Consider the following 142,734-nt stretch of genomic DNA (forward strand, 5'->3'; position numbering starts at 1 on the left):
AGTGAAAAAAACACAAGGAAATATAGCTAGCTTTCTCTCTCTCTTGCTTTGCCATAATATTTGAAGAAATGAATGTGTTCAAAACTGTTCAACTATTGTCTTTCTCTCTCTTTGAGTCAACTACTCACCACATTTTATGCACTGCAGAGTTAGCTAGCTGTAGTTAATGCTTTCTGTACAATAATAATTCTCTGATCCTTTGATTGAGTGGACAACATGTCAGTTCATGCTGCAAGAGTTCTGATAGGTTGGAGGACGTCCTCTGGGAAGTTGCCATAATTACCGTGTACATCTATGGAAGGGGGTGAGAACCATGAGCCTCCTAGATTTTGGATTTAAGTCAATGTACCCAGAGTGCTGTTGAGGCTACTGTAGACCTACATTGCAAAACGTACAGTTTTAATCAGTTATTTGGTGACATTCATATATTTAGTATAGTTTCATCTAAAAAGTATAACTTTTTCAATATTTTACCATTTTTATTTCATTTCTCCTCTGAGGAGCCTCCATTACCATTGGAAATTGTATTTCAGGGCCGGCCGTCAGTTAAAGTGCAGTACCGAAGCAAAACTGTAGGAGTATTCGAAACCGTGCATCAAGACCGGAACCCTGTCCCTTTCCAGTTCTACATTTTTTGTTGTTGTTGTTGTTGGGGACCAAATAAAAATATTTTATAATCTTATTGATATGGACCCCAATATGACAGCACTACTGAGGAAATTTTAAAAAAGACTGGTTTTGTGTATGTGATTTGTCTAAAACGAATATATTGTAAATATTACGTCATGCAAACAAGGCCTATACTGTACATTATTTTGGTAACCCATAATGCAGTTTCTCATCGATGCACCAATGGGAGGAGAAGAGTGCTCGACCCGGCTGGTCTGCGCCAATGGCTGAGTCCTTCAAAAGGAAGTAGCTACGATCCAATCCGGCCAATTGTCTCGCCCTGATCCGAGAGCGAGATTCATTTATTTATTTGTTCGTAAACAAATCTGTATTTCTTGCAAAAAAAAACATTGGCAGTTAGCCTATAACTATTTTGCAAATATACGGTTAGCTAGATTTTAAAGAGACATCTTGCCATCTCTGTATACTGGTTTACAAAGTGGCTAGGTTCTGAAATGTAATGCTAAACTGTCTTCCCATCAAGAGCCGCTTTCCACCGGAAGCGCAGTTGAGATAGAAATCATGAGTACGGGACGTCTAGATGGAACAGCAAATTGGAATTTTATCTAGGAGTTTGTAGGGCACGTCTTGGGGCAAGTTTGGTAAAGCCACATATCCACAGTGGGCGCAGTGCTCTGGTCGAGGTATGTTATCACAATTGTCTAAACCTACCGTCTAAAATGCTTCAACAAAGCGCGACTCTTGTAACACGGGCCCTTCGACGTTTTGATCGCAGTGGCTAGCTACATTATGCTATAGTATAAAAGATGTAGACAGTCGTGTTATTGTAGAGAGTATTGGGAATCCAGGCAGGCAGGTAGTGAGTGAGTGATTGATTTACGTTTGATCAGTGTTTTTTCTTCAATAGACTCGCTATTCTGTTTGGTGTCTGTTTTGGTCATGCTAGTAGTCGATTCGATCTGTCAAACCACAAAGCTAGCTTGTGCGTGTAGCGAGACAGTTTACTTGTTGTAGCAGTCTGGGATTATGCGTGGGGTTAGGTAAAGATGGCTAGATTAACTAAATGTATCACACTGCTGGGTAATAATCGAGAAATGATTTGGTATTCGCCTCAAGGTTGCATGCAATAATTAGATTGAAATATGTTTTATTTTAGACATTTTAAAATGTATATTTGTTTATTAAATGTAGTTGATTATCCAGCTATCATAAGGTGTTATATTCAATCACTGGTCATCTCTTGGTTAATCAACCATGTTGTATTGGCAATACAATTATCTGAACCGGAATCTGACCCAGGAACCCCTCTTGTCCCCTCTCTGCTCCGCAGGCCCTTCAGCCCATGTGTGATGATGTTGTCATCTGTTTCGGCTGATCCAAGAGGTGGTCAGCAGCTCCCCGGCTCCACGTCGGTGGGTCCATGCCCTTCTCTCTCCCAGCTGTACCATGAACAACTGGCCACAGGGTGCAGAGAGACTAGCAAGGACCAGAGGAATGCTGCGGAGGATGGAGGACCTCTGGTGACTGTGACTATGTCTCACAGACCAGCAGAGAGCAGAGCTAGAGATGGTAGTCTTGGGATGGACTCTGGTGTGAGAGAGAGACAGACTCCGGCAGGGCACAGGCAGAGGGCTTTGGGTTCAGTCTCCAGTTTGAGAGGTCCTGTCTATGGGACTGCAGGATCTTCCGATTTCAGAAGAACAGAGACACAAGTGTCAGACCAGGTGGGGAATGTGTGTGGTGTTCTTAGTGCAGCGATCATCAATTAGATTCAGCCGTAGGACTATTTTTTTTTTTTGTGATTGGCGGTGGCCGTAAAATAATTACAAATCATTTTTAGACTGCAAATTAACCGCAATCTGTTGGACCTAACATATATGTTTGACTAAAACATAATCATTTCAAACCTGGTTTACGTTTGTGTATGATCAAGTGTGTCTGTATTATGCGTGGGAATACTTGGCAACATATTTATTAAATTGAAGCCACTTGGAGCTGATTTCCTGGTGTTTTTACAGTCTTATGTCCAACAATAAAAATCCCCCCCAAAAAAAAAAAAAACATGAAGGGCCAAATAAAACTTGGGCCGCCGGTTGGGGAACCCTGTCTTAGAATATGCTTATGTTTCTGCATGTGTATCCAATGTCTGTGTATTGGATCGTGTGTAAATTTGTGCGTGGTCATTTTCAGGTCCAAGGCACCCAAAGACCCGGCAACAAAGGCAATGTCTGGGTTCATCCAAAACAACTAGGTAATGTACAATTGTTGTTATCAGTTTGTTGTGCATAGAAACTAAGGGGGTGCCAACCTGGCCATACTCGTGATCGTATCTGTAAATTGACAGTTGATAGCCGAATTGGATCGGAAGATACTCATGCTCAGAAAACACGGAAGTGTTGTAATATGCCTAGTTATTTTGTCAACATGTACTTATCAGTCTACAAGTTTATAGACCAAAAAAGCTTCATATTAGGCGTAGCGCTCGAAGGTGTGTGTCTGTCTGTCCTTAACTTGCAGCGGGCAGACAAATTTGCAGTCACTCAGTAAGAATGCGCCTCTGGGCCTCCCGAGTGGTGCAGTGGTCTGAGGCCCAGCATCGCAGTTCTAGCTTTGCCAGTCGAGATTCTTTGTTCGAGTCCAGGCTCTGTTGCAGCCGGCCGTGACCGGGAGATCCATGAGGCGGCGCACAATTGGCACAGCGTCGTCCGGGTTAGAGGAAGGTTTGTCCGGCAGGGATGTCCTTGTCCCATGGCTAACTAGCGGCGACTCCTATGGCGGGCCCGGGCGCAGTGCATGCTGTTTCCTCCAACACGTTGGTGCGGCTGGCTTCCGGGTTAAATGGGCATTGTGTCAGTAAGCAGTGCGGCTTGGTTGGGTTGTGTTTCGGAGGACGCAGGCTCTCGACCTTCGCCTCTCCCGAGTCCATACGGGAGTTGCAGCGATGAGACAAGACTGTAACTACCAATTGACTACTGCAAAATCTGGGAGAAAAATGGGTAAAAAATATATAAAGATAATACGCTTTGGCATTTTATATTTACCTACCCATTCACCGCTTGTTAGATAGGCTATATTTTTTATATATTTTTATTTCACCTTTATTTAACCAGGTAGGCAAGTTGAGAACAAGTTCTCATTTACAATTGCGACCTGGCCAAGATAAAGCAAAGCAGTTCGACACATGCAATGATGGAGTAAAACAAACATATAGTCAATAATACAGTAGAAACAAGTCTATATACGATGTGAGCAAATGAGGTGAAATCAGGGAGGTAAAGGCAAAAAAAGGCCATGGTGGCAAAGTAAATGCAATATAGCAAGTAAAACACTGGAATGGTAGATTTGCAGTGGAAGAATGTGCTAGGTAGAAATAAAATAATGGGGTGCAAAGGAGCTAAATAAATAAATAAATATAAATACAGTAGGGAAAGAGGTAGTTGTTTGGGCTAAATTATAGGTGGGCTATGTACAGGTGCAGTAATCTGTGAGCTGCTCTGACAGCTGGTGCTTAAAGCTAGTGAGGGAGATAAGTGTTTCCAGTTTCAGAGATTTTTGTAGTTCGTTCCAGTCATTGGCAGCAGAGAATTGGAAGGAGAGGCGGCCAAAGAAATAATTGGTTTTGGGGGTGACCAGAGAGATATACCTGCTGGAGCGCGTGCTACAGGTGGGTGATGCTATGGTGACCAGCGAGCTGAGATAAGGGGGGACTTTACCTAGCAGGGTCTTGTAGATGACATGGAGCCAGTGGGTTTGGCGACGAGTATGAAGCGAGGGCCAGCCAACGAGAGCGTACAGGTCACAATGCTGGGTAGTATATGGGGCTTTGGTGACAAAACGGATGGCACTGTGATAGACTGCATCCAATTTGTTGAGTAGGGTATTGGAGGCTATTTTGTAAATGACATCGCCGAAGTCGAGGATTGGTAGGATGGTCAGTTTTACAAGGGTATGTTTGGCAGCATGAGTGAAGGATGCTTTGTTGTGAAATAGGAAGCCAATTCTAGATTTAACTTTGGATTGGAGATGTTTGATGTGGGTCTGGAAGGAGAGTTTACAGTCTAACCAGACACCTAGGTATTTGTAGTTGTCCACGTATTCTAAGTCAGAGCCGTCCAGAGTAGTGATGTTGGACAGGCGGGCAGGTGCAGGCAGCGATCGGTTGAAGAGCATGCATTTAGTTTTACTTGTATTTAAGAGCAATTGGAGGCCACGGAAGGATTGTTGTATGGCATTGAAGCTTGTCTGGAGGGTTGTTAACACAGAGTACAAAGAAGGGCCAGAAGTATACAGAATGGTGTCGTCTGCGTAGAGGTGGATCAGAGACTCACCAGCAGCAAGAGCGACATCATTGATGTATACAGAGAAGAGAGTCGGTCCAAGAATTGAACCCTGTGGCACCCCCATAGGGACTGCCAGAGGTCTGGACAGCAGACCCTCCGATTTGACACACTGAACTCTATCAGAGAAGTAGTTGGTGAACCAGGCGAGGCAATCATTTGAGAAACCAAGGCTGTCGAGTCTGCCGATGTGGTGATTGACAAAGTCGAAAGCCTTGGCCAGATCAATGAATACGGCTGCACAGTAATGTTTCTTATCGATGGCGGTTAAGATATCGTTTAGAACCTTGAGCGTGGCTGAGGTGCACCCATGACCAGCTCTGAAACCAGATTGCATAGCAGAGAGGGTATGGTGAGATTCGAAATGGTCGGTAATCTGTTTGTTGACTTGGCTTTCGAAGACCTTAGAAAGGCAGGGTAGGATAGATATAGGTCTGTAGCAGTTTGGGTCAAGTGTCCCCCCCCCCTTTGAAGAGGGGGATGACTGTAGCTGCTTTCCAATCTTTGGGAATCTCAGATGACACGAAAGAGAGGTTGAACAGGCTAGTAATAGGGGTGGCAACAATTGTGGCAGATAATTTTAGAAAGAAAGGGTCCAGATTGTCTAGCCCGGCTGATTTGTAGGGGTCCAGATTTTGCAGCCCTTTCAGAACATCAGCTGACTGGATTTGGGAGAAGGAGAAATGGGGGAGGCTTGGGCGAGTTGCTGTAGCCAGCCGTAGAAAAATACTTATTGAAATTCTCAATATAGTGGATTTATCAGTAAGGAAACACTGTCACATCTTCAGTGCAGTGGGCAGCAGTGTCCCAGAACTTTTTTGAGTTAGTGTTGCAGGAAGAAAATTTCTGCTTGAAAAAGCTTGCCTTGGCTTTTCTATCTGCCTGTGTATAATGGTTTCTAGCTTCCCTGAAAAGCTGCATATCACGGGGGCTGTTCGATGCTAATGCAGACCGCCATAGGATGTTTTTGTGTTGGCAGTCAGGTCTGGGGAGAACCAAGGCCTATATCTGTTCCTCACCATTTGATGTATCATAGTAGTAGGCTAACAGGAGGCAGCAGCAATCTAAATGATCAGACTGAAACGCGAGGAGAAGTGATCGGGTGAAATTATGAAAAGGTTTAGCTGCCCAAACCTGACAATCAACCTCCCCAGTTCCAACTCACCCTCTCTGTGACTGTGTTCTGTGCACAGAGCCTACCTCCCCTCCTCCGCCTCAGGTGTGCCCCTCTGATCCTACTCCCCCGGCTGGCCCTACGGGAGAGCAGCTGGGGACCCTGAAGAGCTGCCTGGAAGCCCACCAGGCAGAGATGAAGCGGCTGCTGACGGGCTCCCTCGGCTCCCTGTGCCAGCGTCTGGAGGTGGTGGAGAGGAGGATGGAGCAGCTCTGTGAGCAGGGCACCACACATGGCAACAGCCTGGCTCTGCTCAGGATCCAGGTGGGCCAGCTGGCAAGAGGGATGACTGCTGCTGTCGCCAAACAGGACCTGTCACCTCTCCATGGTCTGGGTGAGTTGAAGTTGATGCACTAAAGATTAGAAGGCACCACGCTGAAATGTGTGTGCATGCCTCCCTGCTACATTTTATTAAGTCATTTAAAAAAGGAGAAAAGTTTAATGTTTTTAAGACGGAGTGTGGATTATATACAGTTGAAGTCAGAAGTTTACATACACTTAGGTTGGAGTCCTTGAAACTTGTTTTTCAACCACTCCACAAATTTCTTGTTAACAAACTATAGTTTTGGCAAGTCGGTTAAGACATCTACTTTGTCCATGACACAAGTAATTTTTCCAACAGACAGAATAATTCACTGTATCACAACTCCATTGGGTCAGAAGTTTAGATACACTACGTTGACTGTGCCTTTAAACAGCTTGGAAAATTCCATAAAATGATGTCATGGCTTTAGAAGCTTCTGATAGGCTAATTGACATAATTTGAGTCAATTGGAGGTGTACCTGTGGATGTATTTCAAGGCCAACCTTCAAACTCAGTGCCTCTTTGCTTGACATCATGGGAAAATCAACAGAAATCAGCCAGGACCTCAGAAAAAAATTATAGACCCCCACAAGTCTGGTTTATCCTTGGGAGCAATTTCCAAACGCCTGAAGGTACCACGTTCATCTGTACAAGCAATAGCATGCAAGTATAAACACCATTGGACCACGCAGCCTTCATACCGCTCAGGAAAGAGATGTGTTCTGTCTCCTAGAGATGAAGGTACTTTGGTGCGAAAAGTGCAAATCAATCCCAGAACAACAGCAAGGGACCTTGTGAAGATGCTGGGTACAAAAGTATCTATATCCACAGTAAAACGAGTCCTATATCGACATGACCTGAAAGGCCGCTCAGCAAGGAAGAAGCCACTGCTCCAAAACTGCCATAAAAAAGCCAGACTACAGTTTGCATGTCCTCTGGTCTGATGAAACAAAATTATAACTTGTTGGCCATAATGACCATTTATGTTTGGAGGAAAAAGGGGGAAGCTTGCAAGCCGAAGAACATCATCCCAACCATGAAGCACGGGGGTGGCAGAATCATGTTGTGGGGGTGCTTTGCTGCAGGAGGGACTGGTGCGCTTCACAAAATAGATGGCATAATGAGGTAGGAAAATTATGTGGTTATATTGAAGCAACATCTCCAGATATCAGTCAGGAAGTTAAGGTTTGGTTGCAAATTGGTCTTCTAAATGGACAATGACCCCAAGCATACTTCCAAAGTTGTGGCAAAATGGCTTAAGGACAACAAAGTCACGGTATTGGAGTGGCCATCACAAAGCCCTGACCTCAATCATATAGAAAATGTGTGGGCAGAATTGAAAAAGCATGTGCGAGCAAGGAGGCCTACAAACCTGACTCAGTTACACCATCTCTGTCAGAAGGAATGGGCCAAAATTCAAAAATTCACCCAACTTATTGTGGGAAGCTTGTGGAAGGCTACCCAAAACGTTTGACCCAAGTTAAACAATTTAAAGGCAATGCTACCAAATACTAATTGATTGTATGTAAACTTCTGACCCACTGGGAATGTGATGGAAAAAAATAAAAGCTGAAATAAATAATTCTCTCTACTATTATTCTGACATTTCACATTCTTATAATAAAGTGGTGATCCTAACTGACCTAAGACAGGGAATTTTTACTAGGATTAAATGTCAGGAATTGTGAAACTGAGTTTAAATATATTTGGCTAAGGTGTATGTAAACTTCCGACTTCAACTGTATACACACATACATGTATGTGTGTATGTATATATATATATATTTATATATATATATATTTTATATATATTTATATATTTATATATTTATATTTATATATTTATATATATTTATATATTTATATTTATATATATATATTTATATTTTATATATTTATATTTTATATATTATATATGTGTATATATGTGTGTGTGTGTGTGTGTGTGTGTGTACAGTTGAAGTCGGAGGTTTACATACACCTTAGCCAAATATATTTTGTATGTGTGTACACATACACTTAATGTCCAACATTTTGAGGTCACTTAAATGTCCTTGTTTTGGAAAGAAAAGCACTTTTTTTTTTGTCCATTTTAAAATAACAGCATATTGATCAGAAATGCAGTGTAGACTTTGTTGATGACTATTGTATCTGGAAATGGCTGATTTTTTTTATGGAATATCTACATAGGCTTACAGAGGCCCGTTATCAGCCACCGTCACTCCTGTGTTCCAATGGCACGTTGTGTTAGGTAATCCAAGTTCATAATTTTAAAAGGCTAATTGATCATCAGAAAACCCCTTTGAGATTGTTAGCACAGCTTAAAACTGTTGTGCAGATTTTTAAAAAGTACTAAAACTGGCCTCCTTTAGACTAGTTGAGTATCTGGAGCATCAGCATTTGTGGGTTCGATTACAGGCTCGAAATGTCCAGAAAAAAGAACTTTCTTCTGAAACTCGTCAGTCTGTTCTTGTTCTGAGAAATGAAGGCTATTCCATGCAAGAAATTGCCAGGAAACTGAAGATCTCGTACAACGCTGTGTACTACTCCCTTCACAGAACAGCGCTAACCAGAATAGAAAGATTAATGGGAGGTCCTGGTGCACAACTGAGCAAGATGACCAGTACATTAGGTGTCTAGTTTGAGAAACAGACACCTCACAAGTCCTCAACTGGAACCTTCATTAAATAGTACCCGCAAAACACCCGTCTCCATGTCAACAGTGAAGAGGCGACTCCAGGATGCTGGCCTTCTAGGCAGAGTTCCTCTGTCCAGTGTCTGTGTTATTTTGCCCGTCTTAATCTTTTCTTTTTATTGGCCAGTCTGAGATATGGCTTTTTCTTTGCAACTCTGCCTAGAAAGGCCAGCATCCCGGAGTCGCCTCTTCACTGTTGATGTTGAGATGTGTGTTTTGCGGGTACTATTTAATGAAGCTGTCAATTTCAGAAGAAAGGTCTTTTGTTTCTGGCCATTTTGAGCCTGTAGTCAGACCCACAAATGCTGATGCTCTAGACACTCAACTAGTCTAAAGAAGGACAGTTTTATTGCTTCTTTAATCAGTTTTCAGCTGTACTAACATAATTGCAAATGTGGTTTCTAATGATCAATTGGCCTTTTTAAAATGATAAACTTGGATCAGCTAACACAACATGCCATTGAAAAACAGGAGTGATGGTTGCTGATAATGGGCCTCTGTAGGTATTCCATAAAAATCACTGTTTCCAGCTACAATTGTTTGTTGTAAATGACTGTCTTTTAATGGACAATACATGTGCTTTTCTTTTAAAAACAAGGACATTTCTGAGTGACGCCAAACATGGGGACCACGTGCTGCCAGTGTTTAACTACTTGATTGAAGATTATTTTGTTGGTAAGTAATGTTTCTTGTGTTGTACAGGAAAGGAACCAAGAGTGCTGAAAGAAGAGGACTTCACCAAGTTGTTACCACACAGTCCTAACCCTTTGTGCAATATGGGCTCCTCAGGAGCAGACTTAGACAAGGGGAGTGTCACTGGATGTCAATGGATGATGACAACATTTTCACCCACCCACAGTCCGGCCCCGAGCAGTGACCACAAAGAGGGGTTAGGTGGGAAAATGAAAAGAACAGAGTCAGGCCGGTCTGTATCCTCCATGGGAAAAGCTCCCTCTAAGTCGGTCACTGAGGGGTGCAAACAAGGGAACTACTCCCCTGTGTCGGACTTTGAAGATCTGGACATGGAGCTGGCGGCCGAGAAGGGGCGGGACGCTCTTAACTGGTTGGTCAATTCTGCCCTGGCCGACACAGAGTCTAGTGACAGCCAGGAAGTGCCCCTTCCATCCCCTTCTCAGAAGGCACAATCTGGGAACAGGAGAGAGCGTATAGAGACCCATCCACACTCTCCTCATGTACACTTCCCCACTGAATCCCAAGGCCTGTCCAAAAGCACTGAGGTCCATAAGTGTCCACTTACGGGTAAGGGTAGGACTATGGCTGCATTTCCTGAGGGGGTACAGTTGAGCCCTATAGGAGCTTTCTCTCTGTCGCCACATTCCGTTGAAGTTGTAAGGTCATCTAGGCCTGAGCACACAGGAAGAATAGCTCCTGCTTCAACTAATATCCAACTTAGGATCACCAGCCCACCTCGCACTGACCACACAGTCTACACTCAGTCCTCCAAAGAGGCAGAGAAAGACCAGAAGCCTGAGAGGAAGAGGCGGAACAAGAGGGAAGCGAAGGCACACTCGGTCGATGAGTTTAACTCTACCGCCACTAAGTCCGTCAAGAGTAGCTTCTCCGCTCAGATACAGGACCAACCACAGGTTGGTGTGAGCAGGGGGGCAGCCGAGGAGAGGCAGCAGAGTCAACAACACAAGCAGACTCTAAACTTTACAATACCTCATCAGCAACACAATCCATTGTCCCACGCCCAGCTGAAGTCTCCAGATGGAGCATCATCACTATCAGGTTCAGTCTTTGCACCCTCTTCCTGGTCCCCTCTGTCCTCCCCACCCATGTCTGGCTACGTGGACCCTCAGAAGGGCAAACAAGCCACGGATCGATCCTTCCTGCACTTCCACTCTTCCAGCCCCTCTCTAGACTCCTCCGTAGCCTCCAAGCTCTCCTCTCCCCGAAATGGCTCTTCTAAATCTCTCATGGTTGGTGTTAGATCCATCCACCCCCAAGGCCAGGCCCTTCTACTCCAGCTGTCGGACACAGCCAGCCAGCTTGTACCTTCCAGCCCATCCCCGGAGCTCCCCTCACCCCCGGATGGTGGTCAAAGTAGATGGGGGAACATCCCGTGCGTCTTCAACTCCAAGCTCAAGAACCACTGGAATAAGGACTGGTCCTCCTGTAAGAAGCGGCCCCTGAAAGGCGTTCGCAGCACTAGTGGTGCTCTAGCCATGTCTCTCCCGGAGCTGGAGGAGGAGACGTCGCAGCACCACTGGCAGCCACTGGTGATTCTGGGCAGCCCAGTCTTGCCTCTGTCCCCCCTGCAGCTAGGGCCCCTAGCCCAGACCTTCTCCTCCTTATGCTGTAGCAGCAAGGCCCTGGACAGAGACTCTTCTACCCTGCAGCACGGCCTCTTCCATGCCACAGGCCAGTTCCCCATGTCCCTCTTCAGCCAGATGGGCTTCTCCAAGTTCTCCAAGGCGGGTCTGAGCACCGTGCTGGCTGCATCCTCCCCCGCCTCCTTCCGCCACTGGTTCAGACACAAGTGCCCCATGCCCCTCATGAGGTTGTCGGCCACAGCAGTGGAGACGGTGATGTGTCAGATTATAGAGTCACAGAAGAAGTACATGTATCCTCCCCTCAAGGACTACACAGGCCCTCCTGGCCTGGACAATGACCACAGGTCAGTATTGATAGGCATTTTCATGTGCTAAGAGCTGTTTTCATAAGCAATATGTTAATGGATAGAATAAATATTTACTTATTATAGTAAACATTTGAAGATATTCTGCTGATTTCTTGTTTGCTTGCTTGTTGGTTTGTAATTGCAGTTATGCTCAATCGTGCAGTCAAGAAGCTACCTCTGTCAGAATGTCTAGCACAGCAAGGTGAGCAGACGTCTAGACATGGCACTATTGAATGTCCATGAAATGCAATGTAATAATTGATTGGCAAACGAATATGGGCTGGCTACATTACATCTGTTACTGCTGTTGTCAGTGGCATCTCAAAGGATAAACAGCATGTATAAGTGATGCACAACCTATGCCTATTATTGAATATCATCACAAACTATGTCTCCATTCTGTTTTCCGCCCAGCAGTACGTCTCTCACCTTCTCACCGACAAGGCGACGTTGGGTCAGACTCCCCCCAGAGCGGGCCCTTTCCAGCCCCAAGACCAGTCATAGCCACAGCCCCAAGACCATGCGTCTGGATAACCAGCCCGAGCCTGTGCCCAGCTTTGCCATTGCCAGTGCCAACGTCAAATACCCTGGTCTGCATGGCCGCAGCCCAACCAGAGAGGTGAGCCTGGCATGTATAGTAACTTTGTCTTAGAATGGACTTTGATTGACTAGACAGGGATGGGAAACTTTGATGGGTGTGGGGGCCACACACACGAGGGGCCGCATTTGCTCGCGGGTATCTCTCACACTCTGCATGACATGCACATGCTGGCCAATCACAAGCATCCCTGGTTAGAGCGCACATTTAGATGCTGGTGAGGAGAGAAAGGGCTTCACCAAAGACAGTACAGTATGAGGTTTAGCAACTGTGGCTTTACCTCCGTGTGTCCGGTGCTGCTAGTGCTAACAAGAATGTCAATTTGGTGCCAAGAAGGGTGCATCTTCAGTGCTATGGCAGTATTTCGGTACAGGCAAACCTCAAAAACTGTCTGAGTTGTCTCGACAATTGATTTAATAATTTGAAGAATAACCATCCACTACTTTTATGATGATTGAATAGTAAAAAAAAAGCACCCGACAGCAGCAAAGCCCCTCAGCCACAACCAGCCGCCTACGTGAAACACGCATTGGCTGATGATGCGTTTTCAAGTGTAACATCCTACAAAAAAACATCCCGCATAGAAGTCCGAGGCTATCAGAGAGCCAAAGACATGGTTCTTATTTACACAGTCAGCAAAGATGGCTTCAAGAAGATGATAAACAAGCTGGATAAGAAGTATACATATTTCTCCCAAATCACCATCCCAACACTGTATAACAAAATTAAGGGAGGAGTTGAAACATGTCACATTGAATGACTGGACCAGACGCCAATGTTTTGGACACAGACTGCACCTTGCAATCAGTAGGCTACGTGTTACAATTTTTTAAAGGCACTTTGACTTATAATAATGTTTCAGCCTATTTATACATAATTACACAATCATAAGCTTCATATTCCATCTGCAGCCCATGGCTGCTTGAATAAATAATTAACTTCATTAAGAACTCGTATTGGGAAATGGGAACTCATAATGTTATTCATGAATTAATCAATAATATATTTTGGCTTGTTAATATGTAGGCATTATAATCTCATCTTTTATCATATGTAGCCTATAACAATGTTGGGAAAGATGAGTTTAATTTGGTTTTGTGTTCAGTTAGCACAGTGTGTTAATCCACATCTCATGTTAGAAGTGATGTTCTCTACCCAGACAGTTGTTTTAACCATGTCTGATGGAATTACCAAGTTTTCACCCACGTGTTGCAATTCATAATAGAAATTGCAATGTCTGGCCCAAAAATCGCAATTATATATTTTGTCCAAATCGTGCAGCCCTAGAAAAAAACATTTACGTTTTAAGTTTTAAAGCAAGTTTGCTGCAATTCTACTCATTTTGCCATGGGGCGGATAGGAAAATTAGCTGTTTTGCAGCCAATTTCCTGCAGTTCTACACATTTTGTCATAAGGTGGGGAGAAATGTTTGCAGTTTTTAATGACATCTGTAGCGGTATAAGGCACTGCGTCTCAGTGCTAGAGGCGTCACTACAGATACCCTGGTTCAAATCCAGGCTGTATCACAACTGACTGTGATTGGGAGCCCTATAGGGCGGCGCACAATTGGCCCAGCGTCATTCAGGTTTGGCCGGTGTAGGCCATCATTGTAAATAAGAATTTGTTCTTAACTGACTTGCCTAGTTACAGTGGGGCAAAAAAGTATTTAGTCAGCCACCAATTGTGCAAGTTCTCCCACTTAAAAAAGATGAGAGGCCTGTATATTTTCATCATAGGTACACTTCATCTATGACAGACAAAATGAAAAAAAAAAATCCAGAAAATCACATTGTAGGATTTTTAATGAATTTATTTGCAAATTATGGTGGAAAATAAGTATTTGGTCAATAACAAAAGTTTATCTCAATACTTTGTTATATACCCTTTGTTGGCAATGACAGAGGTCAAACGTTTTCTGTAAGTCTTCACAAGGTTTTCACACACTGTTGCTGGTATTTTGGCCCATTCCTCCGTGCAGATCTCCTCTAGAGCAGTGATGTTTTGGGGCTGTTGCTGGACAACACGGACTTTCAACTTCCTCAAGACTTTCTATGGGGTTGAGATCTGGAGACTGGCTAGGACACTCCAGGACCTTGAAATGCTTCTTACAAAGCCACTCCTTCGTTGCCCGGGCGGTGTGTTTGGGATCATTGTCATGCTGAAAGACCCAGCCACGTTTCATCTTCAATGGCCTTGCTGATAGAAGGAGGTGTTCACTCAAAATCTCACGATACATGGCCCCATTCATTCTTTCCTTTACACGGATCAGTTGTTCTGGTCCCTTTGCAGAAAAACAGCCCAAAAACATGATGTTTCCACCCCCATGCTTCACAGTAGGTATGGTGTTCTTTGGATGCAACTCAGCATTCTTTGTCCTCCAAAAACGACGAGTTGAGTTTTTACCAAAAAGTTCTATTTTGGTTTCATCTGACCATATGACATTCTCCCAATCTTCTTCTGGATCATCCAAATGCTCTCTAGCAAACTTCAGACGGGCCTGGACATGTACTGGCTTAAGCAGGGGGACACGTCTGGCACTGCAGGATTTGAGTCCCTGGCGGCTTCGTGTGTTACTGATGGTAGGCTTTGTTACTTTGGTCCCAGCTCTCTGCAGGTCATTCACTAGTTCCCCCCGTGTGGTTCTGGGATTTTTGCTCACCGTTCTTGTGATCATTTTGACCCCACTGGGTGAGATCTTGCGTGGAGCCTGCGATCGAGGGAGATTATCAGTGGTCTTGTATGTCTTCCATTTCCTAATAATTGCTCCCACAGTTGATTTCTTCAAACCAAGCTGCTTACCTATTGCAGATTCAGTCTTTCCAGCCTGGTGCAGGTCTACAATTTTGTTTCTGGTGTCCTTTGACAGCTCTTTGGTCTGGGCCATAGTGGAGTTTGGAGTGTGACTGTTTGAGGTTGTGGACAGGTCTTTTATACTGATAACAAGTTCAAACCGGTGCCATTAATACAGGTAACGAGTGGAGGACAGAGGAGCCTCTTAAAGAAGTTACAGGTCTGTGAGAGCCAAAAATCTTGCTTGTTTGTAGGTGACAAAATACTTATTTTCCACCATAATTTGCAAATAAATTCATTAAAAATCCTACAATGTGATTTTCTGGATTTTTTTTTTCTAATTTTGGCTGTCATAGTTGAAGTGTACCTATGATGAAAATTACAGGCCTCTCTCATCTTTTTAAGTGGGAGAACTTGCACAATTGGTGGCTGACTAAATACTTTTTTGCCCCACTGTATATTGAACAATTAATGTAATTGTCTCAACTATTTGTAACTCAACTAAATGTTACCAATTGTGTTTTACCGGAGTTGTGTAGCCTACCGGAGTGGATGCAACTCCCATCCAACAGCTGATTGGGGTTTTCAATCATTCAGATTTTATTTAGTTGTTTAGGTGCACTATAAGAAATCGTTTTGGTAGTTTTTGCTTTAAACGGTCAGTGTATTTGGTCATTGTTACATGAACAGGGTAATTTCATAAATGACAGCAATACTTTTTTGGAGCTGTGCATGGTCACATTAATTGGTTGGAGTGAAAGAAACTCTCCTTAAAATTCCAATCGGTCTAAACCATTTGCTATTGAGACTGGTTAAAATCCAAAGCTGCAGTATACTAATTGGCTAAATGCCATTCTGATTTCTAAAGATTAGTATTGTCATTGTGTCAACTCAACATTTTATCTGCAAAAATGACAAATTGGTGGTTTTCAGATTTTAAAAAAGTAGGGGGACAAAAAGCATAGGTACCTGAGCTGCCCTATGGTTCAGCTCAGGTACCTACACACACACACACCATTGACATTGAGGAACACACACACTGAGGGCCACTCAGCTTAGAGAAGAAATCCAAAGCTCAGACAGATCCAGCTCAGAGGCCCAGCTCCTGAGCTCCCATCAGCAGCAGATATAAAATGGAAAATGAATGTGTTTATGCAAAAAAATGCATGTAATTGTATCGAATTGATCCAAATCACATATTCATTCCCCTAATCAAACCAAATCACACCAAATTGTTCCAAATGAAAATGTTTGCTATTGGAGCCCATGTATCTAGATGCATATGAAAGAAGAGATGCACATCCCTAGACACCATTCTTCCACAAGAATTTCCAGAATTTGGTGTTTTGTTGATGGTGGTGTAAAACACTGTCTCAGGCGCCACTCCAGAATCTCCCTTAAGTGTTAATTTGGGTTGAAATCTGCTGACTGAGACAGCCATGGCATATGGTTATCATCGTTTTCATTCTCATCAAACCATTCAATGACCACTCGTGCCCTGTGCATGGGGGCATTGTCAACCTATGGGGGCCAAAATAATGGTCCGCACAGAATTTGTTGTTGATTACTTAACTCAGGAACCACACTTGTGTGGAAGCACCTGCTTTCAATATACTTTGTATCCATTTACTCAATTGTTTCCTTTATTTTGGCAGTTACCAAAACTGTGGCTCTGATTCTGTACAATCCTTACAATTTATAGGGATCATGCACAACAAATGTTCCACACAGATTTGAGCAATTTAGCTAATTCTTAGTTGCAGTCTCTGCAGTCTAGTCCTGGATCTAAGGGGGCTGATGAATGTTGTGTGACAGTGGGAACACCATTTTGGTGTTGACTGAGGTTGCTCATTTGATCCACGGAGTGACTTTTGTATTTTATTCCCTGTGAGCATCATTGATTTTTCAAGGAAGCACCTCTTCCATTGTCTGAACACAAACTCTTGCAATCCAGCTAGTTGTACCTCTCCCTTGTGACTTCTTTGCTATATTATTAAAATACAATTATTTTCTCTCTCTTCTCTCACTTTTTCTTTATTTTGTTCTGTAGGGTGGTCTGTATGATGCGAGTGTGGGAACCCAGCCATGCCAGCGCTCCAAGAGGGTATCCCAGATCCGCATTCGGAAGACTGTTCCCAAACCAGACAACAACCTCACTCCCATGGGCCTGCCCAAACCAAAGAGGTAAGTTTAAAAACTCAGTAACGAACAAAACAATGGGATTATTGAAATACCACGGCTCATGTGATCACACAGAGTGCCAACTGTGTTTTACATGTTTTTTTGCGTACATCCCATCAGACTGAAGAAGAAGGAGTTCAGCTTGGAGGAGATTTACACCAACAAGAATTACAAATCACCCACTCCCAACAGGTCAGCCATCATCATTTTTATTATTCAAACTGTACCTCAAGTTGGAGAACATGACAATTTACAGTATATTGAAACCACTTTTTGTTAGTCAATAGGCTATTAAAATAGGCATAGGCAATTCCAAATTAACAGAATTACGCTGAGACTCAGATTCTTCACTTTAAAATGTATGCCAAACAAAAACCATTGATTTCAAAGTTTAACAAACCATACACCTCTATGCACAATGACTACTTTGAAAAATGTATACAGTAAATAAAAAAACATTAACTGTAAAAACTGTGCAGATACAAAGTTTGATAACAGTTACTGTAAAATTTCCCTGAGTTTTATTCTGTTAACAAACTTTGTATCTGCACAGTTCTTCCTGTACATGTGTTTTCGTAACATTTTCTGGGGAAATTGTTAAAAGTAGTCCTTGTACATAGTTGTATGGTTTATTAAACTTTGATTTCAATGGTTTTTGTTTGGTATACATTTTAATGTGAAAATCTTAATCTCAGTGTAATTTCCACTTTAATATTGTTCATCATATGGTTTATCATTTTGTTTAGTGTATGATATTGCTCAGCAGTTAACTGACATTTCTGTTATTGACATTTTTTAAACAACTTATTGACTAATGTTGGTTGTTATTTGAATTCCATTTCTGTCTTTTTTTTTTTTGTGAGCTTGTAGTTTAGCGCAGAAAACATGGTAATTAACTACAATGACCATAATCCATTATGCGCCTACTTGTTCGGTCTGTGTAGCTTTTACGCATGTTATGTAAAAGAGACAGAAAAATGTGTCATCATGAGGGGAGGAGTTGCGAGGTATCTCTACCTGAAAATACATTATCTTAGTGATTGATAGTTGGTATTCAGCAGTCATACCAGAATGCCTTATTTACTTTGAAGAACTTCTAAAATAGTGATTTTGTCAGACAGCATAGACAGCAGCTCTATAGAGATGACTTATAATGAAATAATACCTAAAACAAATGTAATACACAACTGAAATATTTTTTTAAAGTAATGTCAATATATTCTGATTTAAGTGATGAGCAGTAATGGGCAGTCACTACCATCATGGGACATTTATTAATTGTTTTATTCTGTGTTAAAGCATTCGACACACATAATGCATAGTGCATTTAATGTTTTTATTTTAAATAACAGGAATCGAAAACAGTAATTTATTTTTTAATAATCGAAACTGAACCGACCTCAAAAAAGCACTTCACTCAGCACTAGTATATGGTTGATCATATTGTTTAGTATATGGTTGATCATATTGTTTAGTATATGGTTAATATGATAAACAATATGATAAACCATATGATAAACCATATACTAAACAATATGATCGTTTATCATATGGTTGATCATATGGTTTAGTATATGGTTGATCATATGGTTTAGTATATGGTTTAGTATATGGTTGATCATATGGTTTAGTATATGGTTGATCATATGGTTTATCATACTGTTTTCCCATACCAGGAGCCTGGAGACCATCTTCGAGGAGCCCAAGGAGAAGAACGGATCTCTGGTCTGCATTGGCCACCAGAAGAGGAAGCGTGTACTGGACTTCCCTGACTTCACATTGCCTCGCAAACGCAAAGTCCGGGCCAACATGGCTCCCCTGCGCGTAAAGGGCCCCAGGGGGCGTGGTCGGCGGGGGAGGCCTGACGATGCCGACCTGGATGTCATGCTCATCGAGAGGCTGAGCGAGCTGGAAGACTTCTTCACCCGCCAAGGCCTGGAGGACTGAGCAGTCCCACAATACCCCCTATTTCACATCCAAATACAAACTCTCACAAATGGTACCCTATTCATCATAGTGCTCTACTTTTGACCCAAGCCCATCGGGTCAAAGTAGCATATTATAGAGTGAACAAGTTATCATTTGTGACATGCTACACACATGCATTGCATATGGTTCATCATTCTCAGTTTTTGGACAGCTTGTTTTGTAAATTGATTGGGCTTATGAAACTGGATTTGAATAATTAGATCATGTTAAGAGATTTCTATGATCGTGTTCGGTTTTTCTACTTCGGGGCCCCTGAAATGCCCATTCAGATGATTTGTTTCAGAACTGGCAGACTTTGAAGTGCTAGAAAAAATTGACTTAAATTGTGCCTTTTATGGAAATTTAAACTCAATCCAGCAAAGAGAGGATTTTTATGATATATAATGAATAGTGGTTGAACAGTTACTACTTTGTTCTTAGGAACTGTAATTGAACCTGTGATAACAGAATTGTGGGTGCTCATACTTGGATGTGTGCGTTCGTACACACACATGGAACTTTCGCATGTGAACACATGGAAGACGAGTTTGACAACCCATACCTGAGAACTTTCCCTCTTACCTCATTCAGATTTCTCATCAACTCATTCATTAAATTGTTGTTTTGAACGGGACCTTGTGAGGACACAACCGTTTCTGACAGAGTCAACGGTATATGTGCAGCTTTACTCCCCTGATGACAGCCTCACTGCTAGCCTGGCCTTAGGAATGGAGGTAACTGACCAACTGGATTGGTGCCCCATGTCTCTCTACCTCCTCATGCATTGTTGGGAAAGATGCTACATGTGAGGGCATCAGTTCAGTACATCTCCCTGATAACCCGACTGGGATCTAGATGATGAGGAGTTCCCATCCTGAATCATAGTGAAACAATACATATATTTTGCAGTATTTGTAAAGAAAAGGAAAAGTCCATGATTAACAGTCTTTTTCACCTGATGTGCATTATCCGGTCCATCTGATGTGCGAATACAATCTGATACATATGTGAAAATGTTATTTTCCTATAGATGGTATATTATCTATACTTCAGTGTTGAGGACCTAGATCAGGACTGGACAAACTATGAGCCCATACAATCTGGCCCACGGGATGTTTGAGTAATACAAGTTTAAAGTAAAAATGATTATTTTGGGTTAGATAAAATACTCAAGGCCACTCTTGGTCATTTAAATTTAGATGGTATGTAGAAATTATAATGGGCCTATATATTTCCAAATAACTTAAGTTTTTCTGGGCCGCAAATTTATTTTAACAAACCCGTCCGTCCCCAAAAAATCTGTGCGGCCCTCCATTGAATTGCGAAATCCTGATGTGGCCCTGAAGCCAAAAAGTTTGCCTTTCCCTGAACTAGCTACACAGTCGTACTATGAGGCCATTTTGGGTTGAAAGGCCTCAAGATTTAAGTCCCTTGGCTCACTGTAAAGGACTCAGTACCTATGGAAATGGTCATTTGGTAGACAAGGACCTAATCTTTGATCACAAACTGGATTTTTTTTTTTTTTGCGGTTTCTTTCTGTGGATTGATTTTCCTTTTTGGTGCATCATTTTTCTTTGGACATATGAAATATGCAACATCTTTGTTTAGATTTTTTTTGTAGGCAGCCCCATTTTTTGTTTAAACTGTCAGACTTCAAACTCTTCTGCATAGGGACTCTTGACACCATTGACCATGTCTGTCTCCCAGTATCCTAATGCTGGATGGTCACAGGTTAGGGTTATTCAATTGTCTGGCTGTGATATGGCCTCATCTTCTAATAGCTGCTGAACGTTTCTAGGGACAGGATTTTTCCTGAACATGTGTCCTGGAAAAACTCTGGGCCCTAGTTATCTCAATTGCATACTCCTTGTGTCCTCTCTCCTTTTCAAAACCCATTGGATGAGAGAGCCAGAGGTCCCTTTCCTCTGACCTCCAATAGATTTTAGGAAGTAGACAATGAGGCGTTTTCAATTGAGATCTTCCCACAGAATCTTTCAGGTGGTCACATGGTCAGGAAAAACTCCTGGCTCTAACCATTTTCCAATGGATAAGAATGTGTTTGAGGATTACAAGTAATGTGCACTGAGTGGTCCTGTGCTTGGATAAGTGAGTGTGGGCTGCGTGCCTGTAGATATTGTCCTAATTCCTATTGCTGCTAAACCGCCTACCTAGTATATTATATTGCAAAATGTATATTATAGATGTTAAAGTTCAGAATGGATTTTTTTGTTTTGTTATTTAAAAACTTTTTATTTTTATTTTTTTACATGTGATCCATAAAATCCACATCAGTCCATGCCACATGATGTGGAGCAAAATATGGATCCACTAACTGGTCTGTCTTACAACAGCATTTACCTATCTTCTCTTTGTGAGTGTGCAGCAATCTTTCATGCAAAAGTTAAATCAGGCCTGTAAATAGGTCCATTAAGAACTCTGATGCCTTAGATTGGAAGACCTAGCTTGGTTGCCTGATCTGTTTCTACACTTCTAGCATTGTCATACCAAACAGACTGTCCTTATTGCAATCTCATTTTTACATTGAATAATGACTGGAGATAAGGATTTTGTTAAAGCAGAAACTTATCTAGGAACCAGCAATGAAATAGTTGTAGTGTTCAACACATTACCATAATTCTCATTATGCATTATTTTTAAATCATGACCATTTATTGTGGAACACTCATTTGAAGTGAATACTTTGTCTATCTGGGGTCAATCATCATTACATATCAGGTCTTTGTTCGGAATCAAGTGGAAACATTCAGCTCAGCATCAGCACACATTGACACAATCCTTTCATGAATTGTTCAGAACAATTTTTCAAGTGTCATTAATGGGGTTTGCATTTAACACCCAAGTATTCTACTGTTCAAACTTCTCCACAACTTATACAGTGTTCTGCCATTATGAAAACAATTCTGGAGGTAGCTTTTTTTTAATCATTAATTTTTTCTTGTATTTTTTTTGTAAGTGTATAGTTACTTTCTTAGAGCCTTCATGCGGATTGCAATCTTTGTTTATATACTCCTCCACTGCCCTGGACCTATTTGCCAGTAGATTTGCTATTGTGGCAAAAGTCTGCACATATTTACTCCCAAAGAGCCAGACCCTGTGAAGTGTTCTAGTGCCCCTTCTCTTCCTCACTCTGACTTCTGCTCTTGAGGCCAGAGAGGGAATGGTAGAAAAATGTGACAAAGTTATTGGTGAGTGATGTGAAATCTTTTTTCTTTTAATTTGACAATAACAGGATTCTTTAGTTTACACTGGTGTGTAGTGGAAAACGTGACACATTTTGGGAACCCCCATGTCTGAAAATAAAACTTTATATTGATTTTTATTTTATTTTTAAATTCCTTATTTCATCCTATGTTAAGTGATGGGCACTTACCGTAGACATGCATCTCACAGACCAACACTAAAGATTAGTATTGTCAATCATTTTAATTGTAATATATTTTACGAATAAAATAGTGTATTTGTGTAATTTATTAATTAGTTGGATATGCAAACTGATCTATTTGTTTGGCTGAAATAACCATCATTCCTTTTGAGAAATCTGGAAGTGAAACAGACCATGTAGGTGTCCCTCTCCTCTCCCCTACCAGGGCTCGAACCAGGGACCCTCTGTACACATCGACAACAGCCACGCTCGAAGCATTGTTACCTATCGCTCCACAAAAGCTGCGCACCCCGCTAACTAGCCATTTCACACCGGTTACATATGGTAAACAGTCTATGGACAAGGTATGACAACAATCCATGCTTTGGTTTTGTTTACCTGGCCTCTGTTACAACTTCAAATTATAACTTTTTAGCATTTGTGGCACAAATCCAAAGTAAATCAATGCTACCTTTACTGAACAAAAATATAAACGCAACAATTTTACTCTGTTATAGTTCCTATAAGGCCCTAATATATGGATTTCACATGAATAGGCAAGGGTGTAGCCATGGATGAGCCTGGGAGGGCATAGGCCCATCCACTAGGGAGCCAGGCCCAGCCAGTCAGAATGAGTTTTCCCCCACAGAAGGTGTTATTACAGACAGAAATACTCCTCAGTTTCATCAGCTGTCTGTCTGGGTGACTGGTCTCAGACGATCCCGCAAGGGGAAGAAGCCGGATATGGAGGTCCTGGGCTGGCGTGGTTCATGTGGTCTGTGATTGTGAGGCCGGTTGGACGTACTGCCGAATTATGGTAGAGAAATTAACATTAAATTATCAGGCAACAGCTCTGGTGGACATTCCATCAGTCAGCATGTCAATTGCGCCCTCCCTCAACTTGAGACATCTGTGACAAAATGGCATATTTTAGAGTGGCCTTTTATTGTCCCCAGCATAAGGTGCTCCTGTGTAATGATCATGCTGTTTAATCAGTTTCTTGATATGCCTCACCTGTCAGATGGATGGATTATTTTGGCAAAGGAGAACTGCTCACTAACAGGGATGTAAACAAATTTGTGCACAACATTTGAGAAGTTTTTTGTGCATATAGCAAATGTTGATCTTTTATTTCAGCTCATGAAACATGGGACCAACACTTTACGTTTCTATTTATGTTCAGTATATATTTGCGTGTTCGCGCTTCTTTACCAAATCGGGATATTCACCAATGCTGGAAGTGGGGCCGAGAATAAAGGTTTGGGAATCACAGATCTAAATAACTTATTGTTTCTATACTACGTGAAATAAAATCATGTCAGAGAAAACATTGGCCAAACTGTGAATACATCTGCCATGTTGACGCACTTAGAGTTGGTAAGCACCTCCGTACAAGTACAACACCAACGCTATGGTGCACCTTCTTGTCGTGCTTCCCGAGGACAGTGATGTTAGCTAATTGGCATTCCACGGTGACATCCTTTTATTTATTTTTATTTAACTAGGCAAGTCCATTAACAACTAATTCTTATTAACAATGACGGCCTATCAGAAGGCAAAATGCCTCCTACGGAGGCTGGGATTAAAAATAAAATATAGGGCAAAACACACATCACGACAAGAGAGACACCACAACACTACATGAAGAGACACCTAAGAACATAGCATGGCAGCAACACATGAAAACACAACATAGTACAAACATGATTGGGCACAAACAGCTCAAAGGTGCAAGAAGGAAGAGATACCAGTACATCACGCGAAGCAGCCACAACTGTCAGTAAGAGTGTCCATGATTGAGTCTTTGAATGACGAGATGGAGACAACAGTTTGAGTGTTGGTTTTTTGACCGGATGTTAATCGGATGTGAAGTGAGATAGAGCAAGATGGATTTTGCCCCTCATTCTGCAAATTTTCCCCATCGATTAAACATTTGATCTAAATACAGTTTTCTGTTTCGAAAACTAAAATACGTTATGAGTAGAGTGGACTAAGTTTAGTAGACTTTACCCTTTGTCAAAGTTTGAAAAAATGTCGTTGTTCAGAAGGAATGCAAGGGCGAATTAAGAAATGGCACACGCGCACCTCACAGAGTATGCGTTCCCTAACGGAAATATGCAAATACATGCTAGAACGCCCCAATAGGCTCTCACTAGCTCGTGCTTGACTCTGCCCACCTTCTTGCTCGTTCTGCCCGCTATGATTAATTAGTTCCCATAGGAAACAACAGTCTGTGGTCTATCTTGGGTTAGTTATACAAATCTTTGCCATACTCTTTGGCACAATCAGACACAGTGTTATAGTATCACAATCCTTTAGGTGGCGACAAAGACCTCCAGCTAGGATTAATATTCGTCTTGCGAAGACGAAGAAGCTTTCCTCAATACCGAGTTCTGATTGGTTGTTTAAACGATCGTTCTACACACTCACAAGATGGCAGCGTCCTTCGGAAAGTTGTGCTGTAATCAGCTGCCACTGACAGCGAGGAAAATTAGCAGGTAATGTTGTAATTTGCTTGTGAACGTTTATTTCTCAGAATTATGTTTCTATTCCAATGCATGGTGGCTACACACCATTGGAAGAGTAATAATATCATTGTGTTGATGGGAGAAAATGAACACCGGTTTGCTCATTTCAAAAGTTCTTGCGGCTAGCATTAGCTACCTAGCTCTTATGATGCCAATGTCTTGCCACTCGTGTCAAGAACATTTTATATTTAACGTTACTACTAGTCAGTAATATTTGTGTTGTTTACAACCCCACCTACTATGTCATGATTCTGCATTGTGACAGGGCCACTAACAGTTTAGTAGTTTGGCGAACATGCTGTCAGGAAAAATATGAAAGTACTTTTGGCGCAAAAATTTGAACTGGTGGGAGAGTATGGTGTTTGTAACGCCAGGGTAGTCGATTTGATTCCCGGGACCACCCATACTTAGACATCCTGCTTCGATGTAGACCGTCATTGTTCTAAATGGGATCTGCCCCTTTTTTTAAATGTTCACCTAAAATGACATACCCAAATCTAACTGCCTGTAGCTCAGGACCTGATGCAAGGATATGCATATTCTTGATACCATTTGAAAGGAAACACTTTGAAGTTTTAGAAAATGTGAAAATAATGTAGGAGAATGATTTTTGAGTTTGAGTTTATTTTTATTTTTACAGGGACAGTGCACATTAATCAACGTTTCAGTAAAAGTGCCGGTTTTAGCCAGCCGGCTAATTTTCAACCGCAGTCCCTGGGCAGGTTTTCCTTTGCATTATCTTTGAAATGTAAGAAGCCATAATGCATTATTCCAGCCCAGGTGCAATTTAGACTTTGGCCACTAGATGGAATCAACGTGCAAAGTTTTAGACTGATCCAATGAACCATTGCATATCTGTTCAAAATGTTGTATCAAGACTAGAGGTATTCCGATTAATCGGAATGGCCGATTTCAAGTTTTCATAACAATCGGAAATCGGTATTTTTGGATGGCGATTTTGACCATTTTTGTTGTTGTTGATGTTTGTTTTAATTTAATTTTTAAAAACCTTTTATTTAACCAGGCAATTCAGTTAAGAACACATTCTTATTTTCAATGACGGCCTAGGAACGTGGGTTAACTGCCTTGTTCAGGGGCAGAACGATTTTTACCTTGTCAGCTCGGGGATTCAATCTTGCAACCTTACGGTTAACTAGTCCAATGCACTAACCACCTACCTCATGAGGAGCCTGCCTGTTACACGAATGCAGTAAGAAGCCAAGTTAGATTGCTAGCTAGCATTAAACTTATCTTATAAAAAACAATTAATCAATCATAATCATTAGTTATAACTACACATGGTTGATGATATTACTAGTTTATCTAGCGTGTCCTGCGTTGCATATAATCGATGCGGTGCGCATTCGCAGAAAAGGACTGTCGTTGCTCCAACGTGTACCTAACCATAAACATCAATGCCTTTCTTAACATCAATACACAGAAGTATATATTTTTAAACCTGCATATTTAGCTAAAGGAAATCCAGGATTGCAGGCAATATTAACCAGGTGAAATTGTCACTTCTCTTACATTCATTGCACGCAGAGTCAGGGTATATGCAACAGTTTGGGCTGCCTGGCTCATTGCAAACTAATTTGCCAGAATTGTATGTAATTATAACATAATATTGAAGGTTGTACAATGTAACAGCAATATTTAGACTTAGGGATGCCATACATTAGATAAAATACGGAACTGTTCCGTATTTCACTGAAAGAGTAAACGTTTTGTTTTCGAAATGATAGTTTCCGGATTGGACCATATTAATGACCTAAGGCTCGTATTTCTGTGTGTTATGTTATAATTAAGTCTATGATTTGATAGAGCAGACTGCAGAATGAACAAAAAGCTGCCAACACGTGCTCAGCATATGTGGGAACTCCTTCAAAACTGTTGGAAAAGCATTCCTCGTGAAGCTGGTTGAGGGAATGCCAAGAGTGCAAAGCTGTCAAGGCAAAGGGTGGTTACTTTGAATAATCTAAAATATTTGGATTTGTTTAACACTTTTTTTTCTTTCTTTTCGTTACTACATGATTCCATATGTGTTATTCCGTAGTTTTGATGTCTTCACTATTATTCTACAATGTAGAAAATAGTAAAAATAAAGAAAAACCTTTGAGTAGGTGTCTAAACTTTTGACCGGTACTGTATATTGTAGCTCCGATCTCTTAATGTGGTATTGGGATAGTTATTGAAATATATAACTAGAGTATGTGCTTCTTCTGTCTGCTTGCAGTGGCTGGCTCCGCTTCAGAGCACAAGGAGCTGGACAGTTTCATTCAGGGCCATGGCGTTCATTATCCAGTGGTGAGTTTCACACTGACATCCTCACACAACAGTCCCAGACAAGACCCAGGCTTTTACAATCAACATGGTGACTGGGGCTGTCAAACACTCTTTGACTACATTCCCAGTAGTCTCTGTGCTAATAAGATGAACATGCTCAGTGGTAGTAAGTAGTGTGTTAACCAAAAGTAAAGTGGCATTACTGCTATCCTGTATCACTTAAACTCTCTTTAAAACACCTTAAAGACCCTTACAAGTGCATTACTCCAATGGCGTCACAGGGGCGCCATCTCTCCTCTGACACCAGTGTAGCAAATTCAGAAACGGAGGTGCAAATTGTAGTACCAACTTACTGAACATTCCAATGGCCTTAGTAGCTGTATCAATCAGTTGCTATAGTATTCTTTTGACAAAGCCATATATTTTTTGTATTTTACAAGACATTTGAGTCTTAAGTTGTGCGCTAAAGGATTACACGCAGTAATGTAGTGGGTAACAAATGTGTGTAAATGCTTGTGCAAAATAAAAAAAGGTTGGTTAACATTTACCCTCTACTACACCTCTGATTACACCACAATGGTTTCAGTGTGCATTGATGCAAAAAATCGAGACATAACTTGTTAGGCCTAGATATTATTCTACGTTTGGCGCAACCACCCTGGGCTGTGGGATTGCCAAACACTGGTTTATTAATTGTTCATATTAGAGCTTCTCTCATTCTGGCCAGTACATTATCAGTAAAAACTTTCAGACACAAATAATGACATAATTTGTGAGTCAACTCTCACACTATCCAGCGAGTAGCCTAGGCCATTGTCTCAACTCAGTAATTAGTCTACCCGGTTCTATGGTTTATTTACAATAACATGACGTGCACATTTAGCTACAATAGGAATTGTGATTAAAAAATATATATACAGTACCAGTCAAAAGTTTGACTACTCATTCAAGGGATTTTCTTTATTTGTACTGTTTTCTGCATTGTAGAATAATAGTGAAGACATCAAAAATATGAAATAACACATGGAATCATGTAACCAAAAAAACAAAAAAATGTAACCAAAAAAAGTGTTAAACAAATCAAAATATTTTAGATTTTTCATAGTAGCCACCCTTTGCCTTGATGACAGCTTTGCGCACTCTTGGCATTCTCTATGCTTTTCCAACAGTCTTGAAGGCATTCCCACATGTTGAGCAATTGTTGGCTGCTTTTCCTATGGCCCTTTGAAATCAGTTTTAGTCTTTTCCAAATTCTGTTTTTTTTGTTTAAACATTTTCTGAATTCTATGTTTTACGATTTACACTAATTTTATCATCAGAAAGAATGTCTATTAATATGAATGAATTCAACGTCAACAATTAAATAAGATGATGCAACTCAACAGTGCACTATTTTTTAAATCAAGTCAAGTGCTTCAATACAGTGTTCTACTAAGTGTTTCATTATAACATTTTAAAAAGTCATGCAAGAATCTAGGTAAAAATGCAGCAACCTTCTCCTCTGTTTCCAGCTGGCAGAGGATGTTTGTGACTGCCTGGGATGATAACTTTTCTGCCAACAAAAACACTCTGTACAGATGAACATGCTCTGCATGGTACTTCACTGCCTCAAACCAGCTATTCCATCTGGAGCTCACTGCTTCAGGAGGAGCCTTGGCCTGCACAAACTCCTTCATAATGAGGAAGCTCACCCATCTTCTCTTTCCATGTCACAACTTCAGAGAAGTATTTGTAGTGTTGCAAGGTCTCACCCACCAGATTGATGACATGGCAGAGACCGGTTACATGGACACTTGGGCATCACTCCTTACAAGGAGGTTCTGAATGCCTTGAGGCAGTAGGAGTGCCTGTGACCAAAGCCCAGGCATCATTCAGGTTCAGATCGTTGCTGTCGAGGGAGGCTAGTATAGCTTGGGAAAAGTTGAGTAGTTGCATCGGTCCATGAAAATGACATCCACCGGAAAGTACTGGTTTTCTACACCTGCAATGAAAGATAAGGAAGAACTTTAATTATGTTTTAACCTAAAATAATATTGTGAATAAGTTATTTACATTTCCAGTGTAAACACTATACAGCGATAATTGGCTAGATGGAGAGGCAGATAGCTGCTGACATTATGCATCGCTATATTTCACCACGATATCTCGTTGTTTGGAATATCACAATTTGCATGCGGACAGTTCACATTGCAGAATGTAAATGTAGGCTATTGCAACAATATATAAATAGGCTGGTAACTCACCAATGACGATTTTTAGAATCACTTGCCTCTGTTGTCTCGTCAACAACCACCGCAAACTTCTTCTGTAGAACGGCAGTCATGTTGGTCAAACACACGGGGCAGGTGAGTTTGATGGAGGCTGCTCTCATTTTCGGGCAACGCTCCTCCCTGTTTGCAATGCTTCACTAGAAACTGCTGTAGCTTTCTTAGCTTTTCTAAGGGGATGTCAGACTCGGCGCACACAGCCACAAAGTCCTGAATAAATCATTGTCTTGAATCTGCTGATGCACTTGCACTAGTAATGGTCATTTGAAGAGGCATGCTCTGGCTAACACGGTGCTTTTCCTTGTTCTTCACATGGGCTTTAGACTTTAAGTGGTCATGACACATTTTTACTGGTCAAATCAATAGTATGTTTACAGAATTTGCAGAACAGCTTATCGCCTGACTCAGTCCTTTGGGTATTGCTCTGCTCTGAATTTAGGGTTTAAGGTCGACTTTAAAAATAAAATAAAAAATAAAGTCTCATATATATGAATGAATGAGACAACTTGGCCGTCTCAAATGGCCTCTGACATGTTTCTCAAAGTGACTGCTAAGTTGTGAGGTGAAGTAATGGTCCCATGCATTCATCCCCCTCTAAAAACACCCCAATCAAAAACAGCTTTAGGCATACTCGTCTAATTTTACAATTTTGAAATCATTTAGGTTACTACATTAATATTCTGTCCACATTTTCCGCATCACGAAAATCATAGGGCCCTATTTTCCTTCACTCTACGGTCCAATTCATCCCAAACCATCTCAATTGGGTTGGGTGATTGTGGAGGTCAGTTCATCTGACGCAGCACTCCATCACTCTTCTTCTTGGTCAAATACCCCTCACACAGCCTGGAGGTGTGTTGGGTCATTGACCTGTTGAAAAACAAATGATAGTCCCACTCAGAGCAAACCAGATGGGATGGCATATCGCTGCAGAATGCTGTGGTAGCCATGCTGGTTAAGTGTACCTTGAATTCTAAATAAAGCACACAGTTTCACCAGCAAAGCACCATCACACCACCCCCATTCTTCACGTGGGAACCACACATGCGGAGATCATCTGTTCACCTACTCTGCATCTCACAAAGACACGGCGGTTGGAACCAAAAATGTCACATTTGGCCTCATCAGACCAAAGGACAGATTTCCACTGGTCTAATGTCCATTGCTCATGTTTCTTGGCCCAAGCAAGTCTCATCTTATTATTGGTGTCATTTTAGTAGTGGTTTCTTTGCAGCAATTTGACCATGAAGGCCTGATTTCATGCAGTCTCCACTGAACAGTTGAGATGTGTCTGTTACTCGAACTCTGTGAAACATTTATTTGGGCTGTAATTTCTGAGGCTGGTAATTCTAATGAACGTATCCTCTGCAGCAGAGCTAACTCTGGGTCTTCCTTTCCTGTGGCGGCCCTCATGAGAGCCAGTTTTATCATAGCGCCTGATGGTTTTTGCGACTGCAGTTCTTGAAATGTTCCGGTTGACTGACCATATCTTAAAGGAATGATGGACTGTTTCTCTTTGCTTATTTGAGCTGTACTTGCCATAATATGGACTTCGTCTTTTACCAAATAGGGCTATCTTCTGTATACCCACCCCTACCTTGTCACAACACAACTGATTGGCTCAAAACGCATTAAGGAAAGAAATTCCACAAATGAACTTTTAACAAGGCACACCTGTTAATTGAAATGCATTCCAGGTGACTACCTCATGATGCTGGTTGAGAGAATGCCATGAGTGTGCAAAGCTGTCAAGGCAAAGGGTGACTACTTCTGAAGAATAAAAAATATGAATTCTATTTTGATATGTTTAACACTTTTTTGGGGGGGTGGGGTACTACATGATTCCATATGTGTTCATAGTTTTGATGTCTTCACTATTATTCTACAATGTAGAAAATAGTTTTAAAAATAAAGAACCCTTGAATGAGTAGGTGTGACCAAACTTCTGACTGGTACTGAATATGCAAGACCTGTTACGGAAAGAACTGTAACTGTTCGTAATATTACCCTTGTGTTATATGCATGGTGCAGGGCGACAGCGGTTCAATGCAGCCTCTCTCGGCCTTCAGGCTCGCATCAGGCCCTTTCCTCTCCTCATCGCCACAGGCGGAGGCTACATGGGATACGACCAGTACGTCCACTACAAGGACCGGAAGCTAACAAAGATTGGTATCGAGGTGCCTCCACGCATCGCCAATGAAACCCAGGTAGGGAGAACTTCTGGTGTCAATCTACTGTATCTTTGGATCTAGTCATGGTCCCAGGTAGCAGGATGGGTATTATGGAGAACAATATCACAGGTGTTCTTATGCTTGCCGTCAACACTAGTTCAGCCCACTGTTTACTGATTGAATTTAAAAAGCCTAATCGAAGGAAAATCCACACCCGGTATGATTTGTGCACCGTGCTTTTTCAGTCCCTACATATAATTTAATTGTATTGGTCACACACACACACTTACCAGATGTTAGTATACGGGTGTAGGGAAATGCTGGTGTTCCTAGCTCCAACACTGCAGTAATATCTAACCATTCATAACAATACACACACATCTAAAAGTAAAATAATGGAATTGTTTTCTATCCAAATCTAATAATAATAATCTAATAATATGCATATCTTATCTTCTGGGGATGAGTAGCAGGCAGTTGAATTTGGGCATGCATTTCATCCGGACGTGAAAATACTGCCCCCTGTCACCAAGAAGTTAACGATAGATTGACAGCAATGTCGTAGTGCATCAGAGGCAGTAAGACTACAAAGATGTAAGACTTTGTTTAGAGCACATCTGTCGTGATATTTTTTATTTATTAACTTGTTCTGCCTGCAATCCCGGTAACGGGATCGATATGACAACTACCAGTGAAAATAGAGGGCGCCAAATTCAAACCACAGAAATCTCATAATTACAATTCCTAAAACATACATGTGTCTTATATCATTTTAAAGCTATTCTCGTTGTTAATCCCACCAAAGTGTCCGATTTCAAATAGGCTTTTCAGCGAAAGCACTACAAACGATTATGTTAGGTCTCCACCAAACCACAATAAGCACAGCCATTTTCCAGTGAAATATAGCATTCACAAAAACCAGAAATAAAGATAATTCAAGGTTAGTGATTCATTTTATCTTCATCAGATGACACTCATAGGACTTCCTGTTACACAATACATGCATGTTTTGTTTGATAAAGTTAATATTTATATCAAACAATCTGAGTTTACATTGGCTATTTAGATTCACTAGTTCCAAAAAGTGATTTTGCATAGCCACATCGTTTCAACAGAAATAGTCATCATACTCATCATAGATGATAATACAAGTTATACACATGGAATTATAGATATACCTCTCCTTAATGCAACCGCTGTGTCAGATTTCAAAAAAAGTTTACGGAAAAAGCAACCCATGCAATAATCTGAGACGGCGCTCAGAACAGAAGCCAAATTAGCCGCCATGTTGGAGTCGACAGAAACCAGAAAATACATGAAATGTTTCCTTACCTTTGATGAACTTCATCAAAATGCAGTCCTCGGAATCCCAGGTCCACAATAAATGCTGCATTTGTTCGAAAATGTCCTTTGTTTGTTTATGTCCAATTAGCTACTTTGGTTAGCGCGTTTGGTAAACAATTCTAAAGTCACAAAGCTCGTCCACTATAACGTGACAATGTCCAAAAGTTCCGTAACAGTCAGTAGAAACATGTCAAACGATGTACTGAATCAATCTTTAGAATGTTGTTTACATATATCTTGAATAACTTTCCAACCGGAGAATTAGAATGACTTCAAATGAGCGGTGGAACGCAGGTGCTTCCCCTGTGAACGCATAGTGAATGCATGGTCAACTCGTGGCAGTGGTGACCATTTCCTGTGTCATTCGACCCCCCCCCCCCTTCACATTAGTCATCAGACAAAGTTCTATTGACTGTTGACATCTAGTGGAAGGCGTAGGAAGTGAAACTCATCCATATCTCGCTGTAATTTCATTGAGAGCTTGGTTGAAGATCTGCCACCCCCAGAAGAAGAAAAAACAGGAAGTGGAATTTCTCAGGTTTTTGCCTGCTATATGAGTTCTGTTACACTCACAGACATAATTCAAACAGTTTTAGAAACTTCAGAGTGTTTTCTATCCAATACTAATATTAATATGCATATATTAGCAACTGCGAGTGAGGAGCTGGCCGTTTTCAATGGGCACCTTTTCATACAAACCACTCAATACTGCCCCTGCAGCCATAAAAAGTTAATCTGTCCTCTCTGGACTTCCGTAAGTCATAGCTTGAATTTATGCTCGATATGTTGTCTTCGTCAGTTTTAGTGCTACATTTTCATTCTGTCTATTTTTTTTTAGTGCAGAACTAGGCTTGTTTGGTCTATCCCTTTGTCTCTAATGCCTTACAAGTTGTTGACCTAATCAAACTCGTTTGGAACAGCTGGATTAGCAAACCTATTCCAGAAGTGATACGGAGGCTCATTCCGTGGGATTTTGTTGGAATAGTGATCTTTTAAGTGTACGTAGTGTTAGTGTCATAGGAGTAATCCCGACAGGCCCAATGTCGGTGTGTCATGGTAGTAAGCGCAACAAGCTCCACGTAGCCTATTGTTTGTTTAGGCTATTTAACATGGGAGACGGCCAAGTGTCAAAATAGGTGATGTCATTGCAGATAACCAACAACCATAAGATCAGACCGATCAGAAGGACCAAGCGTACGCTTGTTTTTCATGCCACTTCTGTGACTTTTCCCCTCTCTTTCTGTAGTGTAATCATCTTACCATACATGTGTTAGATACTGTAAGACCAAGTCAAAGACTATCAAATCACTGGGAGTCTTTTAGGCGCACATGCGAGTAAAATGGTCGCACTGTAGAGCCCTGTGTAGCCTATATATGAAGCAATATAGAGCTCTATGCTAGCACAAATTATCATGGGGAAAGCCCTGCATTTGCAGGTGTTGGCACTGTGTACGTTTTGAGGTCAGGTGGTAGCATGAAAGGTCCATGTTGAATGCCAAAGGGAAAAGGTTTAAGTGATATTGGCTAATTCATGACTTTGTAGAGTCTAAAACAGGGTTCCCGAATTTGGCCTGCTGATGATTTTAATTTGGGGCCCCCCAAGTTTTCTGAGCAAAAAATAAGTTAAATAAAATAATACTTACAAAATTAGCATTTTTGTTCTTGGACATGATTGTAATATCACCAGGAAATGAGCTCAGTGCTTTTTCTTTATTTAGGAAATCTGTTCACAAGTATTCCCACGCATAAATAGGCATATGCAGTGCTTGACATGGGCAGGAGTTCACCGGAGCAAAGTACCGACACCTCACATTTTCTAGTGCTTGAGCTCCTGCTCCTCTTATAGAATATCATCTCAAAAGTATTGTGGAGCTCCTGCACCTAAATATAAACTGGGGCTCAAGTCTGGGGCTCCCGAGTGGCACAGCGGTCTAAGGCACTGCATCTCAGTGCTAGATGGCGTCACCACAGACACCCTGTTTCGAATCCAGCCGGTATCACAACCGGCCGTGATTGGGAGTCCCATAAGGCGGCACACAATTGGCCCAGCGTCGTCCAGGTTTGGACGGTATAGGCCGTCATTGTATTTAAGAATTTGTTCTTAACTGACTTGCCTAGTTAAAAAAAAAAATTGAAATATATATATATTTTTTTTAAGTCAAGCTCTGGGCATCTGTGATCATATACCAAAGTATTCATGGTTTGAAAGTATTCTGTTTTTCTCATACTATATCTGTTTCGGTTTCTTGCAGTCGATTTGCAGTGTACAAATTATTTATACCTATGTTCCGACAATCTGCTCAAGGAAAAATCGTCCCACAGCTGAATGTGATTTGGACCCCTGGTCGAGGACTTGTGCCACTGGCACATAATTATGTAATTGACCCACAGAGAATTTCTTTTGACATAATTGTACTTGACAAAATACCCCTGTAAACTGTTTCACTTCTGTATGTAAAGGAACTAATCTTATGTAAATGAACAGATTGGTGGGCTTATTTGCTTTAGCTACAAAAGGGTGAATATTTATACGGCAGTACTGTAATAAATACTTGCCTATTTTGATGTGTACCCTTTGGGGGCCTGGTATGCAGACTTTCTCAATAGGGCTTTGCAATGAATTGAGTGTGGGGTGAGGTTCTGTCACAGTGCAAATGGAAGCTCATTGGCTAGTTTGAGGATTGGGTTAGGGAATTTCCCAGACTTAAGTTGAAGTTTTTGTCTCGCTATATTGTAAATAAGCATGGAACTGTCAACGTGGTGGACTTTTGGTCGCACCCCCTTTTGAACTGTCCAATAAAACATGCGACTATCAGAAAGTGACTTGGCAAGGTCCCCTGGTCACTGTCAAGGTCAGCATTGTCATCATGGCATCTCAACTTCCCACCGTGACTATGAAGACACACACACACTCACCTTATATTAGTGCTGAGCAATTAACCAAAATGTTGGTTTATTTTATTTTTTAAATAACTGACTGAAGTCCAAGTATTTGAATTCCATGTTTTTTTGTGCGCTCAATGCACCATTTGTGCTGTTTCTTTATAGATATTTGTCTCTGGGATATGTTGTCCCAACTCATCATAGTTAAGTGCCGAAAGATGGTAATTAACTACAATGACCAGAATCCATTGTGCCTGTTCTCATTGGTTCTTTCTGGGCAAGCCTGTGGGGCAGACAGACATGGAGAGGAAGAGCGATACAGCGACACAAGGGGAATAAAGAGCGGTTGTTTAGGTCTCCACACGACAGTATATGTAATTGATTGATAGTTGTTATTTAGCCGTGTTAAAAGTATGCCTGATCTACTTTTGAAGAACTACTGAAATGGTGATTTTTGTCAGACAAAAGGAAGCAAGTCCGCTATGGTTAGCCTGAAGGATGACTCTGGGGAGCTACAGCCTGAGCAGAGATTATATGAGGACTTGAATAAAATATTAAGTCATCAAATAAAAAAATGTTATATACAGAACTGAAATAGTTTATTAAAGTAATGTGAATAAAGGATGGTTTATTAATAAGTGATATTGTCACGCCATGGTCTAAGTATTTTGTGATTTTCTTCATGTATTGGGTCAGGCCAGGGTGTGGCATGGGGTTTTTGTATTGTGGTGTGTTTTGTCTTGGGGTTTTGGTGTGTATGTATTGGGTTTGTAGCTAGTGGGGTTATCTAGCAAGGTCTATGGCTGTCTGGAGTGGTTCTCAATCAGAGGCAGGTGTTTATTGTTGTCTCTGATTGGGAACCATATTTAGGCAGCCATATTCTTTGAGTTTGTCGTGGGTGATTGTCCTTAGTGTCCTTGTTCCTGTCTCTGTGTTTTCACCAGATAGGGCTGTTTCGGTTTTCGTTACGTTTCCACGTTTGTTGTTTTTTGTATTGATTCGTGTTTTACGTTTGTTGATTAAACATGGATCGCAATCTACACGCCGCAGTTTGGTCCGACTCTCCTTCACACCTAGAAAACCGTAACAGATATGCTGTAATGGCCCATCACTTCCATCATTTGTTTTTTGTTACAGCATTGAAAACCGCGATTTATATGAACCGACCTCAAAAAACACTTATTGCTCAGCACTACTGTGGACACACACACACACACACACACACTTGTCAGAGATTTAGGCTCACACTTCACAAGTTTCATTTGGCTTCTCAAAGACCCACATGCATATGACCTCCTAACAATGGCCTGAGTTCTTCTCAGGGTGAATCTGGGCTGAGACGCGAATGGAATGGTAATGAGCAGACTAGACAGGGTCTCTCAATTTCCCTTCCGACAAGCCAAAGACAGCATTCTGAGCCAGCTACAGGGAAATTGGGGATAGGAGCATTTCCTGTCTCACACTCTCTACAGACAGATTTATCAGTTCCTCTTTGGGTAAAGACAGAGGTATTGTGTATTGTAGTATGGATAAATGCAGATATACACTACTGTTCAAGTTTGGGGTCACTTGTTTTTGAAATGTCATCAAATTGATCAGAAATACGGTGTAGACATTACTAATGTTGTAAATGACTATTGTAGCTGGAAATGGCTGATTTTAAAATAAAAATATGAAATTGAATATATATACATAGGCTCATTATCAGCAGCGTTGTTAGCTAATCCAAGTGTATCATTTTAAAAGGCTCATTGATCAATAGAAAACCCTTTTGCAATTATGTTAGCAATAGCTGAAAACTGTCCTGATTTAAAAAAGCAATAACTGGCCTTCTTTAGACTAGTTGAGTATCTGGAGCATCAGCATTTGTAGGTTTGATTACAGGCTCAAAATGGCCAGAAACAAATAACTTTCTTCTGAAACTATTCAGTCTATTCTTGTTCTGAGAAATGAAGACTTGGACCGATATTGCCGATAGTCCCTTTACACCAGTCGCCACTCTCCGCCTCGCCACGAGCACTGCACCATGCCAAGGAATGTCAATCTGTGGAAATCACCAGCAGCAGCAAACCAGCTCATTCTCCAACAGAAAGGTGCAGTTTTGAGAAGTGGTTGACTGACACAGTGACCAAAATCAAACTCCTGTTGCAAATATTAGTTTTAGTTAATTCACTAATATTAAGGCTCGTGTCGACTTTCCCGGATATGCATGCAATAAGCAAGCTAGCTAACCAGATTGCTATGTGACCTGTTAGCAAAGATTACAATAACCTAACCCTTTCATCTGTGCTGTTAGCTATATTAGCTACTATGCTAGTTGGCTAGATTTTAGATGGTCCTAAGATATTAGATGGGAGGTAATAGAAAACATAGCTAGCTTTAGCTGGTTATCATCTTGAACATGCACCATTTTCGGCAATGAGCCATCAGACTTGCGGTGTAATGTTAGCTATTTACTGGTGTGCTGATCTGACCAGCTGCAATTGTGTGCATAAATTGTAAGGCTAACCAGATTTAGACGACTGTTTGGTCGATAGGCTGTTGGTTGATGAAGATTTCTTAAGTTAACAGTAGCAAAACAAAAAATCATGGTAAACAAGATACCTTTCTGATTCTGTCTGAGTGGACTGATCCATTTGGATGGCACAGTTCATAAGTCTAAGACATATGCAACTGAAATTGTATATGGTCATATTATGTAAGAACAATGGTGCAATACAAATAATAATATTTTATAAGCTAATGCACTTTCTCTCGCGTTGCTGTCCACGGTTCTGAAACACATCAGTGCGCTGTTAAATTGGCGCCTTTTCCTTGACTGTGTTGCTATGTGCATATTAGTGAAGTTAACCACCATATTGGTGTTAAGAGCAATGCGGCGGAGGCAGCAGCAGAGTTAGGAGACGAGAAAACAGCACTTGCCTTAATTGTCTAAGAAAAGAGAGGATAGAGGAAACCCCAACCTAATTAGTTCTATAATCAATAGCCTAACTGTTAAATGTGCCTGACTTTAGAAATCATCCATATATATCTACAGAAATAAGACCAATCCTGATTTATGTTGGCTGTTTGAGTGTTTGGTTGAAAGCCTACTGATTCCGTGAGCACCAAGTCTCACACAACAATTTCACCAATTCGGCAGTTTTTAATCTTTACTATGCTGTGATTAACGCTTTGCACTTTTTTTTTTCATTAGTCCAGCCTCCCTGGTATTATTTCTAATTTATTTACTGTTTACACTTCCAAATTGTCAAAAATAGATTTATAATAATAATAACCCTCTTTTTCCCTGATCTTGTTGTTGTTATTATAATAATGTCATTGTCATTAGTAAGCTTAGTATAGCAGCCAAAGTTTGGACACACCTACTCATTCCAGGGTTTTATTTGTACTATTTTCTGCATTGTAGAATAATAGTGAAGACAACTATTACATAACACACATGGAATCATGTAGTAACAAAGTGTTATCCCTATTTGGTAAAGTGTGTTTATCTTCTGTATACCAACCTTACCTTGTCACAACATAACTGATTGGCACAAATGCATTACAGACAAAAAACTTAACAGTTTACATACATTTTAAAAACATTAACATGAATAGATACTTTTATTTGAATGGAAATATAATACACCCATTTTATAAAGAAATTTACCATTCAAATAAATGGTGGCCCAATGCCCTATTAAGACATTTTTATGTTGGTGTTTCCTTTATTTTGGCAGTTACATGTACATGGCTGCTTGTAGGCTTAGTTGATTACACAGTGCTATCTGTACTGTACACATTTGAATATTTGTGAAGTCTAGTTCATCACCCCAAACTTATCGTTAAGATGGCCCCACTGTCAATTTTATGAATGATGAGATGATTATCGTATTACTGCTGTAGATTCTACAGTAGATTTGTGCAGTTGGACCGTTAGGCTACTTTGGCATGTGGTGAGTCAGATGACATCACCCAGCAATTATAGTCCCTTGAACGTGATATCTGCCCGCCCACCCTCTAGTCTCTTAAAGGGCTTGTCCAGCCTGTACGCAGGACTTTATTGTGAGAGAGTAGAGGGTACTGACTAGCCTTCACCTTTAACTAGCACGCAGTGAGAGACTTAACTTCCCCTTTGTCTATTTGATTCACTCTTCAGACAACAGAAGGTAATGTTTGGAGTTTCTTTTTCGAAAATGGAAAAACACAATTTTAGATTAAAGATGTATAATGCATTATCTGAAATATGTAACTATGTTTATGGAAGTGTTCAATGTAATCTAATTCAACAGAATAGTGTTTAATAGGGAACTGTTACAGGAAGTGGTAACAAAATCCAAAGTGAATTTTGGGATAAACAGAATCTGTACTTAAGTATTACTTTGACAGTTCCTATGTCTTTACAGTAACTGTTATTATGAATAGATTACTCATAACAGTAGTCCGTAGCATCAGTGTGTCAGTTAAGGAAGGAAGTGGGTGTTGTCCTGCTTTTAGGGACCGGCTCCCTGTTTGCTGAAGACACGCGTTGCTTGAGAGACTAATAGTGTTGACTGAAGAATCTCACCTCCAAAAAAGGTGCAACATCAGACTGATGGATAAACAATATTGAGAAAACAGTTGGACGCTCTGGGAGTGCTATTTTTCTAAAGAGGCCTTCTAGGTCGTGTTTTCATACTTTTTGGGACCGGCGGGGACCTCGTTTGTGATAGCAAATTCATTATGGTGCCCCTCATCAGCACACAACTCGCGTTAGATACAGGTAGCATATGAGTTTTACTATAACTTCGGCAGTGCATGGCCAGATCAACCAATAATAAAGGCCCGCCTCTTGGCATCGGAGAGAGAACTTTGCCGTTTTCAAGAGAATTTCCTGCAATTCTACACATTTATCATAGTTCAGACATATTTTTTGTTGTCACTTTAAAGCTAATATCCTGCAATTCTACACATTTTGCTATGCGGCAGAGAACTTTGCAGTTTAAAATCTTAAATGACAGTACATTTAGGTAAAACAATGAAATGGGGGGGTGGATACAAGATGTTATCGTGTTGGAAACTGTATGATTCGTGGAGTACTGTGGATACCAGGCCCATGTTGCTCAGTGTTAAAGGAAAATTCCACCCCTTTTGGTATTTGTTTCATTAGTACATTGTTGATATAGTGCCATTTATTTTTGTTGCATATCAGCAATCAAGTTTTCAAGATGTATAATATAGAAATACAGCCGGTATGATGCATTATTTCACTTCACAAATATTTACTATTTATTCAAACGATGAATAATGTTTTGTAAACGAGTTCATGCCAACAAATCCAATACAAAAACTATGTTTAATAAGCACAACTTTTTTTATTATGAAACAATCAGACCAGGGGTCCTGTTTCTTTTACGCTTGCTACATTTGGTTAGGTGTGAAAAAACACTGCAGCAACCTGAATGGCTGAACATGATATGCAACATCCGCAATTAGCATTTAGCCTCTCTAGCACGGTGGGAGAAAATGGTGTTTTCATAAAGTCCACTTCTTATTTTTTTTCACCTTCTCACGATTACAGTTGAAGTCGGAAGTTTACATACACTTAGGTTGGAGTCATTAAAACTTGTTTTTCAACCACTCCACAAATGTCTTGTTAACAAACTATAGTTTTGGCAAGTCCGTTAGGACATCTGCTTTGTGCATGACACGATCTTAGAAGCTTCTGATAGGCTAATTGACATAATTTGAGTCATTTGGAGTTGTGGATGTATTTCAAGGCCTACCTTCAAACTCAGTGCCTCTTTGCTTGACATCATGGGAAACTCAAAAGAAATTAGCCAAGACCTCAGAAAATGAATTGTAGACCTCCACAAGTCTGGTTTATCCTTGGGAGCAATTTCCAAATGCCTGAAGGTACCACGTTCATCTGTACAAACAATAGTATGCAAGTATAAACACCATGGGACCACGCAGCTGTCATACCGCTCAGGAAAGAGACGCGTTCTGCCTCCTGGAGATTAACATACTTTGGTGCGAAAAGTGCAAATCAATCCCAGAACAACAGCAAAGAACCTTGTGAAGATGCTGGAGGAAACGGGTACAAAGTATCTAGATCCACAGTAAAAACGAGTCCTATAACGACATAACCTGAAACGCCGCTCAGCAAGGAAGAAACCACTGCTCCAAAACCGCCATAAAAAGCCAGACTACGGTTTGCAACTGCACATGGGGACAAAGATCGTACTTTTTGGAGAAATGTCCTCTGGTCTGATGAACCAAAAATAGAATTGTTTGGCCATAATGACCATCATTATGTTTGGAGGAAAAAGGAGGAGTCTTGCAAGCCGAAGAACACCATCCCAACCGTGAAGCACAAGGATGGCAGCATCATGTTGTGCGGGTGCTTTGCTGCAAGATGGATTGGTGCATTTCACAAAATAGATGGCATCATGAGGGAGGAAAATTATGTGGATATATTGAAGCAACATCTCAAGACATTAGTCAGGAAGTTAAAGCTTGGTCACAAATGGCTTCCAAATGGACAATGACCACAAGCATACTTCCAAAGTTGTGGCAAAATGGCTTAAGGACAACAAAGTCACGGTATTGGAGTGGCCATCACAAAGCCCTGACCTCAATCCTATAGAAAAGTTGTGGGCAAAACTGAAAAAGCGTGTGCGAGCAAGGAGGCCTACAAACCTGACTCAGTTACACCAGCTTTGTCTGGAGGAATGGGCCAAAATTCACCCAACTTATTGTGGGATGCTTGTGGAAGGCTACCTGAAACATTTGACCCAATTTAAACCATTTAAAGGCAATGCTATCAAACACGAATTTAGCATTTGTAAACCTCTGACCTCCTGGGAATGTGATGAAATAAATAAAAGCTGAAAGAAATCATTCTCTCCTATTATTCTGACATTTCACATTCTTAAAATAAAGTGGTGATCCTAACTGACCTAAGACAGGGAATTTTTTGTGTTAAACAAGACATGAGATTTTGTTGAGAGGCTAATTAGGAAAAGTCAGACAAGTAAGAAAGCCGATGGGCTTTAATAATAGACATTCATTTAACCACGTTATCTTCATGGTAACCAATGCTTAACGTTCTGAAATGATTCACTCTTAACAAAACAACAGGGAATGAATAGATAGACTAATTGTCATAATCTGCTCATTTCTGTTATTCCTGTGGTTAAGAGAGAGGGTCCAGATGCCCCCCCCCATCGGCTGAATGTAGGATAGGTTAAGGTAGGAAGCAGTGGAGTCTAGCCAGGCTTTCAAAACAGGCTAAAGTTAAGTTAAATAAACAAGGTACGGCAAGCATCCTTACGGCAAGAATGCCGAATTATACTGTTACACAACACTTATTAGCAGTATAGGGGAGCGGCCAGGAATCTTTAACAGGGTCCATGAACACTATAGCTGATGGGATTTTTTTTCTCTCTCTCATCAAGCTGCCCCTCCCCCAGGCAGACCAGTCCTCCTCCAGTCTCTCACTGTCACCAGTCTGCTGCAGCTCCTCTCAGATCAGCTGTGAAACAGTCACCCCACCTTCTGGCACCCAGGCTCTGCCCTCTGGTACAAAATAACTTTGAGGCCCCTGGAACCCTGAGAGAGCGAGAGAGAAATGACAGAGAGCGAAGAGAGGGAGCGAACGGATTACCCCCCTTCACCACGTCACATCCGTCCTACCAGAGAAGGGGGCCGGGCTTGAGAATAGCAGAGCGAGAGAACAAGATCCAGCGAGAGAACAGACGTGTGCACACTGAGCGAGAGAGAGGCAGCCCCAGTGAGAGAAGTGTCTGTAATCCCCCCCACACCTTCAGTGATAATGTGTCAGAGCAGGAACCTGCAGCGGGCAGCAGCGCGGAGCTCAGGGAAATGGTGAGATGCTGCAAGTCTTTGCACAGCCCTCCGTCTTGCTACAATCTCCACAGAGTTAGGGTTGATGTGCGCCGGCTCCGGCCGATCAGCTCCTCTGGGGAGCAGGGGGGAGTCAGCGGCGGCAACAGCTCAGGCCAGGGCACCCAGGGGGCCCAAGCACTCAGCCACAGGAACCGATTCAGGTATGCTGAGAGAGAGAGAGGGAACGAGATGAATGACTACAGGATGACTTGACGTGTGTGTATAACATGCCTGCTGTACATGAGAGAGAGGACTGACATGGAGAGGGAATGAATGGTACTTAGCCTATAGAGGGACTGTTTACAGTACATGAGTGGTAGAGATGGATTGAAAGAGCCTGAGAGGGATGACTTGAGCGAGCATAGAGGGAACTATTAACGTAATGTTCTGTCGTGAGATTGAAGGTGTGGTTTGTGAGTGGGTGGTTGTGTTGTGTACTTTGTGTTGAGCTGTGCCCTGGCTGCTTCATGAGCATGGGGACAAGTGTGAGCCAAGGGGGTGACTATTGAGTGGGTACAGTTGGTCTGCACTCCCAAAGCCCCCTCAATGTTTTTTTTGTCTCTCTCTCTCTCTCTCTCTCTCTGTGTCCCAGGCAGCACAAAGCCTCTGTTTGGCCTAATTGCAACGTAATGTCCTTAAGCCCCGAACAGGCAAGCCAGTCAAAGGGTTGAACAAAGCATCTGGTCCAGCCTTACCCTGCAAGCCTCAGAAGTGGTCCTGAAAGAAGTAATGGAGAGATGGAGTTTTCAATAGCTGCGTGAAGGCTAAGACTCAGCTTGTGTGGATAGAGGCAGGAGAGAGAGAATGCTATGCAGTCAGTGATTGGCTAATATGTGCCTGCATTGAGGAAGAGAGGGGGGTGCTGCTGGAGCGTGCGTTTTGTGTGGTAGAGAGCGAGCTAGAGACGGGATAGCCAGGAAATTAAAAAAAAAAAAAAAAAAAAGGGTAGAAGTGTATTCTTTACATGTTGACTTTGTTACTTTTGTGGCATTTATCCGGGTGGCTGGGATGTTTAAGCTGTACGATGGCTGAAACCAAGGCATATGACAGGTTATGGTAAAGATTTTAAGCATTTAAAATGTTCTGCACTGGTAGACTTCTATGAGAGTTGAGATTCAATTACATTTAAATTATTTCTTTGCCTTTTTTATATCCTGTTATAAAGGAGTTAAACATTATGCAAATAACTTTGTTTAGGCAAAATTTGCTATATTAGCTCTACTCTTATATGCTGCTGTGAGTAGTAAATATTGCTCTCCTGTTTAGAGTTTAGAAAAGATGAGTGGCCCAGTGTCACACTGCAGTCCAAACCAGGCCAGCCAACCAGCGGTGACTATGAGGAGAGCAGTAGCCAGCTCCAATACACTACCTACTGAACGGCACCATGCAGCCACATCAGCAGCATGCCTCAGTGGAAGTCATCCCCTACCCAGCCATCCGTGTAGCCAAAGTAATCAGAGATGTGATTTTCCAGGTTTCTAGAATCAGGCGTATCTTAGATCTTTGCTGTGGATCATTAGATTTGTTGATGACCTTTTTCCCCCTCTGATTGTTATGTTGTGGTGATCAAACCCTTGACAAATTAGACCGTAAAAGATGGTGATAGGACTGTCTGTGTAGACCCACTGAACCGCACAGCTCCTCACACTGCTCCGGATCTAAAAACCATCCTCAGATCTGTGTGTGTGTGTGGAACAATATGGGCAGTGTTCTGTCTGTGCTGGGGACAATCGTTAAGCACTGTCTGTAGTTTCACAAAGGGCGCATCAACACCAACCTGTAAAGCACCATTCAATTGATCTGATTCAGCTCTGAGGCAAAACAGGTCTATAATGACATATGGATTAAAGACACAACAGGGCCACTGACCGACCTGTGAGTGTGTGTCATCAAATCAAATGTTTGTTTGTCACGTGCCAAATAAAACAGGTATTGACCTTACTGTGAAATACTTACTTACAAGCCCTTAACCAACAGTACAGTTCAATAAATAGAGTTTAATAAAATATTTAGTAAATCAAATAAAAGGTAACAGTAGAATTGCATAACAATAATGCGGCTATATACAGGGGGCCCGGTACTAAGTTAATGTGCGGGGTATAGGTTAGTCAGGCTATATACAGGGGGCCCGGTACTGAGTTAATGTGCGGGGTATAGGTTAGTCAGGCTATATACAGGGGGCCCGGTACTGAGTTAATGTGCGGGGTATAGGTTAGTCAGGCTATATACAGGGGGCCCAGTACTGAGTTAATGTGCGGGGTATAGGTTAGTCAGGCTATATACAGGGGGCCCGGTACTGAGTTAATGTGCGGGGTATAGGTTAGTCAGGCTATATACAGGGGGCCCGGTACTGAGTTAATGTGCGGGGTATAGGTTAGTCAGGCTATATACAGGGGGCCCGGTACTGAGTTAATGTGCGGGGTATAGGTTAGTCAGGCTATATACAGGGGGCCCGGTACTGAGTTAATGTGCGGGGTATAGGTTAGTCAGGCTATATACAGGGGGCCCGGTACTGAGTTAATGTGCGGGGTATAGGTTAGTCAGGCTATATACAGGGGGCCCGGTACTGAGTTAATGTAGGTTAGGGGTAAAGTGACTGCATAGATGATAACCAGCGAGTAGCAGTAGTGTAAAAAAAAAAAGGGGGGAAATCAATGTAAGTAGTCCGGGTGTCCATTTGATTAATTGTTCAGCATTCTTATAGCTTGGGGGTAGAATCTGTTAAGGAGCCTTTTGGACCTAGTCTTGGCGTTCCAGTAACGCTTGCCGCGCGGTAGCAGAGAGACACATCTATGACTTGGGTGACTGGAGTCTTTGACAATTTTTTGGGGCCTTCCTCTGACACTGCCTAGTATATGGGGCGGTAGCCTAGTGGTTAGAGCGTTGGACTAGTAACCGGAAGGTTGCAAGTTCAAACCCCCGAGCTGACAAGGTACAAATCTGTCGTTCTGCCCCTGAACAGGCAGTTAACCCACTTCCTAGGCCGTCATTGAAAATAAGAATTTGTACTTAACTGACTTGCCTAGTTAAATAAAGGTAAAATGAAAAAATAAAATAAAATATAGGTCGTGGCTCCAGTGATTTATTGGGCCGTACACATTACCCTCTGTAGCGCCTTATGGTCAGATGCCGAGCAGTTGCCATACCAGGCGGTGATGCAACCGGTCAGGATGCTCTCGATGGTGCAGCTGTAGAACTTTGTGAGGATCTGGTCCCCCATGCCAAATAGTTTGTCTCCTGAGGGGGGAAAGGTGTTGTCGTGGTGTGTCTGAACCATGATAGTTTGTTGGTGATGTGGACACCAAGGAACTTGAAACTCTCGACCCGCTCCACTTCAGCCCCGTCGATGTGAATGGGGGGCCTGTTCGGTACTCCTTTTCCTGTAGTCCACGATCATCTCCTTTGTCTTGCTCACATTGAGGGAGAGATTGTTGGCATGGCACCATGCTGACAGGCCTTTGACCTCCTCCCTAATGGTTGTCTCGTCATTGTCGGTGATCAGGCCTACCACTGTTGTCATCGGCAAACTTAATGTTGGTGTTGGAGTCGTGCTTAGCCACACAGTCGTGGGTGAACAGGGAGTACAGGAGGGTACTAAGCACGCACCCCTGAGGGGAACCAGTGTTGAGGATCATCGTGGCAGATGTGTTGTTGCCTACCCTCACTACCTGGGGGTGGCCCGTCTGGAAGTCAAGGATCCAGTTGCAGAGGGAGGTGTTTAGTCCCAGGGTCCTTAGCTTAGTTATGTTAGTGTTTCAGGATCAACTGTTGTAATTGAACGTGTCCAGTCCTACTCTATTGTTGTCATTAGACTTGCCTCCGCAGGTTTGGCCTACAGGTCACCTCTAGTCGGCAGTGTCTGTGTGTATGCCAGTGGCAGGTGTTAAGGTGCTGCTGACCGTCTATTAGGGTGTCAGTGTTTGTCTCTTATCCTGATTAGAGTGGACTGGTATTCTTTAGGCCTATAGATAGCTGTACAGCAGAATGTATTATACCCCCTCCCCTCCCTTTTCAGGCCTGTTAGCTCTGGCTCATCACTCTCAGGGCCAAGTATGATCCACATCCCCTGACATGCTGAAGCTAATGTGGACATAGCAGAGCCATTCGTTCATTATTATTTGAAAATGTATATACTATAAAATAAATAATTTGGATATGCAAAAAATATAAATATATGTATGAATGTACAAATTATTATTTTTTGCATACCCAAATACCTACTATTTAGAACGCAAGTGCGGGTATTCGTACACGGCCTGTGGTTTTGGACAAAGACGGTGGTTTTGCACATTGCGTGCGTTGGATGTCCCTTGTTGCGGTAACATTGGCCTCCTCCTTTAGAGTCCACTGCTGCATCACTGCTGCCCTAGTTGGTCCTATTGTACAGAACCAGGGCAATACATCACAGCCACTTAAGCCTATTTTAATAGACTGTTTTACAGTGCGGCCAGGCATATTCATGCGCAGATAATTTGATTTGGCTGTTGGGTGGATATGCTGTTTCTATGCATTTTATGCAGTGTGTTGACCATCCACACTTTGACAAGCACAAGGTTTGTCATCAAAATCCTGCTCCGCATTTATAGGCTAAGCGAATGCTAAGGCTAATTTATTTTTTAGCCATTTTAACAAGGCATATTGAGAGATCTGGATGGATGGTAGTTAGGCATTAGGATATTTTAAAGACACACAGTTAGCCTGACTAAAAGCAGTCTGAAGAGTAGGGTGGATTCTGTGTGAAATATTAATATATGAGGAGTTTCTTAGGAAAGTAACCATGTGGTGGTTTGGATGAGATACTGTAGAAGAGTACCATCTGCATTGTTGAAGAGAGTTTGGGGATACAGTGGGGAGGATGTGTGCAGTCAGGACACGTGAACGTACAGTAGCCTATTTCCTGATAGGAATGTGTTGTGTGATTGTGTTTGACCAGTATAAAGTAGGAGGGCATCATTGTGTCATTTTGTTTTTCCCATTATGCCGGTATTTAACATGTCTTTGTGTAGGACCATTGTGTCATGTCCCTTGTATGGACATAGGTATGCGCATTATTCACGTGCTTTGCCTGTGTGGGTGTTTGTGGGGTAGAGAGTCTGTGGTGAATGTGTGAGCCTCTGTCCTGCCTGCTGGGCTGTCTGCCTGCCGGGTGGACTGCTGGCGGTGTCCCTGCCTGCCTGCCTGCCTGTCATCTGTCTGTCATCTTTCAGTGTTTCTGTACTGAGACTGTTTTGTGTGTACTATGTATACACGGCCATACCTGTGCCAACCCAGCATTTTGTATGGTTGCCTAGGTTGCAGTTCCCTCAGTTGGCCTTGCGGCGTCGTCTTGGCCAGTTGAGCTGCATGTCCCGGCCCGCCTTGCGGCTGCGCTCATGGCCGCTCAGCTTCCTCTACTACTTCCTGACCTTCGGTGCACTCAAGCCCCTGGCAAAGGTTGGCTGGAGACCAACAAGCAGGGTGAGTATTTACCTGCTAACAGATGCTGCATAATTTATTTGTGTATATCTGGGGGTTTGTGTGTGAATGTCAATCTCAGCATCCAGGGGTACCAACTCTTAGAATACTTGTGGAGTATATTGAGAGTTCCTCTCTTACAAGGTAAAGTACAACGTGAACACTTAAAAAGCAATATCATCACTCTAATAACCCCTATGGTCGTTAGTTTCCCCTGCGTCGTGACGCTAGGTTTTCTCGGCTAGAGGTGGTCTGTTAGAGGCACTGATGTTGGTGTGTAGGGATGAGCACAGTTATTTAAATATCCGAACAGCATTCGATAACTTATTTATTTATTGAACCTTTATTTAACTAGGCAAGTCAGTTAAGAACAAAATCTTATTTTCAATGACGGCCTAGGAACAGGGGGTGACCTTGATAATGTATTGTTAAAACGAGAGGCTGCCTGGATCTTTAACTTAAAGATAATATTTGATAATTAAAATTTGATTTGATTTAATTAACCAATGATATTAGGCCACGATTACAGACACCTGTGTCTTTTGACACTACATAATCGAGTCATCCCGCAGTGTTTGTGATTATACCCCGATGAAGACAGCTTGGCTGTCGAAACGTTGGTAATTACATTTTTGCATCTTAGCTCCTAGAGTGTGCGGCTCTCTTTTATTTTCAAGGCCTAGGAACAGTGCCTGTTCAGGGGCAGAACAACAGATTTGTACCTTGTCAGCTCGGGGATTTGAACTTGCAACCTTTAAGTTTACTAGTCCAATGCTCTAACCACTAGGCTACCCTGCTGCCCCATGTTATGGCAAGAACAGCTGAAATAAGCATAGAGAAACAAAGAGCATAAGAGTAACGAAAGTCCATCATTACTTTAAGACATGAAGGTCAGTCAGTCCAGAAAATTTCAAGACCTTTTGAAAGTTTCTTCAAGTGCAGTTGCAAAAACCATCAAGCACTATAATGAAACTGGCTCTCACAAGGACCACCACGGGAAAGGAAGACCCAGTTAATTAGTTACCAGACTCAAAAAATTGCAGCCCTAATAAATGCTTCCCAGAGTTCAAGTAAAAAACACATCTCAACATCAACTGTTCAGAGAAGACTGCGTGATATCAGGCCTTCAATGTCAAATTGCTGCAAAGAAATTGCTACTAAAGGACACCAATAATAAGAAGAGACTTGCTTGGGCAAAGAAACACGAGCAATGGACATTCAACCAGTAGAAATTTGTCCTTTTGGTCTGAGATTAAAGACTTTTGGTTCCAACCGCTGTGTCTTTGTGACGCAGAGTAGGTGAATGGATGATCTCTGCATGTGTGGTTCCTACCATGAAGCATGGAGGAGGAGGTGTGGAGGTGCTTTGTTGGTGACCATCTGTGATTTTATTTAGAATTCAATGCACACTTAATCAGCATGACTTGCCCAGCATTCTGCAGTGATACGCCATCCCATCTGGTTTTCGCTTAGTGGAACTATCATGTTTTTCAATAGGACAATGACCCAAAACACACCTCCAGGCTGTGTAAGGGCTATTTGACCAAGAAAGAGAGTGACGGAGTGCTGCGCCAGAACCTGGCCTCCATAATTACCTAAACTCAACCCAATTTGAGATGGTATGAGTTGGACCGCAGTGTGAAGGAAAAGCAGCCAACAAGTGCTCAGCATATGTGGGAACTCCTTCAAGACTGTTGGAAAAGCATTCCTTCAAGCTCTGAGAGAATGCCAAGAGTGTGCAAAGCTGTTATCAAAGTGTGGCTACTTTGAAGAATCTCAAATATAAAATCTATTTTGATTTGCTTCACACTTTTTTGGTTACTACATGATTTCATAATTTTGTCTTCACTATTAGTCTACAATGTAGAAAATAGTATAAAAAAATATATAAAAACCCTTGAATGAGTAGGTGTCATAACTTTTGACCTGTACTGTATCTGTCTGCCTTTTTTTTAATGTAAAGACTTTGTATGAAATGTAATAAAATTATTAGACTATGCCATTATACATTTTAATAAAACAATAGTTTCATGAGTGCGCCCCATTTAATAATAATAAAATGTACCGGTAGCCTACACACTTTTCACTCTTGTCAATCAAAGCATTACCATGTGTAGCAAGTGAAGTGAGATATTTTTAATCAATGTAAAATGGATTTACAATTATGGAATTAAGTTGGCTAAATTAGGAGTAGGCTTCAATGATCAACCAACTGGTAGGCTGTTTAATATGGAAGAGTTGTTGTCATCAAGGATGCACAACAAAATGGCCTCAATTAGCCCAGCTAGCTAGCTGGCTTACTAACTTAGCTGACTAACGTAGGTAGCTAGCTCCTTTACATCAAGACACACACTACCAGATGAGAGGATAGAGAACCTATCGCAGCAACAAGTTTGTCTATCTCCCTCCATGTCAGACACACCCGCCCCTGGTCCTCTCGCTCCCCTCCCCCACCCGTATGTGCAGAGGGCACAGTCCCCATCCCCACCCCCACCCGTCTGTACATAGTGCACTGCCTCTCCTGAGACGAATAGTGAAATCATTTAAAATGCCCATCCTTGTGTGAGGTGTAACCCCCCCCCACCCCGACACAGATGGCTGGACCCATATGGACCTGCAGAGCTTCCCTGTACAGGCCCTACCGTACAGCCTATCAAAGGCCCTTTGTGTGGGCCACACAATAACAGAGAAATGCTTTGTTTTGTTCTTCTGCTTTGCTCGCTCGTGCTGTCATAGTCACAGGGTGACTGAGTGCACTTAGTTTCAATGGACGCTGTTTTTCCCTTACCATCAGCCAATAAGCATTTAATGTTAATGAAATGTTGATCTATTCCACCTCCCCTGGACCATTTTTCAAAGGGGGAACTCAGTCGTGGAGATGGAACTTGTCTGCTGATCTCATTTTTTTCAGTTTGGACATTAACTGTGATTTATCTTTAGCTACAGGAGCTAACTACCTGTGAGTTATGTGGGCGGATCTAGACTCAGCAGGCAGCACCGGTGGCTTAAATTCAGGACGGTGTGTTACGTTCCAGAGCATTCGGATAGTAATGTTGTAGAACAGACGTACTCTATATACAAAAGTATGGTTACTCCATCAAATTAGTGGATTCTGCTTTTTCAGCAACACCTGTTGCTGACGGGTGTATATAAACTGAGCACAAAGCCATGCAATCTCCATAGACAAACATTGACAGTAGAATGGCCTTACTGAAGAGCTCTGACTTTCAACGTGGCACCGTCATAGGATGCCACCTTTCCAACAAGTCAGTTCGTTAAATTTCTGCAATGCTATAGCTGCCCCGGTCGACTGTAAGTATTGTTATAGTGAAGTGGAAATGTCTAGGAGCAACAACAGCTCAGCTGTGAAGTGGTAGGCCACACAAGCTCACAGAACAGGACCGCCGTGTGCTGAAGCGCGCAGCGCGTAAAAATCATCTGTTCTTGGTTGCAACACTCACTATAGAGTTCCAAACTGCCTCTGGAAGCAAAGTCAGGAGCTTCATGAAATGGGTTTCCTTTGCTGAGCAGCCGCACACAAGCCTAAGATCACCATTTGCATCGCCGTTGGCTGGAGGGGTGTAAAGCTCGCCGCCATTGAACTCTGGAGCAGTGGAAACGCCTTCTCTGAAGTGATGAATCACGCTTCACAATCTGGCAGTCTGATGGACAAATCTGGGTTTGGCGGATGCCAGGAGAATGCTACCTGCCCCAATGCATAGTGCCACCTGTAATGTTTGGTGGAGGAGGAATAATGGTCTGGGGCTGTTTTTCATGGTTTGGGCTAGGCCCCTTAGTTCCAGTGAAGGGAAATCTTAACACTACAGCATACAATGACATTCTCAACGATTCTGTACTTCCAACTTTGGCAACAGTTTGGGGAAGGCTGTTTCAGCATGACAATGCCCCCGTGAACAAAGCGAGGGCCATACAGAAATGGTTTGTCGATCGGTGTGGAAGAACTTGACTGGCTTGCACAGAGCCCTGACCTCAACCCCATCGAACACCTATGGGATGAATTGGTACGCCGACTGCGAGCCAGGCCTCATTGCCCAACATCAGTGCCTGACCTCACTAATGCTCTTGTGCCTGATTGGAAGCATGTCCCCGCAGCAGTGTTTCAACATCTAGCGGAAAGCCTTCCCAGAAGAGTGGAGGCTGTTATAGCATCAAAGGGGGGACCAAAACCATATTAATGCCCATGATTTTGTAATGAGATGTTTGATAAGCAGGTGTTCACATACTTTTGGTCATGTAGGGTACTTCTCTATCAATCAAATTGAATAATTTTGTCAGCCATTTCATCAGTTTGATCTGTACGTTATAGTTCATCTGCAAAGTTCCGTATGTTGCGACCAGGAAAACTGGAAAATGCATTTTTTGAGGAACCGAACCGGAAGTGAACTATACTGTTACGGAACAGACGTTATTTTAAAAGCTTGGGAATAATGTTATTTTACTTTCCGGGAACTTTCATTCTCATCAACAAAGTGCCTATGCAAAGCCCTCACTCTCACTCAAACTTGTTCCAATGTCTGCCTGCCAGCTTAAAATCTTTGCCAGTGAGTGTGTAGGCTACCTGCGCTTCCCCCTCCAAAACATAGGCTACTGTAGCCTACTGACGTTACAAGCGTGGTACAGAAATTAGGGACAGATTTTTTTATTCGATTTAGAATGGATTAACTTTTTCAATGTTCGTTAAAGATACTATAGTTACTATAGTAACGTTTCACATTGGATTTATTAACTACTAAAAGACGTGTTTTTATTTAAATTCTGGTGCCTCTACATCCACAAGCTTGTTAGCTAGCTAGTTGTGGTCCAACGTTAAGTCAACTCTGAAGGTCGAAGACATTCAAAGTTCCTTCATAAAAGCCGCTCCTCCGTAGGTATAATTCTTTGGGCCTAATTCAGATAGTGCATGTCATAAGATGCCCAACACTTCAAACCAAGCCTCCTTCTCCAACCTTTCTTGCTCCCTCCCCATCTGCAAAATTTATCGCATCTCGCACCCAAATTTGTCTCTCCAATGCATGTGAACAACTATGACTTGCTTCCTCCATAGCAAGCTGCTCTATGCGCACTGATTGGTGAAGTAATTTGATGTCGAGCTAAATGTTTAAAAAAAGGATCAGAAAGGAATGATATAAACATTCACTTTTTGGGGGTTTGAGTCAGTTCAGATCTTAATTTTGCTGGCTGGAAGGGGGGAAAAAATAATGGTTCTGTTCAGAACGAAATGATTGGAAAATAATTTGGGTTGTAACCCACATTAATTAAGCCCCAGTATTTCTCCCTACGTTTATATTTCTGTTCAGTCTGAACTCTGATCACCTTCATGGTTTTTAATTTAGCCCTGAACTCCATGTGGATTGAGCCACACTATGGATCAAATGGATTTTCTAGGCCCTTTCCCCTCCTACCTACCTACCTACCTACCTATCTACCTACCTATCTACCTACCTACCTACCTGTTTAACTCCTATTCTATTTTAAGTCTATTTTAAATCTGCCATTGTGTTTATTAATTATTCTGTCCTCGCATCTGAGGCCATGTATAAAATATATATATATATATATATATATTGTGCCGCGGTCTATTCGTAGCCGTGTTGGACTTGGACGGATTTGATCCTGTAGGCTGCAGATCCCTAAAGTGCACAGTCAACTAATTATAATTAACAAGGCTTGCTTCCGCACATCATGATTAGCCCGGTATTAAATTAATCATGTTTTGCGTATTTAACCCCATCTATATCATCAGATATCTTGCAACATCCGATTCGCAACATTTTCGAAGGGGAGGATAGGTAAGCTTTATTAGAGCCCTTTTCTCCTCCTTCCTCATGTCAGCTGGTCCAGAACCTGACTAATCCACTTAGCTAGGCAGAAGCTATTGATGATGCCAGCCTGGCCCAGCGAACAGCTAGAAGCAGCAGCAGCAAGTCAAGCAGCAAATCATATGGATCGCTCAGGCAATAGAGGAGTCTAAACAGTCCTGACTGCTTGCAGGTGCTAGGAGGGTCAGATCATCAGATCGCTTTGTCACTCTTCACTTCAACGCACACTGAATTTCGTGCTTCACATTGTAAGTGCCTCTGCGTGAGTCGCAGATGGATGTTCTATACCTGTGCAGAGAAGTCAAGTGACAGGCGGCTCCTTCAACTTGACTGGTCACATCTCATGGATACGGAGATAAATCGAGTAGAAGGGGATGTAGGAATCAATGAACTTTCGATTTGTTTTTTTTTGATGCTACTGCTCAGATGTGGTTGTGTTTTGGTGAGTGCAGCTTAGGGCTAGGTTTATGTTTAGATATCCTTAAAGCCGTGAATTGATGGCTTTGTATGCGACTGAAACTTTGCAGTTATCTGGAAAAGTTGAATTTGCAACTACCTGTTCACTTTAGGCTTTTACAATGCACCTGTACACTAAGACAGAACTTCAGGTGTGCAAAAGTTTGATCTATTCAGGCACCTTAAAACGCTGTCAACACCTCAACTTTACTACCTGTCCCGCACATGGCCTTGATGCAATTGACCTAGTGGGAGGCTAATACTTTTATTCAAGATGTCACCTTGCCTTCAATAGCCTTGTCTGCTAGGGTTCTAGCTTCTCCTTCTAGAGTTCTCCCAGTAGAGAAGAAGTTGCCCGGTGCCAGATCTGTTTGTGCACTGTTGCCAACTCCAATGGTCGTTTGGTGTAACAATGACCATAGGAGTTGGCCAGACCACAAAAACAAGGAGCCAGGATGTAGCCAATGTGAGAACATGGAGTTTAGCTATGTGTAGTGTAACCCAACATTCTCCTCCTCCTTCATTCAGGTTGCTCTGTACAAGACCATCCCGACACGGCTGCTGTCTCGGGCCTGGGGTCGGCTGAACCAGGTGGAGCTGCCGACCTGGCTGAGGAAGCCAGTCTACAGTCTGTATATCTGGACGTTTGGTGTCAACATGCAGGAGGCTGCTGTGGAAGACCTAATTCAGTACAGGAACCTGGGAGAGTTCTTTAGACGGAAACTCAAACCGGCTATCCGGCCCGTGTGCGACTCACACTGTGTGGTAAGTGTGTGTTTGTGCGTGCATGCATGTTCACAGGTATATGTGAACTGTCTGTCTATGTGTGTGAACGGTGTGTATGAATTTGAACTACTCTTCCTGCTCTGTGTCTGATCAGAGTTGTCTCTACTGGCTTTTATACACACAGAGGAGTAGATCCCTGGCGAAAGCCATAATGTCTGTGTGCTTTTCAGATCAGCCCAGCAGATGGGAAGATCCTGCACTTTGGGCGGGTGCGGAACTGTGAGGTGGAGCAAGTCAAAGGAGTCACATACTCTCTGGAGACCTTTCTGGGACCACACACCTGGGCTGAGGCCATCAACAATACCATCAAGCCATCAAGTGAATACCTCTACCCTTTCCCCCTCCTGGTCTAATGCCCAATCCCAATTTGACCCTTAATCCCCCCTACCTCCTTTAGACTTGTTGATCTCAAAGGATTGGATGGAAATATTACATGTATGTTATAGACCTAATAGACTCAGAGATTAGGGCTCATTTAGGATTGGTTTGTATGACACAGCTTGCCTGCTGACCAGAACGGTGGATGTATGTGTGTTTTCCCAGATGAAGAGGACCCCAGCTCGTTTCAGGACCTGCTGGTGACTAAAGAGGGGAATGAGCTGTTCCACTGTGTGGTGTACCTGGCTCCAGGAGATTACCACTGCTTCCACTCCCCCACAGACTGGAGGGTGGCCCACAGAAGACACTTCCCTGGTCAGTACCCTGTTAGGACTGTCCTACTCCTACTATACGCATCATATATAAACACCAGAATTACTCTGCTATGGTAGGATGATGCTAGGACAATCCCAGGATGTCCAGGACACACACCATAATCATTCTACATACTCAGACTTGCCATGCTGCACCTTGCACCCTCACTCCTATCTGATCTAAAATAGCACAGTCCTAAAAATCATATTTGGTGTTTAAATATGGTGCTGCTTGCAGTGTTTGTATTATACCTCATGTTTTGTGTCATGTCTGTATAGCTGTGTATTTACCTCCTGCTCCCTGTCTGTGTCCCTCCCAGGCTCTCTGATGTCAGTGAACCCTGGCGTGGCCCGCTGGATCAAAGAACTGTTCTGCCATAACGAGAGGGTGGTGTTGAGCGGAGAGTGGACGCACGGCTTCTTCTCTCTCACCGCTGTAGGGGCCACCAACGTGGGCTCCATACGTATCTACTTTGACAAGGTTAGTTAGCGCTACAGCCCACTTAGGGTGAATGTTTACTAGTCTGACCCATAGACATTAAAACCAGTCATCCACGCGTCATCGTGAGATTTCCATAGAAGTATTTGAAGCCCGCCATATTGCTGACTGGCACAAAAATATCGCTAAGGATCATGGTGAAAGTGGGCATAACTAGCAAAGGATCATGGTCATCCTGCCCAAGAGACACGCAAAGAGTGCATGAGGGCGAGAGCCTCCTCGTAAACTGCCAGCCCGTGATTGGTCTGTGTCAGCACGTGGTCCTGTGTGACGACAAATGTACTAGTCAGAATGGATCACTATTTAACTAATATCTCAATTTGTAGCGAACTTTAAAATAATTCACGTTTGGGATCGAACTTGATCATAATAAACACATTTTAGAGCCCAAAACAGACGTAAAAATAAAGAATAGTTTGGCTGTTCCGACGATCGTAATTTACATAGGCTTTCTAGGGCAGACCAGGACTTTTGACACCACTAGGTAGCTACACAGTAGCCGACCAGCAGAGCTGGTCCAGACCAGACACTGGGGGCCTGGTCTGAGCCTATTCTGGTACCGTGCCATAGTATTTACTCAAAGATGAATTATTAGGACATAACAGTACATACAGTAGAAATAATGCTGACTTAAGAGAGGTTCTGACCCATTGTCACTCTGACCCCTATTACACTTCTTCTCGCAGTATGAGCTTTCACTCCCTTCAGCTCCCTCTGCTTCCTGTCCCACTTACCTGTACGTCAGGCCATTTCCCTAAGCTGCCGACACACACACCGGATAGGCCTATTTAATCTCTCCACTCTGTGTTTAAACTGACTGATTTCCCATAGGAGCCATATACTTCCATTGATTAGACCTGAGGCTTAGGATGACGTGGTCGCTTTAATATGTAGGTGAGGCGGTTAACTGTAAGCCATCACCATCACCTGCTCTGGGTTTGGCTGTCATTAAGAAGAGCCTGATCAGGAAGGGGGAAGCGAAGGAAGGCTGAGGAGAGGGGGAGGTGGAATGGGAGGGAAGACAACTAGGAGGGGGGAGGGAGACGAGAAAGATGAAAAGTGAGGGGGGCCAGTGGCATAAGCTGTTCCCAACCAGACCGTCAACATCATAACAGGAGGATATGACTTCATTCAGCAGCTATCATGCTGCTCATCGTCTAATGGGGCTTAGTCCAATTTAACTATTCTCCTCAAATTTTTTACACATCACATGATGGGCACTGGATAAATGGGGCAGTTATGAGATATCATTTCAGTGTTAAGGGTTGGTTGGAGCAGGGTGCATTTAACATCAGAGCTATGGGTTTGATTCCCCCATGTGTCACGTGTACTTAATATATGCCGCTTTAGATCAAATCCTTTCCACCAGATGCTCAAAACACATTATTATAATGTATTTACTAAACTGTATCCTTTCTCTGTCTCTCTCTGTCTGTCTGTATCCAGGAGCTGCGCACTAACAGCCCACGCTACAGCAAAGGCTCGTACAACGACTTCAGCTACTTGTCCAACAACAACCAGGAGGGAGTGAGCATGAGGAAAGGGGAGCACCTGGGAGAGTTCAACCTGGGCTCCACTATAGTCCTTCTCTTCGAGGCTCCGCACGACTTCAGCTTCAACCTGAAGGCCGGCCAGAAGATCCGCTACGGAGAACCCCTGGGGACTGTGAGCCGAGATGGCCAACCAGAGAGACACTCTCTGGGGGAAAACGGACTAAAATAAACTGATGGGGACACTAACATGTGTGTACAGATTTGAGCAGAGGTGCACAGGCTGACTTAGACACACACTCATTCACACACTGATGGACTTACAGAAAAAACTCAGTCACCACTGTTGCATTACTACCAAGGGGGTCTCCCTGTTTTCATCGACTAGAATTTCTATTAACAATTTACTTATTTTGTCAGTTGGACAGTTGATTAGAACTAGTGTACATACCTGACCAGCAAAAGCAAGATAGTTTATAGCAATTAGTTACATTTACTTTCCAGAAGAATAACGACATAGCTTTAAAAAAAAAAAAAAAATGTTACTAAATTGTACCCATATTGCCTTTTGTCAGGGGTATCCTCTTCAACTAGGAGTTCCTCCTGAGATTTCAGACACAAGCAGCAAGACACCAGCCTGATTACAGATCTGGCTAGTGCTGTGTAGCCCAGCTCATATGGCCTTTGGCAATACATCACAAACAGATCTGGGACCAGGCTAGCAAGACACATCTCCACACATACAGATAACCCCTGTCACACACAGCCTCTATCATGTGGACAGGCTTCCCTATACAATGTACAGTATACACACACCTACAGTACACATACCACGAAGAAGGAATGTACCAGAGGCCACACGTCTACCCTCTTCCTTCTCTAATTTCCCTTCATTCTGATACTGAATGCCTTCCTGTTCTCCTTTGGTCTCTCCCTCTTCTGCCATCCCCAGAGAAGGTGCTTATGTTGGGGGTGATTATGTGGACTCTTCCCTCCCTGTCATGGAGGTACAGACTGACACCACTCCTCCCAGTCAGACAAGTCTGGGTCTTATTCATTAGGCACCTGCCAGAAGAAAACAGGCTGAATACCTTGACTTTCCGTTGTAAAATGTTTTGCCTCAGTCTGCCCTAATAAATACAACCCTGTTGTAGTAAGCCCATGATGTACGATCTCTGCCATCCCAGCTATGCGTTATTAATCACCATTAGTGGTAGCTAGTAGCGTTGCCTGCCTGATGCCAATTATCGCTGTTGTTTTACTGTAAGTGGTGCCTAACAGGCAGTGCTTGACTTGGGACTGAGCTACCCGGAGGCCTTACCGACACTTCAAATGTTTGATGAATTGCGTACCGGCTCCTATATAAAACAAAGTAGCCTGTCACCGGTCAAGATTCATACACAGAGACAAAGTTTGATCAAAGTGGAATGAAGGCAGGATCTGCGTTGACTAGCAATGGCCAATGGGTATTCATTTTCTGATTCCGCTTTGTTCACATTTATTTGCCAGTAGGATGTCAGTTCAAGATTGTGCCTATTGAAAATGAGCCAGCCTGAATGCGCATGAAGGGCTTTTGCCAAAAGAGGGTTTATCAGGTCATGAAAAGGCATTTCATGATTTTTGCTAATGTAATTCATGAAGGCACACTTAAAAATGGACATATCAGCCATTATCGGAATGACCCTTCAGTGTGTGTCTGTGCTAATTTCTGCTGGTAACGTAAAAATAATTATAACAATTGACAAATAACTTGCTGTGCATAGATCTCCCCTGAAGCATGAATATTTGAGCCTTATATATAAACATGTATAGTAGCCTACCTTGTCCATTTGATCTCTGATTCATTTAATGAGGGAATCATTTGATTAAAAACAAAGATATTTGGTTGTAGTGTTGCAATATTTTATATGAAGTGTGGCAACCATCCTCCACGATAGCTACTAGGTGTGCAGGCTTTTCTTCAAATCCTGGTCTAACCACATTGTAGCATAAACATCAGCTGCTCAACAGAACCTTGATAAGAAGTGTTTCAGGCCTGGAGCAAAAGCGAAGCCTGCACACCCAAGAGCTCTCCAGATGGAGGGTTGACCACATGTTGACAAGTTTGTGGGGGGTTAAGTGCCTTGATTAAGGGCACAATGGCAGGAGATTGAAGGCCTACATGGGATCAGACACAGCAGTCTTCCAGTGTCAATAATGCTTACTATTTCATGTAGGCTATAATAATAGTCATGAACATTTGGTTAAACGTCCGAAGTAATGGAAAATGTCTATGAACTCTTAAAATAATCCCTGTAGCATACCAGTTGTGAATTACGGTGAACATGATCTAATGGATAGACTTGGAACAAGACAGCTCCTGCACTACTTTCATTCCAAGTCAAGCACTGCTAACAGGTGGAGGGGGTTCAAACCAGGTGGATCTCTTCTAATGGAGTTCTATTATAGCGTTACAGTTTAGCATGGCAGCATAACTCACATGGCACTTTCATTCCTAAATGACTGCTAAAAGGTATGTCACATTGTTTAACATGTGATGATGAGTTGAGATGATTGATGACGTGTGTTAATCTAACCCATTCCATTAATGGACTAAATCCTGACGTATTCCTCTGATTGGAGCGATACCTTTTTATGCTAATATACAGTGCAGCCCTCTGACCGTCATTCCAAAAACAAACCTATGACAATGTGCAGCACTGGTGGTAGGATCATGGGAGAGAATGTGCAAACTGGTACTGGCAACTGATACTTTAGTCTTCTACTGTTCGGTTGAATTGGAATAAGTTGTTACTGGAAGTTATCTGCCTATGACAGTGTTAACAAAAGTTTATTTAAGACTGTAAAGCTTAAGTTATGCTGATATCAATACTAACTATGTATCATGCACTTAATGAATAATGATTGTGATACCTAGGGCTGAGCTGGTTTAAAGCAAATTTTTAATGTAGTTCTGTTCATTTTATAGTAGTGCCAAAAATGTATTTTGGTGGTTTTAGTTTTTCAGTGTATTTTTTTATATGTTTTGCTTTGAACAAATGTGGACATTTGTGCTTTTTGTGTTGCTGCTGCTGGATTAATTCTCTGCATGAGGGGGTAGAGACCTCACCTGACTCTGACCCGTGGGTAAAGGACCTTTTAACTTTAGCCTCAGAGGAGTGGGAGTCACAGATGTGACAGACCGGGGAGATGCCGGTGACAAACTCCCCTTGGCTACATCGTTGTTCCACAAAAAGTGTTGCATACAGAAACCAAACACCAGGGTCTGGCCTGGCTACTGCCTGTTGCACACTTGTTTTTATATCTACATTGTAATATACTTGAATCATTCAACACTGCATAGATTTTAACCTGAATTGTTTGAAAAGCAAAAAAACATGTCTAATAAATTGTGTATTCTTAAACATGTGTTTTTGTATATGTGTGCGTGACGAGAAAGTATGTACTTCACATATTTATAGGATTAGAGATGACCTCCAGAGCTAAGCTACTCCATGCTGATAATGTTGGGGGGATTTGATTGGAACACAAGGACAAATGTCACATTGGGTAATGGGAGCAATCCTCTGCTATGTAAATTAGCTTAAAGTAGAAGTTACCCTAAATCACAGATCTAGGATCAGATTCCCCTACCCCCATTCCTAATGTTGATAGTAAGGATGAAGAAATATGACACTGGTGAAGCAATGTAAACTAAGCTCGTGCTCCTTGTGCTACTTTCTCTCACTGGTGAAATGAGGATACTGCACCGACCTATGGGGAAAAAGTGCAATGTATGTCTACATGGTTGTGAGGCCAATTCTGAAAGTGAAAAACGACTCAAATATATGCAGGCTAAGAACAAATGCACAGAAAAGGTACCACACCTTATTTACTAAAGTGAAAAGGGTTGACGAGGAAAACAAAAGGCCATAGAATTATCTTACAAAAGCATGACTTTGAGCGTATTTTTGTTGTATTGGGGACAGTAACATTAATCTGTAAAACATATACTTAAAGGCAAATACAAATGCAGAAATGAATACATGCATTTCTAAAGCTTCCAAAATATTTTGTACAATGGTGGGGGAGTGCCAAGATGGAGGCACTGTGCCTCCTATTAGTCATCGAGTGTGTATATATAAATCATTGTGGTTTACGTGTGTGTGAATGCCTGCCTGCATATGTGTGGGGTGTGTTTGTCTGTAAACTCTTGTTCACTTTGATCCATTTAGCAAACATTGGTATGAGGAATTTTTGCTGAGTGCACACACGTGTAAATGTAAAGGATCTGGGTCAAAGCAGAGGAAATGGCTGCAGCAATGTGTTTCATATGGAACCAGGTTCATGTTTAACACTGGAACTACGCCTAAACACCCATTTAGGCAGCTGTCGGCAGTCCTGTTCAGATTGACTGAAATATCCTGATTTAAACATAGAATGCTCTCTATTTTTATTTAGTATAAACCACTCCCTGCAACTAAAAAACCCTTAAATACAACAAACGCAGACTAAAAATAACAAACACAAATCTTTGTCATAGGGTTTTTGCTGCTGTCCTTATCATGACCAACCTGTGTGATTATAGCTTTGAGTGTTTACACTGTAATTTACCAGTTACATTATATTAGGGCTTTTAAGTGAATATTTGCAACGGGTGGTGTTAGCAGCAGGCGACAGATACCGATTGAGATATTGTGAGAGAAAAAGAGAGGAGGGGCATGGGGAGAAAGAGAGACTAGGGCCATCTCAGAGTAGATGTGCTGATTTAGCATCAGTTTTGACTTTTAGATCCTAATGAATAAGCTTATATGGACATCCTAGGTCAGCACTCATACTCCGTGACGCTTTATGGATATGGGCCCTGGTTGCCATGACAAATACGCCTGTGTTTTGAACAGCTAGAGGAATGATAAACCAGGGCTGAGGCAGCCAGTCATCACCACGCCCTCTTTGGGTTTCAGGTAGCTGCTCTGCTCACGTAGGGATTGGATCAGGTGACTCCCAGGTACACCAACAACACTCCTCCTCACTTGACAGCCTGGCCTCAAAGTCTAAATGTAACTTAGCAAACATAAATCTTTGACACTCAAATTAGTATGATATGTTACGTTTGGTGTAGTTGCATAAGACAGAATGTTACTAAAGTTTTAAAAAAGGGGGGGTGAAAGGAAGGTTGGTAAAGGGAGGATGGGTGGGAGTATGACGCAAACGTCTAGCAACCCAATTGTTGTGTGTTTGAATCACATCAAGGACAACTTTAGCATGTTAGCTAATTAGCAACTTTGCAACTACTTTTAGCTACTTTGCAACTATTTAGCATGTTAGCTAACCTTAACCCATACCATATGAAATGGATGATAGACATCCACAAACTGATACATACCATACGAAAAGTAACATACAGTATCATACTAAATGGAGGGAGACCGATTTACGTTTACTATGTTGCGTCTATCCTTGAGTCAAGGTTGCACCTGTGTGTGTGTGGCCACCACCACCTCAGTCCTCACTCTGACACACATCGCTACAGGTGTGGCTCCCTTTTCCAATAAAGACACAGTGGGAGTACACTAATAAAGATCTGCAAGAGACAACCATTCAACCTTCAAGTGCTCACTGGATTATATGAAACGTCAGAAGACCAGGGGACTTTACATGGGATATCATATAACACTTGACTGCTGAGGGATTCCACAAGTTAAAAAGGTAAGCATAAACAATCAGTGCTTTTATTGGTGAAGTTGTGCCTTTACTGTTGGTGTTAGGATGTGTTTTTTTAAAGATGTAGTCATCCATATAAAGGTGTCAACATGACATATGATCATTCATTTTATTTGGAAAGAGAATGGGATCGAATTTTAGCAATATGAGGAGTTTATCGATAAACCGTAAATTGAGAACGATTAGGAATACGCAGGAAAATAATGAAGCAGTCGAGATGAAAATGAAAAAGAGATACATCCAAGTGTCATTTCACTGCATTGTGATAATACTTTTTTCTCCGAATTTCGTGAAGGTCAAGCAAAACAGAAACAGAGCTTTTGTAGTTTCAGGATTCTCTTTATAACTATACAGTTGTATTAAAATGATTAAATCTGTCTTTTACAGGAGTATTCTTGGAGCCAGTTCAAGTCACCAGAGGAAACTAGAACAAACGTTGACAGCAAAGCTTCAGATCTGAGCCTCAATACCCTGTCTGAGATCCAACACATCAAACCAAAAGCCTGTCAAGAGATTGACAGCCACAGACTCTATCTGCCTGTGTTTCATACTCTCAGCCTTCCATACTCAGTCAGTCATAATGAATTCGTCTCTGGAAAACCCTTATGGAGACGTGACCATCCCTCGGGCCAAGCTACATTCTGCAGAGGACAGCACGATCATCATCAACCCCATTGCTCTGGACAGTACCTACAGCAACCGCAATTACTCCCTTAACCCCTACGGTGCCTTCAAACCCGGGGGGCAGTCGCCATTCCCCTCAGAAGGTACCAACAATGGAGATGGTGGCGCCTCAAACACCCCTTGTTATGACGGCCAGACCTCCTACACAGTGAAGGAGGACACGGAAGAGGAGTTTGGACGCTGTCGTACCTGCTGCTTTCGCTGCCGACGGAAGTAAACCGGCAACATAGGCCCAGATCAGGAAATAGTCCTACAACTCCCCGGCCACATAGGATTCTGGGTATATGAACTAAGACAATCAAGGGACACTGTCTGAAGACACTGTCCAATCTAGTGTTACCAGCTGGTTTAAAAGCCAAAAGCCGTTACTGGCTAAACATGTATAGTTTTTGAAGGATTCATCAGTGGTATCATTTAAATGGTATGCAATTCCGAAATGGATTCTTCTTGAATGCAAAATGCCCTCACAGCCAGCATGGCAGAATCTACCTTTGAAACAGAGGTCTTTCACATAATCTTTTCACTTATGACTTTGTACACTTACTTTTTTTCTTCTTGTCGAACACGACTGTGCTATATTTAGCTATGGAAATATTTTTTGCTTTATTCATACCCTAATGCCTTTGTGCCTAATTTTGTTTTTGTCTGTCAGTGTTTGAATGATGTAAAACGGACACCCTTGAGTGAATGATTCACTTAGCCAGTTTTCAGGGAGTGTTAGAGAGTATGACAAGTGCTACAGTAGACCGATGTCAAGGAATTAGAATGTGAATAGCACTTTACATCTTCTCTTAAACTGACCTGTCACAAAAGATGACATTCAGGCCTTTGGCTTGGCACTGACAGACTTGGCCAAACCAGTGAGGTGAAACTAGAGGGGCAGCTAGCTTAGAAGCTGGTTCAGTTTTCATGGGCCTTACTGATCAGTCCAGTTTCCACCCCAACCCATTCCACACCATAACACACCACTCCGTCCTGCTTATCCTTCTGCTGGGCTGCTGAGGGTTTACAATGCTGCCTTTGTGCAACTAGGTCCCAGGAAACCAGGCCACAGGTCCTGCAGCCCAGCCCCAATCCCAGTCATTCTTCTCTGTGTATGTGGTAGACAGCACCTTACTGTCCCTCCTGGACAAAAAGAGTTGAAACAAAAGGCATCAATTCATCTGACTGGATGAGAATTGAAATGTAATGTGATCACACTCATGCTGTCTTATTTGTTTGAGTTACACAAAACCATTCATAGTTTAGCCTTGTGAAACCATTACTAAAATTCTACTCTGCATCGTTAGCTTATAGAAATGATCTTTAATTTTTAGCAAGCTACTACAGCATATCAGGGTCACCTCATCATGAACTGGTTCCATGTGTGAAAGCCTCTCTTTGTTTATTTTTACCTTTATTTAACTAGGCAAGTCAGTTAAGAACAAATTCTTTTTTTCAATGACGGCCTAGGAACAGTGAGTTAACTGCCTTGTTCAGGGGCAGAACGACATATTTTTACCTTGTCAGCTCGGGGATTTGATCTGGCAACCTTTTGGTTACTAGTCCAACGCTCCAACCACTAGAACCTAAGCCCCCAACAGAATTACATGGCAACACATGCATGAGTATGAATTGCTACTTTCTCTCCAGTCAGCAGTGGACTACAACTACTCAGGTGACTAGGACCCAAAGTTAAAGATCCAGTCAAATTCATAACATATTGTACGAATCAGAATATAATTTTCTTGTATTCTTATTTTTTTGCAATTCGCAACATATCACCCAAAATTAATGACATCGTACAAAATTGTGTAAAAAAAAATTGGGGACCCGTTTTGGCTCGTGAGCACTACTTTTAGAACTACTGGCTGAAATGATTCAAAACCTCTGGAGCAACACTTTAAAAGGCCACTGTCAAACAGCAAGGAATAATAACAAAGACCTACGAATGATATACTGTTGTAATAAGAAAGTGCAATAAGAAAGAAGAATGGATTAATTATATTGAATTGATTGAGTTGTGTGGCTGTGTTATTAACTGTGTTAACTACATTGAATAACTATTATTGTTAGAGTTTTACAAGATAATGTGACTTAACCAAGAAAAACTGCAGGCCCCAGAGATTTTCCTGGCCAGGTTACCTCTTAGGTGAGGAAAAACTCTTAGGTAATTATTGTTCAGTCCAAATACAGTATGGGCCTTTTTCATGATGGTGTGTACTGCAATGTCTTATGGGGTTACTCCTGCAATCTTCTTTCTACCCATGACTAGTTTGTGGTGTAACAGTCACACAACAGTGACGACAGAACTGGTGTAGGTTGAACCTGCTGTATTTCTCAGAGTGGGAGTAGTGCTACACTTCCTAGAAATCAGCTAGTGTTCAATTCAATCAAACCTGTATTGTGGTATTTATTCAGTAGCTCGTTTTCCCAGTCAAATAAAATATTGGTTACTGTAAAAATGTGGCACTACTGCAAGATACAAGACTCCCTTCACAGGTAAATGCTTAATGTTTTCCAAATAATAATTGTGCAGGTAGACATGCATAAAGACAGTGGGTAAACACTCAATTCCAGCCTTAAGCTCCTCTTGCTCTCAGCAGCCACCTTATCAGACCGGTTTGAAAGGAAGAAAGACAAGGATATGAGACTAAACTCTGGGGAATATTTGAGTCAGGAACCAAACATGGTGTCTTGTTTTCCCGACTGATAAAAATTTGTGACCTAGTCAAAATTGGGTGAACCTATTGATTTCAGATGGAGTTTCAGATGCAAGTCATGAACAAGAACTTCATCACGGGGTCAAATTTAATCTAGCACTTCTACAGTCAATTATTCACATTATTGGTGATGATGTGTTACGGATTATAATTCATATTATATGTTAGGAATTTGCAAAACCTATTATATTTTATGAGTTCTAGCTAGGTGACCAACGTTAGCTAGCTGGCTAAGGTTCTTTTAAAGGGTTAAGGTTAGGGGAAGGGTTAGCTGAAAGTGTTAAGGTTAAGATTAGGGTTAGGGGAAGAGTTAGCTAACATGCTAAGTAGTTGCAAGGTAGCTAAAAAGTAGTAAGTAGTTGAAAAGTTGCTAATTAGCTAAAATTGTCTGTGATGAGATTCAAACTCACCTTTGGGTTGCTAGACGTTCACGTTATATGCCCAACCCATCAACCCCGTTCAAATTATATGCCCACCCATCAACCCCGTTCGAGTTATACGCCCACCCATCAACCCTGTTCGAGTTATACACCCACCCATCAACCCCGTTCGAGTTATACGCCCACCCATCCACCCCGTTCGAGTTATAGGCCCACCCATCAACCCCGTTCGAGTTATACGCCCACCCATCAACCCCGTTCGAGTTATACGCCCACCCATCAACCCCGTTCGAGTTATAGGCCCACCCATCCACCCTGAGCAACCACCAAGATTTGCGTTATATGCCCACCCATCAACCCCTACCAACCACCCTACATAACATATCATAATAATTTGAGTGTGCCGAATTTACATTTACTATGTTATGTCTAGTCTATGAGACCAGGCTGAGTAACTATATCACTTGTTAACAATATACCATCATACTACTGTGTCTGCGGGTTTAAAGGAATGTATTCAAGTCACTTTACAGATTTCTGTCCTCATTGGTCCTCAATAAGAATGAGCTGTCAGAGTACCAATAACAGTTCTGAGTGTATTGCTCAGTGTCACTGGTGTCATAGAACAATTCATGCACCTGTTCCAGCTCACACATTCCATTAGAGGTTGTGATTCTTCAGGCATATGTAAGTGTTCTATGACACTGCTGGAAGGGAACTGGTGTGACAGGAGGGCAGGCCTTACAAGGTACTGACTGGAATAACTGGCACTCCCAGCCTCAGGTGCTCTCTGCCCATAGGATCTTAATTTAATCACCCTGCTGCAGGAGAATTTTTAAAAAGTTGAAGTGTATTTGAAGTTTAAAAAGGCTTCTGAAGTTTGTAATTTACACTTTGAATTTTCCCTTTTGAAAAATGTCCATTAATTATAATCCAAACAATTATTTTTCTGCTGTAGCTAACTGGCTCAAATTAAGATCCTACATCTGTAGGTCCCCACCCCTCGGTCAACAGTAGAAAGGTTATTTCGTGAGTGTGTGTGTGTGTGTGTGTGTGTGTGTGTGTGTGTGTGTGTGTGTGTGTGTGTGTGTGTGTGTGTGTGTGTGTGTGTGTGTGTGTGTGTGTGTGTGTGTGTGTGTGTGTGTGTGTGTGTGTGTGTGTGTGTGTGTGTGTGTGTGTGTGTGAGAGAGTGAGTGATACTGAGAAGAAACATGAGACGGTAAGTGTATTTGTTTTACTTCCTATGGATAGTTGACAGTGTAAATAGAGTTAGGTCATAGCTAAAAATAATCACAAAAATATCATGCAATGTACTTCTCGTGACATGCAAAACCTCATACACTAAAGATCTCTACATTTCACAGAAATCTAAGTACAATACAACACTACATTGTTAGGGAAGTTGGTTTTGCTTATGCACATACAACCCAGAAAGATAACATTTACCAACATTTAGTGGAGAAGTATGAAAGATAAGTCCATCAGTGTAACTACAACCTCTAGAATATGTTATGAATTTCTGTGATGTCAAAGCCAGTAAGTAGGCAGGGCCTTGATTGTATTGTCAAATTATGTGGCAGGAGTCGCAATCAAGATGAGGTCAGGTTTGACATTTGAATACAAAACAACAAAGGTCACCATAATCATCAGTGATGAGAGTTGCCTAGTTCAATCTCTCTCTGCATCTGAAATCACACCCTAATCCCCATAAAGTGCACTACTTAATGAAGGGCTACAATATGGAAAATGGGGTCTCATTTGAAATTTGGCCAATGTCATCAAGGGGGATATGTAAAAGTTGTTCACTGGTCTTGAATCAGATATTGACACCTTCCTGATGGAATGATGATTGGGGAGGTAGGTTAATCTCATCCTAGATCAGTTGTTTGTTGCGGACAACTTCTCTCGGGCCACATCAAACCTTACTGTCTCCTGTACTGCACAACTGAGTGGATGAACAGCATTCCTGAATGAGCCTCACAAACTGTATTACGAAAGAACTGATCACAGGTACTTCCAGTGCAGAATTTTTGCTAGTTTCATGAGTGAGCAGTATTTCAGTTTCAGTGTATTTCAGTAGCTGGTGAAAGGCAGATTGAAACTTGTGTAGATACCAAAATTCCAAGTATTGCTTAAACAGGCTTTACAGGTTTACTGCAGGGGCGCAACTTTGGTTTTAGAAGTGTGTGGGGGGGGCATAATTTATTAAATTTTTTATCCAGTAGGATAAACACTCCAAACAGCCTACCCGATCGCTCGGAGGCGTCCACATGGTCCTAAAGCACACTGTTTTTAAAAAATCATATTGCAATGATAAAACTGGGGGGGACAAAAATGTCATTTCAGAATGCGGGGAAAACATGTACCCGCCCATGTTGTTTATTCCATTGCCCCCACTGTTGATCCGGCTCTGTCTGAACTACAGTTTGCTTTCATTGTTTTACAGAAACGTTTTACTTTAAATTGGGCACACAAAAATTATTCTAATGATTTAAACATAGGGACCTTGGATGGTGCCCAAATTGATCTGCTAACAAATATCTGGGCATTTGGATAGACGATAAGCTCTTTTAAAATGCATATATTTTAAAAAGCATAGCATAACTAAATAGCAGAATGCAGATCATTCAGTCAACATTACCTTTTGTCCTAGACTATGGCTAGATCATCTACATCAGGTATTCCCAAACTGGGGTACCCCCAGGGGTACTAAACTGGGGTATAGGGTATATATACACTGCTCAACAAAAATAAAGGGAACACTTAAACAACACAATGTATCTCCAAGACAATCACACTTCTGTGAAATCAAACTGTCCACTTAGGAAGCAACACTGATTGACAATAAATGTCACATGCTGTTGTGCAAATGGAATAGACAACAGGTGGAAATTATAGGCAATTAGCAAGACACCCCCAATAAAGGAGTGGTTCTGCAGGTGGTGACCACAGACCACTTCTCAGTTCCTATGCTTCCTGGCTGATGTTTTGGACACTTTTGAATGCTGGCGGTGCTTTCACTCTAGTGGTAGCATGAGACTGAGTCTACAACCCACACAAGTGGCTCAGGTAGTGCAGCTCATCCAGGATGGCACATCAATGTGAGCTGTGGCAAGAAGATTTGCTGTGTCTGTCAGCGTAGTGTCCAGAGCATGGAGGCGCTACCAGGAGACAGGCCAGTACATCAGGAGACGTGGAGGAGGCCGTAGGAGGGCAACAACCCAGCAGCAGGACTGCTACCTCCTCCTTTGTGCAAGGAGGAGCAGGAGGAGCACTGCCAGAGCCTTGCAAAATGACCTCTAGCAGGCCACAAATGTGCATGTGTCTGCTCAAACGGTCAGAAACAGACTCCATGAGGGTGGTATGAGGGCCCGACGTCCACAGGTGTGGGTTGTGCTTACAGCCCAACACCATGCAGGATGTTTGGCATTTGCCAGAGAACACCAAGATTGGCAAATTCGGCACTGGCGCCCTGTGCTCTTCACAGATGAAAGCAGGTTCACACTGAGCACATGTGACAGATGTGACAGAGTCTGGAGACGCCGTGGGGAACGTTCTGCTGCCTGCAACATCCTCCAGCATGACCGGTTTGGCGGTGGGTCAGTCATGGTGTGGGGTGGCATTTCTTTGGGGGGCGGCACAGCCCTCCATGTGCTCGCCAGAGGTAGCCTGACTGCCATTAGGTACCGAGATGAGATCCTCAGACCCCTTGTGAGACCATATGCTGGTGCGGTTGGCCCTGGGTTCCTCCTAATGCAAGACAATGCTAGACCTCATGTGGCTGGAGTGTGTCAGCAGTTCCTGCAAGAGGAAGGCATTGATGCTATGGACTGGCACGCCCGTTCCCCAGACCTGAATCCAATTGAGCACATCTGGGACATCATGTCTCGCTCCATCCACCAATGCCACGTTGCACCACAGACTGTCCAGGAGTTGGCGGATGCTTTAGTCCAGGTCTGGGAGGAGATCCCTCAGGAGACCATCCGCCACCTCATCAGGAGCATGCCCAGGCATTGTAGGGAGGTCATGCAGGCACGTGGAGGCCACACACACTACTGAGCCTAATTTTGACTTGTTTTAAGGACATTGCATCAAAGTTGGATCAGCCTGTAGTGTGGTTTTCCACTTTAATTTTGAGTGTGACTCCAAATCCAGACCTCCATGGGTTGATAAATTTGATTTCCATTGATCATTTTTGTGTGATTTTGTTGTCAGCACATTCAACTATGTAAAGAAAAAATTATTTAATAAGAATATTTCATTCATTCAGATCTAGGATGTGTTATTTTAGTGTTCCCTTTATTTTTTTGAGCAGTGTATATATTTATTTATATTTTCCAATGGGGCTATACATTTGGGTGAGTTTTTTTCTTCTCGCCAGAGTAGCCTCGTTTCACTGCCCATAATAAAATTAAACCATCTCGTGTTCAGCGAAATAACAACACAATGTCAAATACAGGTAGCCTAGTCTAATAATTAACATCCAATCACGTTAACCATTACTCTCTCGCAGGAATTCCACTAACGGTCCGTATGTAGCCAAACTCATGTTGGTATCTGTACAGATGGCGCAAAAGCCATGACAGGGAGACATAGTGGAGTGGGCTTCGCTCAAGAGTATCCTGTCTTGGCAAATCGAGCTGTTAATTTAAGACTCTGATGCCCTTTCAACCACATACCTATGTGAGAGTGGATTCTCGGCCCTCACTAGCATTAAAACGAAATAAAGGCACAGACTGTGTGTGGAAAATGATTTAAGACGGAGACTCTCTCCAATACAAACCAACATTGCAGAGTTGTAGTTTTATATGCAAGGTGGTTAAATGAAGAGCAAAATTATTAATTATTATTATAACACTCATTCTTATGTTTAATAAATGTATTGTATAGTGTGTGTGTGGCAGGCTTACAATGATGGCAAAACACAACATTTGAGAGTGCGCTGACCCTGGTGCTAGAGGGGGTACGCAGCTGGAGGTTGAATGTTTGAAGGGGTACGGGACTATAAAAAGTTTGGGAACCACTGATCTACTTGAATGCAGCAGCCACTTCATTAAGCCGTTAGATGCGGTTCACCATATTGCACTTTATTTTATCTCGGGACAGATTTTCCACTCATCACTGCTTGCTCTATCAGAACGTAGGATGGCCCTCTTAGACCTGACATAGGTCAAAACACTGCATTTGATTAATTTATAAAGCCCTTTTGCAAAAACTTTACTTACACATAGAAGTAAGATTTATCATACCCAATAACAGGGATGGCTAACTCTGGAAATTCCGTCTTTTACTGTTATAGGCTTAGGATAAACAGCTTTAGGTTTCTTTGCACTCCATGTATGGAAGATGTATCTTCAGAGTTCCCTACAAATGGATGCATTGGTGCCTTTCGGGCAGTTCAGAGTGTTGATTGAGGGCCTCTGTTGAGGAATGTGATTGTGTTTTATTTTATGTTTCTGTACTGTCTTTATATTTTCATTTTCTGTGTGTAATTTGTTGTTTAATGGTAAGATACAGGGCTCCCTTGCAAAAGAGACTTTGGTCTCAATGGGACCTTGAAAATAAAGGTTAAATAAATAAATAAACATGAGCACACAAAAGGACAAAAGGTGAGTGATGATCCCCTACTTGGGACAGCAGCCTATTTTTGTTCATGTAAAACATGATCATATATGAAACAGACCTGTTCTTGTGTTGTGTGCCAAATAGTCCCTATACTGAGACACATACTAACATTGGGTCAGTAAATATGCAAAGGGTAAAATGTTCCACTGTCTCATTTGTTAATCATTGACCCATACAGACCAACGTTAACACTGCTATTACTTTGTATGACACTATAGTGGTAGGCTTGATTATCGATGAGACGACCTACAGGGAGAAGGTGAGGGCCCTCGGAGTGTGGTGTCAGGAAAATAACCTCACAATCAATGTCAACAAAACAAAGTAGATGATCGTGGACTTCAGGAAACAGCAGAGAGACCACCCCCCTAGCCACATTGACGGGACAGTAGTGGAGAAGGTGGGAAGTTAAGTTCCTCGGTGTACACATCACGGACAAACTGAAATGGTCCACCCACATAGACAGCGTGGTGAAGAAGGCGCAACAGCGCCTCTTTAACCTCAGGAGGCTGAAGGAATTTGGCTTGTCACCGAAAACACTCAGTTTGTGAGTTACAGATGCACAATCGAGAGCATCCTGTCGGACTGTATCACCGCCTGGTATGGCAACTGCTTCGCCCACAACCGTAAGGCTCTCCAGAGGGTAGTGAGGTCTGCACAACGCATCACCGGGGGCAAACTACCTGCCCTCCAGGACACCTACACCATCCGATGTCACAGGAAGGCCAAAAAGATCATCAAGGACAACAACCACCCGAGCCACTACCTGTTCACCCCGCTATCATCCAGAAGGCGAGGTCAGTACAGGTATCTCAATGCCATCAGACTGTTAAACAGCCATCACTAACATTGAGTGGCTGCTGCCAACATACGGACTCAAATCTCTAGCCACTTTAATAATAAAAACAATTATGTAATAAATGTATCACTAGTCACTTTAAACAATGGCACTTTATATAATGTTTACATACCCTACATTACTCATCTCATATGTATATACTGTACTCTATACCATCTACTGCATCCTGCCTATGCCGTGCGGCCATCGCTCATCCATATATTTATATGTACATATTCTTATTCATTCCTTTACACTTGTGTGTATAAGTTGTTGTTGTGAAATTGTTAGATTACATGTTAGATATTACTGCATGGTCAGAACTAGAAGCACAAGCATTTCGCTGCACTCACATTAACATCTGCTAACCATGTGTGTGACAAATCAAATTTGATTTGATGTATTACTTTGTATGATTAAACAGAGGCCTTAGTCAAAATATATATGGAAATCAAGTAGAATGTATTTCCATCTCATAGGAGACAGTATAGAGTAGACATGAATTATATAATGTTATTTCAAGGAATGTTCCACTACCAAAAAATAAAAAAAACTTTTTAAAGGGCTAAATCCGGTTTGCAGAAGAGCCGCATTATAGCACGATTGAAATTTAAAGGTAATTTCCAATTGAGCAGACAAAATGCGTTTACTGTGAATGCAGTCTCTGCGAACATTGGAACTATCACGTTCTGATCTTCATTTCCTTTGTTCTGTCTTTATTTAGTATGGTCAGGGCGTGAGTTGGGGTGGGCAGTCTGTGTTTGTTTTTCTATGTTTGGTTTCTGTTTCTGCCTAGTATGGTTCTTCATCAGAGGCAGGTGTCGTTAGTTGTCTCAGGTAGCCTGGGTTTCACTGCTGGTTTGTGGGTGTTTGTTGCCACACGGTACTGTTTCGGTTTTTGTAGATTTCATGTTATCGTTTGAGTGTTCATTTGTCTTTATTAAAAACATTATGGACACTTACCACGCTGCATCTTGGTCCGATACTTACTCCTCTTCAGACGAAGAGCTCTGCCATTACAGGGACATTGCCTTTAAATTTAAATCGCTCTATAGTATGGATCTTCTGCAGTATGGATTTAATCTTAACCTACTACAATAACCTAACCATAACATGGTGAGAACTAAAGCTAAATATGCTACGAAGCATGTACAGAAGTTCAGAGACACCTGGAAAACGCTTTTTGCAGAAGATTAAGATAAGCATCAGCTGTTTTCTTCCTTTACTCATCTTTCATAGACCTGTTTTACGACGCAAGGGAGGAAGCCACTCGATAACAAACAATAACTTTCGAAAAACATATGTTGCAATGGTCAGTCTGAGTAAAGGTTTCATTCTGTGGCCGTCCTCTTCCCCCTAGGAGTCTGCCGCCTACACTCATCCTGAACATGCTGTGGCTGGCTGTATATATATATATCTGTCTGATCTCTGCTACCATCTAGTGTCTCCAGTGCATCTCAACACCAATGAATAAGGAAAACAACCACTGGTTCCTTGTTCTAGTCCCTAACACCTTGGTGTTTTCAGATCTCTAGGAACTGGATAGATGAGTTCCATTAAGTCCATTACCAATCACCATATTGCTTACACTTATCCATTCTCTTCAGATCTGAAAGTGGTGTCCTGGGAGAAGAGGCTAATATGGGCTCGGGGTCATTTTCAGACTGGACAAGGCAATGTCACATTGTGAAGGTTACAAGGACACCTACAGTATGTTGTGTATGGGCCCTGTGTGACTGGGTCTTATGGGCTTCAGGCCTTACTCCGATGAGTGCTGGATGCTAGCGAATGGAGTGTAGGGTTTCTGCTTGTCTATTGTTGCCAGTGTAAGCTGATCCGTTACCTGCTCCCTCAATACAGGAATGCGAGCCTGGTTCACCTGTGTGTGTTATCGTGTGCACGTGTGTTTGATTGTGTACGTGGTAGGGCAGAGAGGCAGAGGGCCCATCCCATCGGCCCAATAGATGAGGATAATAAGCTCGCTCTACCCCTGAGAACCCCACTGTTCTCTGTGGCCTCTTTAATATGTAACACGCTCCATTGACAGGCCTATGAGTGTGAGTTCACGGGGACGGGCAGCCTGAAATATTAAACGACCTGAGGAGCCGCTGCAGGCTCAAATTGTTTGCTCATCATTAGAGCAGCTTCTGTGGAAGAGTAGAGCTGAACAACAGGGGAGATAAAGGAAGACCTACCCTCCAGGGGATTGTACTAGAGACAACACGAACTAGACTATGTAATAAGCTCATCACTCTACTATCTGACCCTATACTGTAGTGTCGATTTAGTGTCAGTAAAGGAGTACACTGGACTGGTCCTGGGACAGAGGTTGCTTTGAAAACAGAAGTCATGGCAGGTCTCCAGGGAACTACCAAGGACCTTTAGGAGGTTTGGAGGACAAACCAGAAGGTACGCCATGTTTTATGGGGTTTTTTTCAGTTCTGTTAGGCAATGTTTTAGTGAAGGACAGTCAACAGGTACTAACGAACAGACGTTCTCATACCTCTCCTCGGGGACCCCAGACGTTTCACAACTTTGTTGTAGCCCAGAACTAATTCACCTGATTCACCTTGTCAAGAGCTTGATGATTAGTTCACAATTTGAATCAGGTTTGGTAGCTGTGGAATTGTTCAAATACATTTAACAGCAAATTTTGAGAACCCACTGTATAGAAGATCTGAGACTGACATTCGGTTTTAGTCATTTAGCAGACACTCTTATCCAGTAAATAGATATTGGTCTCTGCTTACAATCAACCTGTTGTCTTATACCATCACACAACTGACTAACCGGACAGAGAATGCTGTAACAGAAGTCCACAGCTGACATCAAACATGGGTCTCAATCCTTTTTCTTGAGTCTAAATTCCTTATTAATATCATTCCTCTAGTTTCCTCACCATTTGTATTAATCAACTGTTCATTTTCTCCAATAAATTGGTTTCAGTTGTGTTTGATTATTTGAACTATTAAGCATTGGGCTGCAATGTATTGCACATAACAGGTGCTATAAATATTTTATCAGTTGTAGTCGTAATGTCACATGGTCACCAGCAATATGCGCCATTCATAATCTAGTTTCCTGTACAGGATGGAGGAGGAAGCCCCAGTACCTGATGCCCCAGACTTTCATGCCCCAGAAGCCCCCGCAGAGGCCCCAGAAGATCCCCCTGTAGAGAGTGGTGTGTCGGCCAGAGGAGTTCCACCATCCAGAGACAGCCGTAAACTGGACTGTATCATCTGCTTCTGTGCCTTCAACCTGGCTGAGAGGCTGCCACGCAAGCTCTACTGCGGCCACACCTTCTGCCAGGCCTGCCTGAGACGCCTTGACACCATCCTCAATGAGCAGGTGGGTCTGACTGTCATGACAGCAGTCCTACAGAGGCAGCATCTCTGGTCAATTAGGGACTATAAAAAGTAAAAGATATTTGGACCACTTTCAGAATAGCTCAAACAGACTGGGCCTTGTCAAGCTATAGCTAGCTCACTTGTTCCTTTGATTTAGTGAAAGTGATTTGATAAAGGGGAGAACTGATTTGTTAGGATCGGCCAATATGCATAATCTTAAATTAACCTGACCAATCCTAAAGAGCAACAGATTCCTTTCCGGACACTTTTCGAAGAGGAATGCTGTATTGAGAGCTCATTATTAGCTTCAGCAGTCATAACTATTAGTCTACCTAAATATCTATAATGGATTGACAAACCAACGTGTCCCAATCAACCCTGCTCCCTCTCCTACTCCCCAGCAGATGTGGATCCCCTGTCCACAATGCCGGCAGAACACTCCGCTACCTCGCGGGGGAGCTACAGCCCTGGACCTCGACCTAGCAGCCTTCCTGGGGGTCAAGGCTGACTTGGACAGCCAGAGGTCCAGCACCCAGCAGGGAGGAAGAGAACTAGGCAACCAGCTGGAGCTAAAGCCCTCCTTTGGGAAGCAGCCCATCATAGAGCAGCCTCAGGCCACCTGGAACCATGGAGGACTGGCTGAGCCTCGCTTCCACAGGAGCCCTTGCTGCAGGCGCTTCTTCTGCTGCTGGTGGTGCTGCTAGGATGCCCAGTCATGTATGAATGACAAGAGTTTTTAAAGCATCTAGGCAGCAGCTTTCCCATTACAGTGCCAGTTGTAATTGATTATAGGAATGCCTGGGCTTCCAAGGCTAAAACAATGGAAAATATAGGTTATAACTAGCGCCTGACTGCGTGATCTGACCAAAGAAAAATGTACTACTGAAAAAAGAAACACTACTGGGGAGAAGAGTGTTCACGAGACTGACAAAGTTGTGTGGGGGACAACATTTCTTCCCCACATCGTGAGAGAAAGAACGTTTCAGCACTCAAAATGGGACGCTGGATAAAGACCTCAATGACCTCACCTACAACCGAAAGACTCCTCTACTGCCTCCTTTCAACTATGCAGTTGGACATATAGGCTATTGGTACCTTGATTGTTGAAAGTCCATTATTTTATACACACTTCGTTGAGTTATAGTATAATTTATCTAGCCGCTCTAGAATCTCCCATTAGTGTTCAATTGGGTTGAGATCTGGTGACTGATAGTCATCAAACCATTCAGTGACCACTCGTGCCCTGTGGATGGGGCATTGTCATCCTATAGTAAGCCATGGTAGCTCAAATATATGCTTGTCCAGCATTTTTATGCATGACCCTTAATTAATTTACAAACCACACCTGTGTGGAAGCACCAGCCTTCAATATACTTCATATCCCTCATTTACATGTTTCCATTATTTTGTATGGAACCATTTTGTCATGTGCAAGTGTAAAAGAATGAAAGAAGAAAATATGGAGTTAGTTTTTATTAAAAACTAGACAAAAGGATCGACTTCTGACACCAACTGACTCATTTTAACAAATTATCTGGGAGAAAAAACAGCTTCAAAGTTGTAGACATCAAGAGACTAACGTTGTTGTTTAATAATAATTTAACCATCTACTAAATGTAAATCAGACAAGTGTACAATTCAGAATATTTAGGATGTTCAAAGACTCATCCGTCAATTGTGAAAATGCTAATATTTTATGATCTTCTATTTGTATGGGATGACAGTTTGGTATTACCATAGAAATAGAAGGTACCATAGAATGCCATTCTCTTTCTATGGGTGATACTCCCTCCCCTGCTCACTCTGACATCCAGAGTTTGAAGGTGCAGGTCGTAGGATCAGGTGGCGATGAGTTGTCCGTCAGGGGACATGTCCACGCCCATCTCCTTGCCCTCGTGGCCCGCCCTGGTGGGTCCACACCTTGGCTGTGTTGTCACAGGCCCCGGTCAGGAGGAAGTGACCGTCATTGGCTAAGAGAGGAAGAGGGAAAAATTGCAACCAGTTATAACAGTACATAACTTGTTGCTAAACCTTTTCCGTGTGACTTTTGAAAATCATTTTGAGATATTAGTTGGCATAAGTATTGTGCAAAGGGTTACCTGTATGCCATTATAGGGTCAATCAAGTATTTTCAGGTCATATGCTGGATCAATTTAAATTAAGTTAAAGGGATACTTCGGGATTTTGGCAACCAGGCCCTTTATCTACTTCCCCAGAGACCGATGAACTCATGGATACCATTTTTATGTCTCTGTCCAGTATGAAGGAAGTTAGAGGTAGTTTCATGAGCCAATGCATTAGCATTAGCATTAGCGCAATGACTGGAAGTTTACGGGAATCTCCTAGCATGGACAAAGAAAATTGTATCCACGAGTTAATCTGACTCTGGGGAAGTAGATAAAGGGCCTAATTGCCAAAATCCCAAAGTATCCATTTAATGTGAAATTAATAAATGAAGTAGGTAGTCTCTGAGATCTGGAAAAACTCAAGTTGGAATTTGATAGAGGACAATAGGCTCTGATGGGAGGGGATGGTGTAGATGCACTTCCTGTGACACAGGTCCCACACCTTGAAGGTGTTATTTATATTTCACCTTTACTTAACCAGGTAGGCTAGTTGAGAACAAGTTCTCATATTCAACTGCGACCGGGCCAAGATAAAGCAAAGCAACACAAACAGAGTTACACATGGAATAAACAAAACATAGTCGATAACACAATAGGGGGAAAAAAGTCTATATACAATGTGTGCAAATGAGGTAAGATAAGGGAGGTAAGGCAATAAATAGGCCATAGTAGCAAAATAATTACAATTTAGCAATTAAACACTGGAGTGATAGATGTGCAGAAGCTGAATGTGCAAATAGAGATACTGGGGAGCAAAGAAATGACAAACAAATAAAAATAAATAAATAACCGTATGGGGATGAGGGAGTTGGATGGGCTATGTACAGGTGCAGTGATCTGTGAGCTGCTCTGACAACTGGTGCTTAAAGTTAGTGAGCGAGATATGAGTCTCCAGCTTCAGTGATTTTTGCAATTCGTTCCAGTCATTGGCAGCAGAGAACTGGAAGGAAAGGTAGCCAATGTAGGAATTGGCTTTGGGGGTGACCAGTGAAATATACCTGCTGGAGCACGTGCTACGGGTGGGTGCGGCTATCGTGACCAGTGAGCTGAGATAAGGCGGGGCTTTACCTAGCAAAGACTTATAGATGACCTGGAGCCAGTGGATTTGGCAACGAGTATGAAGCGAGGGCCAGCCAACGAGAGCATACAGGTCGCAGTGGTGGGTAGTATATGGGGCTTTGGTGACAAAACAGATGGCACTGTGATAGCAAATTGGATGCAGTCTGAGTACAGCGTTGGAGGCTATTTTGTAAATGACATCGTCAAAGTCAAAAATCAGTAGGATAGTCAGTTTTACGAGGGTAAGTTTGGCAGCATGACTGAAGGATGCTTTGTTGCGAAATAGGATTTGATTCTAGATATAATTTTAGATTGGAGATGCTTAATGAGAGTCTGGAAGAAGCGTTTAGTCTAACCAGACACCTAGGTATTTGTAGATCTCCACATACTCTAAGTCAGAACCGTCCAGAGCAGTGACGCTGGACGGGCGGGCCGGAAGCGATCGGCTGAAGAGCATGCATTCAGTTTTATTTGCATTTAAGAGCAGTTGGAGGCCACAGAAGGAGAGTTGTAATGCATTGAAGCTCGTCTGGAGGTTAGTTAACACAGTGTCCAAAGAAGGGCCAGAAGTATACAGTTATCCCCATTTCTTGTTGCTGCGTGGTAGCTAAACAGAGAAGAGTTTCAATGCTGGACCTACAAACACACACGCACTCTAAGGCTTATCATCATCAATATGTAGGGCCAGGAGTTTCCACCAGGGCCGTAGTTATAAACTCAGCAAAAAAAAGAAACATTCCTTTTTCAGGAACCTGTTTTTCAAAGATAATTCATGAAAATCCAAATAACTCCACAGATCTTCATTGCAAAGACACTAACAGCTTACAGAAGGTAAGAAAATAAGGTCACAGTTATGAAAACGTACGACACTAAAGAGGCCTTTCTAGTGACTCTGAAAAACACCAAAAGAAAGATGCCCAGGGTCCCTGCTCACATGCGTGAACGTGCCTTAGGCATGCTACAAGGAGGCATGAGGACTGTAGATGTGGCCAGGGCAATAAATTGTAATGTCCGTACTGTGAGACGCCTAAGACAGCGAGACAGGACGGACAGCTGATCGCCCTCGCAGTGGCAGACAATGGATTGAGGGCTTGTAGGCCTGTTGTAAGGCAGGTCCTCACCAGACATCACCGGCAACAACGTCGCCTATGGGCACAAACCCACCGTCACTGGACCAGACAGGACTGGCAAAAAGTGCTCTTCACTGACGAGTCGCGGTTTTGTCTCACCAGGGGTGATGGTCGGATTTGCATTTATCGTTAAAGGAATGAGTGTTACACCGATGTCTGTACTCTGGAGCGGGATCGATTTGGGGGTGGAGGGTCCGTCATGGTCTGGGGCGTTGTGTCACAGCATCATCAGACTGAGCTTGTTGTCATTGCAGGCAATCTCAACGCTGTGCGTTACAGGGAAGACATCCTCCTCCCTCATGTGGTACGCTTCCTGCAGGCTCATCCTGACATGACCCTCCAGCATGACAATGCCACCAGCCATACTGCTCGTTCTGTGCGTGATTTCCTGCAAGACAGGAATGTCAGTGTTCAGTCGTGGCCAGTGAAGAGCCCGGATCTCAATCCCATTGAGCACGCCTGGGACCTGTTGGATCAGAGGGTGAGGGCTAGGGCCATTCCCCCCAGAAATGTCCGGGAACTTGCAGGTGCTTTGGTGGAAGAGTGGGGTAACATCTCACAGCAAGAACTGGCAAATCTGGTGCAGTCCATGAGGAGGAGATGCACTGCAGTACTTAATGCAGTTGGTGGCCACACCAGATACTGCCTGTTACTTTGGATTTTGACCCCCCTTTGTTCAGGGACACATTATTTCATTTCTGTTAGTCACATGTCTGTGGAACTTGTTCAGTTTGTCTCAGTTGTTGAATCTTATGTTCATACAAATATTTACACATGTTAAGTTTGCTGAAAATAAACAGTTGAGAGTGAGAGGACGTTTCCTTTTTTTCCCCAGTTTAGATCACACAGTCAGGATTCTGGCCCTATCCATAAGATATCATTAACACAGAATCTAACCATGTAATTTACCTGTTGAGAGAGAAGTTGATGCTGTAAATCTCTGCGATGGCCCTCCAGGAACATCACACAGCACCCGGTCCGAAGGTCCCAAATACACCCAAACGAATCCAGACCCCTGAGAGAGATTAATATTGAGGCAAACTAGGATTCCGAGGCAAACTAGGATTCAACTAACAGTCCTGTAGATGAGGGGTGAATAGTGATCTGTAATTCCTTCTACTATAAATCAATGTGCTGACTGTCTTGACTGGTGCAAGTCACTTTCCAACAATAGCGTAGATCTGTACAAAAACACATCAGCTCGTGTGTCACATGGAGCCAGTTGTTGCATCTGCCTTAATTTAATTGAGGTTATAACAAATCGCATAACAAGCTGCTAAACCTTCTCAGTCCTCCAAATTGCTCAGGCAGTAGATTGAGTTGATTATATGTATGAGATCACTGTGCACTGAGAGATTTGGGAAGTGTGTGTAAGACAGCATGTTATTAAGAGGGGACTTGAAGGGAATATCCCTGTATGATTCAAATCCAGCAAGCCACTGAGAGGCTATTTGTTCTGCCAAGCCTCTAATTGATAACTGGGTGGACATCTACTGGCCTTCATTGAACAGATTATTGGATCACAGAATAAGACCATTGTTTTCCTATAGCCCCCATTCCCTTCTATAGGCCAAATATAGATATGCTCTGTGACCTGACAGCTCTTCAATTACAGGGTTGATAAAAGCCTTTTCTAATGTTTTTGTTTTGGAGAGGACACTGAGATCCCAGTTATCTGAAGGTTTGTTGTAGAAATAATGGATGGGATAATACTCTACAAAAGTGACCAGCCATTCGCTTGATTCGCTGGCAACATATATTGCAACAGGATGTGCAGAGACAAGCAAAAGACAACACAAAAATGTATGTTTTTTACTGACAATTGACAGACTTTCATAGTGTATCCAGTGAGATCTTACCCAGTGCCTACCACAGAGTCGTCAGGGTGGAAGTGCAGGTCGTGGACTCCTTTACTGTGTCCCTCCTGGTGCAGGATCTCCTCCTGGGCCTCCAGGAGTGTGAGTGAGTGAGTGAGTGAGAGAATGGGTGAGAGAGTGAAAGAGAGTAAGGATTAAGCCCCACTTCAGAATCAATTTGAATGACAAGTCTGACGAGAGTAACATCTATCTATGGCTAAAGTTGAGACATTTGGTGCAAGTGATCATGTTTTGTTTTTATTGTATTACCTGGATCAGACATTCTGAAAATGATAGAACAAATTAAAGAATGTTTACAAATAAATTCACCCACCAGGTGGTGCCCAGGAAGCATCCACAGGGGTGCCAGGCTACTCGTGCTACCCTCAGGAGTGGCCCTCGATGTCAGCGACAGGCTCATCACTACAAGAGAGAGAGAGGGGGGTTACCATGGTTACAACACAACATGCCTTTAAATCACCACCATTCATTTCACCAGCTCACAGTTAGCTACTGTTTATGATAACTGTGAACATTTAGAAAAAAAACATACACTGCTTTTCTTAACCCCTCTCCTCCTGAATCATATTTGATCAAACTTTAGGTAGTTTCCCTCATTTGACAGAGAGAAAGACACAGTACATATCAACCAGAGAAGACCTGTACAGACTCCAGAGTTTGACGGTGCCATTGGCAGCACAGGAGGCCATGTTAACATCAGAGTCCGCCATAGTCAGAGTGGCCAGAGGATGGAAACAGATGGCCCCCACGTAGGTGTTGTGGCCAGAGGATGGAAACAGATGGCCCCCACGTAGGTGTTGTGGCCAGAGGATGGAAACAGATGGCCCCCACGTAGGTGTTGTGGCCAGAGGATGGAAACAGATGGACCCCACGTAGGTGTTGTGGCCAGAGGATGGAAACAGATGGACCCCACGTAGGTGTTCTGGCCTGAGGACAGGAAAAGAGAATAACTTATCAAATGATTGACTTATTCACAAGCATTTTGGAGTTTGGGCTAAATTGGCAGAAGGATTTAGGCCTGTCGTCACCGATTTGACTGCAGTAGTTATTCAGGTTCTGAGTAGGCAGAGAAAATGTTGATATTCTACAACAGTTTTTCATGAACAAGACACGTTCTTGAATTATTTTGGAGACTTTGATGGAGGACATACGCTGAGGGTCTTGTGAAGTTCTTGTACTTTGTATTTTGATTGGTTTAACACTTTTTGGTTGCAACTTGATTCCATGTGTGTTATTTCATAGTTTTGATATCTTCACTATTATTCTACAATGTAGAAAGGAGTAAAAATAAAGAACACTGGAATGAGTAGGTGTCCAAACGTTTGACTGGTGCTGTAAATGTATCTCCATATTGAATGAATGGAGTGAAAACATTGTAGTAGTGAGATAAATACACTGGAGTCAAACCACATATCATACCTCCTCCTGGGAACGTTTGGATTTCTCAAATCAAAGTTCATTTGTCATGTGCGCCAAATACAACAGGTGTATTCAGGAGGTATGATATGTAGCTTGACTCTCCAATATATTTCTCTCACTACTACAACATTTTCACTCCATTCATTCAATATGGAGATACATTTACAGACCAGCACTTCATGGCTACGGACGTGAGTGCTATGGGTAGTAGTAGTCATTTAGGCAGGTTGCCTTGTGTTCTTGGGCACAGGGACTATGGTGGTCCGCTTGAAGCATGTTGGTATTACAGACTCAATCAGGGACATGTTGAAAATGTCAGTGAAGACACCTGCCAGTTGGGTTAGCACATGCCCGGAGCACACGTCCTGGTAATCCATCTGGCCCCACAGCCTTGTGTATGTTGACCTGTTTAAAGGTCTTACTCACGTCGGCTACGGACAGCGATCACACAGTTGCCCGGAACAGCTGATGCGCTCATGCATGCCTCAGAGGTGGATATAATGCATGCAAAATATAACTTTTGATGTGGTGTTTTCAAGCAGAAAGACAATAACTCAAAACTGCCATTTTAAATTGGTAAGTTGACAGGGGTGACATGTTGTAAAAGCATCAGAGGATCTTCAGCGGGTCTTTAATTTTTAATCCACACATTAAAATATTAGAAGGGGAGGACATAACCATGCTTGTGACTCACCTCTCTCGTCTCTCAGCAGGCCCCTCAACAAACAGTGTGATTGGCTCCCCAAGGGCCCGTAAGCAAGCTTTAACCTCTATATCGTCAATGGATACTGTGACTGAGCGCAGAAAGCGAGCGAGAAAAAGTCAGCCAATACCTCAGACTGAAGCTCACTCACGTGTTCCTCAAGCTCAAGGGACCTGAGGGAAGAGAGAGAAAGTAAGTTGAGTTAAGAGACACACATACGACTCCACCATAAACAGTTGATGTTGACAGCCTCAAAGCCTGCTTTGACAGAATTTTTGCCTGACCCAGATGACTCTCGTCCCAGCCGCTCCCTCTCCTCCAGACTGCCATAGAAAATGCTGGTCTTCTTCACCAGCGGAGCTTCATCCTCGTCAGACATCTCTGGTCCCACTGTTCACCACAATGAATGATACTGTCCTGGAGTAAACAATAGTCACACAGAGATATGAATGAATGGAATGAGTGTGTAGTTTACTAACTATCAATTTGCTGACCAAAAATGGACAACTCCCTAATCAGTAAATGAAATGGCTTGGACACATTAACAAAGTCATAGGGGTTTGTAAAGTAGTCTTTACACAAGAACACGTTGACTAACTAGCTAACGTCAGATAAACTCAGCAGTTTGCCAAAAGCATCACCAAATAGACAAAATGCTCAACATTTAAGGTGATTAATGTACCTATATTTTAGTATTGGGTTTGAAATAACGCAATTACACAGGAACCGCAACCAGCTAGCAAAATCAAAACACAAGTGGTTGCCTGTTCACATTTCACAGCGACATCTAGCGGAAAGGTCAAACATACCCACACGTGCACTGCGGAAAACTACGTTACCCAGAAGCCCTTCGTCAATTTATAGCGGATTCTACAGGGATAGGCTGTCTAGCTACTGCTGTCCAAATAAACAACATTAACAAAATGTAAGCAAATATGAAATATTAGCCTGTTTCTTTGTGAGTACCACTGGATCCGAGACAAATTGACGTATGGAGCGCTCAATTTTGCCCTCTTTAGCCGTGCTTGGTCTGTCACTAGTATTTTATGTAGTTAGCTTGACAGCTTGCTAGTAAAGTTAGCAAGTTGTTGCAAAGAGATTTTAGTGTGATTGATTTGTTTGGTAGCCTTAACATGAACTATTGTTTAGTAATTGTGTATAGCTAGCTAAGTGGTTTAGCAAATACAAGCCATATTATTACACTCGATCATTTATCTGTCACCTTTCTGTCTTTAGCCATCTAGTAGAAGTTAGTACTTACAGCCTTGGGCACATCTGCTTCACAGCCAACATTGGTGGATATAATATGCTGCGCAGAAAGCCCACCCGTCTGGAATTGAAGTTGGATGACACTGAGGAGTTTGAGTGTGTCAAGAAACAGCTTGAGGTGAGTAGCCACAGCATCATGGATAAATGTAGTATCTGCAGGTATAAAGGCATAATAAAGAGGCTTTGCGTTGTTGATGGATTGCCTGCAACCCGTTCCTTAAATTCCTTTAAGAAACGCTTGATTGGCATAAAATCCGCGCCTTGGGTGTGAGAAAAGCACTTTATTTTTTTTACATGAATTATACATACCAGAACTTCTGTCTAACAACCTACGCCCCCCTCTCTCAGATTCGGAAAAAACAGAGCGATGAAGTGGATGTTGTTGGTGTGGCTATGTTTAGTAATATGGTGGGGGCCAGCGGTGGAACAGGGGATGGGAAGACACGGGAACAGATGATCAACGAGAGAAGAAGCTACAAGCCCCATCCTAAACCCAACACCTTGCCCTCACTCTTTGGAAACCTGCAGTTTTAGGTTCCTAATAGGCACATTAACAAGACTGCTCAAACCAGTGTTGGTGTGGGGATGGCACAGTAACAATGCTATTGACATGGTCAGGGATACTTGTGTGCTTACCTGAGGTCAAAATTCTCTTCACAAAGAAATGTGTAGTTTGAGGATCATGTTTTGCTTATAACACACATCTTCTAAAGTAATGTTGTTGCATTTACCTGAAATGTTATGACTTGCGATGCAAAGCGTGTGGCCTTTCGTACAATACGTTTCATGGGAGCTGTTGTAGTGGTTTCCCTCCATTACAAAAATCCAGACTTGGTAGTCCCAGGAAGGTGAAGGTAGCATCTTTGGGGCAAAATGGAATGGACTTGATAACTAATCAGTTATTACTTAGAATGGTATGATTGTAGATTTATTGGCCTTCAAGGCTGCATTATGAGAATGCAACAGAATCAAACATACAGTTCTTGAATGATACCATTTATTACTTGTTTTCTCTAGATGATTACAGCACTGTAAATACGTCATACTATACAGACATGTCTGTGGACTTAACAGTCCAGGTAATGTTCACACTGTTGCTGCGCTGGAGTGGCAGTCAGACTCCCACTGCTGTTTTGGCCCATTAACTTCAACGCTCGAGTTGTATAGTAGACTATAATAATAAATCTTGATACATGATCCCATGTGGTAAAGCAGAAACAGTTATAATATGTTCAAGTATACACCAACTATTCATGTCCCTGGCTTGATTGTAATGTAATGAGAATGTGCGGCAGTTAAATCCAGTTATAGCAACTAGGAATTTGACCCTCAAACCAGGCACAGCACATCACTAAGGCTGTGTTTAGACAAGCAGCTCAATTCTGATATTTTTTCCACTAATTGGTCTTTTGTCCAATCACATCAGATCTTTCTACAACCAATATTTTTCCAGATCTGATTGGTCAAAAGACCAATTAACTGAGTGCAACAACAAAAAAACAAAAAATCTGAATTGGCCTGCCGGTCTACAGAGACAGACAATTCTGACATTTCCGCGAATTGGTCCTTTAACCAATCAAATCAGCTCTATTGCCAAATCATTAAAAGATCAGAATCAGACTGCCTGTGTAAAACACAGCTTTAGGCAACTGATAAACATTTACTAGTCATTTCTCAGAGATGAAAAAAATTATAATCAAGAAACTAAAAATACAACTTTCTCTTTAGGTTCTACTTCATAGATATCCCCTCCTGTCAAAGTGTGAACTGTGAGGCGTAAGCACCGATAGGTCACAAGAGGTGCAGTAATCATGTGTTACTAGGCCAGTCTGAGAAAGCACTAGATCCATCCTCGTACTTTCCCATAGTTCCCTGCTTGTCCTTGGGATCTGAGCACTTTCTCCAATAAGGACACTAGTGTCCATGTTGTGTTGACATGTGAACTAATTTAAGCCTATTGAATGAATGCACCAAAAGTTACTCCCAAGTTATATTATGAACATTTTATATTGGCTTCTTGATGTACGAGAGTCAATTTACATTTGTGTGTCAGATCAAACCTTCGAGTGCCAAGTGTCATTGGTAAATAATGAGGTTGTCATTCATAAACTACCAAAATTGAACACTGCATAGCAGTGTGTCTCATGAAGAGGATCTCAAAGGTTGTCGCGCTCTGCTGCATTACACTAATGTATATAATCACACAACATTTAAAGTGTACTGTACTTGACTGCTTGTCCACTGGACAAACTTCTTTAAAATAGCACTGGCACTTGTCAGTAGACTACAGTTGGCCTAGGCTGTCATGTTTCCCTCCTTTAAGGCAAAGGGTTTAGTAAGGCTTAGTCATACAGCCAGAGCTGCCCCACCATCTCCACACAATCCCAAGTATGACCTTTGACTCCTGTAGTTGAGAGACCCTGATTATGTTAGACCCCCCCGCCAGATTGTCAGATGGAATGCAGATATGACAAGGCTTCAGAAGAACACATTGGCTTTAACTTGGGCCCAGGTGGGGTCAGGAAAAACTCTGGGCCCTATTCACAATGATCTTCAATGAGAGAGGTTGTAAGGGTCATAAATAGCTCTCTGAGCAGAAGAGCCTAGAGCCCCAGTGCTACAAGGATGAACCTGCACTGGTTGTTGCGCAATAACAAAAACAGAATGGAAGAATGGCACGACTGGGGGAAGTGGATGTTTGGCCCTTGACAGCTGTGGAGCCAGACAGGAGTGGTGTTGGTATAACAGAAGCCAGCATTTGGAATACCAACATCATGCTAGTTGTCGAGGGTAGTCTTCTGGACCTACTAAAAGGACAGACTTGAATGTCACAAATGTAAAAGCTCAGTCGTAATTCACATTTTCCATCAAGCAACTTTTGTGTGACAACGTGAACCATTTAAATAAGATAAACGTATATAAAACTGGATGCATGATGATGCCGATTAAATGGAGAATACCTGTGTGTGAATGTATGTGTGTGTGTGGGTGGAGGATGAAGAGAGACCAGGGGGGGGCTATTAGTGACAGTGTTCGGTGATATCAACAACCACAGCCTTTTTCCAGCTGAATAAGAAGTATCCGACGCCTGCCCCGGCTGCAACGGCGATACACAGATAAGCATTGTAGGTCATGAAGACCAACATGAGGAAATAGCTGACCACCACCTGGATGATGTGTAACACCGTCTGCAGCAAGTGTGCCATACTCAGCATCCGCTGGCTGCAGGGGAGAGGGGGAAACAGGATGGTTAAAAAAAAGTTGTTTTCAAATAAACTAATTGACAGCACTCTGCAAGTCAGGTGTTAGTGGCAAACTAAGCCATTTAAAAACTCCTGTTATATCTACAACATTCGCCACATACAGTGAGGCTTCACATTTTCCTACTGCAAGTTGATATGGAGCGCGTAGCCCTTTTGAACTGCAATGTCTAGAAGTCTCATTATTGGGGTGTAAAATGGACCACTTCACTGCAGTACTACTATGTGTCCGGTTAGTAAGGAGTCCTGTTGCTTGGTTGTCTAACTTACCCTACAGTCTTGTGGGTCTCCATGACCATGGTGCCGTCTGCCCCCGGGACAGGCATGGAGTTATAACGCACGTTGACCTGGTTCCTCCTCAGCAGGAACTCCCTGCCAATCTTCAGCCCCTCGTAGAGCACAGCCAGCAGGAAACAACCAAAGCAGGCCGCCACCATCTCTGAAAGAGGAGACATGTTAAATAATTGACTGACTATCTAACCAATATTATTTTTAGTTTTATGAATAATCAATGGCCATGGTCAATACATAAAATACTTTTTGCATTACATTTCAAGTCTGAAAATACATTCTGGGAACACACACTAACTTACCTCCAGGTGTGTTGATGACAAGGCTTGCAAACAGCAGCTCCACGTTTGTGTAGCCAAAGTAGAATGTCATTTTCTGGAGAAGAGGGACAGAAAACAATTTTAAAAAATTGTATCACACCTATAGAGCCAAGGGGTTTACAGACAAACACGGACTACAAACGGAAAATCAGCCACGTCGCAGACACCGACGTCTTGCTACTAGACAAGCTAAACATGTTCTTTGCCCGCTTTGAGGATAACAGAGTGCCACTGACACAGCCAGCTACCAAGGACTGTGGGCTCTCCTCTGTGGCCGACGTGAGTAAGACATTTAAATGTGTTAACCCTCGCAGGGCTGCTGGCCCAGGCGGCATCCATAGCATGCACAGATGTGCAGGTGTGTTTACAGACATATTCAATCCCTTCCTATCCCAGTCTGCTGTTCCCGCATGCTTCAAGAGGGCCACCATTGTTCCTGTACCCAAGAATGCAAAGGTATCTAAACTAAATGACTATTGCCTCATAGCACTCACTTCGGTCACCATGAAGTGCTTTGAGAGACTAGTCAAGGATCATATCACCTCCACATTACCGGTCACCCTACACCCACTTCAATTTGCTTACTGTCCCAATAGATCCACAGACGATGCAATTGCCATCACACTGCCCTATCCCATCTGGACAAGAGGAATACCTATGTAAGAATGTTGTTCATTGACTACAGCTCAGCATTCAACACCATAGTATCCTCCAAGCTCATCATTAAGCTTGAGGCCCTGGGTCTGAACCCCACCATGTGCAACTGGGTCCTGGACTTCCTGACGGGCCGCTCCCAGGTGGTGAATGTGGGAAACATCTCCACTTCACTGATCCTCAACACTGGGGCCCCACAAGGGTGAGTGCTTAGCCCCCTCCTGTACTCCCTGTTCACCATGACCGTGTGGCCATGCACACCTTCAACTCAATCATCAGGTTTGCAGACAACAACAGTAGCAGGCTTGATTACCAACAACGACGAGACAGCCTACAGGGAGAGGAGGGCACTCAGAGTGTGGTGTCAGGAAAATAACATCACAACGTCAACAAAACAGAGATGATTGTGGAAACAGCAGAGGGAGCACCCCCCTATGCACAGGACAGCAGTAGAGACAATAGAAAGTTAAGTTCCTTGGCGTACACATCAAGGACAAACAGAAATGGTCCTCCCACACAGACGGTGTGAAGGCGCAACAGCGCCTCTTCAACCTCAGGAGGCTGAAGAAATTTGGCTTGTCACCTAAAACTTGCGAGATTGTGAGCATCCTGTCGGGCTGTATCACTGTATGGTACAGCAACTGCACCGCCCACAACCGCAGGGCTCGCCAGATGAAACTACCTGCCTTCCAGGACACCTACAACACCCGATGTCACAGGAAGGCCAAAAAGATCATCAAGGACAACATCCACCCGAGCAGCTGCATGTTCAGTACAGGTGCATCAAAGCAGAGAGACAGATGCTATTTTTCAGTCTCAAGGCCATCAGACTGTTAAACAGCCATCACTAGCTGAGAGAGGCTGCTGCCTATATACAGACTTGAACCCATAGGCCTTGAAATACATCCAGAGGTACACCTCCAATTCACTCATATTACATCAATTAGCCTATCAGAAGCTTCTAAAGCCTTGACATAATTTTATGGAATTTTCCAAGTTGTTTAAAGGCACAGTCAACTTAGTGTATGTAAACTTCTGACCCACTGGAATTGTGATACAGTGAATAAGTGAAATAAGTGAAATAATCGGTCTGTAAACAATTGTTGGAAAAATTACTTGTCATGCACAAAGTAGATGTCCTAACCAACTTGCCAAAACTATAGTTTGTTAACAAGAAGTTTGTGGAGTGGTTGAAAAACAAGTTTTAATGACTCCAACCTAAGTTTATGTAAACTTCTGACTTCAACTGTATATCTTGCATTAATCATCTCATATGTATTCTATACTATCTATTGCATCTTAGCCTATGCCGCTCTGACATTGCTCATCCATATATTTATACATTATTCCATTCCTTTACTTAGACGTGTGTATTAGGTTTTGCGGTGGCATTGTTAGATATTACTGTTAGATATTGCTGGACTGTAGGAACTAGAAGCAAAGTCTTTTCGCTACACTTGCAATAGCATCGGCTAACCATGTGCATGTGACCAATAGCATCGGCTAACCATGTGCATGTGACCAATAGCATCTGCTAACCATGTGCATGTGACCAATAGCATCTGCTAACCATGTGCATGTGACCAATAGCATCTGCTAACCATGTGCATGTGACCAATAGCATCTGCTAACCATGTGCATGTGACCAATAGCATCTGCTAACCATGTGCATGTGACCAATAGCATCTGCTAACCATGTGCATGTGACCAATAGCATCTGCTAACCATGTGCATGTGACCAATAGCATCTGCTAACCATGTGCATGTGACCAATAGCATCTGCTAACCATGTGCATGTGACCAATAGCATCTGCTAACCATGTGCATGTGACCAATAGCATCTGCTAACCATGTGCATGTGACCAATAGCATCTGCTAACCATGTGTATGTGACCAATAACATTTAATTTGATTCAGCTCACACAGCAGAGAGAAATGTCAAGCAGGCCGTTTGAACTAGAGTTGAATTAAAACCATTCATCTGAATCAGATTTACAACTTTGTGAAGAGGTCGTAGGAAGTGCAGAGATGGGGTGATAAGCCTAAAAGCCAATTTATGGTCATTAGTGTCTGCATTGAACATATAGCATTAACTGCGATACGGCCTCTTCAAAAGTCAGGGCATTCGTAATTCTTGCATTTCGTGGAGCAGAGCTGTTGTGGAGGAAGTTGTTAAGGGAGTGAGTTTGTGTTTATGCAGGATGTACCGCCCCCACATACCGTCAACCAATCATATCAATGAGGAGCTATACGGAGCCCTCAGAATTATGAAATTTTTTGGGGAGGAGCACGGCGATGCAGTACAGAGCTTGAATTGGCCCCCGCAATTGCGTCACCGCCTCCGGACCGCATTGCTGGATCAAGCATAAGTACATCCCACATTGTAACAGAGAGAAATTAGTGTGTGACTGATTTATTTTTCAGAGTGCCAAGCTCACTCACCATCATATGGCCCCCTCCACCTCCCCCTAGATGATCCTCGTGGGAGCCTGTGACCATGGGAGGAGCCATGCTGCCAGCCATTTTGCTGTGGTCATGGTCATGGTTCGTGTGGTCCATGTTCGTCTCGAATGTAGTACTGCAAGAACCAGGAAATAGAGACAAAAATAATACGTCACGCATACTTCTCACCTTTACACACATTTGTCGGTGACAGGTTGTTTTTGTTGTAGGTAGGCGATTCCAGCAGTATGAACATTACATTTGCACACAAAATCACATCTTAATGTTTCAAAGCAAATATAAATGAAACGTTTGATGTGTGCGTCTACAGTACACCTTGGGGGGGGGTGTATACTCAAGAAAGCAGACTTCTAAATATTGGCATGTTGTAAAACGCAAATATGAAGCATTATTGGTGTTACATGTAGGCCAAGCTTTTTCTGAACATATTAGCAAAAGTCTGAGTTTGTTCGACATAGGTCAAAACATGGATATTCATTAAGGAGGAAAGGCATGTCTGAACACAAAAATTATAATTTATCATTTGTCATTTTCGTTAGTACTTTAGAGAGGAAAAACAACCGTTATGGATGTTAGACTTTACATTTTAAAGATTATCATCAAAATTTATGATAACAGTTTTTGGTAATTTGGAACGTTAAAAAGGTCCTGGTACTTCAGGATTGAAAAATTACATGTAGCTTTAATAGCAGTCATCACACCCAAACATAAAAATATAGCCTTCATTTCTCAAAGCAAGAATAGACTGACGAGTTTCAGAAGAAAGGTCTTTGTTTCTAGCCATTTTGAGCCTGCAATCGAGCCCACAAATGCTGATGCTCAACTAGTCTAAAGAAACCCAGTTTTATTGCTTCTTTAAATCAGAACAGTTTTCAGCTGTGTTAACATAAATTGCAAAAGGGTTTTCTAATGATCAATTAGCCTTTTAAAATGATACACTTGGATTAGCTAACATGCCATTGGAACACAGGAGTGATGGTTGCTGATAATGGGCCTATGTAAGCACATGTAGATATTCCATAAATAAAATCTGCCGTTTCCAGCAACAATAGTAATTTACAACATTAACAATGTTTAAACTATTTCTGATTTAAGTGGGGGTTTTTTTTAAATGGACAAAAATTTTTTTTTTTTAAATAACACGCTTTGCTTTCAAAAACAAGGACATTTCTAAGTGACTCCAAACTTTTGAATGGTAGACGTGTGTGTGTGTGTGTGTGTGTGTGTGTGTGTGTGTGTGTAATATATATATTAATTACACACAGGTTTTTCAACCACTCCACACATTTATTAACAAACTATAGTTTTGGCAAGTCGGTTAAGGACATCTACTTTGTGCATTTCCAACAATTGTTCAGACAGATTTCACTGTATCACAATTCCAGTGGGTCAGAAGTTTACATACACTAAGTTGACTGTGCGCCTTTAACTTCTTGGTGACAGGGGGGCAGTATTGAATAGCTTGGATGAGTAAGGTGCCCAGAGTAAACTGCCTGCTACTCTGTCCCAGGTGCTAATATATGCATATTATTAGTAGTATTGGATAGAAAACACTCTGAAGTTTCTAAAACTGTTTGAATGATGTCTGTGTATAACAGAACTCATATGTACAAACAATAGTACGCAGGCAAAAACCGGAAAAATCCAACCAGGAAGTGGGAAATCTGAGGCTTGTAGTTTTTATTTATTTTTAAACTCAGCCCCTATTGTATATACAGTGGGATATTGGTTGTTGCACTTCCTAAGGCTTCAACTAGATGTCAACAGTATTTAGAACTTTGTTTGAGGATTCTACTGTGAAGTGGGACCGAATGAGAGAGGAATGAGCCAGGTGTCTGGCAGATTGCCACAGCCGCGGTCACGAGAGTTAGCTCTCGTTTCATTGCTTTTCGACAGACATAGGAATTCTCAGGTTGGAACATTATTGAAGATTTATGATAAAAATATCCTAATGATTGACAAGTTTCTATGGGCTGTAACGGAACTTTTCGTCCGATGTTCGGCTGGACCTGAACGCGCTTTTGGATTTGTTTAACAAAAGAAGCTATTTGGACATGAATGATGGACATTATCGAACAAAACAAACATTTGTGGAACTGAGATTCCTGGGAGTGCATTCTGATGAAGATCAAAAGGTAAGTGAATATTTATAATGCTATTTCTGACTAATGTCGACCACCCAATATGGCGGATATCTTTTTGGCTGCTTTGTTGTCTGACCGCTGTACTCAGATTATTGCATGGTTTGCTTTTTCCGTAAAGTTTTTTTGAAATCTGACACAGCGGTTGCATTAAGGAGAAGTTTGTATAATAGTCGTATCTTTATCAATGTTTATTTCTGTAAATTGACGTGGCTCTCTGCAATATCACCGCATGTTTTAGAACTACTGAACGTAACGCGCCAATGTAAACTCAGATTTGTTGATATAAATATAAACTTTATCAAACAAAACATACATGTATTGTGAAACATGAAGTCCTATGAGTGTCATCTGATGAAGATCAAAGGTTAGTGATTCATTCTCTCTATTTCTTTCTGGGGGGTTCCGCTAGTCCTAGACAGGTTAATGTGCCTGGATGTTAATTATTTGACATTCTGTTATTTCGCTGAACACTAGATGGTTTAATTTTATTATTGCCAGTGAAACGATGCTACTCAGACGAGAGAAAGAAACATCACCCAAATGTATAGCCCTGTTGGAAAATCTAAATGAACTATTTGAAAATGTGAATCACATTTTTATTTGGCGTACCCCCGACGGCATTGCGCGTACCCCAGTTTGAGAATAGCCGGTGTAGACAAAGCAGAGCTTTCCAGTAGGTGTACCAAAAGTCACAGGCCATTTTCTCAAAAGGTGTTACAAGTTCATCAACTTTCAAAGCAGCATTACTTTCCCCATTCTAGTTCGGAGTCTCTACTTTTATCCAATGTAAGAAACACCATTTCAAAATGTTTCTACATAGGACCGAAACAGGGTGGTTGGTCACATGATTGGCTGAAAAGCCTTTGAGTCTTGCCCTCCTACTCTGAATTGGCCAAAATTCATACACTTTCCTACTTTTCAAATAAAGCCAGAACTCTAACATATAGACCTCATTTGGAAATTCATAACTTTATTTGGGAATGCTCAGGTTAACCTTCCCACGGAATCACCCAAATTGGCCTAGGTATTCAGCTGTGCCAAAAATGTTGCAAAAATTCATGTTTGAAGCTTCTTTTGAAGCCGAGACAGAAATCAGCCCAAAAACAAACGCACCCCCCCCCCCAAACTCTAAGGCCTAAGCAGCACTTTGTGACTTCTACTTATTCTCCTCCTGCGCAAAACATTCAGTGTCTCTCCTGCTTGATGAGGAAAGCAACCACCATTACATTTTCCAGGTGTATACGACAAATTTAAGTGAGGTCCAGGTCTGTGTTTGACTCTGTGAGCTTGAAGAGGGATGAAGGGGGTAACCACTCAGACTTGGAGTAGCCTGGTCCTGGGCTTGGCGCCGTGCCACCAGCACCAGCTTGAGGACAAGCCCCAGATCCTCTCTAATGCTCCTGGGTTAGCACTGATTAAAAAGTTAACACCATAATTAAACAAGTCAGTCAAATTCTCCAAAGTGCCTAGTGTTATTACTTTGGAGAGATGGTGATTGTGAGAGGTGTTGTAACCATGAACCCCTCAACGTACTGTACTGAACCCACTGGTGGAGAACGCTGACTGGGGTGTATTGTAAATGCTGGTTGAAACCATTTCCTTGGACATCAAGGACGTGCAAAAAGAAGCACAGTATTCAGACTATGAACATTTGTAGGCCAAGATAACGATTGCAGCTTTGCCAGTTTGTAATCTAGGTATTGATAATGCAATTCCTGGTAGTTAGGCTAATTATAGTTGTGTTTGGATGTTAAAAGTACCTAAATTGAGGAAAGCACATTTTAGGCTACAAACAGAACCACATGGTCCCAAGAACTGTGAAGCCAGTTTGGACAACTGTGTGCCAAGGCTATTTCATACACAGTTCGAGTCATCCATGTCTACTAGCCATGGCACCTTGAAAGCACCTTCACTCCCTACATGAGAGTGCGCAATCAATCAAGCTGGAAAAATTTGCTATTTGACTCAAGAGCTCTACCAGGACCATTACTAATTTAATGGCCAAACAACCAGAGGCCACATCCGTAGAAAACTGCCTTTATAACCCAATAAATGCCCACTTAATGGACATTAATGTTATTAAATTAGAGAAAAACATGTTACACCAAATGTCTGGGACACCCTGAGGCAGAAACCAATGACATCAGGGGACAAGGAAAACAGACATCGAGAATCAAAATGAAAAGACCCAAAATCACATCAATTAACCTGCCAGTCAAGACATCTGTTCTCATATTTTTTTACTCAGCTCTGCTACACTCAGTTGTTGCCACAGTGAGAAGTTGGCCCATATGTTCAAAGGGCGTAATCCTCACCAAAAGAAACAGTCAAGACGCAGGTAGACATTATGACCAAGTACAACGAAATTGACCGTACTACTCAAAAACAGTGTTATGAAGACAGGCTATTCATAATGGGTGGTGTCCCTCTTAGCGTTAAGTCCAACACGTCAGTCTTCTTAGGTTTAGAAATAAACATTCCATCAAAGTCAACCTTAAATTCTTAGCAGTTGCTGAAAAGTCCAAAGCGAAGACCATTGTGCCCTTTAAAGCAAGACAAGAACAGTCTAAAGTCGTGTTACACAGCACTGTGTCTCTCAGAGTTCAAAGAACTGTGAATATAATCACACTCCACATGAGGTTATAAAAGCCATTGTGAAATGTTCCTGCAAGTCCTTGGAATCATAAACGTAAGAACTCTGATCTTTAACCAAAGTAAATCCTCAGTAAACTGTTTTGTACCCGAGTGGAAACTATAGTAGGCTACACAATGGTTGAAGACAGTTACAACAAAGAATGATTTTCATCATTCATGTAGATATGACTCAAATTACAAAAGACTGCTCTCAGTCGGTCAAAGTACAGTGGGTAATAGTTAATTAGCCTAATCCCTTCATATTAGCCCACTCAGTTGGGCTATACATAAAGCAGGAAAATAATTAACGGAGTCCATGCTTTTTTCCAGAACAACCAAAAAGATGCATTGGCGCATGCAAAGAAGTAAAAACAGCTGAAGTATATTTCATACAACAAGGAAATGTACATTATTAAAATGGAAGCATAAACATTATTGATTCGATAATTATGAAATATTGTTATTCCAGTTATTATTATTATTTTTTTACTTACCCAAATGTCTCACCACATGCAGAACTTCTGTTACAGCCAAATCAATGACAAGATACTTGTCAATGTGTGCGAGTGTTCATGCAACCCATCAATGTGTACAGGTGTGTAGTCTGATCCTGAGTGTGCTCGCCTGCTTGAGAGAGTGGGAGTGAATGAGTCATGCCGAAGTGCACTAATCTGCCTTCTCATGACTGTCCGCCTCATGTGACCATTCTGCCTCTCATTTCCTTTGATCCAGCCAATAACATGGTGCCCCCCCCCTCCCCAAAAATGAATGTAGCAACTGCGGATTGCCCCTTTAAAACACATCCAAAAACATACGTGCTGGACAAAACAGCCAACTGAAGAAATAATGGGATGTCCTGTCACTGTTGTTTGCTGCGCCAACAACCTTTTATCTTTTCTAAAACCGAAACGGCTGTTTACGCTATCTGTTACGCTATATTGTTAAAAAAAAAAAATACAAATAAAATAAAACTTTCCTGATCAAAATAATTGATCATAAACTGAATGCTGATGCATAGAACACAACTAATATGCATGTTTAGCAGATATTGTGGGTGTAGCGAAATGCCCATTTCTCTAGCTCCGACAGTACAATATCATCTAACAAGTAATGTAGAACAATTTCACAACATGTACCTAATACACAAATCTAGGTAAAGGAATGGAATTAAAGAATATATAATTATACGGACGAGCAATGTCAGAGTAGCAAAGACTAAAATATAGTAGAATAGTATATACATATGAGATGAATAATGCAAGATATGTAAACATTATTAAAGTGACTAGAAGGGATGTACGATATAAAAATAAAATCGGTAAACATATCAGAATTGGACGATATTAGCTAAAAATCCCAACATCCGTATTGGCCCGATGTCTAGTTTAATGCTGATGTTAAAAACTGCTGTCAAAAGGTACTGTGCATACCTATAGAACGTAGGTACATGACGTAATGACGCCACGTAAAATGTTACGCAACACGTGCAACACAGCATTCCCAACCTTGCCGATAATGTCAGCTGTGTGGATCAAGCAGTCAACAAGTCATTTGAAAGAGTAAGAACTTTTCAGCAAGACAACTCAAAGGCGAAATTCATTAACACCAAGATAATGGTATTCATTGCCCTTGACAATCAACCGTTCTCTGTCATGCGTGATTTTGGCTATTCGCTTACTGGTTGAGCACCGGTACACACTACCAAGTGTGCTATTTTTCAGATGTTGCCCGACCGGAGTTAGACAGTACTAGCTTCAAAAATCACTGAAGTTGAAGACTTACATCTCCCTCACGAACTTCAAGCATCAGCTGTCAGAGCAGCTTATCGATCGCTACAGCTGCACACAGCCCATCTGTAAATGGCCCATCCAATCAACTACCTACCTCATCCCCATATTTGTTTTTTTCTGCTCTTTTGCACACCAGGATTTCTACTTGCACATGCTCATCTGCACATCTATCACTCCAGTGTTAATTGCTAACTTGTAATTACTTCACCACTATGGCCTATTGACTGCCTTACTTCATACGCACACACTGTATACAGATTTGTTTATCCAATGTTTTTGATGTTTTGATTATGTTTTACTGGCAATGGGGACATATGTAAATGCCAACAACATCATTTTTTGGTCAGTGTGGTGTGTGTAACCTTTATTTAACTAGGCAATAGAGGTTGACAGATTAATCGGAATGGCCGATTAATTAGGGCCGATTTCAAGTTATCATAACAATCGGAAATTGGTATTTTTTGGCGCCGATTTTTTTTAATACCTTTATTTAACCAGGCAAGTCAGTTAAGAACACATTCTTATTTTCAATGACGGCCTAGGAACAGTGGGTTAACTGCCTTGTTCAGGGGCAGAACCACAGATTTTCACCTTGTAAGCTCGGGGGATCCAATCTTGCGACCTTACAGTTAACTAGTCCAACGCTATAACCACCTGCCTCTCGTTGCACTCCACAAGGAGACTGCTTGTTACGCGAATGCAGTAGAAGCCAAGGTAAGTTGCTCGCTAGCATTAAACTTATCTTAAAAACAATCACAATCATTAGTTATAACTACACATGGTTGATGATATTACTAGTTTATCTAGCATGTCCTGCCTGGCATATAATCGATGCAACGCTGGGGGATGATTTAACAAAAGCGCATTTGCGAAAAAAAGCACAATCGTTGGACTGTACCTAACCACAAACACCAATGTCTTTCTTAAAATCAATACACAGAAGTATATATTTTTAAACCTGCATATTTAGCTAAAAGAAATCCAGGTTAGCAGGCAATATTAACCAGGTGAAATTGTGTCACTTCTCTTGCGTTCATTGCACGCAGAGTCAGTGTATATGCAACAGTTTGGGCCGCCTGACTCATTGCGAACTAATTTGCCAGAATTGTACGCAATTATGACATAACATTGAAGGTTGTGCAATGTAACAAGAATATTTAGACTTAGGGATGCCACCCGTAAGATAAAATAAGGAAAAGTTCTGTATTTCACTGAAAGAATAAACATTTTGTTTTCCAAATGAGTTTCCGGATTGGACCATATTAATGACCTGTTATTATGTTCTAATTTAGTCTGATTTGATAGAGCAGTCTGACTGAGCGGCAGCAGGTCCGTAAACATTCATTCAAACAGCACTTCCGTGCGTTTTGCCAGCAGCTCTTCGCAAAAACAGCGCTGTTTATGACTTCAAGCCTATCAGCCTAATGTCTGGTGTAACCGATGTGAAATGGCTAGCTAGTTAGCGGGGTGTGCGCCAACAGCGTTTCAAATGTCACTCGCTCTGAGACTTGGAGTAGTTACTCCCCTTGCTCTGCAGGGGTTGTGGCTTTTGTGGAGTGATGGGTAACGCTGCTTCGAGTGTGGCTGTTGTCGATGTGTTCCTGGTTCGAACCCAGGTAGGGGGGGAGAGGGACGGAAGCTATACTGTTACACTGGCAATACTATAGTGCCTATAAGAACATCCAATAGTCAAATGTATATGAAATACAGATGGTATAGAGAGAAATAGTCCTATAAATACTATATTAACTACAACCTAAAACCTCTTACCTTGGAATATTGAAGACTCATGTTAAAAGGAACTACCAGCTTTCATATGTTCTCATGTTCTGAGCAAGGAACGCATACGTTAGCTTTTTTACATGGCACATATTGCACTTTTACTTTCTCCAACACTTTGTTTTTGCATTATTTAAGCCAAATTGAACACGTTTCATTATTTATTTGAGGCAAATTGATTTTATGGATGTATTATATTAAGTTAAGTGTTCACTCAGTATTGTTGTAATTGTCATTATTAGAAATTTAATTTAAAAAACATAAAAAAGTCAGATTAAACGGTATTGAAAGATCATAATCGGTCGACCTCTAGTTCCTAGGCCATCATTGAAAATAAGAATGTGTTCTTAACTGACTTGCCTAGTTAAATCAAGATTAAATAAAAACGGTGTACTTTTAAAAAAAGTATAATATATATATATATTATTTTTTTTGTTTAAATTGTCCAAATCGGTGTCCAAAAATACTGATTTCCGATTGTTATGAAATCTTGAAAATCGGCCCTAATTAATCGTCCATTCCGATTAATCGGTCGACCTCTAGTCTGAAACTGCAACTTAAAGCGGGTACAACTTCAGGGTTCACAGTAAACGTGAGCTGGAAGTTGCACAGCATCCCATAACATTTTAAACATGTTATATCATTCAGCCTACACTATCAGCCAATGTGGGGTGTTCAATGTGGGCCTACATTCCATGAGACTTTTTGGGGGGAAAAAACATGCAGCGCTTGACAATTACCTGTTTATCTACTTCTCTTTCAGACAAGGAGGTGACTGAAAATTGTTTGATGCAAGAAACCACTTTACAAAATAAATTGCATTATTATTCCCATACATTATTACAGAGAACAGACAAATGATGCTATCCTCTGCCTATTTGTATATGTGTGTGGAGGCATGTGTTGCTTCACAGTCCCCGCTGTTCCATAAGGTTCTGAACCAATTGCCATTTTCCTACATCCTTTTTTGTGGCACCTGACCACACGAGATGTAGTTGAGGTTTAGGGTTTAGTGAATGATTTGTCCCAAATACAATGCTTTGAGTAATATAAATATTTAGGGACTAACTTATTCCTTGCCACCCACTGAAACTAACTGCAACTCTTTGTTAAGTGTTAAAAGCCGCACTTAAGTCTAACAAAACAGCCCCCCTTCTCTCAGCCAATCAGTCATTTGTGTAAGTGCTGTGCTTGATGAATGTCCTTCTCTATAAGCATGCTGGAAGTTTGTCGTCAATAGGTTTACTTTCAAATAGCATTGTATCTGGTCAAACACTTTTTTCCAAAAGGTTACTACGGGTAGGTAACAGGCTGATTGGTCAGCCATTGGAGCCTGTAAAGGGGGCTTTACTATTCTTATGTAAAGGAATTACTTTTGCTTCCCTCCAGGCCAGGGGGCACACACATGCTAGTAGGCTTAAAGTGAAAATAGGGCAAATAGGAGGTGGCAATATCATCCGCTATTATCCTCAGTAATTTTCCATACAAGTTGTCAGACCCCGGTGGCTTGTCATTGTTGATAGAGAACAATCAATTCTTCACCTCTTCGACACTAACTTCACAGAATTTAAAATTACAATGCTTGAATTTCATAATTTGGTCAGATACACTTGGATGTGTAGTGTCTGCATTTGTTGCTGGCATGTCATGCCTAAATTTGCTAATCTTAACAATTTAAAAAATCATGAAAGTAATTGGCAATATCAGTTGGTTTTGCTACAAAGGAGCCATCTGATTCAATGAATGATGGGGCTGAATGTGGCTTTTTTCCAAGAATTTAAGGTGATCCAAAGCTTTTTTTTTTTATACCATCATTCATCTTTGTTTCATAGTGTAGTTTCTTCTTTTTAATCAATTTAGTCAAATGATTTCAATTTGCCAATCAGTTGTGCAGCCAGACTTATTTTCAATTCATTCTGCATCATCCCTCAACCATACCATTTTTTAAATTCAATCAACTGGGATTTAACAGTTTTTAGTCATTTTCTTAAAAGCTCTTAGGGCTAGGGGGCAGTGTTAGGAAGTTAAGATGAATGACTTGCCTAAAGTAAACTGCCTGTTACTCAGGCCCAGAAGGATATGCATATAATTGGTAGCATTGGATGGGGGGGGTCGTCACAGGCCATTTCAATGCTAGTCTATGGGAGATACAAATAAATGTTTTTCCCAAGGTGTCTAATTAGAAAAGTAGTCTTGTTGCGCACATGAATGAGATGTGCGCTCTTCATCTTCCCTATTGAACATACAATTCTCAGTCTGTATTATCTAAATAAACAATCAAATTTGAGTACCTGAGGATTAATTAGAAACATCGTTTGACTAGTTTGGACAAACTTAAACTTTTTGGATTTGTTTGTATGCATGTTGAATGAGTGGATTACTGAATCAAGCGCACCAACTATTGGGATATAAAGAAGGACTTCAACACAAACAACCATTCATTGTGTTGCTGGGACCCTTGGGATTGCAAACAGAGGACGATCTTCAAAGGTAAGTGCTTTAGTTTCGAGCTATTTTGGATTTTGCGACGCCTGTGCTGGTTTGAAAAAGTATTTTGATGTGGGGCACTGTCCTCAGATAATCACATGGTGTGCTTTTGCCGGAAAGCCTTTTTGAAATCTGACAACACGGTTGGATTAACAAGCAGTTAATCTTTTAAATGATGTAAGACACTTGTATGTTCATGAATGTTTAATATTACAATTTTGTAATTTGGCGCACTCCAGATTCACCGGATGTTGTCGATTTTGATCCCGATAACGGGATCCGTGTGCTAAGAGGTTAATGGGTACATGCTTATTAGTAACTGGAATAAGCAATTCCATAAATGTGTCGAGTGCAGTGCCTATTGGCTACGTAGCTTATTGAAGTTTGCGCTCAGCGGGACCTGAAATTTGCTCAGTGACAAAACATTGAGGGAATATTACATGTACAGTGCATTCGGAAAGTATTCAGATAACAAAATATGGAAAAATTCATGCTACATTACTTATTCTAAAATGGATTCAAAAGAATAAAGCTCATCAATCTACACACAATACCCCATAAACGACAAAGACTAATTTTTGCAAATGTATTAAATAGAAAAAAACAGAAATATTACATTTACATAAGTATTCAGACCCTTTACTCAGTACTTTGTTGAAGCACCTTTGGCAGCGATTACAGCCTCAAGTCTTATTGGGTGTGAAGCTACAAGCTTGGCACACCTGTATTTGGAGAGTTACTTCTTCCATTTAAGAATGATGGAGGCCACTGTGTTCTTAGGGACCTTCAATGCTGCAGACATTTTTTGGTACTCTTCCCCAGATCTGTGCTTCAACACAATCTGGTCTCAGAGCTCTACGGACAATTCCTTCGACCTCATGGCCTGGTTTTTGCTCTGACATGCACTGTCAACTGTGGGACCTTATATAGACAGGTGCGTGCCTTTCCAAATCATCTCCAAATCAATTGAATTTACCACAGGTGGACTCTAAATCAAGTTGTTGAAACTGCTCAATGATGATCAATGGAAACAGGATGCACCTGAGCTCAATTGAGTCTCATAGCAAAGGGTCTGAATAAATCAAACCAAAGTTTGTCACATGCGCCGAATACAACAGGTGTACACCTTACAGTGAAATGCTTACTTACAGGCTCTAACCAAGTGCAAAAAAATGTATTAGGTGAACAATAGGTAGGTAAAGAAATAAAACAGTAAAAAGACAGGCTATTTACAGTAGCGAGGCTATATACAGACACCGGTTAGTCAGGTTGATTTGAGGTAGTATGTACATGTAGATATGGTTAAAGTGACTATGCATATATGATGAACAGAGAGTAGCAGTAGCGTAAAAGAGGGGTTGGTGGGTGGGACACAATGCAGATAGCCCGGTTAGCCAATGTGCGGGAGCACTGACTGGTCGGCCCAATTGAGGTAGTATGTACATGAATGTATAGTTAAAATGACTATGCATATACGATAAACAGAGAGTAGCAGCAGCGTAAAAAGAGGGGTTGGGGGGGGTGTTTATGTAAATAAGGCACTTCCGTCTTTTATTTTTAATACATATGCAAACATGTCTAAAAATCTATTTTCGCTTTGTCATTATGGGATACTCTGTAGATTGCTGAGGATTATTTTTATTACTCTCACCTCCAGTTTTTAAAAACATGATTTAAAAGTAGGTCAAAGGTGTCAAGGCCGACGTACAGCTTTTATGAAAGGTCAGCTTATAAAACTGGCTCATAACAATCCCAACCAACGATGAGTGACTGAATCAATTATGAAATGTGCAGTAAATAGCGCAGAGTACAAATGTAAGGAACCAAAATTACCATTGAGACAATTACCAACAAAACATTCTATGATTGCACAAACTGAAACATTGTCGTTAGACATGATAATTCAATGATTTAGTGAAGACTACAATTTACTCAAGTGTGTGTACTATGGCTGGGAAATGCCAGGGAGCTCACGATACAAGTTGTGAATCTCACAATTTTATATGTATTGCGATTCGATGTTCCAACACCATATGTTTGCTGCAGAGGGACAAGAGAGCCATGTTTTGATCAGTCACTGAAATTAAAGTGCTGCTAACAAATGGGCTACCTATTTAAAAAGATGGTAACAAACTAGTTTTGGTGCAGGTACAGCAAACTAATGCAAAAATAACATTGTGATATTATCAAAACGATAGTCAAAAATAATGCACTGTACGATATCACAATCAATGACCCCACATAATCAAGTAGACCTAAGCCTAATCCTTTCATGGTTAACAGTACACCACTTACCACATTTTGCCCAACATGCTGCATAATTGCCAGACTTCAAACACATTCCTAATGAATGCACAAGAGCCACTACTTGAGGCAAATACAGTACTGTAAAGGGTAGCTAGCTAGTTGCTTCACAGGCTAGCTAAAATAATAAATTGGCAATGTAGGCCTACATTCCACCTTTTAAAGCCTGATAGTGTGGAACAATACAGGTTGAGGTACAATAACCAAAAGGTTGCCAATTCAAACATGATTTTCTCCATTACATTCTGATCACACTCTCATCATTCCATCTTTGATTTACAAGTGTTTAAGCCTTATTTAACTGTACCTGTCATTTGTGTTATCATTCCAATGCTTTGTGTATTATAAATAGCAGGAATCTCATATAGGACCATTCATGGAATAGAATGGTTGTGTGTGACCCAAATGGTTTCAGGAAATCTGCAAAGGGGTTCCAGAAACAGATCAATGGCTTTTTTTGTTTGCAGGACATAAAACGTTCTCATTCTGACTTAAATTCCCTCCGCCAGGCTTAACTGACCCGCTTAGAATTTGAAGTAGATTGTTTTGATCTTGATTATTTCAATCAATAATCAAGATCCAAACAATCACTAAGAATCTACTTCAATTCTAAGCGGGTCAGTTAAGCCTGGCGGAGGGAATTTAAGTCATAGTCAAATATAGTTGTCCCCTACTGCCTTTATTAACTAGCCTAAGTATAAGTCTGTCCGTAAAGTAAACCCGTTGTTGAGAATGAGAAGCCTTGCCAGGCAAACAAGTTTCAGTCACATCGGAGTGATGCCAATGAGAAAGAAGGCCAACTACAACAGAGCTAGAGGACAGCCTGGCCCATTGGATACTGTCACCCTGTCCTCCTAATACACAGAGACAATAGGGCACTGTTTCCCTCAGACCCACTCAAACATTCCTCCAATCCACATATCTGAGAGTAAATGAAAATATGACAAAGCCAGTTATGAGTTACTCTGTTATTCCAGAGCAATCTAATAGAAAGTTATATCAAAAAGATGGAAGGGCAGATCTTGATGAACAGCCTCTTAATCTCTGAAGACCATAGATGTGTGCATTGGGGCAGTTTGCCGTGGCTGTCAAGTGCAATTTAAAAGCAGACTTCCCACAATAAAATCAGTGAGTACCGACCATGATATATAAAATAGATGACATACATTTATTCTGGTTGTCGGGTCTTGACCTTTTCTACTGTACTTTTGGTCTGCCATAAATAATTACCAATAGGTCATGGCACCTTTGGTCTGTAGGCACATTAAAATGTCCACTTTTCTGTTACAGAGAGGGGATAACTAATGGGTCGTGTTCCGACATGGAATAGGTATTGAAAAGCAACGAAAGCGGAATCCTACCGTAGTGCACGGAGCCTATAGGGGCCCACAGTTGGTTACATGTTTCATCATCGCTCTGAAAAGGCTGCAATTTGAATTAGCCTAAAACATTTAAATAAGTAGAACGTACTGTTGCATATTTGTAGCCTTAAGTTCCAGTTGTGGAATAGGGAATACACATTGAAATATTGAGTATATTTTAAGTTTGTGGTTGTGCTGAAGATGACAATTTAACAAGCATGACAATTTGATCTAACGGTCTTGATAGCCTAGCTACTTGTTTCAGAATAGGTAGAGCATAATGGAAAAGGGCCACGTGAAACCTAGAAGTGGAGAGATCAATGAGTCGTTGGCAACAGAACAGAAGCGTTTTGTTTACTGCAACTAGCGAATACAAAATCCAAGTGTTTCTCAACCACAACTGACTTGATGAAAATCATACATTCGATAAAAATGCCAGGATAGATATTTAGAACATTTGGCTTAAATTGTGAGATGGTTGAAGTTGCACGATACCTCAAAAAATATATAACTCCAGTACTTGCTAGACTACTAGCTTTGCCTCGTAGCTAGCTTCATACAGAGGTCAAACACAAGCGAGAGAGGATAGTCTGGGCATGTACGCGCTTACCTCACAACATATAGTGAACTCGGTTCCAGCGGGATTTTCTTTGGTCTCAATAACGCACAACCGAATGATTAACTATGAGCTTTCAAATGAACGTCCAGATTCCCGTTTACTCTACTGGCAAAACGCCGACACCACACGTCACACTTAAGTATAACAACCACAGCAAAATGACTTTTGACAAACCAGGAAAATGTAGACGTAGCACGCATGTTTTCATATGGTAGCCAATCAGACGACCGTTCAGGGCAAGCAGTTCCGTCGTCACTAGTTACCACAGCCACAAAGTCATAACCCCCCCCCCCCCATTTCTACAATATGATTTAAACCTAACATTTAAATTAAGACCAAAAAGTCATATTTTGTTTTCACGATTTTGTGGCTGTGGTAACTAGTAGAAACCCCCCCCCGCCACATGGCAGCTCGAACGATGACGCATATTTTGTTTTCACGATTTTGTGGCTGTGGTAACTAGTAGAAACCCCCGCCACATGGCAGCTCGAACGATGACGCGATGTCGTACAATGTCGACATGTTATAAACCTACATAACATCGTATAACATCTGTGAATTTCATGTTACCATCAAAAAACAAACATGTGTACGTTTTCATTTACAGATATTCTCAATGTGTGTATTTTAGAGGTGAACTCTTACCTGTAGCCACATTACATGTTAATGATCAAAAGCATACTGTAAATTAAAAATCAATGTTGGGGCTCCCAGTCTAAGGCACTGCGTCTCAGTACTAGAGGCGTCACTACAGACCCTGGTTCGATTCCCGCCTGTATCACAACCAGCCGCAATTGTGAGTCCCATAGGGCAGCGCACAATTGGCCCAGCGTCTTCCGGGTTAGGGTTTAGCTGGGTAGACCGTCATTGTTAATAAGAATTTGTTCTTAACAGACTTGCCTAGTTAAATAAAGGGTAAATAAAAAATTATCAAACAGAATAATTTGATGTACTAAAACTATTGTTTGAGGAAACGAGCATTCTTTACCTAAATCAGTTCTGAGATTACATGTATATATTGGGATGTTGTAGTGTCCTCTGGAGGATAAAAGTGGTACTTTATGAAGTACTTTGAGCACAAAAGGCATGTAAACTCAGCAGGGGCAGCTATATCAAGATTGTCAATGTATGATGTCTTATCCAGAAGTCACAGACATGGCTGCAGTTGTTCTGCTTTCTTTGGTCTGTTCCAGTATTCCTGTATTGGGCTGCTGGACACATCTGGTCTGGTGGAACCAGCCTTATTGCTGCATTCACCATTCTATTTCAGTGAACAGAGCAATCAGGCTGGTTCTAACAGTCTAGCTAAACAACATACCACAGGGCACTTGGGGTGAGGAATCTCACAACCTCTAGCAAATTCTACATTAGCTGTAGAATTTAGGAAATAAATTAGGAAAACAGGATATGGTCACTTCAGTCACTCAAGAATAAACCACAAGAACACTATTAGATTGCTGTGAACAGAGGAACATCCACTATACAGGATAATATATTCATATAGATTAAAAATCAAATTGGGACAGCAGGGAAACATACAAATAAAACAGCAATCTTTTTTTCCCAGGCCTAACAGTCCATTAAGTGAAATAAGCACTGTATTTTGGTCTCCACAAATAAAACAATAACAATATGTCCATATTAATAAACATTGCACAGAAAGACACACACACACTAACCTTTACATAAAAACCTTGATACTACAAGCGATGAAGATGGGAAACAGAGACACTGCATAAGACCAAAATAACCTCTGCCTGCTTTGACTAACCAACAGAGTGAATATGCTTTATATTTTACTGGACAAAGGTATACCTATTTGAATCATATACACATCTGTTGATTATACTTATAGAGAAAATAAACTTGTGGGTATAGCATTAAAGTTATGAGCAGGCAGGCCAAGAGGTTTGCACCATGCATGGGTGTAGTAGATGTGTCAATGAAACACGTATCAACTGATGGCAGTGCAATGAGAGTGTCTCAGTGTTTCCTTAGTTTAATAAGGGGTTGTTATGAGCGGGTTTAACCAGCAAAACGGTAATTGACATGGATCTCTGGCTTGATGTCACACACCATCTTAAGCAGGTTGCCCAGCACCCCTTCCCGGTTCTGCTGGTAGCTGGTCTGGATGCTACCCATCTTGCCCACAGTCTCTTTGTCCACCTCTACAGCAGAGTTACCATGGGATCCAAGAGCCTAATGGAAAAATGGAAGAATGGCCACCTTACAAGACAAATCACTTCAAACATACAGTAAGTATTAAATAAGTTATTATATGGCCAGTGTTAAGGTCTTATCAATTTAGCTACCAACTACAGTGCCTTATGATTAGGAAAATATGACTCATGTTTCCCATTTGCAAATTAAAACGGTCCCCCCAGTGTCTCACCGCAGCCTCCTTGGTCTTAAAATCCTTCTCCCTCTGCATACGGTACTGCTCAATCTCCGCCTGGGCTTCCTCCTTGGCCTGCTTCAGCCGACGGTTCTTACCTGATCAAACAGAAGAAACAATATGCACTTAGGCCTAGTAAGTGAAATAAACATTGATTCAATTCTCCATTCAATCAAGTTTTCCCAACTACGCAGTTTGTTGTGTGGTTCCTGACAAAATAGGAAGTGAAATCCTATTGTTTCATAGGGAAATGAGACTTAGTGAAAGAATTGTGAGGAAAGAAGCAAGTAGCCTACTGTCAAGACAGATTTTAAGTCTAGACCTAGTCTGGGGCTAAAAACCATGTTCAGTGGAGAATATCCATTTAAGTGTTTAGTCCAGAGGTAGCCTAATCTGGGTCTGGGAAACCAACCGTTGGAGTTAGACTGAAGGGTAAAGGATACATTTAGATATCAATTTTCCCTTTAAGACAGAGGCAACATTTTTTTTAAACGAGCTCCGACAGGGAAACAAAATCATTTTGAATGGTCACCCAACTCGGAATTCCAAGTAAGGAACTGGGGCCTCTTTCTAAAGTTCCGACCTGAAGGTTACTGACGAGTTCACGGTTGTCTTAAACGCCATTAAATCTATACAGGAAGTTTGTCCGAACCTAATAGCGCAGCGGGTCGGATCTGCTGGCTAGGTAGCTAGTCATCTTGGATTGAAGGCCTTGCCATCTTCACACTTTGCAGATAGGAATAAATATATATGTTGGCTGTCAAATCTGAGGTTTATTACAGTAGCTGTTATAGTTAAAATTTTACTTATGCCATTAAAACTAGTTATCTTCCAGAAACTTTGTTAGCCAATCAAGCTAACGTTAGCTAGCTTAGTTTATCTACGCCGCTGAATGACAGCAGATTTTAACTTACGTTTGCGGGCTTCTGCTACTTTTTCTGCAGCACGTTTTTCAGCTTGCAAAAGCTGCTGGATACCCTGGGACTGGCTTGCCATTGTTTAGTTCGGAGAGATAGACGAACAAGAATATGTGGTTCCTCCAGCTGCTGGTCTGTGTTTGCAGCGAAGGTTGGTGAATTTACTGCAGTCAGCTGACAGCGCGTCACAGATAGAAGGGATAACCCTGACACGTCCAGTCGCGTGGAGTGCGAGACGGTGAAACTGGGCCGACATTCTGCACAGTTTCTCATCGATGAAACTGGGCCGACATTCTGCACAGTTTCTCATCGATGAAACAACTGATCTCAATACATTTTTATTTCCTCAAAACTAGATTGCCACGAACAGCGCAATAAGTTTTATAGACTTGACGCTTTGCCAAAGTTCCCCCAAAAATTGCGATGTTAAGACGGCGTGGAGGTTGAATTGAGTTTGTGCACACACGCACTTCAGAGGAAGCGTCCCCTAACGGAAATATATATATTTTTAAACATTTATTTTATTTTATTAACTACAAACCAATACATAAAGCGCATGAGGGAACACAAGCATACATAGATTACAAACAATGGACAATCGAGCTAGGGGGTACAATATCACATTACAATTACACAAGGACCTTAAGGGACATACATATACTTACAATTCTAACAGCTTTTTTGTTCGTAGAGCATTTAACCGTATTAAAATACAGTTCATTTTCTTTTTGTAGGCTACGAAAATGTGGTTTTCTGTTTGTAAATTTACATTTGTGTATATGAAATTTGGCCAAAAGAATAAATGAAATTAATTACATAAAAATGCTTCAGCTTATTTCTATTGTATGTAAAGAATCCAAACAGTACATCTCTCCACAATAGTGTAAAATCTTCATAAATGTGTTCAATTATAAACCAACTGATGTCTTGCCACAGTTATCTTACAATGCCAAAAAAGATGCAACACTGTTTCTGGGTGGTCATTACAAAAGGAGCAATTTCAGTTGATGTTTTCCTTAAACCTCTTCGTATAGTGGTTGGCAGGATAATATTTATGAATAATTTTAAAGGAAACTTCCTTAATTTTGTTAACAAGTAGGTATGTGTGTGGCAACATCCAAACTTTTTTCCAACAGATATTATCAATAAATCCATTCAAATAAGGCATGACATACAACATCCTACTGAAACAAGGTTGGTATCACTCTGTTGTTGAATGGACCAAAAGAGAAACAAATCTTTCCTACTGATGAGTCAACAGGGTCAATAGAAGGTAGGCTCTGAGGGTCAGGTCTTGACACGTTCCTGAATAACATAGCAACACCTGAGGGAATGGCATCTAAAACAATTGCAAAATCTTTAGGTGTTACAGGGACCTTGTAAAGAGATAATAATTCTTTATAACTGAGTAAAAGACCCTCTGCATTTACCAGTTGGTTGACCAATAGGATATTATTTTGGGAACTAATATTCTAAAAACAAATGAGTATTTTTATACAATATATCCCGATTATTCCATCTATAATATCTGTGTGGAGAAAAATTGTGTTTATAAATTAAGGACCATGACAAGAAAACCTGCTGATGAAAAAGCAGAAAGTTTCACGGGAACTTTCTTAATATTATAATTGCAAAACAACATGAAGTTAAGGCCACCAAAAGTAGAGAAGACATGTTGAGGAATAAAATTCCAGATAGAAGTGGGTCTTCTTAGGAATTGTTTTATCCAATTGATCTTAAAAGTATTATTTAAAGTAGAAAAGTCCAGAAAATTCAGTCCACCATTCTCATAAGTGTTCATTACAACAGTTTTCCTAATGTAATGGGTACGGTTTCTCCAAAGAAAGTTGAAACGCATCTGGTCTATCTCCTTGATTATTTTACTGTCAAGATATAAAGATAGAGCACCATATGTTAGTCTAGAGATACCTTCGGCCTTGGTTATTAGGACTCCACCTTTTAAAGATAAGTCCCTCTGTTGCCATTGATTTAGCTTTTTCTGAGTTTTTTTTAATAAGAGGGTTAAAATTTAGTAAGCCTCTAGACTTCTGATCCTTTGTAATGGTTATGCCTAAATATATAAGTTCTTCTTTTACTGGAATACCATAATATGAAGGTGTCACACAATCTTTGACAGCTATGAGGTCACATTTATTCATGTTAAGATATAGACCAGACGCTTTGGAAAAGGATTGTATCACATTGATCGATATGGGAATTTGGTAAGCGTCTTTCAGAAAAAGTGTAGTATCATCAGCCAGCTGGCTTCCAATAATTTCTTTACCAGCTATGGAAATACCTTGTACAGGACTATTATTTAAAGAATTTGCAAGAAGTTGGGTGATTAATAAAAACAGGTACGGAGAGATAGGACAACCTTGCCTAATTCCTCTCTTTAACTCAAATCTAGGTGAGGTGCCATATTTAATTTTGATAGAGCTGTTACCATTTGCATAGAGAGTCTTAATAGCTTTACAGAAAAAATCCCCAAAGCCAAGTCTCTCAAGGGAGTGGAAGAGAAACTGATGCTCTACTGTGTCAAATGCTTTATAAAAACCTACAAATAATATGAAGATATCCTCAGTTATTAGGTCTGAGTAGTCAAGTATGTCTAATACTAGTCTGACATTGTTAGAAATATGTCTGTTCCTCATGAAGCCAGACTGTGTTTCATCAATGATTGCATCCAAGACTTCTTTAATTATTTTTGCAAGTAGTAAGGCTAATATCTTATAGTCATTATTAAGAAGACAAATTGGATTAGGTATTAGGTATTAGTGTTATTAACCCCTGACTCATTGTAGGAGGGAGAACATTGTTTTTAATACTCTCTAAAAAGACTTCAAATAGGAAGGGAGCTACTTGTTCAGAAAATAATTTGTAAAATTCTGATTTAATTCCATCAACACCTGGGGATTTATTGTTCTTTAGATGTTTGATATACTCTATAATCTCTTCAACTTTGATGGGTTCATCACACTGTTTAGATTCTATATCACTGATAGAGTGAACATTATTCAGTGAGTTAAAAAACATATCTGTGGATTCCTGACTGTACGTAGAGCTATACAATTTTCTGTAAAAATTGCTACAGTATTTAGCGATTAATTTTTGGTCATCTGTAATAACACCATCAATGTTTAACTTATGGATAGTGTTATTTTTAGAGTGAAATTTCTCAAGTCTAAAGAAATAGGATGAATTATGTTCTCCCTTCTCAATCCATTTTAAATATTTTGATATCAATGTAAATAGCCCTATGGTCTGTGAGGGGAGTAGTACAAATATTTGTAGTAACACACTCACTATCAATACATTTGAATATAAGCCAAAAATCTATTCTGGATTGTCTGGAACCTGTTTTGTTACTCCAAGTAAATGATCTGTCGGCCGGAAACCTCTCTCTCCATAAGATCAAACTTTTCCATAAAAAGTATTAAACCCAAATTCTGATTGGTTGGCCTAGCTGGGGGCCATCTATCAGTTGAATTATCTATAGTAATGGTAGAGTCCCCTCCTATCAATAATAACGAATTGGGAAATTTAGATAATCAATAAAGTATATTTTTCTCTATAGATTCAAGCAGCTCATCATTCTCATGTTTGGAGTTGTACCTGTAGAAGTTTACAGTAATGAGCGTAATGTCATTGTAACTCATCATTCTCCTGTTTGGTGTTGTACCCGTAGAAGTTTACAGTAATGAGCGTAATGTCATTGTAACTGATCACAAGACAAATAAAGTGACCAAAGGGGTCACATTCCAAGTGTAGAATATTACCACCAAAGGTATTTTTCATTGTAGTGACACCAGCGGAGCGTTCAGATCCATGGGAAACCCAAATATCGTTGCCCCACTGTGACCTCCAGAAGTTGGCATCAGCCGAAATTGAGTAAGACTCTTGAAAAAAGCAAAAATCTGTTCGAAATTGTTTAGAAAATAAAAATAAGGCATTGCGCTTCACATTGTTTCGTAACCCCCTAGGATTAAGAGAAACTATAGACAAAGACAAAACAACAAAGATTATATAAAAGTATAAACTGTAGTAGGATGAGTCAAAGACTTAGGAGCAGTGAACGTAAACGATAAGGAACCGAGATCTGCACCATTTAAGTCAATTTAAAGTGAAAATAGCTTATTCCATAACCTTTGAGCTAGATGTTATCTGGCTTTGAAATTCAACCCAACTGAAAATTATGTTCAAGACCAAACCAAGGGTTCTTGTAGTAAGAGAGACTAAAAACCCTCTTTAGTGTAATCAGGAACTATTCTGAGAAATAAAATAACAAATAATAATTTAAATAAAAGGGTACGTACTATTTTAAGCGCATATGAAAACTGATCATAAAATAATTGAATAAAAAATGTTTTACATAAGACCTTCCTAAGACCTTTTTTGGAAATAAGTATTAATAACTAAATAGAGCAATAACCGTGTAAAATCAGAGCAGACCTGTATGCCCTTTAAAACAGTATCTTAGTTACTGTATACATTTAAAAAAAATACAGCTTTCATTCTTCTTCGTAAGTTTGTAAACAAATAGATCTTCTGGTCATACAAGAACAAACTCATAAATTGAAATACCTGAGTATTCCTGAAAAATAGTCACCTGATGTTTGTTAGGTAAACAACATAAGGAAAATGAGAATACCATGGCTGAAACAATCAACCTGTTCCTTCTAGTGAGATTTTAGGGAGGAATATGGATTTCTAAACCTTTGATGAAGCCTCGTCCTCCGACGAAGTAAGCAGCCTTTCCCTCATTTCGTGCTATCTTGATCGTTGGCCACAACTTGTTCCTTCTTCTTTAGTCCTCCGGGCTAAGATGCTCGGCGAAACGCATACCATGGCTCTGAAGGAATGCATTCTTTCCAGTGTCATGACGTTGGCCTGGGGGGTAGGTTTATGACAGTCATAAATACCTCTTCCCCCCTTTTTCCTCTCTCTACCCTACTGAGGTTACATTTGCAAAACCCTTGGTTAACATAGAGATTCTGGGAACATCAGAAGGTGGGGGGAAATTAACTATATTCTGGCAATCCGATCAATTGAACATATGCGGTGGTACTTAATGAATATGATGTCAGTTCGGTTGTCATCTGAGACATTCTCATCAATGATAAGATGACATAAACTCTACAGTGGAAAGTCTACACATCAGAGTTATCGGATTCACATGGAATTGTTGTTCAATCCAAATGTTTGAATATGAAATTATTCGTGATGGGATGAAATGTGATTTTAGCTTCTAAAATGTGAGATTTGGGTTTTCATAAAATAGGGCTGCTCAATCAGTGGCCCACCCCTGTGAAGGGACATGGCCTATAAAACTTTTCGAACATGCCCTCCTCTCCCTTCCTATATAAGTCCTTGACGACAATATAACTTCCTGTTCCGAGGACTTGAGGATGACGGTCCTATGTCAGAATGGTTCAGATAATAACTACAGAACGAAGCCAACATCAGCGTGAGCTTTGGTTGCGAATGGTATGAACTTTGAACTCTTATTCACTACAGAAGTGATACCTCCTAGCAGTTGAGTTAGCAACAGCAGATGCAAATGAGTGTTAGGAAGGAACAGACAGAGTATCCCGTTTATCAGCCAACGACGTTACTACAACGTTTCTCAAATTGACAACCTGAGACATTCTTCAAAGGACTCGGTTGGGTAACACGGCCTTCCATTCTACCACCAACCTACCAAAGCGCAGCTCAGAGTAAATATTTATTGCATTTTCCTTTCCAAATGGGGGGTAATTTAGAATGCACAAGATACTGTATTTACGATAGCACAGCTTCTTCCCTTTGTTCCTCAGTCTTCCCGCTCTTTCACTCAAACCCAGCCCCTTTTCTTTTGTGTAACCAGCTGTCATATCTGTTCTGCCCGCTAGGGACATTTTCCTTTATGACGTAATTTTTAATCAAGTTATGATTTAATTATGTGTATGTGTAATTATGTGTGATTAGTTAGGTATTTAGTAAATACATGATTAAACCCAATTTTGTATTGCTGATTCAAATTGTTAGCCAGGGTTCGTGCAGATAACCAAGAATTTACAACTTTCAGATGAGACTGAATTAAGATGGCGATTAATATTGACTGCTATTGATGTAAAATATTACTAGATCTTTAAGAGTTTATTCGGAAGATAACAGCTCTATAAATATTATTTAGTGGTGCCCGACTCTCTAGTTAATTACATTTACATGATTAGCTCAATCAGGTAATATTAATTATAGAGAAATTATTTTATAGAATAGCATGTCATATCACTTCATCTGGCATAGCCAAAGACACGACACCAGACAGCATCCCTGTAGAATCTGGCAGTGAAGAGGATGATGATACCCCTAGGTCTTGAATCGTTTTGCTGTTGCTTCTTGCCGAGGCGATGCACAACGTCGATGGTATCACCAACTTTGTTCTTCTCTGCAGGCAAAACTTCTTGGCATATACGGATACCCTCTCCTCGCACATCTTCATTCTCCACCTCTGGCAAGCCGTAGTCTCAGGTTTCATTTTCTTGTGTATTGTTCCAGATCAGTGAGACGTCTATGGTAGACATTGTTATTCTTTCCCACCCTTTTTTCAACTTTTGCCACTCTCGTTTTCACATCCTTGATTTCACCACTGCAAACTTCAGTCTTTTTCAAGCCTTCGATAACCATGGTGTTCGCGCCTACCATTTTCTCAATGGCGTCACACCTGGAGTTGATGAGTAAGGAGAGGGTAGCCACGATGTCAGAGTTCATGTTGGGTTTTGTAGGGTGGAGGTTTGCACGGAGTAACCGGTAAAGAGGGGAATTCGTCATCTTCAGCATTCGAAAGCATGATATTATCCATAGGCCAAGCGTAGTTATGGCAGTTGTCTAAAAGCACGTTTCTCTCTTGTTGATTAGCAATAGAACGGCTAACTTCTTCCTTTCTTTTTTTGTCACGACTTTGCATGGACATGCCAAAATAAATTATCCAATTATTATTTCCAATCACAGGAAAGGTCTTATATCTTGAACAAATAAAAATAGTAATGACTGTAAACTTGTTTTTTTCCCCCACAATCTTTCTGAAGTCTAAACTGAGTAGCAGTAGTAGCCTCCCACACTCATAACACACACACATTCAATGTTTCACTTAACTTGCTTTAGCATAATATTTTTAACAAGAATTTAAGCTTTCTGCCAATATCAGATATGTCTTTGTCCTGGGAAATGTTCTTGTTACTTACAACCTCATGCTAATCGCATTAGCCTACGTTAGCTCAGCCGTCCCGTAGACGGGACACCGATCCTGAATTCTCATTTACAATGACGCCTACCCCGGCCAAACCCTAACGACGCTGTGCCAATTGTGTGCCGCCCTATGGGACTCCCAATCAGGCCGGTTGCAGAGGTGGAACAAGTACTCAATTGTTATACTTGAGTAAAAGTAAAGATACCTTAATATAAAATTACTTGAGTGAAAATAACCCAGTAAAATACTACTTGAGTAAAAGTCTAACAGTATCATATTTACAGTGGCGAACAAAGTACTAAATTGTCATACTTGAGTAAAATCAAAATCAAATTCCTTATTGGCAATTTCCTTTTTTTTGACAGCTAGGGGCAACTACAACACTCAGACATAATTCACAAAGGAAGCATTTATGTTTAATGAGTCCACCAGATCAGTAGCAGTAGGGATGACAAGAGACGCTATCTTGATAAGTGTGTGAATTGGACCTTTTTCCTGTACTGCTAAGCATTCAAATTGTAACTAGTACTTTTGGGTGTCAGGGAAAATGTATGGAGTAAAAAGTACATTATTTTCTTTGGGAATATAGTGAAGTAAAAATAGTCTAAATATGAATTGTAAAGTACAGATACACCAAAAAACTACTCAAGTAGTACTTTAAAGTATTTTTACTTAAGGACGTTACACCACTGGCCGGTTGTGATACAGCCTGGAATTTAACCGGGGTCTGTAGTGACGCCTCCAGCACTGAGATGCAGTTCCTTAGACCGCTGCGCCACTCGGGAGTCCAACATGGCTCAGACCAGTGCCAGTGGTGCTCAAGCCAGGAAACAAAGGGATCCATTCCCATTACAAGAGACGAACATAACTTCATGATGGACATAACTTCAATTTCTTTGACTAATAACAATAATTTGAGCTGTATAATGGAAACAATGGTCCCAAAACTGCTAATTTCAATTTAAATCAAGCACACCTAAAAATATTTTCAGGTGACCTATATCTGATAATAAGAGCAAATAGAGCTCCAACAGGGATCAAGTGGTGTAACATTAAGACAGACTGGAGAAATGTTTGCAAAACTTCTCACTTCAGGGCCTTTGTCTGTGTCACAGGCTTTGACAATCAGCTTGCCAGAAAACATGCAAATGATCAATACCACACAATGATATGAGTTTGTAAAACATTAGGTGGATGCTCTGCTCAACATGAGAAATTTTGATTCAAAGGTACAAAACAGTTCATATTTACGTTGTATTCGGAAAGTATTACCCTTCCCTTTTCCACATTTTGTTACGTTACAGCTTTATTGTAGAATGTATTAAATACATTTTCCCTCATCGATCTACACACAATACCCCATAATGACAAACCGAAAACAGGTTTATAAAACGTTTTAAATAAAAAACATAAAGACCTTATTTACATAAATCTTCAGACCTATGCTGTGTTCATGTGCTAGTTGGAACTTTAGACTTGCTAACAGTTTGTGGTTATATATGTGACGCGTTCATGGATTCAGCAAGTCGGACATTTCCTTGTTCCGACAACATGTGAAGGCGGCACTACGTCTGAGCTAAGGCCCCACGTTTTAACCACGCCCACCATTTGACGCAGTAACCAGACGATTTCCTCTTTCGCCATTTTTTGTGAGCGGATTACATCAGACCACTAGCGGTGTGCCTGTGGATGGGTCAATTGGACGTACACGACTCTTAAATGAAGGTACTTTTTTTTGTTGCTCTTACTTGTAAGCGATTAAGTTCAAATTACTTTTATGTTGTGAGTGGTTGATCTTATAATAGCGTGGCATAAAATGACCTTGATCTCGAGTGATTCGACACATTCGCAGTCACACTGGACTTGGGCTGGAAGTGACAGCTAGTAAATTAGCAAGCTAACGATGATGCTGCTAACTACTACTAGTTAACTTACCATACTGTCAGATACGCAAGTTAATGAACGATGTAGTGAGAGATGTCAGCTATAGCTGACAGCTACGTAATGGTGGTCACAGCTAGTTAGCTAGAGTTTGCTATTTGTATTGTTTACTAGTTACTGTAGCTAACGTTATCTCCTTTGCTAGCTAGCTATGTTATTCGTCTTGCCTAGTCATAACTCATAAAGCTAAGGTTAGCCAAGCGGTGGGTGTGTTCTTTCTGTCAGTCTTGTTTTGAAACATGTTAATTAACAGGGTTAGGGAGTTCGTTTTTTAAAGGTAAGTCACTCAGTGACCAAGGTGTGTGTGTGTGTGTGTGTGTGTGTGTGTGTGTGTGTGTGTGTGTGTGTGTGTGTGTGTGTGTGTGTGTGTGTGAGAGGAGAGAGAGAGTGACCATGTTACTTTTTGCGGTGCTTCCCCAGTGACCCCAGCCAGGTGTTAACCCGGTGTGTATCCACCATGTTGAATGGGGTGTTCAGGCTGCATGGCCTGATGGTGGCGTCTCACCCCTGGGAGGTGATTGTGGGTACCATTGCCCTGACTGTCTGTCTCATGTCCATGAACAACCTGGCCACTAGCGACCAGATCTGCAGCTGGAGCAATGGCTGTCCCAAACTACAGGAGGTGAGCTGGCCTGGCACACAATAGAAAGTGGACCCTCTTGGACAATTATTACATTTTATTCTATTCTACCAAGATTAGTGTTGCATCTTAAAGCTGCTGTGACACCACCACAGCAAAGACATCAGTCATGTTTGGAAAGAATATTAAATAGAATGCTTTCTCCTTCTACAGAGAATCCTAAACAGTGATGTAATCATTTTAACGGTGACACGCTGCATGGCCATCGTGTACATCTACTTTCAGTTCCAGAACCTTCGCCAGCTGGGCTCCAAGTACATCCTTGGTAAGTCTCATTTCACAAGAACTGTAACAATACAAACATCTATTGTCTTGTGTACATTCACATGTAACTAACACCCACCTGATGATGTATGTTGTGATTGTTAATATGTAATGGTCTGTTCTGTGTTGCCTCTAGGTATAGCGGGTTTTTTCACAGTATTCTCCAGCTTTGTCTTCAGCACTGTGGTCATTCACTTCCTGGGGAAAGAGTTGACAGGCCTAAAGTAAGCATCCTCTTACTTGACTCGCCTAACCGTCTTTGAGAATAACTTTTCCAGATGTGAGATGTGCAACACTTCACAATATTCTGGCCTATTTTATTTTGTTATATTACATAATGTTTTTTACTATAAAATAGTGATGTACCGATATGATACATTTTTGGCCGATACCGATATCTGATATTTTCCTCTGCAAAAGAAAAGATAGTGTCCTTTTAAGAATTCTAGTACAGTTTAATAGTTAACCCACACGGACACAGCGGTCTAAGGCACGGTATCTCAGTGCAAGAGGCGTCACTACAGTCCTTGGTTCGAATCAAGGCTGTATCACATCCGGCCGTGATTGGGAGTCCCATAGGGCGGTGCACAATTGACCCAGCGTTGTCCGGGTTTGGCCAGGGTAGGGCATCATTATAAATAAAAAAAAATTTCTTAACTGACATGCCTAGTTAAATAAAGGTTACACACACCACACTGACCAAAAAATGATTTTGTTGGCATTTACGTATGTTCCCATTACTAGTAAAACATAATCAAAACCTATTTCTTTCACTTAATTGCTGTGCTGTTTCGTTGTTCAGTTTCTTTCTCAACCAGGATTTCTATGGAACGCCGTTTGGGTCTTTGCGTGTCAAAAAATAAAACAATGACCAGTAGAAAACATTTATTTGTTATTTTTGTAAAAAATAAGCTTGTTGACCAATCAGGACCTAAATATGACTGCACGTTTCATAATAATTTAACGAGTTAATACATTTTTTAGATTGTGTAATCAATATCACTTGTATGTCATAACTATTAATCGATACGTATGCTATGATGCTGGTAAAGTTGTCTCGCGCACCTACAGTGCTGGTCGTGTGTGTGTGTGTGTGTGTGTGTGTGTGTGTGTGTGTGTGTGTATATGTATACTGCTCCAAAAATAAAGGGAACACTAAAATAACACATCCTAGATCTGAATGAATGAAATATTCTTATTAAATACTTTTTTCTTTACATAGTTGAATGTGCTGACAACAAAATCACACACAAATTATCAATGGAAATCAAATTTATCAACCCATGGAGGTCTGGATTTGGAGTCACACTCAAAATTAAAGTGGAAAACCACACTACAGGCTGATCCAACTTTGATGTAATGTCCTTAAAACAAGTCAAAATGAGGCTCAGTAGTGTGTGTGGCCTCCACGTGCCTGTATGACCTCCCTACAACGCCTGGGCATGCTCCTGATGAGGTGGCGGATGGTCTCCTGAGGGATCTCCTCCCAGACCTGGACTAAAGCATGCGCCAACTCCTGGACAGTCTGTGGTGCAACGTGGCATTGGTGGATGGAGCGAGACATGATGTCCCAGATATGCTCAATTGGATTCAGGTCTGGGGAACGGGCGGGCCAGTCCAGGGCATCAATGCCTTCCTCTTGCAGGAACCGCTGACACACTCCAGCCACATGAGGTCTAGCATTGTCTTGCATTAGGAGGAACCCAGGGCCAACCGCACCAGCATATGGTCTCACAAGGGGTCTGAGGATCTCATCTCGGTACCTAATGGCAGTCAGGCTACCTCTGGCGAGCACATGGAGGGCTGTGCGGCCCCCCAAAGAAATGCCACCCCACACCATGACTGACCCACCGCCAAACTGGTCATGCTGGAGGATGTTGCAGGCAGTATAACGTTCTCCACGGCGTCTCCAGACTGTCACGTCTGTCACGTGCTCAGTGTGAACCTGTTTTCATCTGTGAAGAGCACAGGGCGCCAGTGGCGTATTTGCCAATCTTGGTGTTCTCTGGCAAATGCCAAACGTCCTGCACGGTGTTGGGCTGTAAGCCCAACCCCCACCTGTGGATGTCGGGCCCTCATACCACCCTCATGGAGTCTGTTTCTGACCGTTTGAGCAGACACATTTGTGGCCTGCTAGAGGTCATTTTGCAGGGCTCTGGCAGTGCTCCTCCTGCTCCTCCTTGCACAAAGGCGGAGGTAGCGGTCCTTCTGCTGGGTTGTTGCCCTCCTACGGCCTCCTCCACCCCTCCTGATGTACTGGCCTGTCTCCTGGTAGCGCCTCCATGCTCTGGACACTACGCTGACAGACACAGCAAACCTTCTTGCCACAGCTCGCATTGATGTCCCATCCTGTATGAGCTGCACTAGCTGAGCCACTTGTGTGGGTTGTAGACTCAGTCTCATGCTACCACTAGAGTGAAAGCACCGCCAGCATTCAAAAGTGACCAAAACATCAGCCAGGAAGCATAGGAACTGAGAAGTGGTCTGTGGTCACCACCTGCAGAACCACTCCTTTATTGGGGGTGTCTTGCTAATTGCCTATAATTTCCACCTGTTGTCTATTCCATTTGCACAACAGCATGTGAAATATATTGTCAATCAGTGTTGCTTCCTAAGTGGACAGTTTGATTTCACAGAAGTGTGATTGACTTGGAGTTACATTGTGTTGTTTAAGTGTTCCCTTTATTTTTTTGAGCAGTGTATATATTTGCTAGCTCATGGATGCAAACATCTGTTTCAGTAGCTATATTTAGCTAGCTAACATTTAAAATAACTCTAATTTATAAGACAGTTTTTAGTTGATTAATTGTGCTCGGACCCATCTATGTGAAGCTAGCCACAATAAGGATTAGCCACAATAGTGGACTTTGCGGTTAGCCTTCATAATAAATGTATTGCATAATTCGGCTATTTGTATTCATTTGCATTACTGTCAATTACACTTTTATTTTGAAGGCAAACCGCAAATTCCTCTATTGTGCCTAATCCTTATTGTGGCTAGCTTCACAACACAACCAATTCCGGTCGAGCCTCACTAGCCAGATGAAGTTACCTGGATGCTCTCACGTTAGCTTTGGGCAACAGGATTAATTAGATGGCTAGCCATTTATTTTCATGAACTGAAGTGGCAACCTAGCAAATACTTACACGGATTCCTAAATCATTGCTAAGAATAATGAAAATTGGTGCAGTTTCTACTGGTCATTGTTTTCAGGCTGGTTGTATTGGTGCTAGCTAGGCACCAAGCTAAAGCTAGCTACCCCAGAAGTTGCTTTCAAACAAATCTTTTTTGACATGTAAAGACTCAAACGGCGTTCCATAGTATGTATGTCTTGAAGCTAATAGCAGCGACGCTATTACTGTGTAACTCCCGTAGGGCAACATCTGAAAAATAGCTCACATGGTAGTTAGTGTGTACTGGTGCTCGACCAGTCGACGAAAGCCAATATCACGGGCAATTAATTTCATTATATTGGCTTTAATGGATTTAGCATTTTGAGTTATCGCGCTGAAAATATCCTACTCTTTCAAATGACTGCTTGATCCACACAGCAGACTTTGTGGGCTAGGTTATGAATGCTGTGTTGCACGTGGAGCACAATACTTTACATGGCGTCATTACGGCATGTGTATACCTGTATAACGTAGGTACGTCAGCTTTGATATCGGTTTTGCACATTGGCATTAAACTAAACATGGGCCGATACCGATGTTTGCATTTTTAGCAAATATCGTCCGATTCCGATATGTTCACCGATTTTTATATCGTGCATCCCTACTATAAAATTGGTGTGTCATGCCTGGTAAGTGCTCAGGAAATGAGTGTGTCTTGTCTGCTAAATTAACAAAACAAGGCTATTCCATAGGCTTCTATAAGAAAGCTCCACTGCTGAGGTTACTACCTTTTTGGAGATTGTTTTACAATATATAATATAACCAGTTGATTTTAAGGTTTCAGTAAATTGATCTTAAATGGCACTTGTTTTTATTGATATTGTTGGGCAATTAGGATTTATTTGTAATAGTTATTATAAATGAGCCATTATTGCGCACTGTTGGCATATACACTAAACAAAAATATAAATGCAACATGTAAAGTGCTGGCTCCATGTTTCATGAGCTGAAATAAAAGATCCCAGGAAGGTGTATTTCTCTCAAATGTTGTTCACAAATTTGTTTACATCCCTGTTGGTGAGCATTTATCCTTTGCCAAGATAAGACAGCCACCTGACAGGTGTGGCATATCAAGAAGCTGATTAAAATGGCATGATCATTACACAGGTGCACCTTGTGCTGGGGACAATAACAGGCCACTCTAAAATGTGCAGTTTGTGACACAAAACATAATGCCACAGATGTCTCAAGGTTTGATTGAGCATGCAATTGACATGCTGACTGCAGGAATGTCCAGCAGGGCTGTTGCCAGAGAATTTAATATTAATGTCTCTACCATAAACTGCCTCCAACATCATTTTAGCAAATTTGGTGCTGGTAGGGTTATGGTATGGGCAGGCATAAGCTACGGATAATGAACACAATTGCATTTTATCGATCTCAGTTTGAATGCCAAAAGTAACATGACGAGATCCTGATATCCGTTTTGAGGGCCTTTTTTAAAGGTATGTGACCAACCGATGCATATCTTTATTCCCAGGCATGTGTAATCCATAGATTAGGGCCTAATTAATTAAATTAAATTGACTGGTTTCCTCAAATGAACTGACTCCGTAAAATCAATTAAATTATGGCAGGTTGCGTTTATAGTTTTGTTCAGAATATATACATGCGCACCCATTTTTTTCACAGTGTGGGCATTGTTCTAAAAATACCCGATTATTATTATTATTTTTTGAGTACTCTGAAAAAAAGTAAAGTGAGTACTTGAACAGTCAAATCCCAGTCCTTAAACTTGTCTTACATGTTATCCAGAACTTCTTTTTGAAATGTAACTGTGTTTTCTCTCCTCAGTGAAGCTCTGCCATTCTTCCTGCTCCTCATTGACCTATCCAAGGCCTGTACCCTGGCCAAGTTTGCCCTTAGCTCCAACTCACAGGTAAGCAACCTCTCCCAGTGCCTTCCACAGAGTACATAAAACACTAATATATGTATGCCAAGAAAGAATATTGGGACTCAGCTGTTGTCTCAAGAAACAGTGGCTGGCTACTGGCATTTTTGGAGTAACTCACTATTATCATAGCTTTTCTGATGTGAGACTTCTGAACTAACATTTATGCCGGAGCTGCACTCTTGACCAGCGGAACAGAGGTTCTTTAAATCAATGGGATTTAGTGGTTTATGTAAAGGGAAATCCTAACCTATATGTGTGTTTTTCTATATAGGAGGAGGTGAGAGAGAACATCTCTCAGGGCATGGCTATCCTGGGTCCTACCTTCACCCTGGATGCCTTGGTGGAGTGTCTGGTCATTGGAGTGGGCACCATGTCAGGTGTGCGTCAGCTGGAGATGATGTGTTGTTTCGGCTGCATGTCTGTCCTGGCCAACTACTTTGTCTTCATGACCTTCTTCCCTGCCTGCGTCTCCCTGGTCCTCGAGGTAAGGATGGGCACAGGAATAAAGATTCTGAGGTGTGTGTCTGAAATTGTATGGGTCTGTTCTCTCTGGTTTTTAAGATAAGAGTTGGCATGTGAAGGGAGTGTTTTCAGATGTGTGTGTAACATCTCCTCACCTCTTTGTGTGTGTGTAGCTGTCCAGGGAGAGCCGCGAGGGCCGTCCCGTCTGGCAGCTGAGTCACTTTGCCCGTGTTATGGCTGAAGAGGAGGACAACAAACCAAACCCTGTTACACAGAGGGTTAAAATAATCATGGTAAAAATTGACCAACCTTAGCACTACCCCGAACCCTTAGTTAACAACCATAACCCAGACAGTCAAGATCATATGGAGAAATAACAGCATAAAGAATGTGGTCTCTTCTCTTCCTGTAGTCTCTAGGTCTGGTTCTGGTCCATGCCCACAGTCGTCTGGTGTCAGAGCAGCCAGGTCAGAACCGGACAGTCGTTGGCGCCAGCAGTAGTCTAGCTCTCGATGGGCCTACAGTCCAGAGGATGGACCAAGACTACACTCTCTGGCCGATACCGCTCACCAGGTAAGTCATTATATCACCTCTCCCACCTCTGGGTGGTGGACTGGACTATTTCTAGAACATTCTCCCTCTGCCCTTTTGTTCTTGGTGACTCGGCCTCAACTGGGGCGGCAGGTAGCCTAGTGGGTAGAGCGTTGGGCCAGTAACCGAAAGGTTGCTAGATCCAATCCCCGAGCTGACAAGTTAAAAATCTGTCGTTCTGCCCCAGAACAAGGCAGTTAACTCACTGTTCCTAGGCCGTCATTGAAAATAAGAATTTGTTCTTAACTGACTTGCCTAGTTAAATAAATAAAAAAGAAACTGAATCTGTGAAAGCAAAGTCTTGTAAAGTTTTTCAGCTCTCTCTTCTCTCGTTAGTATGGAGCTGGAGCAGGTGATAACCCTGGGTCTGGCTCTGCTGCTGGCTGTGAAGTACATCTTCTTTGAGCCGGCTGAGACAGAGTTGTCCCTAAAGAGCCCCATCTCCACCTCTATCTCCGCCCCTGCACTGAGCCATAAGGGGGCTGAGGACTGCTGCAGGAGGGATCCTGCACCTGCTAAAACATCCCCGACAACCAACAGCACCCCAAACCCTTTGGCTAAAACTGATTCTAACATAGCGGCCAAAGAGGAAAGAGGTAAGCTGAGCCAAGGTTATTGTGCTTGATTTGTTTTGAGACTCCTTTGGTTATAAGTTTGTTGGTCTCATTGTTATCTTTCTCCCCTCCACTTTTTTTCTCTCTTACTCACTCTCTTTCTCTCTGTAGTTGAGGTGATTCAACCCCTGGTGGCCTCAATGTTGCAGAACGGTCCCTTCCCTCTGAATGGACCTCTCCCTCAGAGTTTAGGGGACAGTGTGTGTCCCCCACCTCCTTTCTTTACCCCAACTCCAGACACAACTACGTCTCTCCCCAACACCCCCTCCCAGCCCCGCTCACTGGACCAGTGTCTGTCCATCCTCAGAAACCCTGAGGTGAGCTTCCCCTTTACACAACTGCGCTCAGGATCCAGCACCATACTATGTTAAACACAACTGTATTAAAACACAGAACAACCACTCAACACTTAGAAATATTACCATTCTTTGCTCACAATACTTAAACACGGTTCCTTTTCAGTCAATCAACTTCGGTACAACATACTATGGGGAGTTGCACTATCGTGACTTTGGTTGAAGGATCTACAATCACGCCTGACAAGGCCAATAAAATCTTCACCTCGCTGGAAGTCTCTTCTTCCACAGGTGATAAGCGTGAGGCTCGGATTCATTCCTTAAATGATTCCGCTTTTAAAATAATTGGAACACGAGACTGTTTTGCATTGCGCAAACTGTCCATTATTGGTAGAGCTTGCTCACCCCCTGGACGTTGTGTGCTGAAGTTTGTATGGTTCTCATAAGTTTCCCAATCACAAACAATCAGTTATTCTTCGAATAAGTAAGATGGCTAACGTGACCGAAACAACAAAGGCTAATAAGCCGGGTTCGCGACCATGCCCCAATGTCTGTGATGGTTGTCTTTTATGTCTCGGCTCGGTGCATGCCCTTGCTTTTTTTGTGTATGAGACTAGGGGACGGCTGGCACTGTTCCACTACTAGTGGGCGGAGGTTCTCTTGTCAATAGTGTAGGATTCTTTAGGGGTCTTGGTGTTGTTGATAGTGACTTCTTCTCCCGGGTGCCTGTACTTTGTCTGAGTTGCGGCGACGTTTCAGGTCGTTGGTCAGGTCGAATGTCTCCTGGCTCCTATGCACTCTTTCGCTGGTTACGTGAGGCTATTCAACGAGTGGGTGAACAAATTATGTGGGTATAGCCCTGCTGCCTGTGTCTGCCTTGGTTAAGCACCCCTTGCCTCTCTTCCCAGAAGGATTTCGGTCCCGGTCGCTTGGTTATTCTGAACGGACTGTGCTGCCGTCAAAGAGGCTAACTTAGACTAAAGAGCCTCCTGGCTAACGTCGTCTAGCATGCATAACTTCCTGTGAATGAAGCTTACTAGTGTCCCCCCAGCGCTTTGGCAACCCCATTCCTATTCTCAATTCCTGGAGTTGGAGGGAGTAGTGACAGGGGCTTGCATGCTACTCCTATGAGGAAGTAGCCTCCGAGCAGCTGCACCGCTCCACAAAAAATGTCTGTGACGACAGTGCCCCTACGTCTTGTTACGGCAAATGGGGTATTACGTCAGCCATTGCCGGAGCCCTCTGCCCAGACTTCATGCAGGTTATACAGAAGCACAATGTATGTTGCAAGCTCGTCCATGTTTAACCTGTTGAGTGTAGGGGGCAGTATTTTGATGTTTGGATGAAAAACGTACCCAAATGAAACTGCCTATTTCTCAGGCCCAGAATCTAGAATATTCATATAATTGTCAGATTAGGATAGAAAACACTCTAAAGTTTCCAGAACTGTCAAAATATTGTCTGTGAGTATAACAGAACTGATATTGCAGGTGAAAACCTGAGGAAAATCCAACCAGGAAGTGCTGTTTTTCCTGAAACCTTTGTTCCATTGCATGCCTTCCCTCCATTTAAAGGGATATCAACCAGATTTCCTTATGGCTTCCACATGGTGTGAACAGTCTTCAGACATAGTTTCAGGCTTTTATTCTGAAAAATGAGCGAGAACAATCACATCGCGTCAGTGGATGGCTGGTTCCAGCAGAATTTTGCATGCGCAACAGCTTGGAGCAGACATTTTCTCTCTCTCATATTGAAAAAGCTACGGTCCGGTTGAAATATTATCGATTATTTATTGTAAAAACAACCTGAGGTTGATTATCAAATCAAATCAAATGTATTTATATAGCCCTTCGTACATCAGCTGATATCTCAAAGTGCTGTACAGAAACCCAGCCTAAAATCCCAAACAGAAAGCAATGCAGGTGTAGAAGCACGTTGGCTAGGAAAAACTCCCTAGAAAGGCCAAAACCTAGGAAGAAACCTAGAGAGGAACCAGGCTATGTGGGGTGGCCAGTCCTCTTCTGGCTGTGCCGGGTGGAGATTATAACAGAACATGGCCAAGATGTTCATAAATTACCAGCATGGTCGTATAATAATAAGGCAGAACAGTTGAAACTGGAGCAGCAGCACGGTCAGATGGACTGGGGACAGCAAGGAGTCATCATGTCAGGTAGTCCTGGGGCATGGTCCTAGGGCTCAGGTCCTCCGAGAGAGAGAAAGAAAGAGAATATATATACGGCAAATGTGTATATATATATAAAAAAAAACGTTTAACATGTTTCTACAAACTTTACGGATACTATTTGGAATTTTTGTCTGCCCGTCATGAATTGCACGAGCCTGTGGATTTCTGAACAAAACGCGCCAACCAAATGGAGGTTTTTGGATATAAAAATAATCTTTATCGAACAAAAGGAACATTTATTGTGTAACTGGGAGTCTCGTGAGTGCAAACATCCGAAGATCATCAAAGGTAAGCGATTAATTTGATTGCTTTTCTGACTTTCGTGACCAGTCTACTTTGCTGCTAGCTGTTTGTAATGTTTTGTCTGCTGAGAGAGATGTCCTAACATAAACGCTTGGATAGCTTTTGCTGTAAAGCTTTTTTGAAATCTGACATGCCAGGTAGATTAACAACAAGCTAAGCTGTGTTTTGCTATATTGCACTTGTGATTTCATGAAAATTAAATATTTTTAGTAATTTAATTTGAATTTGGCGCTCTGCAATTCAGTTGATGTTGACGGAAATGATCCCGCTAACGGGATGGGTGCGCCAATGAGTTTTAATGCCCCTCTGGTACCACGTGTTCCATGGTATTCACAGGGTTCAAGGGTTATATCAATCTCCCCAGAGTGGGAGTAGTAAATTGGGCGATTCACTCTGTCCACAACGGGTCACCCCTCCCCCATAGGTGGCTCATTACTGGGATTCATTGCTGATTCCTGCCTGTATCTCACTAGTCCCTAATGAGGTCTCTAGTGAATAAGGTTATGGAACCTGTAGGCGATTGATGGTTGGTAGCGGAGTCGAGGGAACAAGCAGGGTTGGACACGACCATGCTATTATCCTACACACAGAAATTAGCTGTCTTTCTCCAGCTCAGTGCTTTTCATTCCTGGGAATAAGATTAGATTACGAATCGCCCGTCTGTTACCACAGAAGGGGTCATTTTTGCAGAGCGCCATCTTTCCTATTCCCAGCTAGGCTACAAGGTGCTAAAAAGCTGGAGAGCCAATACCTGTCGCCAGTAACCTCCATGATAATGTTTTTTCCCCTGGGTCTATTTTTAATACGTGTGATCCAGTGCTGGGTGCCAGCCAGGCTCGTTGTGACAACAGTACTGTCAATCGGGCTACATCACTTATCGCTGGAGCCATGGGACCCAATGTGGGTCAGACTTTAGGTAAACCTTTTTTTCAACTCAAGTTCCACAGTGTTTACGGATGTCAAAAGTGTTGTCTCCCGCATGTGAGTTTGATGAAAAGTGTCCCTTCTCCACATTCACACACACTGTTGTCAAGAGTGGTGGTTCTTCATCTATTTCCAATCTCTCCCAATCCACAAGGTGGCGCCCCGCCCCTTCAGATGGAAGGTCACTGGAGGCTCACTGTCTGTGAGTGACGTCAGGGTACAGGCTACAATTTGGTGTATTCATAACAACGTACAGGAACTCAAGTCCTTCTGCTCACCCAACCTAGAATTCCTTACAATCAAATGCCGGCCATATTATCTCCCAAGATAATTCTCGTCAGTTATCGCCACAGCGGTGTACATACCCCTTCAAGCAGACACCAAGACGGCCCTCAAGGAACTTCACTGGACTCCATGTAAACTGGAAACCATATATCCCGAGGCTGCATTTATTGTAGCTGGTGATTTTAACAAAGCAAATTTGAGAACAAGGCTACCTAAATTATATCAGCATATTGATTGCGCAGGTGTAATGCACTCAATCACTGCTACTCTAACTTCGGCAATGCATACAAAGCCCTCTCCCTTCGGCAAATCTGACCACGATGCTATCTTGCTCCTACCATCTTATAGGCAGAAACTCAAACACGATGTGCCAGTGACTAGAACCATTCAACGCTGGTCTGACCAATCGGAATCCACTCTTCAAGACCGTTTTGATTAAGCGGACTGGGATATATTCCGGTCAGCCTCAGATAACATCAATCTATATGCTGACTCAGTGAGTGAGTTTATAAAGAAGTGCGTTGGAGATGATGTACCCGCTGTGACTATTAAAACCTACCCTAACCAGAACCTGTGGATGGATGGCGGCATTTGCGCAAGACTGAAAGTGTGAACCACCGCATTTAACCATGGAAAGAGGTCTGGGAATATGGCTGAATGTAAACAGTGTAGTTATTCCCTCCACAAGGCAATCAAACAAGCGAAATGCCGGTACAGGGACAAAGTGGAGTCGCAATTCAACGGCTCAGACACGAGACGTATGTGGCAGGGTCTTCAGGAAATTACGGACTACAAAAAGAAAACCGGGTACGTCACGGACACCGACGTCACACTTCCAGACAAACTAAACAAGTGCCACCGTCGCGGCCCAATAACAAGGACTGCGCCTCTCCGTGGCCGTCAGCAGCAAGGCTGCTAACCCAGACGGCATCCCGAGCCGCGTCCTCTGAGCATGCGCAGACCCAGCTGGCTGATGAATATGTCCGTAAACACAATCACTCCATTCATTTTCTGGTGTATTTTCTACGTGTAATTTGTTGTTTAATGGTAAGATACAGGGCTCCCTTGCAAAAGAGACCTTGAAAATAAAGGTTAAATAAATAAATAAACATGAGCACACAAAAGGACAAAAGGTGAGTGATGATCCCCTACTTGGGACAGCAGCCTATTTTTGTTCATGTAAAACATGATCATATATGAAACAGACCTGTTCTTGTGTTGTGTGCCAAATAGTCCCTATACTGAGACACATACTAACATTGGGTCAGTAAATATGCAAAGGGTAAAATGTTCCACTGTCTCATTTGATAATCATTGACCCATACAGACCAACGTTAACAATGCTATTCCTTTGTATGACACTATAGTGGTAGGCTTGATTACCAACAACGACAAGACGGCCTACAGGGAGAAGGTGAGGGCCCTCAGAGTGTGGTGTCAGGAAAATAACCTCACAATCAATGTCAACAAAACAAAGTAGATGATCGTGAACTTCAGGAAACAGCAGAGGGAGCACCCCTCTATCCACATCGTAGGGACAGTAGTGGAGAAGGTGTAAGGTTTTAAGTTCCTGGGCGTACACATCACAGACAAACTGAATTGGTCCACCCACACAGACAGTTTGGCAAAGAAGGCGCAACAGTGGCTATTCAACCTCAGGAGGCTGAAGGAATTTTGCTTGTCACCCAAAACCCTGACAAACTATTACAGATGCACAGTCAAGACCATCCTGCCGGGCTGTATCACAGCCTGGTACGGCAACTGCACCTCCCTCAACCGCAAGGCTCTCCAGAGGGTGTTGAGATCTGCACAATGCATCACTGGGGGCAAACTACCTGCCCTCCAGGAAATCTACACCACCCGATGTCACAGGAAGGCCAAAAAGATAATCAAGGACAACAACCACCCGAGCCACGGCCTGTTCACACCGCTACCATCCAGAAGGCGAGGCCAGTACAGGTGCATCAAAGCTGGGACCGAGAGACTGAAGAAACAGCTTCTATCTCAAGGCCATCAGACTGCTAAACATCAATCACTAAGTCTGAGAGGCTGCTGCCTCCATTGAGACCCAATCACTGGACACTAATAAATTGATCACTAGTCACTTTAAATAATGCCACTAATAATGTTTACATATCTTACATTACTCATATCATATGTGTATATACTGTATTTTATACAATCAATTGTACCTTGCCTATGCTGCTCGGCCATCACTCATCCGTCCATATATTTATATGGACATATTCTCATTCACTCCTTTAGACTTGTGTGTATTAGGTAGTTGTTGGGAAATTGTTAGATATTACTGCGCTGTTGGAACTAGAAGCACAAGCATTTCGCTGCACTCGCATTAACATCTGCTAACCATGTGTATGTGACCAATACAATTTTATTCAAATTTTTTTTTTGCACATTTTTACTCCTGAGCTGACTTAGGCTTGCCATAACAAAGGGGTTGAAAACTTACTGACTCAAAACATTTCAGCTTTTCTCAATTGAATACTTTCTGAAGGCACTGCATGTGTTAATATTGATATGTATTTATAGCTCTCTGACTATGCCTCTTTCCAGTTGGGCGCTCGTTTTCTTAGCAATGCCGAGGTGATGGAGCTGGTGACATCACGAAACATCCTGACCTATAAGCTGGAGGCTGTCATGGAAACACCAGAGAGGGGCGTTGTCATCCGGAGAGAGATGCTATCATCCAAACTACCATCACCCTCTGCCTTGGCCTGTCTTCCTTACAAGGACTATGACTACACTAAGGTAGCCTACTCATAGGGACTACAACTGCCACTAATCCAGTTTACTGAAACAGACAGTTGAAGTAAGCTTGGTCTGAAATCAACCCAGTAAGGTATATTGTGGTCCTGCCCTCATCCATCCCATGTCTTCCTCTCTTATCAGGTGATGGGCACCTGCTGTGAGAACGTCATTGGCTACATGCCTGTGCCAGTGGGAGTTGCTGGCCCTCTCCTATTGGATGGGAAGCAGTTCCATGTTCCCATGGCAACGACGGAAGGCTGCCTTGTGGCCAGCACAAACAGAGGATGCCGGGCCATCGCTGTGAGTGTAAACTACAATAGACGTATACTTTAACTCTGAGTGTAGAGTATATGTCTAGCGTGGGTTAACTCTTTGTCTCCTCTAACCTTCCTTTCTCTCTCCAGTTGAGTGGCGGTTGCAGCAGCAGGGTGCTAGCTGACGGTATGACGCGGGGTCCTGTTGTACGGCTGCCCTCAGCGTGCCGGGCTGTAGAGGTCAAGACCTGGCTGGAGACCACAGAGGGCTTCAGGACCATCAAGGATGCCTTCGACCACACCAGCAGGTCAGGGTCAAGGGTTAAAGGTCACAGTCACCTCAGGGTCAAAAAGATCAATATATAGGTTGGGTCATGTTATAATGATCAGATTATCCAATCATACCTGTAACCTCACCTAATGTGGTTTATAGAACATAACTGACCCTAGGTCGGTGACTGGAGGCAACTTCTAGCTACTCGGATCTCAATAATGGAGTTTAAATTGGTCATCACATAGTATTGTTCTGTTTTACAGTAGTTGCATATTTGCCTCTGTCTGTTAGGTTTGCCCGTCTGGACAAGCTATTGGTAGGTCTAGCAGGGAGGAACCTCTACATCCGCTTCCAGTCTCACACTGGAGACGCCATGGGCATGAACATGCTCTCTAAGGTCAGACTGTGCTCTCTGTGTGTGTATGTGTGTTACCATTCTAAAAGGTAATACAGTGGAGCAGTAAAGGTGTCCATTTTAGAGAGGCTACATTCTTCAGAGGAATTACTTACTGGTGATTGAATGGACTTCACAGAATAACAAGAATGCTGTTTCTGGTGTCTAATAGCACATATTAACTGTCTCTGTGTGTCTGCAGGGTACAGAGCAGGCAGTGAGCAGGCTCCAGCAGCATTTCCCTGAGCTCCAGGTTCTAGCGGTGAGCGGAAACTACTGCACTGATAAGAAACCTTCAGCCATGAACTGGATCCTGGGCCGGGGAAAGTCTGCTGTGTGTGAGGTCACCGTCCCCGCCAGGGTGGTCCGAGAGGTAAGTTACAGCTACAACAACCACACACTCACACACACACACACACACACACATACTCAAATGGAGACACACACACACACACACACACATACTCAAATGGAGACACACACACACACACTCACAACCACACACACAGATACTCAAATGGAGACACACACACACACACTCACAACCACACACACAGATACTCAAATGGAGACACACACACACACAACCACACACACAGATACTCAAATGGAGACACACACACACACACACACACACTCACAACCACACACACAAATACTCAAATGGAGACACACACACACATGCTCAAATTTGTTGGTACCCTCCACAAAAAAATGAATGCACAATTCTTTCAAATAACTTGAAACTGACAAAAGTAATTGGCATCCACCATTGTTTATTCCATATTTAATAAAAACTTGACTTTGCTTTCGATTTTATTATTCAAAATAATATTGTAAATAATAAAATGGCATGGATAAAAATGATGCGACCCGTAACCTAATATTTTGTTGCACAACCATAAAGGCAATCACTGCAATCAAATGTTTTCTGTAGCTCTCAATGAGACTTCTGCACCTGTTAACAGGTAGTTTGGCCCACTCCTCCTGAGCAAACTGCTCAAGCTGTCTCAGGTTTGATGGGTGCCTTCTCCAGACTGCAAGTTTCAGCTCTTTCCATTGATGTTCGATGGGATTCAGATCAGGACTCATAGGCCACTTCAGAATAGTCCAATGTTTGGTTCTTATCCATTCTTGGGTGCTTTTAGCTGTGTGTTTTAGGTATTTATCCTGTTGGAGGACCCATGACAGTCTTTCTGACACTGGGCAGTACGTGATAGTCTTGATTTCATTGTGACCTGCACAGATTCAAGGCATCCTGTGCCAGGCGCAGCCCCAAAACATAACCGAGCCTCCATGTTTCACTGTAGGTATGGTGTTCTTTTATTTGAAAGCTTCATTTTTTAATCTGTGAACATAGATTGTGACTTGCCAAAAAGCTCCAGTTTTGACTCGTCTGTCCAAAGGAGATTCCCCCAAAGTGGTCCTCCTGGGTCTTCTTCCACAGAGCCCATTTCACTCAAAAAGCGATGGATGGTGTGATCAGAAACTGACGTACCTTCACCTTGGAGTTCAGCTTGTATCTCTTTGGCAGTTATCCTTGGTTCTTTTTCTACCATTCGCACTATCCTTCTTTGCGGCCGCGCCCAGGGAGCTTTGGTACAGTTCCATGGACCTACAACTTCTTAATAATATTTGCAATTGTTGTCACAGGAACATCAAGCTGCTTGGAGATGGTCTTGTAGCCTTTACCTTTACCATGCTTGTCTATTATTTCTATGATCTCCTCAGACAAATCTCTCCTTTGCTTTCTTTGGTCCCATGTTCAGTGTGATGCACACAATGACACCAAACAGCACAGTGACTACTTTACTCTGGTCCATGTTCAGTGTGGTGCACACAATGATACCAAACAGCACAGTGACTACTTTACTCCATTTAAATAGGCTGAATCACTGATTACAAGATTAGAGACATGTGATTCTAATTAAAGAAACTAATTAGTTTGATATCACTATAATTTAATTATTTATCTTTTCTAAGGGGTACCAATAAATGTGTCCGTGGCATTTTAGAATATCTCTGTAGAATAAGTAATAATTAATCTCTTTTCACAGCTTCTTTGCTTTATTCTATGACATACCAAATGCATGCAAGTATACATGTATCTAATTCCATCACTCTTCAGGAAGAATCAAGCATTATTTCAATGAGCTGTAAGGTACCAACAAATTTGAGCACGTCTGTACGTTGAGACACAAGGTACATACACACTGAGACATACTGACTTGGAAGAACTGAATATTTTAGACACTACAATGATTTTCCCCCTTCCTTTGTTTTGAGATGATGCTCTCTGTCTCTCCAGGTCCTAAAGACCAGTACTACTGCCCTAGTAGAGTTGAACATCAATAAGAATCTAGTGGGCTCAGCCATGGCTGGTAGTATAGGAGGCTTCAATGCTCACGCTGCTAACATCGTAGCTGCCATCTACATTGCCTGTGGACAGGTACTTAAAAAGAAAAGTCTGATCTTCTGAGATTCTGTCTTACCTAAACCAATAAAAATATATTTTTTCCTATATAATCTCCCTCCCCTCTCTCTCTAGGACCCAGCCCAGACAGTGGGCAGTAGTAACTGTATAACTCTGATGGAGCAAGTGGGTCCTGAAGGAGAGGACCTGTATATCAGCTGTACCATGCCCTCTATAGAACTGGGCACTGTAGGAGGGGGCACCAACCTGGCACCACAACAATCCTGTCTACAGGTACAGTGTGTTTGTTTGTGTGTGTATTAACCCCTCCAATAAGGGTAAGTATTAACCTGTATGCGTGTCCATTGTAGATGCTGGGTGTGCAGGGTGCCAGTCTAACTGGTCCAGGGGATAATGCTCGTCAGTTGGCCAGCGTGGTCTGTGCCACCGTTCTGGCAGGAGAACTGTCTCTGATGTCCGCTCTCGCCGCCGGACACCTCGTACAGAGTCACATGACCCACAACAGGTAAACCACACTACCCATAACCCCCTGACTCACAGTAGGTATACTACACTTAACCCTCATGGCTCACAACTACACTCCAGAGACCTTCTAAAAGGGAGAATGCTACTCTGTTCACACTATTCCTGAAAAAGATTGACTGCTTTACTTTCAATGTTTCTCTTTCCCTCTCAGATCTGAAGCAAATGTGCCACAAATAGCTCAATCCCACTCAGAGGAGGCTGCGTGACAGATACATTACAACCAATCACAATGAGCCTTCTAGTGATAGAGGACCTGCAGTGAATTCTGGGAGCTGGAGGATTAGCCCAGTGTGAGCATGCTCCTTTCATCTCAGAGCATCCAGCCTGCAACAATACATCCTCCTACCCAGAAGATGGCTGCTGTTTATTTATTACAACAGAAATAAAACTGCTAATGGAACAGTTTTGGAAAGGAGTGGTTTGGGCTTTACACTGGGGGAGAAGTACTTCTGTCTGCTGCTAACCTCTGATATCTGACTCGTCACTTGGTTAATACACAGTACAGAATGGAACTCAAAGGACTCTGTTTATTCACTGTGTGTGCAGTGGGATTGTCTGAATGGGAAAAAACGATTTTGTATTATGATTTTTTTTTACTTTTGCAAATTCACAAATGTGCCATTGTCTTTAAAATGGCCACTGGAATTATGTGGACAGACTGACCAAGTTGAAATTAGAATTTAATTTGAAGAAGGATTTGGCCTTTAACCTCTGTGTGCACACAGCCACACAACCCCCTATATCATGGACAACAGGATTGTTGTGATCAAATGCCCTGGAGCAATATATATATTTTTTTAATGGGTACATTCTAGAGGCACACATTCAGTGGATGTGCCGATGATCAGCTTCTTACAGTATCTGGAGAAGTGCCAGGGCAATATGATACTGTAATCTGTGCAGGATTGGGCAGAATGCAACCCAAATCTCCTGACTAAATCTTTGGTTAAAACGTTGCTAAGGGTGAGATATTTTGCACTAAGTTGCCAAATAGTTGTTTGAGAGGCAAGCCTAGTATTGCTGTAGATCGTTTCGTTTCAAATTAAACCTGCCATACCTCCTGATTTTAATGTATTATTTAATTTGTTGAATTTGTTTTATCGATAATGTTGGATGAAAATGTCAAACCAAGGTGCTAGCTATAATGTGAGTGTACAGTATGATTGAGTGTTCTTGGTCTGAGTATATATGCCTTACACTGCAGTGTTTTGAGGTACCTTTTAATTGGGAATGTGTAAGAAATGGTTTGACGGTCTCTGGGCTTGATTCAATCCGTAGCACTGAAAATCCGAGGTAAATTACAACTTGAAATTTGAGCCGACATATGCAGCGTTGAAACATTGCCTTTTAAATTTCAATTTCGCTATTAGTCTGCCTTTAAATGGTGTCTAAACCACTACAGTTGAGGTTTGGGACTAAAGTTGCATTGCTTCAGCGAGTGTTTAGATGTATGTGGGAACACCGGATAAAACAGCCATACAAGTTGCCTTCAATAAACTGCTTTTAAGAGACCTTTTCCAATAAATAAAGTTCATGTTTGCTATTTGTTGTAAAGCAGCTCACTAGTGGTCTATCGATTTGTTGGGATGCTTGGCCTTATGGCAGCATTTCCCAAACTCGGTCCTCTGGACTCATGTTTTGGTTTTTGCCCTAACACACACTAATCAAGCTTTGAGAATTTGAATCAGCTGTGTAGTACGAGGGCAAAAACAATGTTCACCGCTTGGGA

At 41.9% G+C, this 142,734-nt stretch overlaps 8 protein-coding genes and 1 long non-coding RNA gene across 20 annotated transcripts; 6 read left to right on the top strand and 3 right to left on the bottom strand.

Moving 5' to 3' along the window:
- Positions 1-930: 930 nt before the first annotated feature.
- Positions 931-22,661, top strand: LOC112220307. Of its 2 annotated transcripts, none has more exons than XM_024382082.2 (10): positions 931-1,313; positions 1,961-2,354; positions 2,821-2,881; positions 6,161-6,475; positions 9,843-11,781; positions 11,930-11,986; positions 12,199-12,403; positions 17,223-17,356; positions 17,474-17,545; positions 19,030-22,661. In XM_024382082.2, exons 2-10 carry the CDS (start codon positions 1,980-1,982, stop codon positions 19,298-19,300), a joined length of 3,429 nt encoding a protein of 1,142 aa, XP_024237850.1. In that variant the 5' UTR covers positions 931-1,313; positions 1,961-1,979; the 3' UTR covers positions 19,301-22,661. The 2 variants fall into 2 exon arrangements, with proteins under 2 accessions (XP_024237850.1, XP_024237851.1); XM_024382083.2 differs by having other exon boundaries at positions 12,202-12,403.
- Positions 22,662-25,085: 2,424 nt separating this feature from the next.
- Positions 25,086-60,427, top strand: LOC112220305 (phosphatidylserine decarboxylase proenzyme, mitochondrial). Of its 6 annotated transcripts, none has more exons than XM_024382076.2 (8): positions 25,086-25,201; positions 27,468-27,538; positions 31,816-31,991; positions 56,336-56,572; positions 56,764-56,911; positions 57,137-57,286; positions 57,606-57,766; positions 59,231-60,427. In XM_024382076.2, exons 1-8 carry the CDS (start codon positions 25,137-25,139, stop codon positions 59,504-59,506), a joined length of 1,284 nt encoding a protein of 427 aa, XP_024237844.1. In that variant the 5' UTR covers positions 25,086-25,136; the 3' UTR covers positions 59,507-60,427. The 6 variants fall into 6 exon arrangements, with proteins under 6 accessions (XP_024237844.1, XP_024237843.1, XP_024237846.1 ...); XM_024382075.2 differs by lacking the exons at positions 25,086-25,201; positions 27,468-27,538 and adding exons at positions 43,607-44,218; positions 49,349-49,514 and having other exon boundaries at positions 31,848-31,991; XM_024382079.2 differs by lacking the exons at positions 25,086-25,201; positions 27,468-27,538; positions 31,816-31,991 and adding exons at positions 44,092-44,218; positions 44,650-44,783; positions 49,349-49,514.
- Positions 60,428-64,754: 4,327 nt separating this feature from the next.
- LOC121840200 lies at positions 64,755-68,121 on the top strand. Its single transcript, XR_006079458.1, has 2 exons — positions 64,755-64,962; positions 65,365-68,121. It is a non-coding gene; the product is annotated as an uncharacterized LOC121840200 (long non-coding RNA).
- Positions 68,122-75,110: 6,989 nt separating this feature from the next.
- Positions 75,111-80,784, top strand: LOC112220303 (RING finger protein 224). Of its 3 annotated transcripts, XM_024382070.2 has the most exons (4): positions 75,111-75,162; positions 77,481-77,612; positions 78,293-78,551; positions 78,952-80,784. In XM_024382070.2, the coding sequence occupies exons 3-4, from the start codon at positions 78,294-78,296 to the stop codon at positions 79,252-79,254; spliced, it is 561 nt and encodes a 186-aa protein (XP_024237838.1). In that variant the 5' UTR covers positions 75,111-75,162; positions 77,481-77,612; position 78,293; the 3' UTR covers positions 79,255-80,784. The 3 variants fall into 3 exon arrangements, with proteins under 3 accessions (XP_024237838.1, XP_024237837.1, XP_024237839.1); XM_024382069.2 differs by lacking the exon at positions 75,111-75,162 and having other exon boundaries at positions 76,024-77,612; XM_024382071.2 differs by lacking the exon at positions 75,111-75,162 and having other exon boundaries at positions 76,024-77,612; positions 78,955-80,783.
- On the bottom strand, positions 80,389-86,332 carry LOC112219936 (U4/U6 small nuclear ribonucleoprotein Prp4). Its single transcript, XM_042302821.1, has 6 exons — positions 85,382-86,332; positions 85,056-85,144; positions 84,725-84,813; positions 83,775-83,880; positions 83,198-83,253; positions 80,389-80,455 (listed from the first exon to the last, which is right to left on the bottom strand). The coding sequence occupies exons 1-6, from the start codon at positions 85,437-85,439 to the stop codon at positions 80,389-80,391; spliced, it is 465 nt and encodes a 154-aa protein (XP_042158755.1). The 5' UTR covers positions 85,440-86,332.
- A 1,384-nt stretch (positions 86,333-87,716) lies between these two features.
- On the top strand, positions 87,717-90,880 carry LOC112220304 (anaphase-promoting complex subunit CDC26). 2 transcript variants are annotated; one of them, XM_024382074.2, is made up of 3 exons: positions 87,717-87,789; positions 88,151-88,251; positions 88,482-90,880. In XM_024382074.2, exons 2-3 carry the CDS (start codon positions 88,171-88,173, stop codon positions 88,665-88,667), a joined length of 267 nt encoding a protein of 88 aa, XP_024237842.1. In that variant the 5' UTR covers positions 87,717-87,789; positions 88,151-88,170; the 3' UTR covers positions 88,668-90,880. The 2 variants fall into 2 exon arrangements, with proteins under 2 accessions (XP_024237842.1, XP_024237841.1); XM_024382073.2 differs by having other exon boundaries at positions 87,718-87,789; positions 88,101-88,251.
- On the bottom strand, positions 89,114-111,025 carry LOC112220301 (high affinity copper uptake protein 1). Of its 3 annotated transcripts, none has more exons than XM_042302437.1 (5): positions 110,885-111,025; positions 95,101-95,236; positions 91,987-92,059; positions 91,664-91,832; positions 89,114-91,355 (listed from the first exon to the last, which is right to left on the bottom strand). In XM_042302437.1, the coding sequence occupies exons 2-5, from the start codon at positions 95,215-95,217 to the stop codon at positions 91,154-91,156; spliced, it is 561 nt and encodes a 186-aa protein (XP_042158371.1). In that variant the 5' UTR covers positions 95,218-95,236; positions 110,885-111,025; the 3' UTR covers positions 89,114-91,153. The 3 variants fall into 3 exon arrangements, with proteins under 3 accessions (XP_042158371.1, XP_024237836.1, XP_042158370.1); XM_024382068.2 differs by lacking the exon at positions 110,885-111,025 and adding an exon at positions 110,231-110,421; XM_042302436.1 differs by lacking the exon at positions 110,885-111,025 and adding an exon at positions 100,394-100,540.
- A 668-nt stretch (positions 111,026-111,693) lies between these two features.
- LOC112220300 (V-type proton ATPase subunit G 1) lies at positions 111,694-113,752 on the bottom strand. Its single transcript, XM_024382067.2, has 3 exons — positions 113,549-113,752; positions 112,632-112,732; positions 111,694-112,438 (listed from the first exon to the last, which is right to left on the bottom strand). The coding sequence occupies exons 1-3, from the start codon at positions 113,628-113,630 to the stop codon at positions 112,265-112,267; spliced, it is 357 nt and encodes a 118-aa protein (XP_024237835.1). The 5' UTR covers positions 113,631-113,752; the 3' UTR covers positions 111,694-112,264.
- Positions 113,753-122,397: 8,645 nt separating this feature from the next.
- Positions 122,398-142,562, top strand: LOC112220299 (3-hydroxy-3-methylglutaryl-coenzyme A reductase). The gene is made up of 19 exons (XM_024382066.2): positions 122,398-122,507; positions 123,144-123,345; positions 123,517-123,628; positions 123,764-123,851; positions 128,596-128,680; positions 128,967-129,179; positions 129,331-129,450; positions 129,570-129,730; positions 130,085-130,344; positions 130,474-130,679; positions 136,930-137,124; positions 137,266-137,424; positions 137,529-137,686; positions 137,944-138,049; positions 138,249-138,419; positions 140,355-140,495; positions 140,595-140,753; positions 140,831-140,985; positions 141,157-142,562. Exons 2-19 carry the CDS (start codon positions 123,181-123,183, stop codon positions 141,209-141,211), a joined length of 2,709 nt encoding a protein of 902 aa, XP_024237834.1. The 5' UTR covers positions 122,398-122,507; positions 123,144-123,180; the 3' UTR covers positions 141,212-142,562.
- Positions 142,563-142,734: the final 172 nt, after the last annotated feature.

Source organism: Oncorhynchus tshawytscha, linkage group LG20 (assembly GCF_018296145.1).
Source record: "Oncorhynchus tshawytscha isolate Ot180627B linkage group LG20, Otsh_v2.0, whole genome shotgun sequence".
Taxonomy (NCBI): Eukaryota; Metazoa; Chordata; class Actinopteri; order Salmoniformes; family Salmonidae; genus Oncorhynchus; species Oncorhynchus tshawytscha.

Excerpts from the sequence above, each read along its gene's own strand:
- LOC112220307 (XM_024382082.2), top strand. The coding sequence starts at position 1,980 with ATGATGTTGTCATCTGTTTCGGCTGATCCAAGAGGTGGTCAGCAGCTC. Across the intron at positions 2,882-6,160 it reads GGTTCATCCAAAACAACTAG|AGCCTACCTCCCCTCCTCCG; the intron begins GTAATGTACAAT and ends TTCTGTGCACAG. Across the intron at positions 17,546-19,029 it reads AAATCACCCACTCCCAACAG|GAGCCTGGAGACCATCTTCG; the intron begins GTCAGCCATCAT and ends TTCCCATACCAG.
- LOC112220305 (XM_024382075.2), top strand. Across the intron at positions 56,912-57,136 it reads CAATACCATCAAGCCATCAA|ATGAAGAGGACCCCAGCTCG; the intron begins GTGAATACCTCT and ends GTGTTTTCCCAG. Across the intron at positions 57,287-57,605 it reads CCACAGAAGACACTTCCCTG|GCTCTCTGATGTCAGTGAAC; the intron begins GTCAGTACCCTG and ends TGTCCCTCCCAG.
- LOC112220303 (XM_024382070.2), top strand. The coding sequence starts at position 78,294 with ATGGAGGAGGAAGCCCCAGTACCTGATGCCCCAGACTTTCATGCCCCA. Across the intron at positions 78,552-78,951 it reads ACACCATCCTCAATGAGCAG|CAGATGTGGATCCCCTGTCC; the intron begins GTGGGTCTGACT and ends CCTACTCCCCAG.
- LOC112219936 (XM_042302821.1), bottom strand. The coding sequence starts at position 85,439 with ATGTTAACATGGCCTCCTGTGCTGCCAATGGCACCGTCAAACTCTGGA. Across the intron at positions 84,814-85,055 it reads TGCTTCCTGGGCACCACCTG|GCCCAGGAGGAGATCCTGCA; the intron begins GTGGGTGAATTT and ends ACACTCCTGGAG. Across the intron at positions 83,254-83,774 it reads ATCAACTTCTCTCTCAACAG|GAAATCACGCACAGAACGAG; the intron begins GTAAATTACATG and ends CCTGTCTTGCAG.
- LOC112220304 (XM_024382074.2), top strand. The coding sequence starts at position 88,171 with ATGCTGCGCAGAAAGCCCACCCGTCTGGAATTGAAGTTGGATGACACT. Across the intron at positions 88,252-88,481 it reads GTGTCAAGAAACAGCTTGAG|ATTCGGAAAAAACAGAGCGA; the intron begins GTGAGTAGCCAC and ends CCCCTCTCTCAG.
- LOC112220301 (XM_042302437.1), bottom strand. The coding sequence starts at position 95,217 with ATGGACCACACGAACCATGACCATGACCACAGCAAAATGGCTGGCAGC. Across the intron at positions 91,833-91,986 it reads TGTCATCAACACACCTGGAG|AGATGGTGGCGGCCTGCTTT; the intron begins GTAAGTTAGTGT and ends CTCCTCTTTCAG. Across the intron at positions 91,356-91,663 it reads GAGACCCACAAGACTGTAGG|CCAGCGGATGCTGAGTATGG; the intron begins GTAAGTTAGACA and ends TCTCCCCTGCAG.
- LOC112220300 (XM_024382067.2), bottom strand. The coding sequence starts at position 113,630 with ATGGCAAGCCAGTCCCAGGGTATCCAGCAGCTTTTGCAAGCTGAAAAA. Across the intron at positions 112,733-113,548 it reads AGTAGCAGAAGCCCGCAAAC|GTAAGAACCGTCGGCTGAAG; the intron begins GTAAGTTAAAAT and ends CTGTTTGATCAG. Across the intron at positions 112,439-112,631 it reads TTAAGACCAAGGAGGCTGCG|GCTCTTGGATCCCATGGTAA; the intron begins GTGAGACACTGG and ends TTTTTCCATTAG.
- LOC112220299 (XM_024382066.2), top strand. The coding sequence starts at position 123,181 with ATGTTGAATGGGGTGTTCAGGCTGCATGGCCTGATGGTGGCGTCTCAC. Across the intron at positions 123,852-128,595 it reads AAAGAGTTGACAGGCCTAAA|TGAAGCTCTGCCATTCTTCC; the intron begins GTAAGCATCCTC and ends TTCTCTCCTCAG. Across the intron at positions 128,681-128,966 it reads CCCTTAGCTCCAACTCACAG|GAGGAGGTGAGAGAGAACAT; the intron begins GTAAGCAACCTC and ends TTTTCTATATAG.